Source organism: Anser cygnoides, chromosome 1 (genome assembly GCF_040182565.1).
Source record: "Anser cygnoides isolate HZ-2024a breed goose chromosome 1, Taihu_goose_T2T_genome, whole genome shotgun sequence".
Classification (NCBI taxonomy): domain Eukaryota; kingdom Metazoa; phylum Chordata; class Aves; order Anseriformes; family Anatidae; genus Anser; species Anser cygnoides.
Genome location: NC_089873.1, coordinates 35152307 through 35296485, shown reverse-complemented (window position 1 = coordinate 35296485; position 144179 = coordinate 35152307). Strand labels below are relative to the sequence as shown.

The 144179-nt window shown below is 37.0% G+C and overlaps 2 protein-coding genes across 5 annotated transcripts; one reads left to right on the top strand and one right to left on the bottom strand.

Annotated features, from left to right (window-relative positions):
- Window positions 1–50541: 50541 nt before the first annotated feature.
- SLC16A7 (solute carrier family 16 member 7) lies at window positions 50542–137461 on the bottom strand. Of its 4 annotated transcripts, XM_048065360.2 has the most exons (6): window positions 137264–137461; window positions 122548–122577; window positions 88478–88720; window positions 63276–63419; window positions 60897–61709; window positions 50542–58303 (listed from the first exon to the last, which is right to left on the bottom strand). In XM_048065360.2, exons 3-6 carry the CDS (start codon window positions 88689–88691, stop codon window positions 58032–58034), a joined length of 1443 nt encoding a protein of 480 aa, XP_047921317.1. In that variant the 5' UTR covers window positions 88692–88720; window positions 122548–122577; window positions 137264–137461; the 3' UTR covers window positions 50542–58031. The 4 variants fall into 4 exon arrangements, with proteins under 4 accessions (XP_047921317.1, XP_047921316.1, XP_066848469.1 ...); XM_048065359.2 differs by lacking the exon at window positions 122548–122577 and having other exon boundaries at window positions 137264–137460; XM_066992368.1 differs by lacking the exons at window positions 122548–122577; window positions 137264–137461 and adding an exon at window positions 118330–119314.
- Window positions 136649–139950, top strand: LOC136786348 (basic salivary proline-rich protein 2-like). Its single transcript, XM_066990560.1, has 4 exons — window positions 136649–136925; window positions 137098–137249; window positions 137375–137984; window positions 138592–139950. Exons 1-4 carry the CDS (start codon window positions 136649–136651, stop codon window positions 138744–138746), a joined length of 1194 nt encoding a protein of 397 aa, XP_066846661.1. The 3' UTR covers window positions 138747–139950.
- The last annotated feature ends 4229 nt before the right edge of the window (window positions 139951–144179 follow it).

The window sequence follows — 144179 nt, the reverse complement described above, 5'->3', positions numbered from 1 at the left end:
TTAGTATTTCATGAAAGAATGGTCTTCTGCTAATATTTAACTTTATTAATAATTTTTCTTGCTAATTTTCAACATCAATAGCATACATATTTGAACATACATATTTATTTGCATTATAAGCTGCAGGCATAAAAGTGCTATACTACTACTAAAATATCTGAAAGCTGAAGTCTTCATTAAATTATTTAATAAAGGAGTATTTGTAAGTTCCCAGTTGCATTCTTTCAAGGATTCTAGCTTCTGCTACTGCAGCAGGTGACTCTTACTCAAAGGGATAGCTATGCACGATCTATTTATTTAGGACATGGACAAGACAACTGATGCAGAGATAGCAGGTATTGCAAGTCTACCAGCCCTGGAAGTAACAGATATATCCTTCCCTTATGTTGTGGGTCTCTTTACTACTCCCCCAAGTAGGGAAATGGCAGTCACATAAAACTGAATAATTCTGACTTGAAGATGGATTTGAAAAATGCATCATTTGTGCATGATGGTGACTTCTCTACAGTTGTGTTGTCTCCTGAGGATGCTCCTGGAGCTGCCAGACTCATTGCCTGCCAAGTTTGGTTCTGTTTTATTAGTCTAACACATTGCCTGATGACAGTCTCAAGCCTTGTGTGTCTGAATTCTATCTTTCAACATATTGCTTCAGGCCTGTGGTTTCTAACTTCCCATCAGGTGCTGTCATTTTCCAGTAGTCAGCTGTGGCGAAGTACCCTGTATGCTTTCCTAGCTCCTGTTTACATTAAAGCAATCTGCACCACCTAGAATATTGACCCACCCTCTTGGCAGAGTTTTATTTGATAACATATAAAAGTCAACTGTATAAATAAAAGCCTGCTCTGGAATGAAGCAGAGATTACATTAGGGTTTGTTCCAGAGAATTTTTTTCAATTAACTTAAATATGTGCTACTTTTCACAGTAAATGAATGTCTAGTTTATGCCTTGACTAATTTCCAGTCTCCAGAGATGGATATTACAATATAGTGTTGTGTAGGACAACTCACTTATTTCACCTAAATTAAGAGAAAGCTATCTACTTAGATGTGAAAAAAACAAATACATAAACACCAAAAATTGAAAAATACTGCATCACAACATGTTCTGAGATCATTTATTTTTTATGTTGTTCACGTAACTGTAGTATTTCATAATTTACTAGTAAATGCAGCCAAGAAATGTTTGTAAATATTGTAAGTTCTGAATAATATGATTTTACATTGACACTCTCCCATGAGATCTTCCATTCTTATGGAGCAATGACTTTGTTTTACAGCTAGGCATTAGTTTTCAAAAGCTATTAGCTTTCATCTCATTTTGCCTAAGTTTCAAAAGTTAAAATTTCAGCTTTTAAGAGAGAGATGGTAGGATAGCTAGTATTTTACCCCTGCTTAATTACTATTGTTTTCTTGATTTCTTAGTCATCTGATGAGGAAGTGGATATATGCAAAAGTATGAATGAATTTAAGAAAATATCAGAGATCTGCCAGTAAGTGTCTATAAAACCCAATGTCTAGATGCAGCCTCCAGGTGAGTTTTACCAGAAGAGAGATAAATCAACACCTGTCTAGCTCTGGAAAATTAGATTTTGGTGAGGGGATTCCTTAAGCTACAGCATATTTTGTGTATGGATACTTTGTATTCCTGAACCTGTTCAGTCAAGAAAACAAGGCCATCTTTCATATCATATCTTTACCAGCCATAGTGGTAAGCTCCATACCTAGCTTAACTAGACTAGTTAGGAGTTTGATCGACATCCAGTTGCATTCATTTTCTTTTTTGTTCTGCATTCCTCTCTCTGAAAGGTTTGAAAACACAGGATGGTTTCAAAACATGATTTTTGTACATTCATATTTAAGAGGTTGGTTCATCTACCTAAGACATTTTAAAGATTTACTGAGGCTTCTTGTGTAAATTGCAACAATGATTAAGTCTAATCTGAAAAAGTCCTCTGCTGGAGGGAGTGATCCTCAGGCTAAGTGGGAAAGGACAGCCCATACTTACACTTCTGTGGGCTGCTCCTCTGGAGCAGGTCAGCTGCACCCGTGCTACACAGTGCTCTGGCCTGGGTATCCTCTGGGTTTTCCAAATCAATACTCTGTTTGGAAAACCCAGAGAATGCACCATCTACTATCCGAGTCTCATTGAAAAATATATTGTTAGTCATTACTGAAAAGTTTAACTCTGTATTTTGTGTTTCTTAAAGCTTATTTTTAACTGCTCTCCAGAAATGTTGAAATCACAATTGTGGTGCTGATCCACATTTGGGAATTTAGCTTTGAGATGTCTATTGTTACATTTGACTGAATACAAAACTCATAATTCCTGCATATCAACATTTTTTGTGCACCTGTTTTGAAATAAGAAAACAATTTTTCCTCGTCTGTCTTGCATTTATGCATTCCATATATACATATATGTGTCATAAGACATAGACCAATAAGAATTAGCTGCACAATGCTTTTTCTCTGTATATTGCTGAGTCTTCAATAAAAAATGATAAGAAGCAAGAATGGCTAAAATCAATGTGCTGTCTACTGGGTTTTCTCTGGATAGTGGAAGTGGAATATTTGGAATCAGCTTTACTGTTTCTTCTGTCCCTTATGCCCTACTAACCACCAAGTCTTTTTAAAAGAAATCACTATAAATATCCTCTATTCTAGTTCTGAAGGACACTTCTCAAGCAAATAAGGGTGTATGCTCTGCACATAAATCAGAGAAGAGAACATCAGACATCAAAATGAGATATTAACTTCTCTGTTAGGGATAAACAAGGTAACTCCTAAATCAGACATCTAACATTGTTAGTTGTTAGGGTTCAGTTTCCTCTGCCTCCAAAACTTGATTGTTTTGTATCTTAATATCTACAATTCAATGATAAACAATAAATGGAAACATGACTTTATTTAGAAGATGAATTATAATATGATGAGGTCTACGGTAAAAGGTACTGAAATGAACAGATCCAAAAAAAAGAGACTGGGAGGTTGCAATATGAAAAAAATAGACTTAAAAAAAATAAACAACAAAAACAAGCTTAAGTAATTTACTTACCAACCAGTTAACCTACTGCTTTGTTTTAGTAAAACATGACCACATATGCCCAAATGATACAAAAATTTCTATTAATCACTTCACATTTAAGGGAAAATATATCTTTGATAGCTACAGTATTGCACAGGATACATAAAGATTGTTATTGTTATTATTTAATTATTCACCTTTCTGCAACATATTGAGTGTTTTTTTTTGTTTGTTTGTTTGTTTGTTTGTTTCCAAAAAACACCTTTTCATTATTCCTTGAAGTTATAAAAAAGCCTTTCCCTCACAGAATACAGCTCTTTCCATGCAGGACTGAATGAATTAGCACATTTTAATATTTTTCACAGTTGCTCAGAATTTCATGATGTAAAAAGACGAGTCCTTACTGCTGGAGATAAAAGATGTATATCTGGTAAAAACCTGAAAGACTCAATTTTTAAAAAGGGAACATGAGCTATGTAAATCATATAAAAATAATAGAAATATAATTAAAGTCTTGCAGTGGGGTTGGTGGGATTTCATAAAACCGAGTAAATGCAGTCATGTCATTTTGGTAATTTTCCCTTAAGTTTTGCCTTTAAAATTAGGTTTCTATAGACAGCTGGAAGTGATCAACTAATTTACAAGTACATAATTGTGCTAAAAACAATGCTTGTAGGGTGTTGTTCCTTTTCTATATTTTTTCTTTAGGGAAAGGCAGAAAGTCATGGATTGCTTTCCCATGCCATAGAAGGCTCTTCAACCTAATCAAGAGTGGGAAAAAAATCTATTCTTTCCAATCCTCAGTCTTTCAATTACTCAGATTTTTCAGCTTAGAAATTAGTTCCTACTAATCTAGAATAAAATAATTCTCTTGACATGTGGATTCTTTTTGACAGTTCTCTCTTTGTTGTGAAAGAAATACCAATTTTCTGTTAGAAAAATCTAATTATAAGTTCGATAATACACAAAAATAGATATTTTGTTTTTCTTATTTTTGTAAGAAATAAATTTAACAGTTTTTGTTTGTTTGTTTGTTTATTTTCAGTAGGGATTGCCCAATAGATTCTGGCTTACCGGTGGTCTTGGAAGTAGTTTATGGTATATAAATATGTTGTCCCAGTTCTTAATACTTCTTTTGAACTGGAGGCCATTACCTTCAAAACTGTCATAAAAGCATCTTTTCATTCTGCTATATAAGGAAACATAAGAAGTTGTCTAAAAATCTTACGTTCAACAGCTACAGACTGACTCATGTGGTTTTTAGCTATCCTAAAGTGTATCTATGTAGAGAATTACTTGGGATATTTTCTTTCATGACGGAAAAACCATCAGTGTATAATGCTAACAAAGCAATGCCACTGTCTCTTAGCTGTTTTCTACACCAAACACAGCTAGTAGCAAGAACTCCATGGACTGATGTGAGGGGAGGCAGAAGAGCTGGGGGCTGAAGGAGAATGGGAAAGTGATGTCACAACACTCATCTGAACTGAAACTGGTGAATGAATTGATAGCCCTAAGGATTTTCAGCCAGAAAGGCACGTGGTTTAAAGAAATACCAATATGATACATGTTGGGATCTGCAAATCTCAAATCATTGTTTCACAAAATAGAAATTGGAGGATGAAACATATAGAGATTTAATTGCATCCCTCTTCTTGGTGTCTCAAAACATTGCCTGAAAATGTATTGGGCACCATGTCCTTCTGTACTGACTACCTCATATCCTATCTTCTATCTTCACTGAGCCTCCTGGCGAATGCAATAAAAATTAAAACAGCACAATTTAGGTGAATTTCAGAAACTCTTCCAAACCACCAAGCAATTCTTCATATTAGTACTGCCAGCATTTCATTTTCAATTCAAAACTTAATTGCTTTCAGTTTGCTCACTCTCCTGATTGTGTTGGTCTAATTTTCACAGTATTCTTCAAACACAGGCTGATAGATAGTCACCCCAACTCCATTATCGTCCTCAAAGGAGTGATTAACATTGTGTGTGATCTTCATGAAAAGTCAGTAGTAAACCGTGGGTATTAATCCTTTTTCTATTTTTGTAAAAAGTGGAAATGTTAATATACCTGTTTTATGATGAAAAGCCTCAAAGCCTTGAAAAGAGTGGTCCTACACACAAGCAGGTGGAGGCACCCCACATATTTCTAGCAGGACTATCAGTTTAGGAGTTTGCTATCCTGTTTATTTATTTATTTGGGGGTTGGAGGGAGAGTTGCTTTTTTTTTTTTTTTTTTCCTCAGTTTGTTGTTTTTGTCATTGCTTTCTTTGTGTTTTTTGTTTGATTGATTGATTGTTTATTTTACTATTTTGACCTATATTGTTCTTCACTTTAGACCCTCTCTAACAGTTACAGCAGCATAAGCAAGAATCAATGAATTAAATTGAGGGAGCAAAAAGGAAGTGGCAAGAAGACTGCTCTTAATGATATTTTGCCAGCAGATAAATTATAAAGCTAGATCACAATGGAGTTTCTTGAATAAAGAGCATTCTATCCTTCAAAGAATTAAGTGCTTTCTAGCAGTTCTTTGGAGTAAATGAGGTATTTCTGTTAGCTCCAATAAACAGATAATCTTTAAAAAAGGGAAAGGCAGATGGAAGGCTTGGCTAAGGAGATTCAGAATGTCTCCTCATTAAGGGCAAGTAATCTCTGAGGAAGGGAAATCTTGAAATTGTAAACTCCATCTTCAAATCCCTCAAAAATGTTGTGTTAAAAAAGCCGGTGTTCTACCTCAAGCAGATATTTCTTACAAAGGCATAATGTCCATTAGGAAACTGTTTCTGGACTACACAGGGACTGAGTTAGGGTCCAGCCCGACCAATGGAAAAAGAGGGAGGTAGATATTTGGGTTTGATTCTGATGGGGGTTTGCTTTCTTCCTTTTGTGTCATATAAATTATTGTACTTTCATCCCTATTTTAAGTTTTGGAAACAAACAAAAAAAGTTTATTTTTATCTTCCATTGTTATGTAACCACCCATATGCTACGGGTGGTTGTAAGCTAAAAATCAAAGCTCACCATCTCTTTGATACACCCTCAGTAAGGAAAGTGGGACTTACTGGCAGTTTGAACTCTTTCCAGTTTATGGCTCCAGAGAATCCCTAGGGTAATATGTTAGCTCAGTGGTAATATGTGATATCTCAGCTGCATCAGGCAAAAGCTAGTGAAATAGGAGCCTTGGGGGGATAAGATTTTTACAGTCATACATGCAAGTGAAAAAGAAAAAGAAAATAAAATAAAAGAGAAAGAGAAAGTAGGGCAATAAAGAGCAAATCTGTATCCTAAAGTTCTCAGGCCAGCTTATGAGCCCAGTTTTCTGACTTTTGCCTTTATTATTGCCACTGAATTGCATGATCACAGGAGTAAAATCACTCTTTCATTAAGGGCTTGTTATTGCTGTCATTAAAAATAGTGATAACATCTGACAAAAATTTTCAACAGTCTGACAGTCAAGTGTCAAGGCTGATTTCAATCTCAAATAGAAAAAATAATTAAAAAAAAATGTCAATTTGCTTGGAAAACGACAAGAAATAACTGGTTAAACTTCTTTCCCCTGTCTTTGGGGATAGCCAAAACACTTGGATTTGTTCACTATCATACTTACCAAATAATCTTATATGTTGTATAGACATTTTGCATTGTATGAAAGCCTGCAGTTTCTAGCTCTTGATGAATAATCATGTCTGGAACACAACTTTTCTTATTCCATAGTTATATGATCGAGCCTTACACATATAAAAAACTTATTTGATGTGTTTCTGACAACTTAATATACCGTCAGACCTGAAATCACATTCATAAAGCAGATCAGCAAAAATTCATGAAAATCTTCATAAAAATTCTTTTAGGATCTTAGTAGCATTAACGAACAATTAGAAAGGTTCCATCAGGATTATGTTAGTACTCTCCTCCACTTGTAATCCTATCAGTGTGGTTAATTCTGCCTTATTCTCCTCTAACTCACAGTAGTTTAAAATCCATTTTGCCCTTACTCACATCACTAGCATTTTTTGCCATTCCTTGGTGTCTTGTCCTGCTCAGTGGGGGAGAAGATGTTTGTTTTGATCTCTGTGTCAGAAAGCAAGACTGTATGAGTCTTTCAGGATCTCAACAGGGTTAAATTTTACTGATAATTTACTGAGGAATCATTAGAGGCTTGGCAAAAGCACATCCATTCTAAATAAACCAAAATAAATATAAGGATAGAGAGAAAAAGTACAGAGGTAGAAACAGGGATAGAAATAGAGATAGAGATATCACCACCCATGGATCCCACATTGACTTGTCCTCTTCAGGTTCCCCAGTGGCAGGCATGCACATGGGTGTTCTAGCATTGGAGTTTTAAAGCTTAGTTCCTGCCTGTTTGGGCAGTCCTACACAACCCTGGGAGTCCTACACAACCCTTTCCTGGGTATGTGCATTTCATATCAGGGAATGTTTGAGAAATGAGTCATTGGGGTCTGTGGTGGTCTTCTACCTGGCCCTCTCCCTCCCTTCCCCCCCTTCCTATTTCAGGAGTAGTCAGCCAGGTTACTTTTGCCTATGTGCTGGAGTAGGAAAACATGTCAAGAGAGACACTGCAGTGCCTCCATGAGGTGAATTCCTCACCTTTGTTCCCTCTCAAGATAGTTAAGACATAATAAAAGCTGTGTTGTGGTTGCTTGGGGGAGCTGGACTGCACACCAGGAACAAGAAGTTAGCTGAATGCTAGCAAGGTCTGGATCCCTTAATGATCTGGAAGTCATGTGGTCCAACCGCCCTGCTTAAACAGGAACACCCAGAGCAAGTTGCCCAAGACCATGTAATATCTTTATTGATGACTTGGATGAGGGAATTGAATGCACGCTCAGTAAGTTTGCAGATGACACCAAGTTGGAGGGAAGTGTCGATCTGCTAGAGGGTAAGGAGGCCCTGCAGAGGGACTTGGACAGGTTCAGTCGATGGACAGAGGCCAAGGGGATGAGGTTCAACATGGCTAAGTGCTGGATCCTGTACTTTGGTCACAATAACCCCATGCAGCACTACAGGCATGGGGCAGAGTGGCTCGAAAGCTGTACAGAGGAAAAGGATCTGGGGGTATTAATCGATGCTCGCCTGAACATGAGCCAGCAGTGTGCCCAGGTGGCCAAGAAGACCAACAGCATCCTGGCTTGTATCAGGCATTGTGTAGCCAGCAGAACCAGGGAGGTTATCGTCCCCCTGTGTTCTGCTCTGGTGAGACCACACCTCGAGTACTGTGTTCAGCCTCACTACAAGACATTGAGGCCCTGGAGCCCTTCCAGAGAAGGGCTACAAAGCTGATGAAGGGCCTGGAACACGAGTCCTAAGAGGAGTGGCTGAGTGAACTGGGATTTTTTAGTCTGGAGAAGAGGAGGCTCAGGGGAGACCTTATTGCTCTCTACAACTACCTGAAAGGAAGGTGTGGGGAGCTGGGGGTCAGCCTCTTCTCGCAGATAACTAGTGATAGGACAAGAGGGAATGGCCTCAAATTGTGTCAGGGGAGGTTCAAAATTAGGAGACATTTCTTCTCAGAAAGAGTAGTCAGGCATTGGAATGGGCTGCCCAGAGAAGTGGTGGCATCACCATCCCTTGGGGGTGTTCGAGGAAAGGTTGGACTTGGTGCTTAGGGACATGGTTTAGTGGGTGACATTGGTAGTAGTGTGATGGTTGGACCAGATGATCCTGAAGGTCTTTTCCAACCCTAATGATTCTATGTCCAGATGGCTTTTGAAAATCTGCAAGGAGGCAGACTCCACAGCTTCTCTCAGTAACCTGTGCCAGGGCTCAGTCACCTGCATGGTAAAAACACAGAATCATAGAATCATTAAGGTTGAAAAAGACCTCCAAGATCATCTAGTCCAACCTAGTAAAGAAGTACATCTTCCACAAGATGGAACTTCTTGTGTTCCAGTTTGTGCCTACTGCCTCTTGTCCTTTCACTGGTCACCACTGAAAAGGGACTGGCTCCACCTTCTTTGTATCTTTCCTTCAGGTATTTATATACATTGATTCCCCACTGAAATGATGTCCATGTATAAAGCTTTGATACAGGAAAAGTTTTTCCATCAGAGAAAACAATTACTTATTTTTTTATATATATTTAAATCCCATAAATCAGAATTACCTCCACACAGTTTTTATGGAAAAGAACACACAAGTAATGAGCACACCATAACATGAAGTTACCAAGTCAAGATCAGACTTCTGGAAGATGATTTTTAGTTATAAACAACTTGAAGAACTTAGCACACAAATAAGTATATAAAATTTTCCAGTTTTGTTACATAAGGTGTTGGGCTAGATGGTCTAACCACAGATTTCAGGGTCAAAAGCTATGAATATGCTAATATGTTATCTTGATTTTTGACAAATTTAGGTATGTACCTAAGTACTTTTTAAACCAAACCAAAACCAAACCAAACAAACAGAACCCTTAACAACAATCAGTTTGGTCTTAATTGTAGCTAGTAAACACCATTCTAGAAGTAATTCCAAAGACTTTTAATTATGGAATCAGTAGAGAGATGTAAATATTTTTACTGTGATTACTTAAAAAGAAGATAATGAGTAGTCTGAAGCAGTCTGCAAACCCAGAGACTGTGCAGAGCAGATAATTATATAATTGGGAATATGTCAGCACCCATACTCTGAATTAGAGAAAGGACCTGAAAAGGAAAACATCTTTCTTCTATTTGAATTTTATGGATTTTTTAAAAACAAAGTAATCAGTCCTTGAGAATAGGTGTTGGGTTTCTTCCTCTGCAATTTATATTAAATTGTCCTCCGACAATTTATTTTGCTGTTTAAAGTTGTTGCAACTTTGAATAAAACACTTTTTGTGCATTGTGTGTTGTAAATTAATTGCTCCTGTCAGATGAACAGCTCATCTTGGGAATACAGCAAATTATTATATACTTGACAATGGCTTTTTTAGTACACCCATGAAAACTGAAGGGAACTGATGCAAAAGAAACCCCCCAAACAAAACAATGAGTTCCACTCCCCCTTGAACAGATAAAATAATAATCAGAGCTCAGTTCATCTCAGAAGGAGCCTCCAAGCAGTGTCATGTCAGATACTGAAGTGTAGAGTACATTCACCCTTCAGGAAAGACATTTTTAAATTCATTTCAGTCATTGCTCGTAATTGAGTTTAACAGCTGAAAATCCTTCAGTTGACCTCCTGTCTATCTTTGTTTCTTCTTCTAATACAATTGCTCAGAGAGAAAAAAAAAAAAAGTCTATCTAAACAATCTAGAATTTTGTTTACACCAATACACATACATACACACACATATGTATGTATATAACAACAGTACCAGCTTTATATATATATAGTACACATACATATATTTTACACACATGCATATATACCTAATATTTATGTCTAATACATATATACAGTATTGTTGTTCAGTATATGTATTGTTTTTCAATATATATAGCAATATATATTTATATGTATCCACTATCTCTCTACATACATAAAGAATAAATAAATAAATAAATAAAGTCAAAGCCATCTGTTTTGGGAACAATAGAACTGATGCAGGCAAATAATTGCAATTGTTTAAATTGCTTCTTTTTCCATACACAAAGAAAGTCTCAGAGCCACATGGTACAAACAGATCACATATGGAAACTAATTAAAACCCTGTCAAAGTGAGCTTGTCATCTTCAACTGAAGTGAGTGAAAAGGAAAATGGAACAACACTGCTATAAAATTTGGCACCAAAAGTTGCTTTTATTTGAAAATATCTTGAAAGAATTTAGAAGCTGAAATAGCAAGCTCTTGAAAACACTGTTTTTAATCATATATATTTTATCACTCCCCTACTATTCTTTAGATATTTTGAAGTTTCTAGCCATGCAATTCCTCCAGCTTGACTGGAATGGTAACATCACAACTTTATCTGGTTTTGACTATATGCTTTTTTGATAAAAGCATATAGTATTTTGTTCCATCGAAGAAAGATATGTAAGCAAGTAGAATATGGATGGGGAAAGAATGGTGAGGGGAAAAAAAATTAAAGGAGGAGGGTTCTTACAGATGCCCCTTGAGCACTCCTACTGCCTCTAGAGAAGTCCTACTGATCCATCAAACGTTTGATCAAAGGACCAAAAATGATCTAATTACCTAAATGGCTGATAGTCTGAAGCTCTACCTCATCCAAAACATTTTTTTTCTTATTTAATTTGCTTTGGACAATTCCTTTAAAATGTTGGTTTTGCAGCTACCAAATCATTCCCTTTTAGCTTTGTCTCTGTCCTATCAACATTTCTTTTTGAAATCTGATCAGCATGTTTGACTAAGCTAATAAGAGTATGCATTTCTAAGGGAGACACTTACCACTGAACCACCAAACAGATGGAAAGGTAGGAAAACAGTTGTTTTCACTACATGATTTCCAAAACCTGTTGTCATACTTTGTACCATTCTACTTCTACCTTCCTTGCTGTCTCATTTCTTTTTCAACTAGTAGAACAGAAAAACTTTCTCACCCCTAAAGAAAGGTCAAATAAATTTTGACATCTATTGGCGTTTTAATAATCTACTGAATACCTTAGATCCAGTTTGCTGAAGGAAACAAATATTCCCAGCTAGGTTTTCTACCTGCTCTGTTTCAGTACTTGCTGTCTGTCCAGCTCCACTTCTTAAAACAAAACAAAACAAAACAAAAACTAACTTTTACTAACTTGGAGTTTATTTCTGTCAGGACCCCAACCAGCCTCGTCTGGAACCTCGACCCAAAACAGTCATCCCAGGAGCAGTATTTAAGATAAACCTGGGGGCATTTACTCTGCCTATAACAGAAATGAACTAGTCCACAACTTAGCATCTGTCTGGAAACTGCTGGACCTAATTCTGATCTGGAGGCTGACTTAATGGTTTGATCTTGGACCTGCTTCATCACTGTGAGGAGAAAAAAAAATAAAAAAAATTTTGCTTTAGTTCTCTCTTCCCCTCAGTTCCTTTGTTTTCTTTCCCATTCACCTGCTGGCTTCCAATGCTTCCTCACTTGCTTGAGTAACTTTCTCCAATTTGGGACTGCCTTGTAGTGCTTGTCTACGCCCTTATGGTGAAGCCAGTTTGGATGTGGTAGGCCTTTTGTTCAAGACGCTTAGCCTTCAACGCTTCTAGGGAGGGGGCATCCACACCTTCCACGGGCAGCCTGTTCCAGTGCCTCACCACCCTCAGAAAAACGAATTTCTTCCTAAAATCTAATATAAAGCTGCCCTCTTTTAGTTTAAAGCCATTACCTCTTGTCCTAGCACTATACTCCCTGACAGAGAGTCCCTCCCCAGCTTTCCTGTAGGCCTCTTTAGATACTGAGAGGCTGCTATAAGGTCTCCCCGGAGCCTTCTCTTCTCCAGGCTGAACAACCCCAACTCCCTCAGCCTGTCTTCACAGGAGATGTGCTACAGCCCTCTGATCACCTTTGTGTCCCTGTTCTGGACTCCTTCTAATATTTCCATGTCCTTCTTGTGGTGGGGGCCCCAGAGCTAAACACAGAAACCCAGGTGGGGTCTCACAAGAGCAGAGTAGAGGGGGAGAGTCACTTCCCTCAACCTGCTGGCCACTTTTCTTTTGATGCAGCCCAGGATATGGTTGACTTTCTGGGCTGCAAGCACATATTGCCAGCTCATGTTGAGCTTCTTGACAACCAACACTCCCAGGTCCTTCTCATCAGGGCTGCTATTCTACCATATATTCTTGGGTAGGTAATGTTTGTTTGTTTGTTTTCTGATAATTTGAGAAAACTAAAGGAAGAGTTAGGATAGAACTGAAAATCTTTAAGCATATTTACTTTATTTATGAAGTAAAGTATAAGGCAGCTACTGTGGTGGTTTCACACCTGCGACCAAATGAACTCCACCACACTGCTCTCTCATTCCCTGTCCTCAAAGGAAGAAAAGAAGAAAACATGATGAAAAAGGGATTAAGATTATTCTTCTCCGTAAAAACGGGGAGATTGCTTACCAACTATTCATGGGCAAAAGAGACAGCACAGGGAGATTAATATAATTTATTGATTATTACTAGCAGACTAGAGTAGTGAGAAACTAAAAGCAAGTGAAAAACACATTCCCCCATATTCACCCTCTTCTACCTTCTTCCCCTCAAGTGGCACATGGGAATGGGGTTGTGGTCAGTCCATAACGTTTCATCAACTGCTGTTCCTTCACAGTCACTGCCCCTGCTCCACGTGGGGTCCCTCCCATGGGATGCCGTCCTTCCCAAACTGAGCTTGCAGGGGCTGCCCACAGGCAGCAGCTCTTCAGGAACTACTCCCACATGGCTCCGTACCATGGGGTCCCAGGAGCAAACTGCTCCAGCACGGGTCCCCCACGGGTGGCAGCTCCACCCAGACCCCCTGCTCCTGCGTGGGCTCCTCTCCACGGGCTGCAGCTCCAGCCCGGGGCCTGCTCCTGCGGGGGCTCTCCATGGGCCGCAGCCTCCTCCAGGCCACATCCACCTGCTCCACTGGGGGCTCCTCCACGGGCTGCAGCGTGGAGATCTGCTCCATGTGGGACCCATGGGCTGCAGGCGGACAGCCTCCCCTCTTCCAGCTGCTCTTGTACAGCATTTTTTTGCCCCTTCCTTAAATCTGCTCTCCCAGAGGCCCACCCAGCATCTCTCACTGACTCAGCTCTGGCCAGCAGCAGGTCCCTTTTGGAGCTGACTGGAGCTGGCTCTGATCTGACATGGGGCAGCTTCTGGGCTCTGCTCACAGAGGCCACCCCTGCAGCCCACCCACTAAAAACCTTGCTATGTAAGCCCAATGTGAGAAGAACCAGATAAAGGAACAAACATTCTATCCTGTTATTATGTAGAAGACCAGTCAAGGTCCAGGACTCTTAAGTAAGTTTTAGTAAAAATCTTAAAGAATTTCTTTTAAGAAAGGAGCTTAAATTCATATGGATCATGAGCAGAGAATGGAAGGTTTTTATAACTAACAATTGCTTATTTTGTATTCTGCACTGATAATTTCTGTATGCTTACTTCATTCACTGACAGAGTAGGAAGAGTTTGGAATTTGGCTTTAGCTTTTGATAGCCATTTTCCTTTCTACAGAATAGTTCAATGTGTACTGGTTAAATATAAATACATCATAAACTGTTTAGGGTAGACAAAAGTGGACTTTATATGAGTACTGCATTCTGAATGGTGACTGAGAATCAAATCAATGTGTGTGATTGTTTACACTATTTACCGTATAGAAGTGAGGCCTGAAAGGTGGTTTTGTATTTGGAAACAGGCTTATCTTCTCCCATTTATTTCTCATTGGAAATATAAACAAGATTGCTTTTTGTCTCCCTTGGTTGCAGGACTTCTGAATGTCCTATTAATATTTTAGATGCTCTTTGTGCTTACACTGGAAAGTTTATTCAGTAGCATGAAAGATACATTTATTCACTGCTGCCAGTGGATGTTTATATAAAAATTCCAAATATTATTTCTACTATTTAATATATGTAGTTTGACTATGCCCATGAGCTCTGGCATAGAGAAAATATGATTAATTGATCTCTACAGCCTGCACTTGGTTTGGATATATTCCATTGCAAAGACTGTGAATCCTGCTACCATGTAAGATTTATCTGCATGGAGCAGATTATCTTGAGGGTCATCACGCGGCACTTGCAGGGCAAGCAGGCGATCAGGCCCAGTCAGCATGGGTTTATGAACGGCAGGTCCTGCTTGACGAACCTGATCTCGTTCTATGACAAAGTGACGCGCTTGGTGGATGAGGGAAAGGCTGTGGATGTCGTTTACCTTGACCTCAGTAAGGCTTTTGACACCGTTCCCCACAACATTCTCCTCAAGAAACTGGCTGCTCAGGGCTTGGACTGGCGTACACTTCGCTGGGTTAGAAACTGGCTGGATAGCCGGGCCCAGAGAGTTGTGATGAATGGAGTCAAATCTGGTTGGAGGCTGGTCACTAGTGGTGTCCCCCAGGGCTCGGTACTGGGGCCGGTCCTCTTTAATATCTTTATCGATGATCTGGATGAGGGCGTCCAGTGACCCTCAGTAAGTTTGCAGATGACACCAAAGTAAGTGCGTGTGTCGATCTGCTCGAGGGCAGGAAGGCTCTGCAGGAGGATCTGGATAGGCTGGAGCGATGGGCTGAGGTCAACTGCATGAAGTTCAACAAGGCCAAGTGTCGGGTCCTGCACCTGGGGTGCAACAACCCCAAGCAGAGCTACAGGCTGGGAGATGAGTGGCTGGAAAGCTGCCTGGCCGAGAAGGACCTGGGAGTATTGGTTGATAGTCTGCTGAATATGAGCCAGCAGTGTGCTCAGGTGGCCAAGAAGGCCAACAGCATCCTGGCCTGTATAAGAAGCAGTGTGGCCAGCAGGTCTAGGGAAGTGATTGTGCCCCTGTACTCAGCTCTGGTGAGGCCTCACCTTGAGTACTGTGTTCAGTTTTGGGCTCCTCGCTACAGGAAGGACATGGACGTGCTCGAGCGAGTCCAGAGAAGGGCGACCAAGCTGGTGAGGGGTCTGGAGAACAAGTCTTACGAGGAGCGGCTGAGGGAGCTGGGCTTGTTCAGCCTGGAGAAGAGGAGGCTCAGGGGCGACCTTATCGCTCTCTACAGTTACCTTAAAGGAGGCTGTAGAGAGGTGGGGGTTGGTCTGTTCTCCCACGTGCCTGGTGACAGGACGAGGGGGAATGGGCGAAAGTTGCGACAGGAGAGTTTTAGGTTGGATGTTAGGAAGTACTTCTTTACCAAAAGGGTTATTAAGCATTGGAACGGGCTGCCCGGGGAGGTGGTGGAGTCACCATCCCTGGAGGTCTTTAAAAGACGTTTAGATGTAGAGCTTAGCGATATGGTTTAGTAGAGTACTTAGTGTTAGGTCAGAGGTTGGACTCGATGATCTTGAGGTCTCTTCCAACCTAGAAATCTGTGATACTGTGATACTGTGATATTTCTCAGATCCAGCCTCTGTTCAGTAGTTACGCTGAAGGGGGACCAGAATAAATCATTGCAGACTCTCTAAGCCAACAGATATCATTAGGCTTGAAGTTATGAGCTTAGACAGATGTCCTGAGACTGCAGTACAGATCCATCTTTAATCAGTGAAAACGAAGAAGAAAAATTACAGTTGTACTTCTACAGTGAATATTAATCAAATCCCAAACTCCAGGTAGAAACAGACAAGGTATTTTGGTCCCCTTCATTTGATGATCTCAGACATGACTTTATGCAGTGGTTCTAGATCTCAATTTGCATATTACTCTCCATGCCAAACATATTAATCCTGGAGAACTGCTAAGAAATCTAGATCTCACAGAAGACAGCAATTCAGTACTGTTTTCATACTCAGAGCTTATTAGGAGAAAAGGGGGGAACAGGATTTTTTGCTTTCTTTTCATTGTGGTTTCAGAATAGTCAGCTGGAAAGAATTCATCACCTGCAGATTCTTCCTCCTTGAAAAATACTATAAGAAACAAAACTCAGGTAACTCTGCATTTCCTGTTCTAGCAGTAATGGGAGCACTGGAAGACCTGCTAAGTCTATACACCTATGGTATTTTTTTATTTGGTTGTAGAACAAAAATCCTCAAAGCATAGACATGTTTGAGATGAAATGCAGATTCTGTCCTTCAAATTATAATTTCAATGCCCTGCATTTTGTCCATTCAGCATTCCTGATTTTTTCAGGCTGTTTCCTTGCAACCTTTCTATGACATTTTCCTCAAATCTCTTGCTGTCTTCCAAATTCAATAACACTATACAGGTAGTGCTTGTAAGGTATATCTTGATTTGATTTTCTTGAAAGGTAACTCTTACAATAGCTCTTAGAAGTGACTGTCAAGATAGGTGCAGAAAGTGCTTAAACAAACAATAATTGGAACCAATGAATCTAAATTTCTTTTGTTGTTGTTGTTCTATTTGATTTGTTGCCTTCATTTATGGAGTCAGACAAACATATTCATAAAATTTCATTCTCTCTTCCTCAGCTAAGTTATTGCTTCGTTCACATGTTAAGAAAGCTTCAACAAACAGACTTCCAAATCTTCATAGCAGAATGGAAAATTTATATAACACATTTCACTGAATGAATTTATGATGTTTTCTCCTTATCTTGTTGTTCTGAGTGTATCTGTCCAATAATGATGTTTTACACTCTCTGGATCAATTAAGAAAACTCTAAATTCAGCTACATTATAATAATATCCATATTGTAATGAAACTATCTAAATTGCAAAGAATTATTTCTGTTCCCTGGTTGGAAGAGAGATCAAACCACTTCAGCACAAATATTAAAAAGTAATTTAATACTGTTTTCCATAAGTATTGATGCCAGTAAACTGCATTTCTTCAATGTTCGTGGAAAGCAAACAAAACAAAACAAAAAAAAAACACCTGGAATGTGACCAGTTAGATTCACTTACAAGTCTAAAAAAATACAACTAAGAGCTTTTATATTGTTCGTGATATTCTTTTTAATACTAGGAGCTGATGTTGATGCTGGAGACAACTTGATCCTACAGTGGGGAAAGAGACTAAGCTACAAAGCAGTCATTTCATCTAGTGGTTGTGCCTTTACACGTGTATATTTTTAGTGTTTCTTCTAATAAAAGTTCTAATAACCCTTTTCCAAATAGTATGAAATAAATGTTATCCTGTTGTAACTTCTTTTTGAAAGGTTCTAGGTAGATTACATTAGTTTTATTTTGTTAGTGCTCACCCAGAATATGGTTCGATGAACTTGTGTGAAAGAAGAGAATACAGAATATATCGAATGATTAATAGATAGACCTGGTTATGCAGATTTTATGGGTTGATTATATTACTGAAGGATGAAATAGATGACACAGTAAGCATTAAATGCATTTTCTGATGCCATGTTTTAGAACTGACATTCTAAGTTTACACAAAAAATACTGTTATAAAAATACCAAGGAACTTGAATACAGAATGGAATAGTTTCAGTGTGTTTTAGACTGATTCATTAGTATGTATTCTTATTGCTGTTACAAATCTTGCTGTTTGACCATTAGCTGAAGAATTTAAATCAAAGGTTCATGATTTCCCCACAAGGACACTAAATGGATACCCTTATGTCTCATGCAGCTTGACAGAGTGCAATTCATCTCTTTCTTCAATTTGCCTTGCTGCCTCTATTTATAATATTAACAAGTCCCAGGCAGACCAGACAGGAATGTAGAAATTAAATGTAGCTCTGAAAGCACTCAGATATTTTTTTTTTATTTATTTTATTAGTATTATTTTTTTTTTTGTTTTCACACTTCCTCTGAGAGTAGACATTTGAAAATATTGTGGTACTGCAGTAGGAGGAGAACAACTTCTGAAGAGAAGGTGTAAGCAGAGCTGATGATCAGCAGAGGCAACTGTCAGTTTTTGGAACAGGGAAAACCCAAACACAGAGCAAATCCTGAGATGAACAGCACACAGAACATGCACACAAGGAGGAAGGAAAAATTGGTGTAGAAAAAAATATATATATTTATCTAAATGTATATCTGACAGTCTAACTTCCTAGAATTGTTCCTGGTTCATATGTTGCTACTTCAGAATGCAGTGGCCTCTCAGTTCTATCCTGGAGAAACATATCTAAATTCTACAATACTGAACTGGAAGGGTGATAATGTTCACAGTCCTGACTCCTACACACAGCACAGTTCAACAATGTGTATGTGTCTAAATTTAGTCATTTATACAAGAACTCCAGTACACTGAGATAAGAAGATTCTTGCTATATATTGTACCAATCCATTCATCTCAGGACAAAACTTATGTCTTAGCTCAATTTTTAACCTGATACAAAACTTGAAAATAGATCAGATATGGAGGTCTGCTCGGATCTCAGCAACTGGTCACATTATCTACCTAATTTGGGTGCCCTTTGCCATCCAAAATAATCTGGCTCATCCTGTTCTGAATATTCTACCCTATTTCATTTTTTTGTTTGTTTGTTTGTTAAATACAAATACACACACAAGTATGTATGTGTATACATCTCCCTCTCCTCCCCCTCCCCGCTAGATGTATATCTGAGTGCTTCTGCCACTTCCAAAGACGTGAAAAAATATTTGGATTGCAGTTTTGTTATTGTCATTATATACTTTCTGAAATGTCTTTCAGGTTTGATTTTGACGACATCATCTATTTTGCCCTATGTGCTTCAGGCCACAATTTAAGCCTGAGAAAACTTTGTTGTCAAATAGTCTAAGGATGAAGTAGTATACCACAAGACATCAAACAGGAAAATGGCAAATACAAAGACCTCCCTGTCAGCTTCTGTTCAGAATCTTTACAAGGGTAGGGTTACCTCTGTTCTAATCTAACCTTAAGTATTTAAATTTCAATAAAACCTGTTTTGTTTGTTTATTTTAATTTTGAAATACCTAATCTTAGAGAATTGAGTTAAGGGGTTTTATAATTTGCCCACTATTGGAGGTTTGCTCTAAACATTATTAGTATTCCGTACTAATCACTTCTGGATCATAAAATTATACCTGCTGTTTCAGTAAAAACAAATGAAAAGACTCCTTTAAAATAATATAGTTCTGTTCCCTCTCTATTCTGTAAAGAAAAACAAGAACAAAAGAGAGAATATGTATAAAATCCTGAAATTTTAATTGTGATAGCTAGTTCTGCTGCAATTTAACCAAAATAGGCATTTTATGTTCTGATAGAAATGTTCTGAGTTAATCTTGCAGCCTGAAATATCCCAGCTTTCCCTGAATCTTATTTATTTATTTATTTATTTATTTATTTATTTTGTCAGTGTAGCTATTTCTTTTGCCTTGTTGTTTGCCAAAGTTTGGGGGACAATATGGATTTATTTTTTTCCTGATATTATGAAGATATTGTTCTTCCATTCTTAAGTAGCCAAGTTCCACAGGACACAATGTAGTCTATTTTTCTTTCTTGGTTGAAGATTTTTAGCAAATATTCCTCTGGAATATGTTAGCAGATTATATTATACACTTACGGTGTATAATGCACGCAGTGAATGGTGAAATACTCCCATTTCAGATCTTACATATAATTTAAAGTGTTGATTCCATTAGAGAAGGGAATGTAAGCTCCCTTTATGCACCTTACATATTTTTTCAAGTGTCTGTTTAGACTACTGAGGAAAAAACAGGTCTTTATTGTTGGTATTGCAAAGTCAATACTTGAATCACAAAATACAACTGATTTTTTTTTTCTGATACATGGATCACTAAAACTAACTGCTTAATTGCAGTTTAGGAATATGTCAGTGTATGTAGTACCTGCCAAAGACATTTCTGGAGCTTCAGAGCAACACAGTATTTTTAAACAAGCTCTTCATATTTCGTATTGAATGGTTTGATGCAATAAAAGGGAGATAGATGGGCAAGTGGGACAATCATTAACAAATTTTTTAAACACTAAGCATTTTCTTTGTCAGTCTGCCTGCCCATTTTCTAAATTAATCATTGATATTGACTAATGAATATCAGACTCAGAAACCTGAGATATAATACAGAGTAGACCAAATTTCCAAGAAGGATTTCTTTCCTCTGTATTATCAAATATTTAGTTTACTCTTCTAGTTATAATATCAAAACTGAAGCAAAATATGTAGCCACTGAAAAGTCTGTCTGTTAGTTTGAGTCAAATTTGGTTTTAAATTTTAAAATGCAGAAGGGAAAAAGATAAAGAGTTTTCACCAAAACTATTAATGTTGGTTTCTTCAGAGAAATTTTTTAATCTCTTTAGAGATTGAGATGTGGGTTTATGGGCAGAAGTGGACTGCAATCTTGGTGGCTTTGACATCAGTGAGATCAGAATTTCAACAGTTAATATGTTGGTGAAACAATATCTCTAGCACACACATATTTTGGAGTTCTTTACATACCTGTACTGGAATATTGCCATAAGTTACAAGACTCAACTCAATAAATACTTAAGAATTGGCATATTTGAAAATTTATCTGAAACCATACAAAAATCTACTAGAACTCATTGAGTTCATTCCTACAGCTTTTTGGTAATATAGACTTCAATTAATATTGAAAAATTATCTCTGATGAGAGATCAAGTTTTGTAATTTTGCAGGTGCTATTGTAATTTTATTTGTTTTTTTGGGGGGGGGGGGTGGCAGCATTCTTGAGTTTATGCCTATTCAATACTATTGTTAGCACACATAGACAGAATAAGATGTAAAAGCCATGCATTATTTAAAAGCCAACCCCCATCCCTTGACAAGTGATGACAGTTGAACATGACAACTTTGGAGATGCTTATTTGTTAAGATTTCACAATAATCACTTTTCAGACTTCTTGCAAAATTCCTGTTAAATAATAGTTTGAGGCAGCTCAGAAACAGTACTTTATTCTATTAAACTAGAAAATTCCTCTGCAAACCATCTGGGCTGGCAGGTGTTCATCATCAGATCTAGGTTGCTATGAGACAAGAGATTGCTTATGCTAATTAGTCATGCAGCAAGAAACTCTAATTTTGCTCATTTAAAGCAACGTACATTTGCTAGGGTATATTATCAATACCTGTGAAGCTCAAGGTTTAAAACTCAAGGATGTGAAAAAGTAATGATTTCATCTTTGAAAAAGTCCTTCAGAGTAAGACCTGTGAGGGGGCTATGAGTATAAGAACATAAATGTTCACAGGTTTGTCCTTACCTCTCTGACCCATGGACATCTACATTGTATGAATGTGTTAGTGTTTATCTGCTTGAGATAGTCCCAAGTCTGGCTCAGTTATTCAATTTAACAGAAATTTGCAGTGCTTCTCTGAGTTGGAGTTATTGTAGTATTCGACTCCTATGAACTTTCCTAAAGCTTCAAGGTGCAGGACAGTAGAAGGCAGGAAATGCCATGCAAAGCAGTATGAGAAGCTGAAAAGTCCTTGACTAAGTGTAAGCACTTCTCTGCAACGATTAAAACATCAGTATGTTATCAACTTCGTTCTCATCGTAAATCCAAAACACATCACCATACCCACTATGAGCAAAATTTATTCTATCCTAGCTGAAACCAAGAGAATTCTCCATGCCACCTAACCCTGGTAGCACTCTAAGGAAGACTCCAATTTTGGATCCCCAATTTCTCTACCCACTGGCTCCCAGGTACTCTGCATATGATGTTCTAAACTCTTGGACTCTTTGTAAACACCATAAAAATTCAAAGTTGGGTTGAGAGTGGTATACAAGGATTGGTTATACCTCCACTAAGAGGTCAAGACTACTAGAAAAAGGCTGAGTTCAGTCTAAAGAACAATTGGTCAAGATTTCACCATCACCGTGGTCTCATTCAAGAGTGATAACTGCAAGAGACAATGTAACTTACGGTTCCACAGAATGGTTTCTAGAGTATCTTCTGATCCTGGCTTCCAGGTTTATGCATGCATATTTTTCTTCACCACAAAAAATGTAAGGATTTCAAAGAAAACAGAACTCAGAGAGTCCTTATGCCACAGGAATGTTTGTTTGTTTGTTTGTTTGTTTTCTGCTTGTTGTTATTTTTGTCCCATAAATCTTGCAGAGCTTGTAGATGGGCCTATGGAGGGGAAGGACAGTTTGTCACTGTCATTCACCATGATCGGTGAATAATATTGTAAACTATTAGTGAAAACCGAGAGTTTCAATTGTCTTGGACTGATAGAGTCCCCATTACCCTTGTATAATGGCAGTTTCTCTGTTTATCTAAAAAGCCAGATATTTTTCTCTTTAAGTTTTCTGTACCTGTTCTGAAACCTAGCTAAAACAAATTCGTAATGAGCAGCCCTTAGTCAACTGTCAAGGCACCTGAAATCATCTTAGACGTAGTCTTTGCCTACTCTTTCTCATTTGCTGGTTGTAGCTGCTCCCTGACAAACCTACAGGAGCACTGAATCACTCTTTGAAGATCTTGCTGTTAGAGGACTGAGACTGTCACATCAGAGGCCATGCTGTCTCTGATTTTCTGTCCAAGGTCATGAACCATGTTCTGGGCTGCATCAAAAGAAAAGTGGCCAGCAGGTTGAGGGAAGTGACTCTCCCCCTCTACTCTGCTCTTGTGAGACCCCACCTGGGTTTCTGTGTTTAGCTCTGGGGCCCCCACCACAAGAAGGACATGGAAATATTAGAAGGAGTCCAGAGCAGGGACACAAAGGTGATCAGAGGGCTGTAGCACATCTCCTGTGAAGACAGGCTGAGGGAGTTGGGGTTGTTCAGCCTGGAGAAGAGAAGGATCCAGGGAGACCTTATAGCAGCCTCTCAGTATCTAAAGGGGCCTACAGGAAAGTTGGGGAGGGACTCTCTGTCAGGGAGTATAGTGCTAGGACAAGAGGTAATGGCTTTAAACTAAAAGAGGGCAGCTTTATATTAGATTTTAGGAAGAAATTCTTTTTTCTGAGGGTGGTGAGGCACTGGAACAGGCTGCCCGTGGAAGGTGTGGATGCCCCCTCCCTAGAAGTGTTGAAGGCCAAGTTGGATGGGGCTTTGGGCAACCTGATCTAGTGAGAGGTGTCCCTGCCTATGGCAGGGGTGTTGGAATTACATGATCTTTAAAGGTCCCTTCCAACCCAAACCATTCTATGATTCTATGAAATGAAGTCAGATCCAGAGACAACATCTACATCTTCTGATGCATGGCTTGCATTTTAGGTATGTAATTAGTTCAAACAGCATAAAAAGTATTATTATTATTATTATTATTATTATTTTGTTTTATCTTTTTTTTTCCAGTTGGAAGCTTTTTTCTCTGTTTCAACTCTGTCTTCTTGTCTTTTAGCACACTCGACAAAATGCATATGGATTAACTCCAGACAGCTTCTCCTGTAACTAATACGTGATCATATCTGTTCTACAACAAGCTTCCTCCTGGCTTAACAAATATACAGGGGCTCAGATTTTATTTTTATTTTTCTTTATTGCACACAACCACCCAGACAATGAAGAAAAAGAAATAGTGTGATAGACCAGTTTATGATGTAGAAAACTGCTTTAGACTTTTAATTCATAATGCTAATAAGCAGTAGTCAGCCTTCAGCAGAAACAGTGACTTGCAGTGTGCAGCTTATGTTCCTTTCTGTGATTCAATATTTCCACTCTATCCCCTTATCTTTTTTTAATCAGAAGAGCCCAGTTTCAATTAAAACAGAACAGTTGGGTTCTGCAAATTAAATTTTACTGTTAAAAATTCTTCACTCAAGCTTAATACTGCAAGTCTGGTTTTACTTAAGATAGTCCTGGGGGACCATAACCATCTCCAGCTCTATCTACATTTTCAAGTCACAGGAATAAAAGCAGTGGATCTTCAAGAATGAATCACACGATGATGAAGGCTTGATGTCCATATGCATTTTGGAGGTTGAGGTGGGGTTCTTACTTCAGACCAGAGTCTGATGTTATGGAATGAATGTTAATTGTTCGAGGTGCACTAGATATGTTCCTGAAGCATGACTTTCAGTTTATTTTTAATCTGAAAACAACTGACTTCATGTACTCCAAGAATGTCCTGATATGAAAGACAGCAAAGAAGGCCAGTAGATTCACTTTCAGAAGCCTGTCTTGATCTGAACTAAAAGCTTCATACGGATGCATCTTTCATTTTTCAATTCTCCAGACATAAAATGTGAATCATATTGCAAATTTTCTACAGTATCTCTTTAAACCTCTTTAAACCATAAGTTATTTAGGTCTAAATCATCTTGAGTCTCTCTATACTATGCATAACTTCAATAGGCTCTTACAGACTAACTGCATTAACATGAAAATAATAAAGACATAGTATACCCATTAAGTTCTAATGCTTGACTGGGGGTCTAATTTTGGTTCTTAGTCTATTCCTAAATTTTCATTTTCATTTTCAAAATATTAAAAGGCTCAAAACTTTTGATCTAGTAATTTAACTCTGAAGAGTAGAACTACTGTAAAGCCCCTCTGTTTCATGTTGAAAATATGTCATCATGTGTCGTTGTCCCCCCAACCCAATCCTATAAATCCTCATAATCAAAATTTAAAAAAAAAAAAAGGTGGGGGGGGGGAAGGAAAGAAGGGAAAGGAAAGAAGGGAAAGGGAGTTCATCTGAAGCTGACTTGAAAGGGATTCATTGCTTTCCCCACAGAGAAAAGTTTGTTGTAGCAAGAGATGGAGCAATGTAATGTGTTCCACTCAGTTGTTGAGTGGCCAGATTCATTAAAGTCTTATTCACTCATGCAACAAGCAAACTGAAAAACATGCTGATTCAAGGAAATTTTGAGTATTTTTACTTACATCATTCTACATCCAATTATGGAGAAACAAAGTTTTGTTCTGTCTTGGTATGGAGGACAGGAAATCAGGCATTTTATTTTCTGGTAATGCAAACTTATAAACTGAGAATGTGGAAAAAAAAGCTCCTAATATTTTTGATGAACCAAGTACCCAATGCAGCTGCTCCTTTTATTTTTTTTTCCTGTTTAATTCACCTGTTTGTTACCTGATTATGCCATGCGTTTTCCATTTATTTTGTTTGTTTGCAAGAATATCTAAGGAAGAGCTTTTATCTGCTATTTGTACATACCACAATATAAACACTATTTTTGTCACTGCATACCTGCCTCAGGTGGTCTGAAATGTAAATATTGCAAAAAGAGCAGGAAGATAGATTTCCAAGCACTAAACAATCAATTAAAGTGAGTTAGAGGGTGGAGGAATGTGGGGAGTATCCTGCACAGAGAAGGCTACTTTGCTGGAGAGCATTTGTTCTTCAAAGAGTGTCCACTGTATAGCTTGATGATAAGACAAGTTGAAAGACCAGATGTTGCACAACATTTGCTGCTTATAACAATATTTGTGTGAACATAAGTTAATAGGCTATGGGCTTCCAGACTAGTTTGACTAGTCAGAGGGGATAGGAAGGAGATATACCACACATGGTTCTTTGTTCCACAAAGAACAGGAGAGAAAGGAAGGAGGAAAGAGGGTCATAGATAAACACTACTTCTTATAATTTGTATAACACCCCTTTAACAATATAAAGGCTGTTGAACACTGTATCCTACTGTCCTACTGTGTTCCTATCAGCATCTCATCTTACTAAGTGCAGGTCACTAAATTCCAAAATAGTCATTTAAGAAGCAAAGTTGTGTGCTTTTTAAATAAAGTTTTGGGGTTAGAACAACATTTACACCGTGTCTTTGGAGAGCTGTGAATGCCCATTGTTACAAACACATAAAGTCAAAGAAATACTGCTTTCTCCATTGTCCTTTTAGATGGCTTTAAGCAATCATCTTTTCTATAAGTTTTTCTGTTAAATCAAAGCCATGCAGTTGAGATGATATGTATGTCCAAAAATAACCTGTCTGGACAGATGCCAGAAAAGGAACTAAAAAAGAAAATCTGATGATAAATATAATAATAATAATAATAAAGAAAAAAAAAATCTGATAATAAAGAAAGTATAACCTGTGGCTTTATTCATTCTAGACAAGTATTTGCACAGACCATAACATGCATGCACCCTCCACAAAAAAAAAAGCACAAAAGTGGGATGTGGGAGCAGATGTTGTGATAGTCACTACCACTAGAAGGATGAAGTAGGTGCTGTGGTGGGTAGTGCAAAACTTATCTGGTCACAGCTAAGAGACTAAGAAAAGGAGAATGGGGGAAGTGGGACAGAAAAGTTTTAACCTGGGGGGTTGGGGGGAGGGGGTGGAGGCAAACAAAAAGAAAAACAACCAAGAAATAGAATAGAAACCTGAGACATAATACAGAACCTGGAATTTTCTCTGGCAAAAGAGAGCAATCAGCTCAGCCTGAACCACAGCTTTACTTACTTTCAGTAGAGGTTTAGGAAATACTGTGTCCTGAAATTTTTGGCGATGAAGTCATTCACAGTGTGACACCCTGCTTACACTTTTGAGTCAGTCACACTGTAAATCAGAATGGTTTCTACCCCCTCTTCCATTGCCCATGTCTTTAAAATACCTCTTGATGAGCAAACTAAAAGTCTGCTCGGTAGTCTGACTGCTGGGCTGACTGTTCCCACAGCTGGCAGCGAGGGTTGGTGTGGGCTGCAGTCCCCACCTCACATGAGGCTGTTGGAGGAGAGGGCTAGGTGTGGTATTCCTCAGCATGAGACTTTATGCAGCCCATGGGAAGGCTGAAGGAGCTGCCCCACCGCCCCATTCAGAAGTGGCAGCAGTGTGGAGTGAAGTGCCTGGTCAGCACCTGACCCGCTGCAGGGATAATGAGCTCTGCTTTGCCTGCTGATGCCTGGGACACACCAGAACCCTTGTGCTGTGCAGGGCAGCCTAAGGGCACCCTTCTGTGGCTGAACATAAAGAACATAGGTACTTCCCCTATGATGCAAAAGAGCAAGGTTAAGTTTTTCATTTCCAATAAAGACTTGAGAGTTTCCATGCCAGAGGACATTTCCCTTGGACCTTTCTTGCTGTCCTGTGACACCCTTATGATTCATCAATGATGTAGAAGGCCTGAGTCACAAATGCGGCCCACACCTTGCATATAAATCACATTGCTCTGAGTACTTTGTCTCAAAGGATGCTGATAGAATTTTAAAATATCCTTCAAAGAGAAAAACAACCTCAAACACATACAAAATCCTATAAAAGCAATTCCCTTAAATAAATGTCTAATTGGAAAGTGCTTAGTGCTTATGGTTCACAACTTATGACATTTAATTCTTTTTTTCTTTTTTTAATAAATTAGTGAAAGTCTGTTGCTGAGCTAATTAGTCAACTGCTTTTCATTACAGTGTTGTTTCAGCTTATTGCCAGCTTTGTTTTTTATAAGTAAAATGAGCATGATGATTACAGCTTACTTTCTAGCAACCTGATATACTGAATCCTTATATCTGGCATACCTCAGCAATTAGCATAATGCCCAAATGTAATGGGTTTGCTGGTACAGCATCTGAGCTCCACCTCTGGTAACTCATATAATTTACTAAACAAAATTAACCAAGCATGGCTTGTAGATGCTGAAGCTTATTGACAATAAGACATACAAAAGCTTAAACCCTTCTTTGCTTCAGCTGCGTGTTCTCTCCCACTAACATTGTATTCCTTCCCTGAATGATCAGGTTAACAGAACTGAGCAACATTGTGAGCAGAGGATTGTTATATATGTGTATACAACAGGGTACATACTGATAACAAGGACTTCATCATCAGTCTATGTGATTCAAATGGGTTGTACAAAAGACTCAATCATTAGGATGCCTGCATAAAATTCTTTAAACTACCAGTTACTCTCTGGAATAAATTTGTCCCAAAGTATGTTTATTCCTCATCTGGTCAGGTGTGAAACAGGGAGAATGGCTTTTCTGTATCTGTGAGCATAAACACATTTTCAGGGCAGGGCAACAGGATAAAATAGGTAGAGCAGTGCTGACAGCTAAAACAAACTTCCGATCCTTTCCACAACAAAGAAATAATTGCAGATAAATTCTGCACCAAGGTGGACATGAGATAAGATCCCCACAAAACTCCCTTTTTTAGCCCACGTTAGATTTATTTTTTTTCATCTTTGAACTCATTGCAATAACAAAGCACTTCAGAAAAGCAAACAAACAAACAAACAAAATTTAAGTCAAACCCTCTGCCCCTCAACCAGAAAAAAAAGCACTGCTGTTGTTTTCTTTGGATGAAAAAAACTGAAAAAAGTGAGGGAGTACACTACCAGTTGAGTAATAAGCAAGCCCTCCACAATAAGTACACTTTGCAAGACTCAAAGCAAGATAACAGGATAAGAAGCCCTCTACAAAGCGATAATGGATACATTGTTCATGATAATACCAGCAATAACAGCAAGTTGCATTTTACAATAATGTATCGTCTTGTACAGATGATAGCGTTTGAACTCCTCTGTGCTCTTCTTTCTTGCTATGAAAAATGAACAGTAAACAATAATGAGTGCTTCTGCCTAACATCTTGATTCTCTGTTTGAAAGATGCCACTGTTAGGTAAAGAAAGCTTCAAAAGCCTACCATTATCAAATGAAATAAAATCAGTACGAGTTGGGGTGTTTGTACTTGTTGGATTTGTAGCAGCATTAGTGCACACACACACATACACAAAATAAATAAATAAACAAAACTAAAGCTATCTGATTTAATTTGTTTCTTGCTTTGGATGCAATTCTGTGTTGAAGCACACTAGTGAAGCCTTCTTACTCTTTACATTTTACTGTGGCTGATATAATGTATAAAGGCAAAGGAAAACACAGACTAGATCTTACTGTCATTAATCACTCTTCTAAAAGAGCAGCCCGTAGCTGTAGACTGCAGTTGGAGCCATGATCTCATTACAGGCTCAATGCCTGGATGAGGGCAAGTCCAAGGCAAACTGCAGATGTGTGAGGAGGTTGAGCGGATGCCATAGCTGCGACCCAACTGGCACTCCTGCCTTGACATGAGAATGGAATGGCCTTGGCATTAGGATGGAAGGTATGGATCAAAATGCTGCAGATGGTGTTCTTTTAGTAACTGAAGTAATTAACCCAAGAGTAGAAAGAAATGGAATATTCCAGAAGCCTGTGCAGGTATATTAAGTTGCTCACAGCTGGAAGTGGATGGATAGTGCAATAGGCTAACAGGAAATTAAATGTAGTACTTCCAAGAATATGTAACACCTGTCTTCTGTTACCCTCTGTTCCACATAGAAGTGATCCCCCTGGTCTATGATGTTCAAAGGAGTCAAAACAGAAAAGTAAAAGCATCAGCTAGCTAAATAGAAAATGTCAGTAAGTGCTAGGGAGAGGAAAGTCTAAATTCTGCCCCTCAAAGGGCTGACCCCCACAAAAGCTGGCAAGCAGTCAGCAAAGGCCCTTCCCATTCTTCCTATGCCTCAGAGAAGGCATGAATTTCAATATTTTCCTGCACTAGTAGTTCACTCCATTTCATAGTAGTTCACCAGAAGCAATCCTCATTAGTTGCTCAGATGGTGACAACTGCAGTTCTGAATCTTTTTTTTTTTTTTTCCCTCCCTTAATGATACAGGGAGCCTGTCTCTCTAAAACCAAACTCTCAGAGCATGCTGTGAGCAGTTGTTACAGGATTTGGCTCTTAGCTCAAGCTCTGATTTATTTCATGAGAGAGTATAAAGTCTTACTTCCAATTTCTTCTTCATAGTTTGTTTTTTTTAAGTTAACAGAAAACATGCCAATTGATTTAGGTAGGTTTAATTTTATCCAAGAAAGAAGGACTTAATGGTGAATTAATAGAGAAAGTTATAAAAATAAATTGCTTTTTATTTATAGCTCTTTTAGTACCTGGATATGGTAGGGTAAGCTCCTTCATTCACCTATTTATTACATTATTATTTTTATTATGATGATTTATTTTGTGTTGATTAAATGTTAATGATGGGAACTCTTCTCATACATCTGTCTCCAAATATTAGTCAGTGCTGGACCTGCAGACGTTCAAAATTTAAGAAAAGAAGATGGTCGTTTTCAGATGTTTAAAATTGTGAAGGTGATTTTTTTTTACCCACTTTTGGTGCTAACTGAAAAAAGATTACCTTTATTTTTTCCAAGACTTTAACCTAAATTTTGCTATGGAATGAAACACCAATGAAATTTATGTCTGAAATTTCAGAGGCTTTTGAGTGTAGAAGAAAAAATGTACAATGAAATGTTAATACGTAGTGATATTCTAATTATTCCCATGGGCTTAAAATTGTGAGGGAGTCCACAAAAATATAATAAGTAAATAGAGCAGGTTTTGTGTATTGTTCTTTTGAACATATTTTTCAGGACAGCTCTCTTGGTATTAGCACTAGCTCCTTCCTGGTAAGATTTAAAAAAAGCAACTAACTTCAGTACACTGTCTATTACATGAACAGGACTTGTCATTCTTTACCTTTGGAAACAACTACTTAGTATGCTAGATGTTCTCTGAATGCAAAGACTCCATGAAAGTGTGTTAGCCCTTGAATCTGTGACTAGTAATGAGTTTTAGCTTTACTCTGCCTCAGTTCAAGAACACTCCCGTATTACAATTTCATATCAAAATGAACAAGGAAACATTATGACCTCGTTTTCTCTTAGATTTTTTTTTCATGCTATCTTTTCATCTGGGAGTACTGAATAATGATCATAACTGTGGACACTCATATATATAATTGGTTAATATAATTGCACTATTATCTGTATTTTTCTGTTCAAATTCAGTGAACTTTCTACAAAGGTTAGCTGATTCCTATATGAGTTTTATTATTTCATGGTAAAGAAGCATTTTAAATACAGAGAAAAAATAAAATACATAAATTATGCAAACATGCACTTAAAAAAATTATCAGCAGCTAAAGATAAATCTGAATTTTGCATTAATAACTTTTTCAGGAACAGTTCAGAAAGCCATGAATATAGTAGTCAAAGGCTATATCTCTATGGACCTACATAGAGATATGTTGGTCTCATGCATGTTGGACTACATGCATGAGAACTCCATACCGAAAGGTCTCTCTCTATGGCACAATTTTTCAAATAATAACAATAACAATAGCAATAACAATAATAACAACTAGATCCTTGGAAGAGAAACATTTTTTACAAATATATAATCCTCATTGTTATTTTTTCGTTCGTATCCACTGCTCACACAATCACAAATAAATATAAATTGACCAAAATAATTGATTTCTGTTATTAGGTAAAACAGTTATAGGTAAGGAAACTTTCTAACGAACTTCCCAATAAAGTTTTATTTTAAAAAGCACATTTCCATCACAAGCATACAAATATTTTCAATGTCCCTTATACAGAGTAAGGTTTCTTCTCTCATTTTAAAAACCATCAGAAGTGTTGTCCCACAGATAGGAGCAGATTGAAAAAGTTTCTTGATACAAAGTATGTAGAATACATTGCCTTGCATTAAAATCTCAAATGTTTCCCATTATGTCAAATGTAATTTCCTTCTCCAACTCCTAGGAGGTTTTGAAGCAGATTCATTCCTATAAATTTTACAGGCATGTCAAGCTACCTTTTCTCAACAAAATAACTTTGCTTATTTGACTTCTGAGCCGCAACTCACAGCAACTTTTATCTTTCATGTAGTCCATTTCTCTTAAAGTACCAGTACGAGACATTAGGTCACATTTAATCACATTTAATCAAGAAACTCTTGCTTTTTAATGAAGTAAAAAAAAAAATGTAGCATTTTACTACTATAACTTATAATGTCAGTGGATTTAGTACTCACAGAGATAAAACTGAATTTCAGCAAATCCGTCAGCGCACACTACCACACAGTGCAAACACTGTTGAAGGTATCCATGAGCCTCTGTCACTGTATGTGATTCATCGCTGGGACACACAGTAGGAGGCTAACAGTCACAAATGTCTTCTCAGGGTCTTTTGATGTAGTTGTGAAGAATGATTGAGTTGGAAACATTAACTTCTCTCATTTTCATTTTGTAAACCAAGACAACATGTGAAGAGAGGCTACATAGATTAAATAAAATGTATTGACTGACAGTGTCATTAGCCACCAGCATTGCATGTATGGAGTTGGAGAATCTATTTCTGCCTGCAAAAATGCAGAGTTTTATAGAAAAATATGTAAATCAATGGAGTTAGAGTACTGTTGCATCATTCAACCACTGACAAATTGACTTAAGAAAGTTTGACTTTCATAGCTCTGTGTGACAACAGGAAAGTATTTTTGACCACTGTGGGATTTCTACCTTCACATATTTGCAGCAATACTGTCTGATCATTATATAGATCTGATGAAAACATGCAAGACAGAAAGTGAAAATAATATCTTAGTTTTGGTTTAGTTTTTTGTTGTCGTTGTTGTTGTTGCTGTTATAGTTTATTTTCCATTCTGAATCTTTTTATATAATTATTGCTTTTTTTTTTCCTTGACAATGTATTCTTCTAAGTAAATATTCTGTTTCTTTTTGTTCAGTAACAGGCAATTGTTTAGTGTTTTCTGGAGGTTAGAATTAGCTATTTTCCTCTTCACCAAAATGATTATTAAAAAGGTTTGTTCTAGGGGAAAAAAAGTTTTCCTTTCCTTTGCTGTTTAGAGCACTGACAAACAAAAGCTACCAGCAGATTTGGAATTGCATTGGTAAATATTTGTCAGCTAACACAAAAAGTAGGAAGTGTCAGTAGCACTCTTTCTTATTTCACGTATGTTTACAGTATGTGGTGTCCCAGCTTGCTTCCACAGGAGGGACTTGAGAAGAATCGTGTGTATCTAACACTGACCATCTTCATCAAGAAGTGCTGTCTGTCAGATTACAAGACAAAAGCTGCCAACCTTCCCAAAAGTGTAGTGGTTCTGAGTGCTGAAGTGGCCCAAGGTGGGTGTCTCACGTGCCCGTGGTGCCAGCACATGGCACAATGAGGGTGTGCTGTCACTGTGTGATGCTGGCCGGCACCGAGCTGGACCAGCTGGAGAGTGGGGCAGGTGCCTGGGGGCCAGGGGAGGGTGTCCCTGGAACTGGGACATGTGGAGGCCTAGGGTGCTCAAGGGCCCCAGGCTGCTGGAGGCAGAGCAGGAGGCCCCTCAGCCCCATTATAGGGGTATGTGACTGTGTGACTCGCTGGACAAGAAACAGCTCACCAAATGTCACCGGCACTGTTCCTGTGACAGACTTTTGGAATCAATCTTTGACTCATCTACAGTACTTTGACTTATCTGTAGTACTGTTACTGAAATGGAACTTTATTTTCCAATGAAATGGAAATTACTGAAATAGGGAGCTTTACATTTCGATTTGAATTGACATGACAACATTTTAAATGGTGGATAATGTCATCTTTCTGTATTCCATTTTATAAAGTGATTTCCATCTGTTTATGAAGATTTATGAAGTAATGGGGAAACTTTTGAATTAGATCAAGCCTCTCTAGGAAGAATTGGATTCAGATAAATCAAAATGGAACACTTTTTAAAGATTATGGAGAATTGAAAATAAAGGGTGGTGGAAAAGTGATAGATCACACTGATCTGTATGATCTCTGGCCTTGAAGACATTCATGACCCAACTGGATAAAACCCTGAGCAACCTGCGCCCCAGAGCAGATGCTCAGGGTGCCATGAGGCTGGTGGCTCCTATGGGCAGGCAGTGGCAGGGTCTCTCCACGGGGTCTGTCATGGCAGGGACCCCCAACCAAGGCCTGTCCCACCACCCCAGCAAGGAGCAGGACAGCCAGGGTCACTGGGATAACCCCAGCCCCAAAGCTGGCAATGGGGATGAGCCTAGGCCAGGCTGGGCCCACAGCTGAGCCTAGCTCAGAAGGGCCTATGGTCAGGCAGGACAGGACTGTGGGGAGCTGCAGCCCAGCCCTGCTATGGCCTCACTGGGGCAGGGGCTGACAGCCCTGGGGACAGGCATGAGGAAGGGCAGGGCAGGGGAGGGGAGGCCCTAGAAGAGCAGGTCAGGGACAGTCAGGATTGTGACAACATTCAGGACCCAAACAATGACCCTGCTTTGAGCAGACTGTACTAAAGACATTTTAATTTGAACTATTTTAGGATCCTATGACCTTGGGAATATCAATTGCATTAATAGCAACAATTAGTACAACTATATTTTTTGTTGTTGTTCTTATTTGTTTTGTTTTGTTTTCCACAGAAAGCTGAAAGAATTCTCTGTCAAACTACTCATAATCATTTTGTAGTTAGTGGTGTGTACGGTTCATTAAGTTGGCTTTGGTATGAGAGAATGGAAGTCAATAAAAAGTGGTGACGATTATAAAAATGTTTAGGGACTTCTCAGAAATTACTGTTCAATAAATCTGACTCATACTGGAAAAGCTAACTGAAAATATATATTTGACAATGGTTAGAAATAGAATACTTGGAAATATGAGCAGCTGCTCTGTGAATGGATATTTGAAAATATCCATAATACTATTTCATTTCACGGAGAAACAAAAGAAAAACAGCAATACAAACTATGCTAATACATTCTGAATCATTAAAGAAAACCCACAACCTATTATAACTGATTCATTTTCACTGGTTAAAACACAGAGTAACTTCAGTTGTTTAAAGTGCCTTCGATTTACACGGTCAGATATAGTAACTGGATTGGGAAAGCTATTGGATTTTGCATATAAATTTGTATTACATTATTTGTCTGATGCTCTAATATGATGAAAGAAAGTTAGAATAATAACCTTCATAAAAAGAAAATAAAGTCATTTTCTTCACTTTTTTTTTTTTTTTGAATATCAATTATAGGTTTTAGATGTCTGGTTTAGTCAATGTAATGTCTTCACATGTTACTGGAAGAGAGGAAATTAAGTCTATTATTTGCTAATATTTGAGGTTTTATTTTCTCTCTCTTTTTTTTTTTTTATTTTGGTGTAATCTTTGCCTTAAGGCACTTGAGTAAAGTTTGGATATGTTCACAAAAAATGTTTAGTAAGGTTAAATGCAAAATATAACCTTGCTGTTTTAGTGGATTTAGGCGCTATAATGATTTCAGTCAGTAGCATGGGGACACTTTGAATGAACAATATTATTTAATTTTCCGGGGAAGAAGGCGGTGGTGGTAGGTGTGAAAATGGAAGCTTTCTCTGGAAGAAGTGGCAAATAAGTGGTGACTGTGGAGTAAATTTCTAGAGGCTCAGTGATTCTTAACTGCATTACCAAGTTGATCTACATGTTGTACACTTACAATTACTTTTATAAGGAAGCCTGTGAGTTGAACTGACAGGAGAAGATATTTATTTTCTTTTCAAGTTTTTGTTTCCTCAAAGCATTTCTGATTTTTTTGAGTTGCTTACCCACTAGGAATGTTTGTGAGTAATAAAGGCTTTTTGACACTCTATACAATAACTGCACACAACCTTTTTTATGTTTTTAGTTTTCCATTAAACATGCATCCAGTCCCAGCTCTTTATCAAGCAAACAAACAAAAGATGATCTCATGGTTACATGAAGGTATCTAATATTGATCTTTCTAGAAAATTAACAACAACAACAACAAAAGTAAGATGACTTATTGAACTTAAGAATTACAAATGAAATGAAACTATATACAGTAGATGCTTGCATGTAAAGGTGTTTTTGCAGATATTATTTGATCTGAGAGTTCTTGATTTCTTCACTTCTCGCTATTGTGCATGAACCTACAGGTTTGGACTTAACTTTCACCTAAGCGTCATTGAATATAATTCTAATTCTGACTATGGGAATGACCTAAATGTAACTTGAGTTGTTTCAGAGATATTTTTCCACACATTTAATGACCAAGAATAAGACATCCATGAATGAAAGGCACAGCCACTACCTGTCTTACACATCCTGGTGATTAGAACACTCACCCTCAAAGTAGGAAGTATGTATTTAATTGCCTACTTAAATGGGGAGATCTCCATTTACATTTCTCACTCTTATTTCCTCCAAAGTTTTCAGCAGGCTATTGGATAACCTGGAAAAGCAATATTTTCCCTCCTCTTCCTCTGGAAATAGCGTCAAAAACTCCTGTTTAGTGATTAGGCTACTGATCATCTTCAGTTCTACTAGACTCAAGCTCCTCAAGCAGTTCTGCAATTTGCATTGCATTGCTATTGAATGAAACCGAAAATAATACTGGCTGATCAAAATCCAAGACTCTTCGGTAGAGAATATAAAAGTAAAGAATCAATTTTTTTTTCCATTTTTTCTCATCTTCTGTCTACAGGGCAAGGATTCAACATCACAGGGATTACACAGGAGAGATATTAAACATTCCCAAGTCCCTCTTATGCTGGAAGTTAAGTTTTCCTAGGAAGCATAGATTTGAATTCCAGTTTCTCCCAGAACACTGAACCAGGGTATTGCTCTTAGTGATCCTTCAGATAAAAGGATAAAAAAGACAAGCTTCTTGTACCACTGCCATCAGACACAGACACAGAATAATTTGTATTCACCTAAATTCTGACTAACAATCTTCTGAATTAATTTCAGGCTCCAGTTTCTAAGTAGTAGTTGTTATATTTGTAATACCGAGTAGTACTCAGTAGCCTGATTCTGATGATAAACTCTGAAGAAGATGAATTGTCTAAAAGCACTAAAAATATCTGCCTTATTTAAGTTGAAAGCACCTAAGCATGTAACAGAATTTAATCTAAGAAGATATTTGCAGGACTATCTTCTAATGTGTAACAGGCTGTTTAAATGTAAGACAAATAATGGGGCACAAAAAACTGGTATTACCTTAATTAATAAGCTACTGAAATTCTCAAAAAAGCTGGTTTGTGTTTTTGTTTGTTTGTTTGTTTGTTTTTCATTTAATCCAGCAGCAAGTGGAGATTATCTAATTGTCTTGTTCAAAGAAAAGTGATATTAAATAACCACCAGTACTAATTCCTGTATCATGCATAGTTTCCTTGAGGGTCTCCAGTCCAGACTGAATGCCTCCACTTCTTCTTCCTTCCATACACCCTCAATTCATTTATAAGATCTGACAGGACAACAGCTGGGAGTAATATGGCTGTGAGGCATAAATTAATATTTAATATCTACTAAAGAGAAGATATTACCTTTGTAATATCACTGAATTTTACAAATGTAAGTCAAAAGAGGGTAAAGATTCTTCACAGCAGTAAATGAGGTTCCATTCACATGATAGAACTTACTAATATTCTCTCCAAATGGAAAAATAAGCAAACATGCTCTTTAGAAGTTGACTGAGTCACACTGTTCCAAGCACAAACTCTTACTACTGGCAGGACAGACTGCACTTGTATTCTGGAATCCCTCGGAGAGACTCAGTGCTGTGTGATCAGGACAATTTATTCTTTTTTTTTTTTTTTCTATTTGTCCTAAATGCAGAATATGGAGAGATGCTGCATTCATGTACATCACAATACTACAAGTAACCAGTGTGTCTACATAGCATATTATTTCTTTATTAACCTACCTTACCCCCCGCCCCCCTTTCTGCTTCTGATTTCCCATGCTTGTTCCTCTCCAAACCACCTTAATCCCTCCCTTTCCGCACCTTCACTACATCTTCTAACCATTCCACAGCAAGTCCTGTGCAGTCCCAATATCTCTTCCTTTCTCCCCACTCGGAGCCCTGTATCCCAGACAGTGTCCTTGGACTGTGGGGAGAGCCTCCTTGCTGATGTTGGGGCACCCGGCTTGTGGGGCTGGGGCTCTTCTGGGACAGCTCTGGTGGGGGCTTCTGTCTCTAGACTAGAATAATGGGGTTCCCCCCACAATCATAGCTTTGTGCTCCTTTGGGGCTGTGGCAACAAGCCTTTCTGCACCCCATGAGACAGGACTCTGGTAACACAGAGCTTAAGAGACACAGCTTCAGAGTGCAGAGGTCTGCAGCAGCACCTGGAAATGGTGGCATGAAACCTCCATTTTTTTTCACTCTTCCAAATTTAGAAAATTCCAGGTATATGTGCACCTGTGCAGGTCTCATATAGGACTCTGTCTTTTAACAGATTTGATATTTTTTATATTTTACAAATGAAGTTAGATAACAAGTATGTAAGTATATGCCTTATCCTTTATACACAGTTTTCTTAAACAAGTTAAAAGAAGAATTACAGTTTTGCAAGTGTAATATTCTTGTCCTGTCTTGAAAATGATATTCTGAGCTCCATCAAATGCAACAGGTGAGACTGCATTTCCCAAAGTAAATCAGGATATTTGAGGAACCACTCTGGGACATAAGAGAATGCTCCTTGAAATATTAACATTCTTTTTTTCTCTATTTACATTTGGCCATTCCTATTCAAATGAATGTTTTAATCTTGGCCTAGATATGTCACTCTTCTCAGATGCAATAATGGACAAATTTAAGCACCTGTTATTGAATGAAAGTTCAATAAATCATCAGGAACTTCAGTTTTCCTGCTGCCAGCCTTAGGTCATCGTGTTATCTATCCAGCTCTACTGCTCACAAACAAGGCTTCCATAGTCTGATATCACTAATAGTCTGTGTCAATGAGACACAATTATGCAACTTTGCCTCATGATGGGATACTTTATTTCCACTACAGTTCTGATGCAGTTATCCTGCATTCATTTTATTTTCCTTGCTCAAGAAAAAGAAAACCAAAACTTAGAATCTCCAGACCCTACAGGAGTTTGACTTACTGCTGAGAACTCTGTAGTAGAAGTTCCACAGGAATAAACTGAGAAGAAAATGATTTACTAGGAAAAAAAAACCAATGAAACAAACAAACAAACAAACAAACCCTGCAAATAAAAAAAATGAAGTTCTTAAGTTTGGGACTGATTCAAAGACGTAGTATTTGACTCCTGTATTATTTTAGTGGTTTTGTTTGTCTGTTTGTTTGTTTTAATATTCCTGGTTCAGTAAATATTTTTATTGATAATCAGGAGGAAAAAATAAGTACCATTATCTTCCTTCCACCTCTGAGATATTATAGTAAAGAGTGGCACATCCTTGAAGGGGTGAGAAGATGAAGTCCAAAAATAAAGACAGAAAAAAGAGATAGGCAATCATAGCAACATGACTGGGAGAGAAGGAATAATATCTACAAACTGGGAAAGGCTGAAATAGTCACACAGATTTCAGTCATTTCTTTAGTGACAAAGAGAGTACATATGACGCCAACAAGTTTTATTTTCCTTTGTCTTCCCTACCAAGGCTGACCCAGCCTCACACTTAGTAATTACATGTCTTCTATCACCAAAAATAAAAAAAAAAAAAAGTACATCTTTGAAGTATGATTTGATGAGACAGGCAAACTAATTTCAAAACACACAGGGTGTAGCAGTTCTCATTTGGTGGCCCTTGGACATCTGTGCTAATGGCTTTGTCTCTTGATTATCAGTGTATTAGCTCAATTACAGGTACTTTCATTACATATGTACTTGTGAGAGTTAGGAACTTGATTAACTTTCCTAGCCTACCTGGAATATGTGGACTGACATACCAGTTGTGTCTTCTGTTGCTGAGCTTAAAAATCAAAGCTGAGTCAGTGAACTGGAGTGTCAGTCCAGGTCTAAATGCTCTTAAATGCAATCATTTTAGCTGACACTAGGAACAGAAGTTTTCTTTGTAAATAGTGTGTTTAGTTTAGATTGGACCAACAAAATAGACAGAAAATATTTGTATTTTTCTCTTATTACATAAAGATGATGAATGAATTCTAGCTTGATTTTTTTAGAATGTTTTTAATTTCTGTGTTTTTTACTTTAAATATTGTGTATAAAGATACATACATTAATAAATATAAATATATAGAATCAAATGCAGTAGTCATTGTTCTTCAGTACTGTTATTCCTGTCTTGTCTTGGATTTTTAGAATTATTTGTAATAAAGTAATTTGTTACAAGGTAATGAATCTGCATACATCCCTTTCATGGGTAAAGTTATGGGGAATAGTAAACTTCCAAACAAAATGTAAGGCTTGCACTTTAATATTTCAAGAAGAATAATATAGCATATCATAACATCCTCTCAGGTTGCTGAATTTTAATATTGAATCTAGTAAAGGCCAAGAAAATTACTAAGAGTTGAAACATGATAATTTTCAAAAGATACAGAACCTATGTGAAGACTCTTACATCATTTCCTCTGTTTTCCACTACTGTTGTAGGGGAAAAGGCACCCAGACCAGAATTCTGCTGTCATATTGGTCCAGGTGATCACTGTACTGAGAAATTCATGATGACAGTGAAAGTGAAAACAGCTTTGAAACAGACTGGTCTAAATAATAATAATAATAGTAATAATAATAATTATAATAATTATTATTATTATTATTTACTTTTTCAGTAAAAAAATACTTTTTTAAATTTGAAAATAGCTCTTTTTATTTGAAAATAGTTCTTACAGGATTTTTTTACTTTGGTGAGGTTTTTGTTAGTTGTTGTTGATGATGTTGAGTTTCTGGTATATTTTTTTCAGTGAAACTTGAACAGTGAAGAAAAACGAAAGATAGAAATTACAAAGATAGAATGACTGTGGAAGAAGGAGAGAGAGGAAGAGGGAGATGTATTCCTTAGTCTCAATTTGGAGAAGAGACAGATGTCTCTACAAGTTATTAATCTCACCTCACTTAGAGATATGAGGACAGCAAAAATCCCCTTTATTAATAGGATTAATAACCAGAAAGGGAAAAGGGGCTTATGTGTGAAATGAATTAAGTATCAAATACTAGCAGTTCAGAGAGAGAACTCTGAACAGAGCAGTTTAGAGAATAGTAGTGGTTATTTTCCAATAGTACAAAACTAGTTCAATAGCACAAGACATACATTAAAAATATTAGGTTTATTGTGAGTACACAATCAGATTTATCGTGTAGCTAATGTATTTCTACTGAAAATGTATTTGCTCTCATGGAGAGCAAGAGCTCCTGGTTTTTGTTGTTGTTTGTTTTGTATTTTCATTTTTTCTTGGTGTTTTTTGTTTGTTTGCTTGGATTGCCTTCTACTATGAATAAAAATATTACTTCATCAAACCCCATTGGTTCTAGATAGAACTTCTGCTCTTTTCCTTGTTTCCTTATTAAATGGGTGAAATTATTGTGTAGGAAAACAGACAAACAAACAAACAACTTATTTTTAAAAAAGAAATATACTGTCTTTGTGCACTGTAAAACTAATGTAATTGTTCTAATTTACATCAGACAAGAGTCTCAAAGACAGCATTACTTAAGCAAGTGTTAAGGATATGATTTTATCTAAATCTATTTTTGCTGTAACACATGCTTTTGCTTTTCTGTCCATATTCAATCAGTTTCACAGTTTAAACATGTGACACATCAAATCCTGTTGTTTTTCCCTGAAATATTATTTATGACAAATTCACATCTCTTAGCATCAGGCTTGAAATGCTTTAGATGATATATGACTTACACGGTGAGATTTTCAAATGAACAAATATCAGGTGACATATCTCTTTTATACACCAGTCAAATCTCATTTAATTCTAAGAGTGTACTTTTATTTTTAAAGTTATGTCCTTTATTCTGACAAAAAAAATTATTTTCCCTTGCATACAACTCTGTAGAAGGAATAATCCAAAAATTTTTGTGGAAAAGTGTATGCTATTGGGGCTCAAGGAAACTTGTTACAATATAGCTGTGATGGAAATATTCTCCATAATGCTACTGGAATAAAAGAATCAGAGCTGGAGGACCACTGACTTAGCACAGGTATTCACTGCAATGCGCTGTGCAGCACACTGGGAGATCAGGTGAACAGAAACACGCTGAAAGGTCAGAAATTTGTAGACGGCCGTAAACTTTAAAATTCTCAGATAACTGCATAAAGTGTTATTCCAGCACATTAACATAGTCTTTGATGAGATTTAAATATGATTGTTTTGGAGTGGGTACAAGTTGTTGTACTTGGGTGTGCCTTGTCAAATTATTTTAAAATATTTAGAGTCTGGATATCTTACAGGAAGACTTGAAGCACTCTTTATAGGCTTAAACCTAACTTTTTTTTCTCTTCATTTCAATTCAAAGCTTAAGAGTCTTGAAGTCTGAGAAGTCCAAGGATGCCTTTCATTTCTTTTGTTAAAGTGCGGATTTCATGAACAGAGCAGCAAGTATGCTTTTTGACTTTACACAACTTCGATTACCAGGATGTTTCAGGGACATTCTTTTAATCTTCTGAGAAGATTCACCTGATGACTCAGATTATAAGGATAGATCTCATTTAATGATCAGTGCAAGCAGACTAAATTTCTTATACTTTCAAATATACCCCCCACCCCGGCTTTTTTTTTTTTTTTTTTAATATAATCTTCCTAACAGAAGAGCTTAAGGAGCTGAAATATAAAATAGACAGTTAATTATGTATATAGAGAAACTGCCTGAATGAAATAAGGATTGTTCCCTATGAGCAGGAAAGCTTTAAAAGTTGAAATATGAAACATTTTATTTTTAATAATTAATATTTTAAAATTGAAATGAATCAAATGGAAATTCAGCTGAAAGTTACCTGGAGAGTTCTGCAGGAAGTATATACTCAGTACAGTGGATTCCTATGGACCTTTACACATACTTGCTAGGGAAAATGAAAGTGAAGAGATATAAAAGCTGCATTAAACAGTGGGATTTTTAATTTACTTGATTGGGATTTTTAACACTGATGGAAAACTTGCTTGATCTTTTCTATATAACAGTTTTCATTAAATGTGAAAGATCAAATTAGGCAAATAAGTTGTCATTGTTGTTGATTATTTTTTTTTTGGGGGGGGTAGAGGGGAGGAAGGGGAGAATATTTACAAGATATTGAATACCAAGTAAAATGTATAAATAAATGTGATAAAACATCTTTTATAAATGTATATGTATTTCTTTCTGTTTACAGATACTTGTAATTGAAATATGTGTGTATATATATATATTACCTCTCTCTCTCTTTCCCCCCTAGGTCTTCATGGGTATTTAGAAATTCAGTTGTAAATCCAGTGCTGAGTTGAACGTGTATCAGAATGGACATGTCCTACCATAAAACACAACTGTAAAAGTGCTTCAACTAGCTTCCTAGAGGTTTGTTTCAGCTATTCTATAATGTAATAGAAATAGTATTTAAATAAAGAGTAGCATTCAAAATTACACTGCAGCAGATAGAAACTCAACATTGCAGCTGAGGGTCGGGCTTTCATGTAATGTAACTGAAGGCAGCGAATATGATTTTCATCGGTTTACAATGAGTTTCATAAATACTATTGTTAACTGAAGTGAAGACACCACTACACATTGAACTTCATATATCAGACTATAACTAACAAATAAACATAGCTTACCATGTCCTTTGTGGATTGCATCCATTGTTTCCTTTATCCCTTCTCCTTGCCTTTGCACTGTTGAAATTAAGGCTTTGGAGAACAGCTTATTTCCTGTTCCTGAGAAGATGCTCTATTGTTATTGTAGAGTCCCAACAGGCAATTCATCTATGACTGTCTCACAGACATATGTAGGTTGGTAAAGCTGAAGCAATAGCAGAATGTGACAATAGAAGACCTCCTCATTCTCTCTTCCCCTCTTGTAGCCTTATGAAGAAGGAGTCGGAGTCTGGTTTGAAGGACTGTTCATCAATCCGTTGCTGCCTGAAAGGACTCCACACACACACCTTCTTCAAAATTTCTCACCTTCATACAAGAAATTTTTGCTTTCAGATGGGTAGAAACAGCAAAATGTAATGTGGTTTAGAGATAAATTTATTTGGTGATGTAGCCAGGCTGCTTCTCCACCTTTAACATTGCGTAAATGAAAGGGCTTCTTTTTTTTTTCTTTTTTTTTTCTTTTTCTTTTTTCTTTTTTAACGTCTCTACAAGTATGCCATGAAAATCCCAATTGCTACAGCATCCATATGTCACAACCTGTCATGCAGCAGCAAAACTGTATTGCTGTGAAATTATTCCTATTCAGCAACTCTTATGTATGTTTTCAGGTAGATTGCACTTTAAGAGACACAATAGTGGATTGGGAAAGCCTCTGTGAAAGGAAACAGTGAGAGAAGGGCTAGCCCAGCTACTACCTTTCATGGTAGATGCTATTGACATGTCCGTGGGAAAGGTGAGTCTTACCCCTTCTGACCCTGACTGGGAACTCTGAGACACCATAGTTTAACTTGTGAAATGGGGGGAAAGATGTAGTGGGAAAAGAAGACTTTATACCAACCTTGCAACATTTGATCTTCAACTGTTGGTGACAAAAAGAAACTGTCTCATCACAGCAGCTTCAAATGCTCAAGGGAATAGGCAGCTGTATGAACTTTCCCTTGCTCCACATCGTCTAAGTTATGCAAGGCTGTATAGTGTTATCCAGTCAATACAATTTAGGGGAATCATTTGGACTTACAGATGCCTGTTTTCATAGTAAAAAAAAAAAAAAAAAGTAACTGTGTGCAAGGTAAGTTTTCATGCAGACTAGATATTGTTTCTGAGGTACTTGGCTTACATTTTCAGCTTTAAAGAGCATTATATATACTTTACCTAATGTATTAGCAGTATTACAAATATCCATATCTATTGTCTCCTATGATAATAAGCCTGACAGAAATAAGAAACTGAGCAGAGAAACAGTTGTCTTTAATTTAATATGTGGCTGTGAGTGTTCTGAACTATGAAGTTATTCCTAGCTTGGAGGTGTTAGAAAGTGAGTAGCTGTTCTGGTATTCTTTCTTCAGGGACGTTAGCAGCCTCATGCTGAGAACATATTGTCTGCAATTTTGCAGCAGGGAAAGTGGTTCTTCAGCTGCTACAAAGGTGACAAAGAAAACAGTATGTGTTTTGAGAACAAAAATATCAGTAATCACTGATATTACACCTTGAATTCATAGGTCTCTCTCTCTCTCTCTCTCTCTCTCTTTTTTTTTTCCCCCAAAGGTCTTTAGACATCATTTCTTGTATGCTTAGAAATGTAGGATAATAGTCCAGAAAGTCACTAGGAAACTTCCTAAAATAATCCACTGGACAGATACAAATCAACTTCCAGTTATCTTGCATTTTAATCTTCATTTTATTTATTCTGTGGTCCTATATTAAAGGTAAACTTTCTAAATATACAAGCTTTTCCAGAAAGTCTGTATGGACTTTCAAGAGAAATGATAATTTATAGGAGTGGAGGAAAGACTCCTGGGTGTGCAAATTCTGATTCTCCTTAAATTCGGTCATTTTTTTCATATTCCTTTCACCCACCCAAGATCCTGCCATCATGGGATAGTTAACGATTTTCACAGCCACATGTGATTGGTCAGAATTATTATCCCCAAATGTATTCTTCCATACAGTGACTGAAAATTTCTTGGCAGAGATGAAACTGTCATAAGGACAGGTTGCCTGAAGTGGAAAAATCTACTCAGAAAGCTTTTTGATTTCTTCCAAGTGAAGTTCTTAAGGTCTTTGGCAAAATCCATCATAAAGAGAATTCCTCATATTTAAAAACCTGATGTTTTTTCCAGTGGAATATAGTCGTGCACACTGAATCTCATGACTAACAGAGAGAGAACCCTCCCACACCCCACACCCCCCCAAAATGTTTAGCCTAAAAGCTTTGTGTTTGTCCTGTGAGATGGTTTGGGGCAAAGAGAGGAAGAATCTGGACTGTGTTTAAAACAGATACTCTTCGACATAACTTTCAGTGAGCTGAACCACTGAACTGAGCAACTTGCAGAGCTGATGTAAGGCATTGGTTAGTTATTTTGTATTGTGTATGCTTAGCTGTAAGCTGGAGAAAGTAAAGAAAAAAAAAAAAAAAACAAAGGCAAGAGATTTTCACCCCAGGCTCTCCAGGTAGCTGTCTGATCTGCACTTGGAGGAAAGTGAGAGAAAGGTTATCATGGAGGCCTCTCAGTGACTTGCTTTGGTAAACAGAAAACTCGTTGCTAAGACTGATGACACAGATGTGGGAATAAGTTATTAACTGATATACAAAATAGCGTTGTAAATAGTTCCAAGGTGTTTCGTGCTTGTTGATGATGCCCTGCAGCAAATGCAGAACTTCAAGCGGTCTGCTGGCTGCAAACTTGTGTTAATCTCAAATTCTTGAAGGCCATTAAGCATGTCACACTTTTGAAATCCTGTGACTACATACTTCTGTCAAAAGCCCCCTTGCCACCCTCTACCAGCTGCACTGAATCTCCAGGTTGCTGCTGCTGCTTTCGTTAAAGAAGAGTTTAGGAATGAGTTTTTAGTATCTTTTCACTTGATCCCTGAATTGAGATCATTTAGTGACGCTGTTAACTTGTGGGGAAAATCTTTCTAGACAGATTAAATCTCTTGGAAAATAATTGCTACTTTGGGGCAGTATGTCACATTTTCTTTTTGGATACTTTTTGTATACAGACTGAACTTCTACATCTCTAGATTTGAGGATGGGAAGAGAAATATCTAGTTGTGTGAGGTAGTCATTTTCAATCATCTCAGGCTCTGAGTTTGATACAACAAATCTAGTGTCCATGTAAATACAAAATATCTGACTGTGAATTTTATTAATATCCAAAAATTAAACCTTTTGTTTGCAATGCACATCAGCCAAGGAAAAGAAAGAGATCATCAATACAATCTATTTTTTTCATCTTTCAGAAGCGATGCGTACTGTATCTTTCTAAAACAATGCATTTCCTACAATATTACCCAAACACAATTCCATAGGATTTTTCTGGCTGGAGAGTAACAGAAAGTTCTTTCACTGGTGCTCTTTCACTTTGCATAAAATATTCACTGTTGGAAGACTTATAATCCAGGTGCTAGAGTTCATCCATGTGAAATGGAACAAAAGATTACCAGTCACTGTGGCAGTAAAAATTATGTAGAGCAGAGGACAGCAACTCACTCACTAATCCTCAATTTTTTTTGGAAGAGGGAATCATGAGTACATTCACAGAATGTACAGGCAGAAGAACTGTATCCGTCTGTTTGTATGAATGAATAATATGATCATCAATGAATCCTGTTGTTTTATAAGTAGTATCCAAATCTTCCTTTATTTCCATTCAAAAGATCCAAAATGTAATTGAGAACATGTGTTTTGTAATTAAGGCAAAGAAACACATTTTCTGAAGGAAAAAAAAAAAAAAAGTTACATTCAACCTCAACCATTTTTTTCTCAATTATTCAGTTCATTGATTGAACTGAATAATTGCACTGCCTAAATGCTACTCATCTATCATTCAGGCAAAATGGAATTGCAGTTATTAATCAAAGTGTATTATGATGGTTGGCAAAATGAATCACTGTTCCTCCAAAATAAACTTTTTGTCAGTAAAAACTGATATATGTATGACACTTAAAAAAACTTGCCATTTCTTTTGATGCCTAACTATGGCTTTAGGGTTTAAAAGGACCATTTCTGTAAATATTTATTTGGTGGAAAATATGACCACATAAAATTTAGTTATTTCTTTTACTGTTTGGTTTAAACTTATTTTAATAGAAACTTTTTAGAGTGTTAAGATTTTGAATAATTCCTAAATATTTTCCTAAACATTTCACATGATTTTTATGCTCTGAATTTCAAATACTATTTAAATTAAAGAATTTTATTATATACAGCATTCTTTCTTTTTTTTTTTTTCTTTTTCTTTTGCAGGCTTCCATGAATGTTGATGAAGACAATAAAATCAAAATAAATTGTGTTGATGAACTGCTGTCTGAATTAAATTAAGAAATAAGAAAAGTTGTATTAGCAAGTTTTTCATTCCAATTTCATAGACATTAAAGAATTCAAACAGTTTGTGCACAACTCCAGCTTATGAAACTGATATGAAAGTAAAAAAGGAAGTGCAACAGCCATAAGACCTGACTGGGAGTATGTATCGTTGGTATAGAAGGCACCAAAACTTTTCTGGTATCACAGTAAATTGGCAACAGTTTTATACAGAAAATGGACTCCCAGCTATTGCTTGATTTACTATAATTGAATAATTTACAGGGGGGGAAATATATATATACATACATATATATATATAATCAAATTCAGAAAAAAAAAAAAAAAAAAAAAAAAAAAAAAAACACAGACATTAAAAGAAAGAAATTTCATATATTTTGTAAGAAAAGAAAGCCTTGCAAAATACTGATAGATTCTGTTGAATACAAGTCAACAATGTGCCCTGGCAGCCGAAAGAGCCAACTATACCCTGCATCAAGCACGACACTGCTAGCCAGTCGAGAGAAGGGATTGTCCCTCTCTGCTCTACACTGGTGTGACCTCACCTTGAGTACTGTGTGCAGTTTTGGGAGCCAAAGCATAAGAAGGACATGAAGAGTGTCCAAACGACACTGTGTGGAACCAGAAGTTGAACTTGATGATCACACTACCACTTGAAAGCATTCAAATTAAAATGGAAAAAAAATCAAAGCAATAGCGTCTAATCTTTACTATATTATAAATATATTTCAGTATATAAGGATGGCATTTACAAAAGGTGAACAACATGTCCTCCAGTCATGCTTTTTTTTTTTTTTTTTTTTTTTCCTTTATGGAGACTTGGCCGTTTCCAAGAAATTTCTGAGAGATGCTTTTTATCACATATGATATGACACCTTAATCTTCCAAGATGTTGGAAAAACAACAATATTTTTTCTTACTGTTGTTATTTAGGTGTTTGTGCTTTTTGTTGTTGTTGTTTCATTTTGTTTAGCTTTGATTTGCTTTTTAAATAAAATCAATGTCTAGCAGCTAAAATGTATCCCTTTACTTGATGGGTGTTTCTGCATGGCCAGTGTGGAAAAGTCAGGAGGAGAAGAGCACATGAAAGAGGAGAAACAACTTGATTACCCTCCAGGTCCATTTACATATTAAAGCTCTAAACAGAAAGAGAAAGAAAAATAGAGACTGAGGTCTCCATCTATCTTGCCACTGAACTATCAAAATACAAATGCTCAGAAACAAGTATGTTTGGTCAAGTATGTCAGTGTCTATTAATCAGAAATGTATTTTAGTCAAGCAACTGGATTCATTGAGGCAACATACGTTTAGCCATGGAAGTGATAGCAACAATGTCTTTGATTAAGGTTAAATATTATATTCACATGGAAAACAAATGGGAAAGAGCAGTATTGGACTACATTCATTCTGCCATTTCTTTTACCACTCTGTATTTTCAATTTTAATTTTAGTCTTTGGTCTATGTCTCAAAATTGATTATTTATGAATATTACACATATTCAAATATGTAAATATTATACGAGGCTAGAATCTAAACAAAATCTAAATATACTCTGATAGCTGAATCAACATTTCCATATCAAGAGAATTATTGATAACATTATTTGAAAATTGGTTTTGCAGTTATTAGAAATCTAAAAATAAAGGTCATTTGCTTTCATATTCGGTTATTTTTTTGTATTCAATAGTTCAACTTTCTTAAAAAATTTGGCACCTTTGTTTCCTACTAGCTTATTGTTCTTCTGTGTAGAAGGTTCATAAACTATATGCAAAGGATATTAATCAATATCTCTAATTTTAAATACCCAATCACATTCTATAAATAGACACTAATTTAACTGGGGCAAGCAAGCATAACCTTAAGCCAATAGACAAATACATAAGACCTGGAAACACTTCGAAAGACGAGAAGGAATAGAGTTTTCTATAACCACAATTTCAAGCCATATGGACAAATTCCTCTTCTGTATGAAAATGACTGATAGTGATAAATGAATGATATTGCATGTACATGGAATATAGAAAAACATCCCAACCAGACTAATGGGTGTCCAGATGTTTTCTGAGTAATTTATAAGATTTAATTGTAATTACAGCGGAGTTAGGGATAGCAAAGGGCTGGTAGCACATTCTACTGCTGGTAGTATTCTTCCTACACAAGAAAATTTTTAGTTCTGTTTCTGTATGCAAATACAAGTGATTTTGAGATCCTAGCTAAATCTGAATAGTGACTCTATGAATATATCTATGAATATCTGCACATTTTAAAATTGCAAAACATTTACTACTAAAAAAATAAATAATTAAAAACAGAAGCTCTTACATTTTCAGAAACTTTACATGGAAATTTTATTTTAATTTCTCTCTCTCTTTTTTTTTTTAATTGCTTATCATACACATTTTTTCCTTGTACTTTTCCATAAATATATATGGACAAACTGGACATTAGACACTAGTATAGGCCTAGAATAAAGGTTCATGAGCAAGAATGCATATAATTACAATTTAATGCAGTGCATAAGCATTTTACAGGGTTAATATACATTATGAACAATGAATTTTGTCAGGTCAAAAATGCATTTGGCATGTAGAAAGAGAATGTTATCATCCACCCAGATCTCTTTGGAACATAAATAGCACCTCTAGCTAATAAATGATTGTCAAAACAAAACAAAACAAAAAGCCTAGCCAATATATTCAAGTAAAAACCATACAGTGTTGCGAAATACAAAAAGAAAAAAATTTGTTAGTCAACAACAATGGCTACTGCATGTTGAATTATTGCATAGCAATACCAAGTTCTATTGGTAGATTGTAGACATGGTGAACTTTCCACGTAAGCGGTAAGCAGAAAATACACCTATGTCACACTTAAGGAAAGGTATTTATTTAAGTGCTTTATGTACCACTCTGAAAATTTTCTCAAAAAAGCTTTAAGGTAGAACGTTTTAAGAGTCAGAGACAAATGTAGACATTTCACTGACTTGCCTACTTGCAGACAAAATAAAAACAAAATGTGGAAAAGATACAAAAAATTGTCAGGTTTTTTATAGCCTCGTGTTCTGGAGAGTTTCCCATAATAATTTTATGGGAGTATTGTTTGCAGGGCCTTCGGTATCCTCATTTTCCATAGTTTTTACAAAAGTATCATGTCCATCAATATTTCATATGATCTTGACCTACATACTACAACAGAAAAAAATCAGTCTACATTTTACAGTCTATTCAGAGATCAAGTAGATAATACTTTCACAGCAAAACCAACCAACCAACATCTCTACAATGGAGGATTTCTGCAGTCTAACAACAATGAAAATTCTCAATTATTTTAAGCCAACTTTGAAGTGAGTCATGATTGACATATCAGTGTTATGGAATATTTCAGTTTTCTGAATGAATTTTTAATATAAATGAAACCACCAGAAACTGAGAAATAATAAAATATACTCTTGTAGAAAACATTTAAAATTTTCTGTCATTTGCTGCAGTCTTTTATCTGTTTACAAATACGTTTATCAGGCACAGTATGCAACTTACTCTAAAACATTATATATATTTTATATACACACAAATATATATAATATATATAAATTAGAGTTGTATATATAGGGGAATACATATATACACACATACACACGTGTGCGTCTATATTCCCTTATATATATATATATTAATATGTACATTCCAAAAGACACAAACTAATTGCTCTGGAAAGAAAAACAGGGAAAAATAAAATAAAATAAAATAAAATAAAAAGGATTTTAAACTGTTGAAGGAAGGCTTGAAAGGAAATAGATAATTTCCTTAGGGGTTGAACAGATTTGATCAGATATATATTCAAATATATCCCCTATATTTATAATCTACATTCAGAATGTATTTTGTTTTGTTTTTGTTTATTTACAGACTATTAAAACAATACATATTGTGCGTTAACTTAGGAACTGATTCATTAGGAATATTATGCAGGGATAGCTAAATTTGCCAGTTGCAACAAATCCTGCATTTGCTGTTTTATATCTGACATTCCTGAGATTTGATATGGAGAAAATAAGGCTGAAGCCTCCACTGAAGCCAGATCATTTCCAATGTTTCATAAAGTTCTTTCACTTTGATAGTTTGTTTATGTTGGCTTCAGTGGACTCTGTACTAGGTCCTAGAAGGCAAGAATGGTTTGCGGACTAAAAAGAGTATCTTTGAAGAAACAATCATCTCTGTTTTTGTAAAGAAGATATGAACAACAATCATTTTTCCTTGGCCCCAGTGCAATGTTTTGTGATCATCTTCCCCAACTACCCCACAAAGGGAAAGAAAGTTAAAATTCTGTATGACTCCCAAATCAAATAATTTTATTTATTTATTTTTAGGGGTGACGAAGAATGTGAAGTATTCTGTAATACTTTTTAAAACTCTGTGGATGTGTTAATGATGTAATGTCTCCATTTAGTTGATTTCATTAATTCAGATATCGGGGAAAAAAAAAAAAAAAAAAGGGCAGCATCATCTCACAGAAAGGGCAGTAGACTTTGGATACTTAAATGACACTTTTTACACTTTTTTTTCTTTTTCTTTTAATGACACTTTGAATTTTTACACCAGCTCAGTAATGTAAAAACTATACCAGTATGGCTTAAGTCTTCATACTTACTAAAAACTATTCCAATTGATTCAAAGAATTTGGTCATCAGTATGCACTGCCTTAGAATATAATAGAATATAACTGTAAGCCAAAAATATTGGCGAGACTTTACAATAATCTGTATGTTTTACCACTATGCTTTTGTTAGCTGTATTCTTCCAGGGTCATACAAGTCTCCAAACTGTAATTGAGAGGTAGATGACAGAGAAAAAAATGAATTGCAAAATAATAACATGCAATTTATGTTGAAATTATATAGCAATACTTATGCAAATTGTGATTTAAAAGGTGTCTATACATGCAAAGGCTTTTAAAGTATACATGCACAAATATCAGAAAAGTACCCGCTCCCCCAAAAAATCCAGAGAGCCTTGTTAAAATTGATGTCATCTCTGATAATAATAAGTATTTTTAAAAATTCCCTTTATATCCCTCATTGCGAGTAGAAAAATAGTAATCTATAGGGAAACTAACAAAAATTGCCAGTTTTGTTTTAGGCAAAATTGTCAGTATCAGTTACAGCAAGTTCATCTAAAAAAAAATGGTAATTTGCTTTGTTTAATGAAATCCTGATGACTGCACCCAATTTAGCTATGTTGTATCTGTAGCTTACCAAATATCTGAATAATACCTCCCCACAACCATATAGACCTGAAAGTAGCAAGTGGAAAACATTACTCAGGCAATTGATGAAAGACAACGAAAAGAAAGCATTTAACAAAAGTCACTACATGCCAGGTCCGAGATCTTTGTGTCACATCAGAATGGAAAATTGGGGGTGGGGAGAACCTTCAAGAGCAATGAGAGTGGAAATGAAATTATAAAAATTGCAATTAGGTATGCATTTCTAATGGGAAATAAAATCAGTACGATTTCTACATTGGTAAAACTAAGTGAGATTAATCCTACTTCTTAAGTGAGTATAAGATGCATTGTTGCTTCATGGAATCTTTATGAATAGTTGCAAAAAACATTTGAAACTTCTCATTTGCCAGCACAGCTTGTGACTCTTTACAGACTTCTCTGGAAGAAACAATTATGTACACACTGTCAAGTGTTGTTTTTTTTTTAAGTACACTGGATGCTGGCATGAAAAAAAAAATAATTAAAATTAATGTGAATTTTGAGTCATGAAGTCAGTGAAATTGCTGTCATTAACTTCAGTACCAAGAAACATTGAATTTATTCTCATAAGGAGAAAGTAAATAAAAAAAAAAAAAAAAAAAAATCTATTTGAAGATAACTTTTTCCAAAACAGTTCACAAATCACACTCCTGAAATAAAAGTATTGCAGTCTAACTACTTATGCTACAACATTTCTTACAAAAAAAATACTTTTGTGAACTTGAGGGAGATACAGAACTGGTAACAACTGCAAGCACAGTTGAATGGTGAGAGGTGGCACGGGTGAACGTTTGTTCTTGAACAAGTACTGAGAATTATTGGTGAGAAGTCTTTCTCCAGAGTTGGAAAGGGCAATGCAGAAGAACCCTCCAGCTACTAGAGAAGTATGCTGTCAAAAAAACCTAAAGAGATAAAAGTACCTGGATATGTACTCTGAAAGTGTTTGAAATTTAACCTTGATGTTAAAAAGGAAAAATATGATTGATGTAGGTTGATCAATCTCCTTTCCTACCAATTTTAAGATTATGGCATTACTTGATTGATCAGATACAATTAAGATGATAATTTAACTCAGTGACACTATGGCAGAGGTTTGAAGAGGCTGAAGTATAAAGGAGATTAAGACCAACTCAGGATTTGCTTGCATTGACTGACAGAGACTACAGACTCCGTACTGCCTAACAGATGCATGTGGTACATCTTCAAATTTGAGAGCACATTTCTTGATTGTAGGGCAGAGGCATTTCTTAATCTTGACCCTGCAGTGGTCCACACTGGAGACTGAGGTAACTTAAAGAAACTAGGAGGATTTAGAGAGACAGTGTATTACCCAGGTCTCATTCTGAAAGCAGAATTATGATGAAATGATATGCAGTAAAAATTAGTGCTAGTAAGAATGATATTCAGCGGGTTGTAAGCAAGTTATACTCATTTTGAGACTTTGCTGCTTAGTATAGAATTGATGCAAGGCTATTTGTTATTATTATTACTTTTAGAAATAAGACCTACATATTCAAAGCAATTGCCTCTTTAGAACCTGTTACTTGGAAGACATATTTTTTTAATTCCAGGCAGTTTTTGCATAGATATGGTTCCAATCTTCTTCATCCCACTCTGGATTCAGAATTCCATAATACTCATAGAATGGCTCGGGTTGGAAGGGACCTCAAAGATCATGTAGTTCCAACCCCCTGCCATAGGAAGGGATGCCCCCACTAGATCAGGTTGCTCAGGGCCTCTATATCAAGTGTATTCTGATTTTTTTTTTTGTTTTGTTGCCAGTTTTAAGAGGAAAATAATGAAAGAGGTGTAAGGAAATGTTTCACTTGAGTCAGTTCACACTTTATATTGTTTCAGTCGCTTGCTACATCATTTTACCTTATTATATGATTAAAAATTGTATATTGGTGAGTGGTGGTGAAGCAGCTCTTTCATTCCTAACATAATTGACTGGTAATAAAAGAGCAGGAGCTCTGCAGAGGGTTGTGTTTATATAAATTTTGATTTCCTCTGAGACAGTAACATCATTTTTGTTACTCATGGTCAGGTGTGTCTATGGCTCAAAGAAGCTTGTTTTTCCCTTATTTCCTATGCCACGTGTATTCTGCAATCCTACAGAGAACAGGTTAGTTGCCTGCATGTTTCCTAAGAGCCTTTTTGCCTTTTTTTTATCATCTTTCTTCTGAGTCTCTTCTTTACCCAACAGCAACATTTAACAGGCTTAAATCAAAAGATGACACTTGCTGTCTTCTACCCTGTATTTTTAATCATTTTTTTATTTTTTTTATTTTTTTCCAAAGAGATAATGAGCACCTCAGTCATTTTGGCTCTGCCTCTATATTCAACTCCTTTCAAATAATCTCTGCCTTCCTACCACTTGCTGTCAAGAACAGAAAGAACAGAGTGATGTTCCTGATGACTACTCTTTAGCTGAAGTTTCAGTTCATCTTTTGCAATCCAACATTTATAACTGATATTCCTAACTGTATGAAAGCTTAGTGTTTATGAAACTCTTCCTCTCTTTCTGATTCTGGGCATGTAGGGCCTTCACAGACTGGATCCTGGAATTCACCCATTAAGTCCATATAGCCAAAACCAGAGAAATGCTTTTACCTCATGGGGTGTTGGCAGGACTACATCTTGGAAAGAGGTGCAATGTATTTATTTCTTCTCTGAAACAGAGGGTTGTCAAAGGAACTGGAATTTTACTGAGATTAAATCATTCTCCTTTACACAGTTCACTGCTCAACTCTGAGCATGTAACCCTTATTTTCTCCCAAAACTCTGAAATGCAACTATTTTCTTGCTGGTGTACCTACACAACTTGTAGGAGGTGTTTCATTTTCCTGCACATAATTAGGTAAAGACATTTATTTCTGTACCATGTTGCCAGTAGATTCGTGATGTCTCTTCCCCAAAATTGCTGAGATAATGAAAAAGATCAGCACTACTGTGGAAAATCATAGCAAATATGATGATAACCCTGCAAAACAGAGGCAAGCACTATCAATATTTTTAGAAAAAAAAAAAAAGGAAAAAAAAAAAGAATGAAATTAATTGTATTGAACACTATTCTTAAGAAACTGCTTTCTCAAAAGCAGTAACATCTGCTAGTTTTTACTATTCTTCTTTTGTTATTGGCACTTCAAAGAGTGTTTAAAACATCTGTCAGTCCAACATATTTGCAACTTTTTGAGATTTAAAAGAGGGCTAAAATGAATGATATTATTTTTTCCTAAACTGAATGTATGTGTATCCTGCATAAACAGTGCATGTTTTAGGAATCAGACCCTTGATTTTCACAACGTCCAAAGTATTTATATACAACTCTCCAAAACAAATACCACCTTTCCTTACCTACAAATAGAATAGAAGTACTTTAATTTAATACCTTCAGAAGATTGCAATGCTAAATCATTTTTGTAAAGTAAAATTTTAGGCTTTGCTTTCCTTTACATAAAGGATGAGGAAAAATTGTGTACATTTTAATTGGTGTAAGTGAATGTGTGAAACCATAGACACAAGATCAAATACCCTTCACAAAAAACTGATATGTTGATACAAAGCTCCCAGACTGGCACTGTCAATGTGCCTTGCAGCATTCTTGTTTAAACCAGCAATATGAAAAAGAAGTAGCTTTTCACTAAATGCATGGGAAAAGGAGATGAGAACTAGTATGAAGTTACCTGTCTGCAAGGATCAGGATCAGTTAGACCTTACATCTCCTCTTAGGAGACCATCAACCGATGACTTGCCAATAAACCCAAGCATTTACACTGATGTCACTGCCATGAAACTGATTCAGGCCACAAAAGCCAAGGGTGGCCTGGATCCTTTTAACATCAGCAGGTTAAATCTAGTCAGCAGGGTTAATCTAGTCCCTGTAGAAAGAAAGCTTCACAGTCTGGTCCAGTTCCTTTGACCATACAGGAATACGCAACTGAACAAACTGATGCTCCTGTTAGCAGTGTAAATCCTGGTTCAAAATTGTTTCATTTAGGTTAGTTCAAATTAGTGAGCTGTGTTCAAATGTATCTGTTGAAGTACAACATAGCCACCTATCACAGGAGGAAATAACCTCCAGAACGTATTCTAATTCAGCTGTTTATTGCATTTTAGAGATGGTACCCACCAGTTGTTTGTCTTCCAACCTTAACTTTTACATCCATATTATAATTCTTTATACAGGCATAATGTATATTTTGATCTAGTGGGCATACAAGTGAGAAAAAAAGTTTCTATTGTGCTTCATTCAGGTACTCTTGTGTCCTTTGAAACAGACCTTTGAGCTTATATTGTTTTTTGACATAAGTGGTAAGTACAGTTTGGGCAGGTTTTTTTTTGCAGACATTAACAATAAGGATGAACAAAAAGTATCCTCCCATATAAGAGTAAAAGATACTTTTGCATTAGATGTATTTTTGAAACAAAACTGTCACTGGAAGTCTTATGTGTGGTTTACCTGACTCTTGATTGTCCAGAGTCATAGTTTGGATGGGCTCATTGCATGGAGTCACTACCTCTGTAACCTCAATTTTGTATCTCTGAAATAAATAAACTGTAGATAGTAATTTAACTTGGAGTCTTGCCATGGGGCAAAAATCTGTTCCCATCCAATATTGTGACTGATCATTATTACCAGAAAACCTGGCCTGTGTGTTGAAGGCATATTTCTAATGGAAGTCATAAATGTTGCCTTCTGAGCTACATTGCAGATTAAATATTGGTTTCTCTTTCTGAAGGATCTTCAAGAGCTTTGTCTGCTCTGCTGGCAGCATCTTCGTTCTCATTGTTTGTTAATGGTTCTGCCTCCTTCGAGTCAGTGTTCTTCTCAGCTTTCTGCTTCTCATCTTCTAACTTCTTTTCTTTTGCCAAAAGCCTATAGTTAATGGCATTGCCAATGAACAACCAGATGCTGGCCACAATCACAATCACTCCACAGACAAAATACATGTATTGATATTCACCAGTAACATCCACTAACCAACCTGGAATAGAAAAACAAGAGGAGAGAAAAGCATTTTTAGAATAGAATACTCAATATAATCCAAATATTTCTCTAGGAAAATATTTATATCTGGCCTGGTTTTGAAGTTGGAGCAGAAAAGCATTTTCAATGCATTCAAATTCTATAGAACACAGAGTGGACCTCTAACAAAACCTGTATTGGTTAAACTACCAATTGTCACTGGAATCAAACACAACAATAAAATATTGAAGAATGAAATAAGTAAAGCTTAATGAATAATGATAGACAGTTTCAGTTCTTTCATTTTCATTCTTTCATTGTCTTACTATTTTATTCACCTCCTAATTTTGTTTCCTATTGTTTTGGAGTGACTGTCTGACACTCACAGAAGCTGCATACAGACAATAGGATGAGGAGGAATGTGCCTTCTTAGGCTGCTGTCACTGTGAATCAAGTGCTTGCTTTTCATTTTTATTTTCCAGTGAGTGGTGAAAGAGATAGAAAGGCTTGTCCCTTCAGCCATCATCTTCAGCTGCTGAGTTTTGATGAAGCCTGTACCTTAAAATTATATTAACAATTCTCAGATTAGTTTGGTCACAACAAGGAAAATAAAATCTAAGTGTGGTTCCACTTTATGAGCCATTCTTTCTGATTTTTCCAACTCCCTAATCAACATTTGTACATACCCAAGTATTTAGCTCTGAACTCAGCTACACTAGCACTGAAATTCAAAAGATAACCTGTCCATTACAATGTATCTATTTAGATGCTTTTACTGGGTTGCAGCCATAATGCCATAATTCACCTGAGACATATTTACAAACCATCAAATTATTTTAGTCTTTTCTTTATTTCACAAGCCTAGTATTAGGAAAAACTCAAGTAGCACTGCAAGTGTATATTTCACCTATTAGTGTAAATAGTACTATTTACCAGTTTTTATCTCTAAGCAGTCTTGCAAAACATTAAAAATGAGATTCAGCATAATATTTTAAAGGATATGAACTAGCCAAAACTGCAATTTAGCTTTTCCCCATTGTCTCTATTTAACAAAAGAAATCAATTACTCATACACTTATAGCACAAATGCATGCCTTTCAAAACATCTGCAAACCTAATATATTGAAAAATACTCACATATGCTATTGCAGCATTAGTATTAGATTTGATATCCTTAGAGTTAATATTAATATCAATTTCACAGCTGGAATGAAAAGACTGGGCTCTATAACTCACGGGCTCACTCCCCCCACTAGGTGGCATAGGAAGAGTCTGTGTGAGAAGAATGCATTTCTTCTGCCATTACCACAATGAACTCATATGTTAAAAGACAAGGAAAATACGGAATATCTTGTAGACTATTGAACATTTACTTTTACACATATTATTGTATTGAAGTAAATGGAATAGCTTTGGCTTATTTAAAATTTCACTCAAGAATGCTATTTTCATACAGATACTGAGAATAATCCTTAAAATACGTGGACGTGTGTAATGGCCTTTAGGCACATATGGTCTTGCTGACCTTTCTGGCACTGCTTATTTGTGTGTGGTGTATGTTCACAGGACTGGGAATCTCTGTATCTTTGTATTTTTTTATTGTTGGGCTTACACTGCAACACATACACACACATGTTTAACCTATACTTTTTAACAAGATTTGAGCATTTATGCCTTTAGTCTTTTATATGCTAAGAAACCTTATGATTATAAAACTCACTAACAGCATTACTAAATACTTACCAAAAAATAAACTAGCAAAGAGAAAATAATCGAAGAGAAGATGCTTTTCATCATTTTTGGTGCCAGAAGCCCCAAAATTACAAATAGCTATACGCAAAGCTATACACCTAAGTTCCTTTTGAGATCTCCTTACTTACAGTGAAAAGAGAAGTCACCAATGTTAAGAACTTCCAATCCAGGCAGGATGATTGAATCGTCTTAAACATATCTACTGGCTATAGAAACAGGCTGAACAACTGGTGATGGTTGGAGGTGTGATGTGAAGTCCATGCCAGGGCACAATGCTCCACAGCACAGCACTTGGAACCCCGCCTGGGCTGGTGAGCCTGCCCCTCTCCTTTCCAGCACCTCTCTACTGGTCTCTTCTGTCTAGATACACAAATCCTCTTCATTCAGACAAACTAAAGTTGCTACTTTAAACGTAAGCATGTGCTCTTCTAGCTGTGATGAGGTTGAAGGTTTTACTGAGATCTTCATAAAAACTGAGCAGTGGATTTGATCAATTCAGGAGAGTAAGAATTCTGCTGCTGAAAAACAAAGTGGAACTGAATACATGTAAATTAAGGCCACAAAGATAGCACTAAGTGCTATCAGGAAAGCATACATCTATCACCTGGATTTATGGGCCAGTCAAGATATGCTCTTAATCTATCTATTGCATATGCATGCAATACACCTTTAGATTTTCCCGTGGGTCTGAAACTGTGAAGTGCAAAGTTAATAGATGTAGTGCAGTGTTCCTATAGTGCATTCCTAGTCACAGAGAAAGCGTTACATAACACTAGGTACAAGTTTTATATTAATTCAATACTAAACTGCAAAGATTATGCTGTCATGTCTGGAAAAAAAATAATAAAAGAAATTCTTACCTCCTAGAGGAGGGCCTATGAGCACAGGGCAGCATTCCACAATCGTGACCAGTCCAACCGCACTGGAAAATCTGGCAGCCCCAACGAGGTCCATCAGTGTCTCAAAGAGAACACTGCTAACCATTCCAAATGCAAACCCAAAAAATACAGCATATATCACCAAGCCAGTGTAGTTTGTTGCCAGAGGACACAAGATATGACAAACGCCATTGTAGAAGACGGCAAAACTAAAAAAGTACTGGATCTTTGGCCGGATAAATTTGGAGTTTGCTACAAGTCCCATTGAAGGCCTAGCAAACATGTCTACAAAGGCTAAAATAGATAGTAAAAAAGCAGCAGAATATTCATCAATTCCCTTGTGCTTGGCATAAGGAGCCAAGAATACTATTGGAGCAAAGAAACCAATAAACATAATGACATTTCCTGACAAATAGATCAGAAACCCTCTGTGTTTGAAAAGGGATAGATCTAGGTATTTATTGATAGTTTGCCAAAAAGACTTCTTGTTGTTTTTGTGCAAGGTAGAATCTCCTGTGCCTTTTTCAACATCTTTTTTCACAGGAGGGATTGGTTTTGGTCCAACAGGTCTCATAAGTGACCCAGCCACACAGCAGTTCAAAAGAAGTCCTCCCAGAATGAGAAAGCTTCCTTTCCAGCCAAATGCATTAAAGAGAAATTGATTGAGAGGTGCCAATGTGCTCAAAAACACTGGACTTCCAGCCATGGCCAGTCCATTAGCAATGGGACGCTTTTTATAGAAATACTTGCCGATCATGGTCAAGGCAGGTTGTAAGTTGAATGCCAAACCCAGACCTAAACAACACATAAAACAAAGTATTATTGCATGCCATGCACTAAACAAAATATATCATACATCTGCCAAGCTATTTTTAAAATGATCAGTATCTAATCTAGTGATTTTCAGTGAAGATGAAAAGCAACTAGCATAAAAGAATGAAAAATACAACTTCTTCATGGCTTTCCGTGTGTGTAAATGCCAAGACTATGTCACAGTGATATTCTGTCATTTCCCCCTGTAGCATTGCAATAAAAGCCCAAATTCCTTGCTGTGTTTTAGCAATGATAGAGACAGCGGAATGACAAAGGAATGACGGTGTCAGTGCCGTGACTCTCTGTTTTTTATTTACTAAGCTATAATACAATTCTCTCGGCTCATTTCACAAAAGTTATTAAATGTCATCTCAGCTACAATGAAAGTAGGGTGAATTTAAATGCGTAAATCTCCTCACTTTATATTTCCCAGCCTATTTAAGATTGAACTTGTGTGTAAAAGTGGAATTTAAAATGGCTAATTCTTTTGGAACATGTTCAGCTCTACTTCCTCAGGTAGTGAAGTCCCCAGTAAAGGTGGAAGAGTTGCGGAAGAGGGCGACAAGTATGGGAGCTGACCACACATCCACATCAGCCAAGTGCATGAGGCCTCCAGGCCTTCTCTCCACATTAAGACGTCTAGGCAATAAAGGCTAAGTAGCTACGAAACTGCTTGATGGCACAGGAAAGAAGTATTCTTCTCCGACAGACCCATTCCTGGGCCCAGACTTTACTCTTTAACTGGGAACAAGTTTAAAATGTAGTAAATTAGAACTTTAAAAAAAAATTGAAAAAAGGAGGAATCCTTTAGGCCCAGTGTAGAGAAAGGTAAGCTGGAGCACAAGAATAAGTATTATTCATTCATTACATGCCAATATTTCACCTCTTATCTCATTTGCCTTCCTTATTCTGAGGAGATAGTTCTTTTAAGGTACTTCTGGTAAAGAGGTTATTTAATTTACTGGCTTTATGACTACTTTAGTTCATCACTTTTGGCAATATCCATGTCTTTAATGACATTTGAATAATTTTATTTGGGGTTTGACTTGGATTTTAAACAGAAAGCCATTGAGCTGAAAGTTGTCATGTTTTCTATGGGAGTATATGTATGTATAAACCTACAGAAAGCTGGGAGTGGGTTTTTGCATTTTCAATAGAATTCTGCTAGCCTCTGCCATCCAATTTGACATGTAGTGTGATTGAAAGCTAAAACAATGAATGTGAAATTCCACACAAATTACTGTAGTAAGTGCTGTCACAAGCCAATCAATTTTTATACTATAATTACAGTGAAGCATGGAACAGTGCATACATACAACATCTATTGAATAAAATTATCAGTTATTCCTGGAATATCCTATGAAATAATTTAACATCATACCAGCTAATTTAAAAAATTAGGTAGTTCAGCTAGCTAAAGTGAACTGATCTTGCTACCTTCTTGTTTTGCATTTGTACAATGCCTTGCACAGTGGGTTCTTGCTCAGTAAGGTAAAACAGCATTAGAAAAAATAAAATATAGTAACACATTTTAAGGAACACTCTTACCTCCAACGACCCCAATACATAGATAAAGCTCCAAGACGCTATTGCAGAAAGAGGAAGCAATCATGCCAAATGAACACAGGATACCCCCTGCTATCATAACTGGCCGGCTACCATACTTATTGACCAAAATGCTGCTTATGGGACCTGTTGGTAGAAAGAAAAAAACATTAGCAGGTAACAAGTAACTCCATCATACGTGTCATTTTCTTCAGGATATGTTGGAATGTCTTACTATTCCATCCTACAAAATGTTTAGCTGTTTCTATACCAATTTGTTGAACAAAAACTGTTTGCGGACACACGAGCCTGGACATGGATATATATACTGCCTCCATGGCAATATAAATATTGATTAGTCATGGAGATGGATCAAAAGATTAAAGACATCAGACAAGCAAGAGGGATTGTTACAGTTCACAAGGAATCAATACTGAGATCAGTCAATGGAGGTTTTGAAAGTGCAAGGACTGAAGAATTTCACATATGAGACGGATATCGAAACTCCACTTAACAGAGCAGAGGGAATCTCCAGGCAAGCAAACTAACAGATCTTGTTGATACTGTAGCATGTCTTGGACCCCTACTTAAAACTACACATAGACTTACAAACACCGTCAAATGAGAATGTAAATCTCTGGCCCCTGAGGCTCATTTCCCTTACCTGACCCAGAGAGGAGCATTAAGGGGCAGTAAAATGACTATAGGCTGTCTGAGAAAATCTAAGATGTGGTTTAGCAAAAAGACCTATAAACTTTAAAAATATTGCTACAAGTCTGTTTTTCAGTTTCAACTGCAGTTCAGTTTATAGTGTAATTATGTCCACACTAAACAAACAGCTAGTGTGCAATTTAGCATGACATGCATTATATGTTTTTTAAACGACCGTGACTAGAATAGATGGCATGCTACATATCAAGATTAAGAGGTTGTCAAAGCTTTTTAGGTAAACCTGCACACCATCTGATTGCACTATATTTGACCCAAACCATTATGAATAGTCCTGTTTTTACAGTAACTAAACTTACTCAATTCAAAAATTAAAAAAAAAAAAAGTAATAAAAACTAATACATTTCAAATATAAAACGGGTAGCTGGCATAAACTGGAGAGCCAAGCACTGAACCTGATTTCACTGCAAAACAGTTTTAAATCTCTCTCTATAAATATATTACTATTTAGGAATAAATACCAGAGTTTCCATGATGCAAAGAAGCCAAATTCCAACAAATTTAAGAATGTGCGCTTCATAGGTACACTGTCATTTTAGACTCCATTGCTTGAATTGCTTTAAATATATTAAATTACTATATCTACAACAAAAGTCTTAAGCATACTCCAGATGATCAAAATTTAGCTTTCTTCCTTAAGGAAATAAGCTTCTACCATAGTGTTGCCCTGTGCCTGTCCCCCTTTTGTGAATCCAGAGGTCAGTTTGAAATTAACTTGACTGACAAACTTTTCAGCTTGACTGACTGAACATTTCAAGTTCTAATTTACTACAAGATTTCAGTGATGTTTAGATCTTACAATCTGTGCATTCATTCAATAGTATAGGTCCCAAGGAGCCCGGGGTCCTAGGGAAGCCTCTGTTAATGAAAGGGCAGCACAGACACTGGGAAATGTACTCAACGCTGCCCAAGTAAAAGCACTGTATGTAAAAGCACTTTACCTTCTTGCCCTGGCAGCTGGGCAAGGCTGATAGGCGGGGGCATGGATGATAAAATAGATGGCTATTTTACTGGGAAGGTAAAAGATACTCAAAGTGAGGGTGTTAGGGCTCATCTTGAAGACATATAAAACAAGAGAGCAGGCCCTGTTAGCTCTGCTGCTCACTGAATTCTAGGTTAAGCATAACTGTGTGTATTGAAACCAACAAACAGAATCCCACAGCACAGAATGACCCACCAAATATATAATAGCCCAGAGATTTAATAAAAGATTTTAAATCACATAAGAAGCACCAAAACATTTAGCTGACATGACACCTTACAGAGATACCCGACACTTTTTTATTTCTCCTTGAAGAACTACTACTTTCATTTCTACCAAGAAGAACTGTAGTGAGGTGGGGTTTCTCCCTGGAAGGTGTATGCAGAAGGCAGTGAAAGATGAAGGACTGACAACTTATGTTCAGAGCACTTGCTAAAAGCACCATTCTTACCTCTTGTCTTAATAAACTTGTGCACCTATAACTACACATAAGGATAATTTCGATCATCAATTTTTCAATAAAGATATGTTTGGACAATTGGTAGTTTGGCCCATGTTTGAATTAGATAGAAAGCCCTTTTAAAATACATGAATGGTATAAATATATTCTCTGGGTCAAGGAAAAAAACAAACAAACAAACTTTTAATTCAACTCTCTTTAACTAAAAGTAAAATGTTTCATCCCAATATCAATGATATTCAATATTATTTCAATATTATTGAAAAAAAGATGAATTTTAATGTAATTTCCTGACAGAAAAAGTTTAATTTTTCTCATTGCTAATCGCAGTAACAGTATTTCACTTCAAACATTCCAAAATAATTATTTTTTATTATTTTCAAGATCCTTTTCTTATGATGAGATGGAAGTACTTCTAAAATTGATCTGAGCACATGAACATTTTTTTTAGTATTTGTTAATATTTTGACCTCCCCTCAAATTATGGCAGTATTAAATGTTGCCTTTCTGTACTCATACTTAAAATGTTCCTTACCTCATCCTTAGAGAAGAAAAAAAATCTACAAAAGAGGCATGACAATAGGAATATTTGGCCATACTATTTACAGATTTATTCACCACAGGCAGCACATTGAATTGTACCTTTATGTAAGTACTTAGGAAATTATCCAGATAGCAAAAGACCTGTCAGCAATCTCTTTCTTTTCTCATTAAACAAAGACAGCATGAATAGCCAGGACAGGTGTGAGACCACATGAAAAAGATGAGGCAAATCCACACATAGTAGACGATCAACTGTTGGAAAGAGAGGAATGGTAATAAAAAAGATTGTTGAATAATATTGCTAAATTGCAAACTTATTTTCAGTAAAACTATTGATCAAAAACAGAGCATTGCACAGCACTGATAAACTTTTCCAAACATAACCAAGGACAAAAATAAACTCTGTTGTAGTATTTACCCCCAAATAATACCAACTGTAGTATCCATATTCTTTAATACTGTTCCATCAATCCTTCCTTCCTTCTATAAGCCAGGAAAATGAGTCAGACTCTTGTTTGTTTAGGGGGTTAGGGAAGATATTTGCTTTTGGATTTTTTTATTTAGGGGGTGGAGGGTATCCAGAAATGGCAATTTTCATAGCACACAATTCTTTCAGAGAGATAGTTTAGAAATAGTTTAGGAACAAGAAAACTGCATCTCTGTGGATCGCAACTGTGGCAGCAGGACCAGGATTGTAAGTTACAGCTTTTCAGATGACATGCATGCAACATCAGCCTCACTTACAAGATCTGTTAGCTACAGGTCAAATATAGATGTATTAATTTAGGTAGGTAGTGGATGAAGACTCCAGAGGAAAGACAAAGCTGCCTCATGTGTCTGAGCTCTGCACTTTCAAATGACCTAAATCTGGACTGTATTATAAATTGAAAATTATTTTAAACATTAGACTCTCTTTGAGATGTTCTCTTCAAGGTAATGATGTGTATTGACTACAACAGCTCAATTTTTATTTCTATTTTTTGCATATTCTGGTCATTGGTTTAAAATTTGTGTATTTGGGAAATATTGTTTTATAAACCATTATATTAGTTTAAGCTAACTCCATAAGTTATCTAGAAACCCTTCCAACCTGATGAGTAGGTTAAATATTTTCTTGTGACATCTGTGTACATACTTGGTTTTGAGTCTCATAAAATCATGCATATTCATAGAGAAATGTATATGAATCTACATTAAATTCCAGATGTTTGCCCGTCATCATATGTTTTATAGCTATACACAAATTTCACTTCACATTTAACAGCTTGTACAATTACTTAAGCAATGCTCACATGCAGCAGTTACCTTGGTTGTTGTTTTGTTTATTTGTTCGTTTGTTTTGAGAAGCAGCATTAAGCTATTTAAATAATGTATCACTGCCAAAATCATGCTATACATTAACACATGTTAATGCACTAAAGGACTACTGGATCTGTGACTCTCCTGAAGCCTGAAGTAACTACCTAACAGATGTTAAGTCAGGAAGCTCATAAGAATATTTACTCTGATCTCTCCCTTACCACCTACAAACCACTGGCCACATAAGACTGTGTACTCCCTAAACTAAACTTAAGGCCATTATCATAATATGCTAACGGTCCCCTGGCTGTATTTTTGTTTTATATCTATCTGTTTGAAGTAATGACCAGACCCTAAGAAGGAGTAAGATAGCAACCATAACTGTGCCACTCAGGAACAAACACCTTAGAAGAGGATGAAAAAAAAATGGAAGCTTTTCATATTCTTCATCATATGTCAAGGGAAAGATGGCAAAAGCTATTTCAGCTATGTGGGCAGAAATTGGCTCATGCATTTAGGAACTGTTTATGATGCTTATACATCATAAGTTTGTTTGTTGTTGTTTTGTTTGTTGATTTGTTTGTTTCTCCCTAAGGAACAGCTAAGGAACATTATGACTACAGCAAGGCAACATTTACTACTACCATAATTTGACAGGAGGTCAAAATGTTATCAAATAAATATATAATAATAAACATATGCTTGTACATACATAATACAAAGCTTATAATAACATGCCACCTATTTTGATGGCTAAGTAAAACATTTACTTGTCTACTTGTACTGTGGAAAATGTGAGGACAAAGCTGCTTTGACTGGCCTTCAGTGAATACCAGTGAAATATATTGCTTAGAAATAAAATTTATTATTACTTGTAATAGCAGTGGTAGCAATAATCTCTTTTCCTCTCATTTCCAAGTTAAACTTTTCACTCACCATTTAAATCTTCCTTCTTCTGTTAAGCAATACTGTTGTAAATGAAAAGCAACAAAAAAGACTACCTAACTGAATAGATTTTAAAAGCAGATGCCTAAAGAAATAATCACTTCTTTTTTCTCTTAAAAGATGTCTATTGTGTTAATATGTATTAAACAGAACTTGAACAATAGAGTTTTCTTTTTACAGAAATGTATTCCTTGCTTTTTTTTTTTTTTTTTTTTTGTGGAAATGAATACAGAGCTCAAATTATGCACTATACGTTTAATAGTCTCTCTAAGTTGCATTCTGAGACATATACACACACACGCTCATGTACACATGTATTTATTTGCTTTTTCCAGTCCTAGGAAAATATACATATAAAAAATGATCTGAATCTGGCTTATATCTAATATCTCTAAAAGCTTAAAGGATGCAAAACAGATTATAACAATATTTCCACTTCTTATACCTACAGGTAATACCATCAGATCAGTTTGAAGGCCATGAAATAGAATAAAGGAAGATTTACTTGGCATAAAATCTATATCTTGCTCAGCTCTCTGGTAGAGTAACATTTATCAGTCCAAATGTATTAGGTACACTCCATTAATTTATAAGAGGAAGAGAATCTAGGGCATTAGAATTCTTGCTGGCTTCTCTCTTTTCCACCATTTTTTTTTTCTTACTAAAAGGAAAAATAAAATATATTTACCTTAGTTCTCCCCTAAATAGACAGCACTTTCTGTGAGGGATGAAAAGAATGATCTGCTGCTTAAAAATGTAATAACTAGTCAGAACAATTCCAACACGGTTTGTAGCAGTATACTACAGGATCCAACAAGATATTTGTAGCAGTATCAAGCTGCCACAATTATATTTTATTTCAATAATGAAGTCATCCTTGGGTCTTTTCTACATTTATATTCACTGGAGTGACACTTTTTAAAAAGTATATAAAAAGCTAGGTTTTAGAATTTAATTTATTTGTTCTTGGTTGATTTCTTGATGATATAATGAAAGATGCAATTTAAGATAATTCACATCTGTAATTTTTTTCATACACAACCCCTGCATTTATGTTTTTTACTTTCCTACCTGCATTATCTTTAATAGGCAACTAGAGAAGAACCTGTTTTGATATAAATGTAATTTTTAACATAAATTAACAATGTCATACAGTGTTCATAGTGTCATTGACCCAGAGCAATCTGAAATGACTCAGTCTGAACAATCTGACAATCTGACATTTATTCAAATAAAGTGAAATCCTGAAAGAAGCTGAAAATAAATGGAATAATATTTGAAGTTGTACAAATGCAGTATCGTAGATTGCATCCTGTCAAGTCAAATGATTTAAACACACATACATTTTTGGCACCTGCAGAGCATTGCACCAGCTATCCTTCCAGTCTGGCTGTATTTTGTTTCTGTTTCCTACAAGGCTGGAAAACCCAGAGGAGCTCCAAGAATTAAAATGAGGACAAGCTACTTGCTAATATCAGTCAGACTTGTATTTTTTTATTTTTTACTACAGAGAAAATCCACTTTCTGGAGCTGATTTGCTTTGTTTGGCAAAGAGTTTCCAGTATTTTACTAAAGTAGAGTCTTACCTTTCATTTTAAAACTATTCCTTCAACCACAAATGCTTTATGCTAGTACTTAGTACTACTCTTAGAATGTCGTCTCTGTCATTCAGAGGAAAAGCAAGTCAAATTTGATTCTGATACTGTTGAAAATCTGTTCATGAAGGTGGAAAGTGTTTTAAAAATACTTTGTTTTTCTCAAGGTGGACTAACTCAGAATACTGAGCAATCTATGACATTTTTGTTTCTAGTTCAAAAACCTTTGGCTAAATACTATCATTACTCTCATTACTCTTTGGTTTGTATTTAGAGAGGGCTGTAGTGGATAGGTAAAAAAAAAAAAATGGTATGCATGTTAAAAAGTCAGGAAACCTTTGTTGTATTAGATTCTTTATCACATTTGTGGGAATGGTAACTCCTTTTGAACACAGTCTATGTGTCTGTGTAACAGCAACAGAGGTAACATAGTTCAACAATGGCTCTAAAGTTTTCTCTGTAGCTCCTCTATGCGTTTGACAGTATTTTCTTTCTTGTTTCATACAACTGGATGCACTGATTCCATAAAACCAGATAATATAGTAACACTGACAGAAAGCAAAGAGGAAAAAATGTTCTTGCAATAAATAGCACCAAGAAGAAATGGCTAACGCTGATTTCAGGTAGCTGAAGTATGAGTTAAATAGCTCAGCAGCCCAAAGCACTACATGACAGGAAGCAAGCAGTCAATGGCTCAACCATCCACTGCCGTGGTGAGCTTTGCTCATCACTTCCCCATCTCAGACTGTGTTTCCTCAGTGTCATCACCTTATGTCCTGAAAGAACAATGAATTTTATGAAATTTCTATAAATTTGACCTTCAGATATTTTTTAGGACTTTTATAAGAAATACAATAATCATGTGTGTGGTATCCCATAGAAGCCTGGGTGATAGCAGTGTGCCTACAACTTTTCTCAAGTTTATTCCCCCTCAGAAAAAAAAAAAAGAAAAAGGTTACAGAGTACAGAGCTCGTAATTTTGAACTGATGTACTTATTCAATAACATATACATCCAGCTGTAAATATGAGAATTTCCTGAAATATTCAGAAGAAACATAAATAAGTGATGAACACTGCTGGTGCGTACTCCTAATGAACTACTTGTATGTAGAAATTACAGATCCTTGTACTTGTTTTTATTTTGTTTTATTTATTATTTTCGCGGATATATCAGAAGCATTACGTACTTTGATGAAAGCTGTTGACTGGCTTGTAATTTTTTTTCTTGTTTGCCAGGGTACTGAGGTATATGGAGCTACGGACCACATAATTTAGAAAATTTATCTCCAAGTTAATGAATTGCTCTACACATATGAATTTTAAAAAGTTGGAAAAGTACCCATTTTCAATCAAGGGGTAGACATGCTGATTATTATTTAAATGGATATATATCAATGCTTGATATTAATTATCTTTTGTATGCTCTGCTATGTGTTTTTTTTTCATGAAAGGTTCAAAGAGTCAATCACAAAGCTGAAGTCTTGAAGATGATTTATGATTTTTTTTTGAAACTAGCAATATGAAACTTCATCACATTTAATCAGAAATGAGTGTAAATCTGTGTGTTGCTGAACACTGAGCAGTTTTCAGAAACATTTATGGTCACTGACTACCCAAAAGGAAAAAAAAAAAAAAAGTTAAAATTAGTTCTCCAAATTTTGCATTAACATATTTATTTTGAGAGAGGTCAGAAGCACCAAAACATTTCAGCATTTTTTAAAACTTCACTTACATTTGTATTCCTGTTAACTTCAGTATCCCGGAGTAAACTGAAGTAAACTGAAGCACATGGGTAGATATTTGCAAATAAATGAGTTTTCCAACTTGGAAAAAGGAAAGAAACAAGAAAGAAAGGATGGAACAAGCCAATGATAAGATGGAACAAAAGCACCTGTAAGGGAAATGTATTTAAATAGAGACATTGTAACACCAGGCACATACTTCTCACACAGTAGCCTGCATGCTTCTGTAATGCTGATAGCTGGAAATAGAACCAGCGCATGGTAAGTGAATCCCAAACAGTCTTCTCAGAAACCTGTTGTTTTCTTCTCAGAAAACCATTGCAACCAGCTTGTAACTTAGTAAGCAGTAAATGTAATGTAGTGCATCAACATGAACATTAGAAAACTCAATTACAAATGTGAGTCTCCTGGAAGACTTAATGGAAGTTTCCTGTAGAAGAAAAGATGATGAGTTTTTCCAGGGTGGTATTTAACAGCAATCAACTTAGCTCCTCAGTAGCTCATGTACTTTTGTGAATCTAAAGTTAACACATCTTTTTCAAACTTAAAAATGTGCTGGAAATTCCACCTAAATAATACTACTGGTGACATGCACAATGAACCCATGCCACAAAAGGTTATTTCTCCTTCAAATGAAAACAAACAAACAAACAAACAAAGATTTAATCATTTTGCCTCTCAAAAATACGAGATAATAATACTAATACATAAATATTAATAAAAATAATTATCTATAGCAAATAGTTAACATGAAGGTATTAATAATAAACTTCATTAAATTTTTGTCCTTTTTAGGGTTTCAGCAGGAATTTGAGGAGGTACAGAAGTACAGGAATGCTCCAATGGACATATTTAATGGTTTTCTTGCAGAGGTCTTATCTTTGAAATATTATTCATTCATCTCAGTGGCTGCTCCTTCTTTCTCTGTGGATGTTTACAGGTGAAAGACTGTTTACTTTGGTAATAGCTGTGTTTGAGCACTTGTACTAAAAGCAGCATCACCTTTCTGAAAAGATTAAAATAAATCCTATTTAATTTGTCTACTTTCAGGGAGCAAAGGAAAAATAATACCAATCTAAACTGAAGGATAGCATAGTTACACAGTATTTATAGTACCTATATCTCAAAGATATAAACTATTACTAAAAATGCTATGCGCAGATACAGGAACTACATATTCAGATATTCAGACAATATAAAACAAACAAACAAACAACAGCAACAGAAGAGCAGTATTCATCAAGAATTAATCATAAAAATATTAAGAAATAAATATAAACACTTATTTAAGATAAAACTTTAAACCATTTTTCCTCATTTGGTTGTGGGACTCCAAATGGCACAAATGAATTGTTTTCACCTGGGATAATAGAGAGTATTAATCCAATTTAAAAGTATTTTTTTTACCTGGAAACTTCTGAACTCACTAGTGAGTTCAAAGAACTTGAAAATTCGTAACTAAAGGTCAACATGCAGACTTCCGCATGTCAATGCAGATCACAATTCTTAGCAATACAATTTGTCTTTACATTTTGCTACCTGTATGAATCAGATTGCCAGACAAGTTCTGTATATTCTGATGCTACAAAGGGGGTATGATTTTCTGTATTGTTGCAGATCACAACACTGAAAAGAAAGACAGCAATTACAGTATACCATTGTTGCAGCTACAATTATAGCAACTTGAAAGTAAGAGCTATGTTGTTAATTTCAGAGCTAATCACTGAAAAAAAAAAAGAAAGAAAAAAAAACAGTCCTTGTTAATATTTAAATTCTTCACAGATATTTTTGCAAACCATGTTATTAACTTACAAATATATAGTTACAAATATTTCCCTAGATTTTTTATTTCCTCTTTGAGTAACAACTGTCTTTTCTCTCTCTGCATATGTGCATGCACACATGAGCACAATATTCAGAAATGTTCGTTATTCAACACTTTCTATTTATTATTCCCTATTATGATTCATTATTTTTTTATACACTTTCTTAAAAATCACTGGCTACTTTTCCTGAAAACAGAACAAAACTTTGTCATTTGGAAGCCAAGCAGACATCACAGAGAGCAAAAAGTCAAAGCAAACTCTTTCAGAAGACCTTGAACAGGCTATTTAGTAGTTCTTATGAATGTAAGATACATTCTCTGCAACCCAATTCAGTATGTTTTTCAGGTAATGCATTCACTGTGAAAAATCCAACCAACTTCAGTCAAGATTAATATTGCCATTTGGACTTCTCTGTCTTCTTCAAACTGCCCATTGTATTTATATTCATACAATATCCCATTTTCTCCCTACACATCATCCTATGGTTTGTTTTCTTCCAGAACAATATTACGTCTAACTCAACTTTGAAATGATTCCCTACACATCGTAACAGACAATAATACATAATTTCAAACAGAGCACAAGATACATGCTTCCTCTGCCTAGTTCCTTTGTTATCATATTCCTGTCTGGTCTCAATCTTGCACTGTATAATTATATTTGAAACTGAAAATACTCAATCTACTAGCTACGATGTTTCTGTGGACCACTTACTGTGAATTATGAATCATGAGTGGATCATTAAATGTCATTAATGACATCAATGTCAGGAATGTCATATTCAGAATATATGCAATGAGAAGTATAAATCTGGATTTATTTAGAATGGGGAGTCCTGAGAAGTCATCACATGTAGGTCATTGTCGATAATACTGTTAGATTAGTTCCAAATGCATTTGTTATTTAACACATATGTAACACTATATTTAATATATACTTTATATAAAATCTTTCTAAAATATTATTTTACCATTATTTTCATTATAATTGTATTCTTAATAATATCTGATAAAATGCATATGGTGACTTTCAGTGGTAACAGTTTTAAAAGCTTAAAAGTGGGAATTTCCCAAGTTCCTTGATAGCCTGTAAACTAGCTCACGTCTGAAAATTTGTATAAAGTAAATAAATATATCTGAATAATATTTAGGTCACAAAATACTAGGGGAAGGGGGGAAAGGGAAGGGAATTTATTTGTTGTTCAGAGACATTGTACAAAATGGGAACTGGGTGTTCTCATTAGATTTTGGCATCCAAGATATTTAGAGTGTAAATGCAGGAGATAGCAGTATATTAATGGGATCACAACACATGCAGAATTTGCATTTTTCCCACTATTTTGCAAAAGAGGAGACTGAGCAGTCAGGGTAGTGGAGTGGCAGGAGATGGGGTAGAGGCACAACTACATGCAGTTGTCAACTTAAAGTGAGAATACTTTTTTTTTTTTTCCTGTTTTCAGACAAGTGAAAAGTAAGATAGAGAAAACTTAATGAACAATTCCAGAATTTTAGAAGTGTTCCATGGGTTCAGAACACTTTCCAATTCACTTAAAATTTAGACACCCAAAATTATTATTATTTTTTAATAAGAATATTTAGGAAAATATTTTCCAGTCAATAAGTAATTTAAGAATGAGCTCTTTTCTCTCTTAGTTCTTTTTCTCTCATTTCTCCTTATCCTTTTACAGCAAAATATACACACATGACAATAACATTCTACTCAATAGAGCTGAAAGTGAAATCATACCCAAAACGTTAAAAGTCAAGCAGGAAGGGCAGAAGGCCAGCTTGGTTGAGCAAGGATTTTCTTCAAGAGCTTTGGCAGAAAGTGTATGGCATCTGGAAGCAAGGTCAGGCAACATGGGAGGACTACAGGGATGCTGCTCACCATTGTAGAGAGAGAATCTGGACAGCCAAATCTCAATTAGAGTTGAAGCTGGACAGTAGTGTTGGGGACAATAAAAAAGTACTTTTTAAGTATTCTAAAAGGAAAAGGAGGACCAGAGCAAACATTGGTCCGATACTTGATGAGGATGGTCACTTATCAAACAGGGACATAGACAAAGCAGAGACATTTAATGCACTTCTCGCCTGTCTTTCACACCAGTGATGGGCTTTGGGACCCCAGCTGTCCTAAGTTGGAGGACCGTGACTGCGGGAACAGTAAACTCCCAGTTAACCCTGAACTTGTGCAGGATTTGCAGCTCCACCTGGATGCATAGAAGTCCATGGGGCCTAATGGGATTCATCCCAGGGTACTCAGAGGGCTGGCTGATGTCATTGTGGGACCTCTCTCAAATATTCTTCAAAGGTCTTAGAAATCTGGAGAGGTTCCAGTTGACTGGAAGCCATCAAACATAGTTCCAGTTTTCAAGAAAGAAGATCCTGACAATTACAGGCCTGTCAGTCTCACCTCAGTGCCTGGTAAAATTATGGAGAAGATTATTCTGGGAGTTATTGAAAAACACCTAAAGGACAATACAGTTACTGGTCACAGCCAACATGGGCTCACAAGGGGAAGGTCATTTCTAGCAAACTTAATTTCCTTCTATGACAAGATCACCCAGCTAGTTGACCAAAGGAAGCGAGTCAATGTAATCTTTCTGCATTTCAGTAAAGCTTTTGAACTGTCTCTCACAGTATCCCTCTACACAAAATGACCAGAATACAGTTAGATAAAAGCATAATAAGATGGGTGAACAATTATCTGACGGGTCAGGCCCAGAGGGTTCTTGTAAATGGAGTTACATCAGTCTGGCAACCTGTCACCAGTGGGGTTCCCCAGGGCTCCATTTTAGGACCTGTCCTCCTCAATGTTTTCAAAAACGATTTGGGTGAAGGACTTGAAAGTTTTTTTGAGCAAGTTAGTGGACAATACCAAACTGGGTGGAGCTGTTGACTCTGTCAAGGGTTGTGAGGTCTTGCAAAGAGATCTGGACAAATTTGAAAGCTGGGCAATCACTAACAATATGCGGTTTAACAAGAACAACTGCCAGATTCTACACCTGGGAAGGGCAACCCTGGTTATATGTACAGACTGGGAGACAAGATGCTGGAGAGCAGCCCCGCAGAAAGGGATCTGGTGTTTTGATTGACAGCAAGTTGAGCATGAGCCAGCAGTGTGCCCTGGCAGCCAGGAGGGCCAACTGTATCCTGGGGTGCATCAAGAATAGCATTGCTAGCTGGCTGACAGAAGTGATTGTCGTGCTCTGCTCTGTGCTGGTGTGGCCTCACCTCGAGTACGGTGTGCAGTTTGGGGTGCCACAGTATAAGATATTAAAACTATTAGAGAGTGTCCAAAGGAGGGCTACAAAGATGGTGAAGAGTCTGGAGGGGAAGATGTATGAGAAGCCGCTGAAGTCACTTGGATTGCTCAGCCTGGAGGAGACATCACAGAGTGAACATCACAGTCTACACCTTCCTCACAAGGGGGAGTGGAGGGGCAGGTGCCTCTTTTCTCTGGTGACCAGTGGTAGGATCCAAGGGAATGGCTTGAAGCTACTACAGGGGAGGTTCACGCTGGATATCAGGAAAAGGTTTTTCACCGAGAGGGTGGTCGAGCACTGGAACAGGCTCCCCAGGGCAGTGGTCAAGGCACTGAGTCTGCCAGAGTTCAAGACGTGCTTGGACAACGCTCTCAGACATATGACCTGATTTATTTATTTTTTTAATTCTATGGTTCTATGATTCTATGATATACCTGTATATTTTATCTATACATTATATGAGCAGATACCAGTTTATCTTTGCATATTCCCATACCTACCTCACATATGTTTTGTCATCTGATTTGAGTTTGTCATCAGACTCACACTTTTTGATTTCCTTCTACAATAAGAGCTTTGTATAATGTGTCTTTCAAATTTTTAGAAGTTTCCTATGCATATTAGCCATATGCCATTTCTTTCGTGGACTTGTTCAACACATACTCTTTCCACAGACCGCAATCAACCAAAACATGATGACTTCCTTTAATGTGGGGGAAAGTATGCTTTCCCCTATAAAAAGAATATTTCATAAAATATGACCAAGTAAGGAGTGTACGAGTCATGAAAAAATGAGTAGAGGAAGCCTGGGACTTAACAAGTGGAAAAAAGAAGATATTAGCAGGGAGCTGGGCAAAGTTATTTATGGCATTTGCGTTTTGCCTGGACTACAATGGAAACAACATGCATAATGTTGTCTACAAAGTCCCTTCCCTTATAGCAACAGAGAATATATCCCCGTAGACAAGGTTCTCTTAAAATGGGAGGGGCTGGGGAGGTCTAAATCAAGTTTGCTCATATGAATAAGGAATATTTGAGCTCTGCTGCAAGCAGCAACATAAAGTGTCTTTACAATAGCCATCTTACTGCACTTGAAGATAATATTTGTATGGCTTTTGAAACAGTCATATTTCCTTACCTGTTGTGAAGAAATAAAACAACCTAGCACTGGCAGAAACCTTATTCTCTACCAAGTAATGTAAAGCAGCTTAGTTCTAATGATTGTAATGCATCATAAATTCAAAATAAATTAGTGGCCATTAAAATATAGGCTTCCTATGATTTGTATTACAGATGCTGCCTAGGTATCATGTATTCCTGGATCCACCTTTCATCTAAGGTGCTATGCTGATATTTTTCAGCCAGAACATATTAAAATGATCCAGTGAAATACACCTTCCTCTGCAACGATTTAACACATGTGCTTGTGAGAAGAATATTACTTAGGTTTCCTAATAAAATAATTATTTTATTCCTTCAGGAGGAACTATGCTTCTCTAGTAAGTTTTAATACATCTTACTGAAAAGCTATTTCTTAGAAAATTGAGAAAATTGACTTATTTAGGCAGTATGTGTATCTGAACACCCTGTCGTTTTTGTCTGGTTGGTTGGTTGTTTTTTTGTTGTTGTTGTTGTTTTTAATAATATCTGGAGAAATGATCAAGAAGAAATTACATGATCCAGATTTGTTCCTGTCTTAATCCCACCTGCCACTTCAACTGGTTCTGAGTATAGGGTCAAGTGCTGTGCACTCAAGTTACTGTTTATATTTGAGTAAGTAAATATGAAAAGCTTCTGAACCAGAATAGCAATGGATTATATATCTTTGCACACTCTCTGCACAGGTATAAATTCACTGTGTGAAGCACAAAAAATCACTCAAAAATGTATTACCTTTGTGAAATACTATTTGATTTTTAAGGAACAATACATAAATTAGAACTAGCATTGTATGAAACACTCTTACACTTTAACTTCCATTTTATTCCTAAAATGAAATAAAAAATTCCAATCCCAGAATTCTCAGCTGAGTTAAATCTGTTAAAAATCTTCAAATAACTCACTCTGAATTATCTCAAACTTCTTCTGTGGTACTAACTAAAGAAATTAGAAATAAAACTATGCACTATTCCCATGTTCCAGGTCACTCAATAGTATTTTGCATTTCTAAACATTACCAAATCATCTAAAAAAAATGTTGCAGCTCTACAGTTTGTTAACTGCAGCTTAGCGTATGACCAGCTACAGGACTGTATTGCTCATTATTATACATAAAGTCACAAAATGTACAGTGGACATAGCTCTGGGATGAACCCCCATCACATTCTCAGAGGTGTAGTCTTTGTGTAAATCCAGCCAATTGGAAGGAGGGATTTTATTAATTAATTTATTTATTTATTTATTTTGAGATTTTCTGTAAGTTTCTATTACACTATGTGTTAATTAGAAATGATTGTTCAGGCTATCAACAGCTTAAAACCAACTCTCATGTCAACTGTATTCTCACTTGAGAATCATACAGTTTCAGGTCATTACCGCTGGATACTTTGTTACACTGTGGGTTACATCAATAAATATCAGAACAATCCTTACAGTCAGGGTGCCTGATTGCCTACTGCTCAGCCTACTTTGCAATACTGGAACTACACAGAATCCAAATAATTAACATTTATGTTAGGAGAAAGACTCATACTTAAGGTCAAATTGTACTGCGTCCTTGAATTTTTATTTTTTTAATTTATTTATGAAGCAGAGATAAGATTACTGAAAAATAAGTCATACCAAAAATGTTGATCAAATGATTAATAAAGTGAATACTCCCATTTTTTCTTAAATACTATACACCCTCAAAACTAATCTTGTATATTTTATATTTTATTTGGGGGAGAAGAATCATTTATGTATAACGTATTTTTAAGGTTGATATTAATAAAAATGAGATTTTAATAAGTGCCTGTGGGAGCTCTTAAGTCATTGAAGGTACACTGCCAAAAGACATTTATGTCACAAACACCTATACATAAACATATTAGCATATGTTTATATGTTGACTTGAAGCAAGTGAGAAATAAATCTTAACTTTGAACTTCATGAGATCACTTAGGCATTTGAAATTAAGCAGGATTAGCATCATGGAGACCATACTTGGAACAGAGTCCCAGGCAGTTATTTTGCATATCTCTGATAACAGCATAGCATTGTCACTGAAACATGTAACTTATCACTACATATTTTATGTTTTAAGTTTTCCTACTGACTCCTTCTCTCCCCCCCCCCCCCCCCCCCCCCCCGCAATGATTCTAGAGTATCTGGCCATAGATTCAAAAAAGACCTGCAGATTCATCATATCCTGAGCATGAACTAAAGTTCTTTATCAATAATGTATCTATTTACCTAGTTTAGTTATTTTATTTTACTGCATTTTGCTCAGGAGATGTCCAGGACAACTAAAACAAATAAATAAATGAATAAATAAATCTTATTCACCATGTATAATGCCATGCTGCTTCTCACCAGCTTCAATACTTCATGTGCCTTAATTAAACCTTTCATGGCAACAGTCTTGGTTTCTCATGGATTAAATAGTTCCTGCAAAGAGAGTTGTTAAATAGAAGATCCAAAAGTAAAGCCTCCTGCTCTTTGCTTATTTACTTGCTGCTTTGAAAATTACAACTATTCCGATTAGGCAAATAACAACATCTTAATTAGAGACATTCAAGGCTTAGCAACATCACAATAAGGAGGGATTAATTCTGCCATTTACGTATATGATAATAATTCAGGCAATTTAGAACAGAATTGGTCTTGAAGCATTTCTGAGTGAAATTTGACTTCCAAGGACACAAGATTACTCCACTTCAAGGGAAGGCCGAATAGGAAACCTCTCTTCCTGAATCGTGCCTACTCTGAGAGCCACTGCAAAGAGTCCTTAGGAAGTCCTGACATTAAGCTGCTCCTCTGAGTAAGTTATATTCTACTATATAGAAAATAACAAGAAGATGAAATCTAGGCTACATCTTCAAATCTGGAAGCAGCATGGGTGGGACAGCAAAGCTTGTTCTTGTAAAAGAGGAAAAAAATAATCACTCACATAATTACTGCTCCTTGAAAAGCAAAGGCATTCCTCCATAGGAGAGCGGTATGAGCAAGATTTGTAGCAAAACACATTTGGTACTGCCAGCTGATACTGATAGGGAAGTGTTTGGGGAACTTACTTCAAAAAGACTGAAATGTTTTCAACTTTCAGATCATTCACAGAGCATAGGAAAATATAACATAGATTATAGATTTCTATCCATAGATTTCTATCAGCTTATAATCAGCTACAGAAGAATGTAGACTTAGTCAATTATTAAGCAAACAACCTTTCCTCCCAGCTGGGTTTTTTATTTAGCTAATGATGGAAGCTGAGGAATTATGGGTATGAGGAAAGATTAGATATTTACAAGCTAATAAATAATTTTAAGATTACCAGAGAGTTTTAATAGTATCAAAACTAGTACAACCTAAACAGTGTCATTGAAACATGGAAGAATTACAACCTATGCAACATTCAAGAGATCTAGAAAGACTAAAAATATTAATAAAACCTTTAGCAGGACAAGTTCAAAATCACTATCAATTGGGTGCATATCTCTGCAGGAACATACTTAGATTTTAAAGTCTCTAGAGAGTGAAATATAACGTATTGGTATAGGGCAACAATTGTGTAGGGTAGCATCACTTAAGATGTGTGCAAAATAGAGATCTGAAAACTTCCTCTAGCACTGGTTCCTTTAGCACTGATAAGACAGCCAGTCTTTCTAAAACATGATTCATCTGTCGTGTTTTGGACATTTAACATAGCAAAGGATGAATCAGAAATTTCCATTTTTATTGACTGACAACAGAAGTTGTCTAGACAACTGGTTCAGATGTAGGTACCTATGCTGAGGAAGACTAAACAACACATGAATACCATCCATATGATCTCTAGTTACTATTGTTAAAAAGCTGTAAGGGTAGCACTATTTCCTTCATAGTTTTCTAAGAGTCAAAGCGGTTAATGAAAAGTGTTTCAAAGCAGTACATACAGAATACCCAAGAAGGCACAATTAATGTAAAACATGTCCATGGAAAAGTGCTACAAGAATTGTTTGAACTAGATGATGAACAACTTATTTCACAATACATTCTCCTATTTTAATCACAATCTTCACATTTAACTCCATGCCATTCAGTTGTCTCATTATAGTTCATATTAATCTGAACAAAAGTCAGGTAAAATTGCAGCCATAGCACTTATCTGTTTCTTGATAGTTAAATAAAAATGCCAAAATTTGTGAAAAATAAAGGTAAACTTTTTTTCTGCTTACATGCTCCAATGAAACACATATTATTACTGAAGCTGTAGTTGTATGTGCTCTTTGACATGGGTAATCTTAATAGCAATCTTAATAATCTTCATGGTAATAGCAATTTTAATAAACTTCAGTTAGATGAAAAGGTTCTGACTGATTAGAAAACTCCTTGTGTGGTATGTATGTTTACATGCAATCTCTGCAAAAATTGTCAAAATCAGTTAATCAATTAAGATTGTTTGAAGTAATCTTAAAAGACAATTTAAAACCACCTAATTCTTTGATTTCTGTAGTTCCCCTGGCATCAGAATAAACCTGTCACTAAGTTCAGTTACCTCTGTTAACAACTATGTATCTACATACCATTACGAATGTCAGTAAAAACCTCAGTTGTTGCCAATTTATACTGGTTTATAATATCTTATAAATATCGCAGTTCAGCTCTGTTTCCCTTGGCTATACCTTTCAAAATAAACAAGGGAATAGTTCTTAGACATTCCAAAACAATGGACCAGTAAAATTCTATAATAAGTTCTTTGTAAAGTGCTAGGTTTATTATTTCATTTGAATTGCTGGTGTGATTACAATGGTATACACAGCATGAGTAGATAGACTTTTCCTTCCCCACAGAACTTCACTGGTATCTGCTTAAATATCTCATGATTCCCAGTTGTGCTACACCATTGTTTCATTACCTTTGAATTACACGACACACATCACAAATGCAGGCATTGTATGATCCAGTGATATTAAAAACTATATGGGAACTGATCCAACATTATTAGTATACAGAAATAAGAAAAAAAAAAAAAAAGCATTCCTTCGTCTAAGTTTTACAAGCTCAATGAACATATCAAAGGCCTAAGTTAGTCCCTTGATATCTTTTTAAAACAAACCCAATGTTTTAGTCCCTTAGAAAATGTATTTTATGATGCATGCTATTTATTATTGTTTGTCTTTGACTCGTTACTTGAAATGAAGTGGGAGAGAAAAAAGAATCTTCTTTAGGGATAAAAAAGATGTCAATATTGATTACTTTTACTTATAGAAATGAAGATCAAGAAAAATGCAAAGCCTTACATGGGAAAAAAAGAACTTAACTATGTTAATTATGTAGTCTATTATGTTGCCTGCTTGTATATAAATGAGAATTGTTTTCCTTACAGGATTGAATTAATTTAAGTCACCACAAACATTTCTAGGATAATCATTACTATTAACCTATGTCGTGGACATTGAAAATGTTAGTAAAAGTACAGGGGGAATTTTCTTGTAAATGTCTTTCTGTCAATTATTGAAAAGACAAAAATATTTCTCTCAATGGCAGCATGTCCTTTAAGATTGGCTTCTTGAGTGTGGCTAAACAGATCCCAGCAAAAACTGTTTCATGAAAACTTGACAAAATTGGATCCCCAAAAGGCACTGAATAACAATTACATCTTGTCTGTTCAGCCAAACGTAACAAGCTGAAGAGTAAAAAAGCAGCTAGCTCCTGTAGACAGAATGATACTCCTGTTCAAAAAAATATATTTTTATATATATATATATATTAAAAAAACCATCTACACCACGTGTTTTTTCTCATCCTTCTTCCCACATCCAACTTTAGGAGTGCTTACTAACACTCTATTAGGGTAGAGACAGAAACCTCTTTTTGTTTAAAACACTCATTACTACCAGAGAACATTGCCCTACAAGGTACAGTTTTATTAAATTTCAAAGGCTTCCAAAAAATGTAAGAAGTGGCTGTGCTACCCTTCAGAGGCTTTATCAGAACTCCTTAGCATTCAGGTCTTTTTTTAAAAACTGAACTACTGTTAAGTTTGTAATATTTTTGTTACTCTTGATACTTCTTTTTTGTACTTATCTCCATTTGTTAGTAAGATTCAAAATGCTCTGTTCCTGTGTCACCTCGTTACGACTTCTTTTCCTTTATCTGTGAGTCTCAAATTAACTTGACATAGATGTTTTACATATATTTTAGGCTAAATGTGAAGTATTCCCTCATGCCCATGAGGCATTTGGAAAGTTGATAAGTTCTGCTTTCAAGGACACTCTAAATGAGGTTATTAAAATTCAACACTTTGCATATTCTGATGGAGAAAAACGTTTGTCCCTGACTACAAAGGACATAGGTCAGTTCAAGAAAGCTTCTCGATTTTCTTATCCATGGGCACTGAAGGCCTTGTACCAGTATTTGTAAAATCAAAATAAGAAAATGTTACCAGGGAGGGAGAAAAGTGTAGGAGCCTAGATTCTGTCCAAAAGTAAAAATCCATAACCATCTGTTGTTTGTGTTGCATGCATTTCGCAACTGTCATCTCCACTGTGCACGCCATTTCATCTTCACAGCAATATCTCTGAAACACCCACTGAGATAAAATCACAAATATTTTGAACATACCATATGATACGTTATTTTCCAAATTAATATTCGACAAAGTCATAATGAGAACTTTTTTTAGGTTACTTTTGTGTTGTCACCTGAAAAATCTTTTAAGAGTTTGTTACTACCTGACAGTTAAGCTCAAACTTGAACAATTAAAGAAACACAGAAAAAAAAAGAGAGGAAACTATTAAATGCTGCATTTTTTTAATTGTAGGCACGTTTTCAAAAATAGTAATGACCACTACTTACAACTCTACAGCACTTTTTTCTTCAAAAAGGGTTCTCAAATGCTTTTTTAATCATTTACTTGGAAAAAACATCTAGAATTTAAATGGTCACTGTCCCTTGGGTGGTTTAAGAAAAGGTTGCATGTGGTACTTAGTGATATCATTTAGTGAGTAGTATTGATGGTAGGGAGATGCTTGGACCAGATGATCTTGGAGGTCTTTTCCAACCTTAATGATTCTGTGATTCTAAGACAATCCTACATTTCACAGCTGAGTCTGGCTTGGAGAATTTAACAGCTCTCAAGCTAATTTCTACAATACAATGTCACGCCCAAGAAGTAATTTTTGAAAACAAACAAAACACCAACAACAACCAAAACCCAAACCAAGCAAACAAATAAAAAACACCAAATAGAAATTTGCCCTTGGAAAAATGACAGAAAAAGAGTTAAAGACAAATAAGTAAACCAATTGCTTTTCCTTAAGGAAATTTAAAACCCAAGGTCAACTGCGTCTGAAATCAACAGACCTGTCAAGCAGCTTTCCTGGCTGCCACTAAGGCTCCCATCGAAACTACACTGAAAGAAATAAAAACATTTTGTGCTTGTTTTTGTTTTGTTTTGTTTTGTTTTTTGCTGGAAACAGATTGAGCTCTGATAAGAAGCTCTCTAATCATCTTTGGCTGGTTAATGATGCACAAAGCGAAAGGTGAAGTTTAGAAAAAGAGAATGAACTGAGAGAACTTGATATCAAATATATTTGGTCTTTTTCTTCAATTCCTTACTGTTTGCATGCATCAGAGCATACATACAGCTCTGTAAGTATGCATACATAGTCGATATATATATAAGAATACATATATGCACGCATATCATACATACCTACGTGTTCATATACATACACAAACACAGGGTACCCTGTCAAGATAGCTCAACTAATTTCATCTTATCCCAGATTCTGTCCTCCAGCACAAAAAGTTTGGTGGTCTCAGTCACAGTCCCTTGTGTGTAGGAGTCCATCACAAAACCATCACCCCTAATCTAATACAATTGACAGTCTCTGCTCAAGAGAGGCAGAAGAAGGAGTTGCCATGGAGACTGAACTATTGCTCTTCTCCAGAGGATGCTTCTTTCAAGCACAGGCTGAACAGCGGAGGCTGTCCAATATCTGTAACCTTGATCACATTACAGGATCTTGCATTTTGGGAAGGCTTTTTAGTAAACTCTAACAAATATCCAGGAGACAAGAAGGGGGGAGAAAACAGAGAGCTTGAGGGAAAAAAAAAAATAAAAACAATAAAAAAAAAACAAACAAACAACAACAAACCACCACCACAACAAGAACTGTATGAAAGTGCATATTATGCTAGATTGAGAGAGGGAAAAGAGTTTCATATTGACTAGATTTATCAGATTTGTCACCTCTGCTTAGTGCTTTCCTAACGGGGTGAATGCTGTGCTTGACCTATTTGCTGGAATTAACCAGGACTGCAGGAGACCATATGGATTGCCAGATGGTCTGCTATAATTTAATGCCATTTATTCTAAGTATGAAGTAAGTGATAAACATAATTAACATTCTTTTAGCTCCTTACTGGATGCCTTTTATTAGCTTCCTTTTTTTTTTTTTTCCTCAGGAATTGAAAGGTAAGTTAATACCTTGTTACTGAAACACAGATGCCAGCTAATTACTGCAAGAGGCTGCAGCCTCCAAAGCAAAGAGTGTCGGCACAGACTCTTACTTATTCACTGACCCCACTGTGATGATTAATAGGTTGAATGCTAAGCTCTAATGAGGATGACAGATCTTAGATGTTTTCAAGTTACCTTAATTAATAGCATGATGTACAGAGTGTTCATGCAGACATATCACACTTCATAGTAAACACTACACCCTGTACTCATGGTCTTAATGTGTCTTTCACATTACAGCACATCAAATGCTAAGGAATCAAACCACCTTGAGACAGTAAAAACAATGCAGTGATTTCCTTCAGAAATGTTTTTCCTGATTGCTATTTCATACTTTGCCAGTGATTGTCTAAAAGGCCTATTTTTTAGGAAGTGGTTCTAGAGAAGTTATGGCTTCAAAGAGTGTTTATATCAGGCAGGATCGTCATTCTCAGCATTTCAAAACCATGAGTCCATAACAAGATATGCAAACAACTTTGCCTACTGTTCCTGTGCTGACAGTCTTCATAGGGACTGGGCTAGGTCTTAGCAGAATGAATAGTCAACTATTTTGTAATGTTTAACGTCAATGTACAGGTGAAGTTAGCATGCTGGTACTCATAACACTGAAGGAAGTACTAGAGAAAAGGCAGCAGTACTGAATGCTTTGCATTTTACATTAAATGTTGTGTACATTGAACCTGGTATATAAACATGACCACAGCTGAATGCCCTTTGATTTGCATCTGTACTGTTATTAAAACTTAGATGAACTTTGATATGACAGAAATGGCATAAATTAAATGTTATTCAGAGATTAAAACAAACAAACAGCACCTGTGCTATAAAGCAAATTTCCCCTTAGAAAATTTAGCTGATTAAAAAATACAGTGAAATAGGGTCCAGACCAAAAGTCACAGCATAAGGTAAGTGGAAGCAAAACCCAGCTCTTCATCATCTGTGTTCTTCCCTTCTTCCATATGGGTCCACACTTGTTCAGGGGCTTCCACAGTTACACATGTATACTCTATAGCGCAAATCTACTCAAACGTAGATATGCATCCTTTGGAGAAGCTAATTTAAAGGGGACTTGAACATGACATGCTGTCCATCCCCACAGCTGCCATGCACACTGACTGCCTTTGGATTGCTTGTAGACAGTCTGTCCAGATGTGCCTGGCAGAGTCCTAGTCAAGCATGCCTGGGCACAAGAAATGCCACATCACAGGGAAACTCATTTCTAGGCTTGCAGTACCCATAAAAGCCAGTCTGGTTTGAGAGTGACCTGGTCACACATAGCAGGAACATACATGATCCTTCACCCTGCTCTTGAAGGCATTAATTCAAGTTACTCCTTCATTTGGTGAATTTTCTCATGACTGTTGCTGTTCCTATAAATTCCCTCAGGATTCTCCATATGAATAGATATAGGATCAAAATATCTTAACAGCAAACTTTTATTGCTATTGACACCACTTGTGATGTCATCTTTATTGGGTCTCTGCCTCTGCCACCATTTGAAAAAATGCATTCATTTTTCATTCCATTAACTGAAAAATATTTACCTGCAGTGCTTAAGCCAACACTGTGATGGCTGCAGGATCTTTTTTATAGTCAGAGGTGAAAAACAGGTACTTAAGAGAAACTCCCATAGCCTGAATTCTCTTCTATGCGTACCTACCTCTCTTCCTGGACTACTAAAGCAGCTATGACAATTCAAGTGCCAAGACTTAGGAAGGCTGAAATCAGTGATAAAAGAATTACCATGATAAAAATGAGACCATGCATCTTTCGACAAGTTGTTTACTGGACCTGATAATACCATAATTTATTATAGAAACCACTTCTGAAAAATATTGGAGTGATGCTTTTCAGTGAGTAAAGATACAGTGCTATTGGCACAATGTTTTCAGTTTCTCTGTATACACTTTTATACATATGTACATATGCATATATAATATATGCATTTAATACCTCCATTACTGCAAAGAGTCAAATGTTCCAGGTGGTTACCTCATAACATTTTTATTTTAAAAAGGGCATTAGGTAAATTCTTACCTGATCTTAAAATTATTACCTAATAAATTTAGGTAATAATGATAAAATCAGGTAGTAATTAACTTCAACTGCTTTAAGATCATAGGGAAAAAAATAGACAAACACAATATTTGCAAATTTCACAAACATCTTACCTCCTGCATACATGACAGCCAACATTATTGATGATATCCAAGCTATCTCGCTATATGATGTGTGGAAGATTTCCTGTATTTCTTTGAAGAATACTGTGATGGCTTTAGGGAATGCATAGGAAAATCCAATGGAAATAAAAGCCCCAAAGACCACAACCCATCCCCAGCCTCCATCTGGAGGAGGGTATTGTGGTGCTCCTGTTGCTGGTGGCATTTCTGGTCTTTGTCTCTTCTCGGACTAGGCTGAAAAAGAAGAGAAGAGACAAAGTTTCAAACAGTTTTCCTTTTTTATCAAACTGCAGTATTCTGTCATCATCTGCAGAATCCTCAAAGCTGAGACCAATTTCCAGTTTACATGGGACCACATGGGACCTGTTTTTAGAAGCAAAACCTGTTCTGAAAAACAAACAAACAAAAATATTTGTCAAGAATATTTGAAATATCCCATTCCGTATGTGCCACTACTACAAAGGACTGACCTCAGTCACTGAAGTTGTGCTTGCAATTAGTCACTTAGAAAATTAGTCACTTGGAAAGCAAATGTGTCTCTATGGGTAAATTTATGTAGCTTTATGCTCTACAGTATGGATTTAGGATAGGTATGAAACAGAAAAAAAAATGAAATCAGATGTACAATGGAAGTTATAGTAAATTATTCATAAATGCTATTTTGTTAGCAACATTTGCAGGTACTTCAGAAAAATCATCAGCAATGACAGCAAGTCATAGCACAGTGCTTTATCATATGCTGCCATTTTCCAGTTGTTGACAATTGTTAATATTTCTCGCTTAACTCATGAGAACATTTTAAAAGCATGTTTAAAAAAAAAGACAAAATTCCTTGTGTATCCATAAAATAAACATAAAATATTACAATTCCAAATTGTATTAACGCTTTCATCTGTGAATTGGTAGATGTTGCTATTACTTGCAGGAACAAGGTGGTGGTACTCTTTTTGCTGTTTCCACATTTAAAGACATCAGGAAGTCTTTCACTAATAAACTTGCAAACTTTCCACAACTATTCTCTAATTTAGAGTTTACCATAATAGAGGACAGCAGAGTGATTTTTTGTAGAAGTTCTGAGAGGTGCAATCAAGAAATTTAGGGAGCTCAAGAAATCATAAGTAATTCACATAGAACTCCTAAGGCCTGAAATGAATTTTATACTTTTATTATCATCTTGATATCTAAATACTTATGATGACTACATTACCCATTACCTTTCTAGAAAACATGTAATAGCAAGAATCCATTTTGTAGTTCTGAGATTTTTCCAACATAAAACCCCTTTATTACTAAACAGAGTTGGGAGTCTACTGTGTTTTCTTCTGTGCAAACCAGCCTACACAGACAGCGTGAACTGAAAATTCCTCCTTCCTCTGTGTTCCTTCCTTGGGCATTTAGGTAACTTAGTACTCTTGATTGGTCTCCAACCACAACAGTACAAAAAGCTGTGATTTATAACAGTATGTAGGTTTTTGTTATGCTTATGATTAACAGCGAGTCTCTGTAAGACTTCTATGCCACTTATGCCATATCCCAGTTTCTCACAGCAAACTGCATTAGCAGTGGGATGATATAATTACCTTAACAAAAAATAAAAAACGAACTGTGTCAGCTTATACTAACCTCTCAGGATAGTGTCTAGAGTACTCTCAGGGTAAATGCCATGCAGTACTGCCTACAACACACGACACAAAACTAGCAAAGTGTTGTTTTTCAGATTATCACAAGGCCACTCCTGTGATAGAAACCTCTGTACTTCTGATTCTCCAATTTACTGCTGTTGGTTGTAGACATCATGTTCATATTGGCAGACCTCCAAAGGGGCTAAATCAACCACTAAAACATCTGGCTTCTACGCAAGGTTGCAGAAACCCAGGTAATTTGGCTTCTGCATCATATCATACAGATTTTCTGCTGGCAGCAATAGATACTTACCACTCTGTACCCAGACTGCAGACATATTTTTATATGCACATCTAGAAAGAACCCTTGGCATGTATTTTTTTTCCAGCTACCCTGGTCTCAACTTAGTCCATTGACATGCATCAGTGAGGAAAACCTGGGTCTGCCCCTAGAAGATGTATAAGTAGAGACAATTCTGGTTGCTGAAACTTAACATTGGCAAAGCAGTTAAACATCCATTTGCTGTTGCTGAATCAGGACCCATTGGTAGGAAGAGTATCTCAAAAAAAAAAAACACTGCACTTGAAAAAACATGTAGTAATTGATTGCCACCACAAACACCAAAATACAAATTGGCATGAAAAGCAGAGCCTATTTCTGTAACCTAACTGGTAGTAAAAAACAGCTTTCTATCTGTCCCAGAAAGCTGTTTTTCTGCTCATCAGAGAAAACTTTTGGTTATATCCTAAAAAAAAGGTTAACTATTATTTTCTTACACTTCAAAGTTTGAGCATATTTGTTTTCATATTTCATATTCATATGAAAACACTTCTATCTTTATTATAAATTTTAGTAACGCAACACAACATCAAGGCATTGCTCCCCATAAAAATGGCAAGTGCTTACCAATTTATTGAGGAAGTACTCCTTTTTCTAAAAACAACACACAACTGTTTTGCAAAATCACTGCCACCACATTGGTCAGAAGAACTCCAATGGCTCCTGAGTGTTATAACAACCCAATGCACTGATACAGGCTTGGGGAAGGGTGGCTGGAAAGTTGACCAGCAGAAGACCTGGTGGTGCTGGTCAAAAGCCGGCTGAACATGAGCCAGCAGTGTGCCCAGGCAGCCAAGAAGGCCAAGGGCATCCTGACCTGTGTTAGAAATAGCACGGCCAGCAGCACTAGGGAAGTGGTTGTCCACCTGTAAGTGGCACTGGTGATGCAGCACCTTGAATAGTTTTGGGCACCTCACTGTAATAAGGATACTGAGTTGTTCAAGCACGTACAGAGAAGAGCAACAAAGACAAGCTGTTTGGAAAGACCCCATTATATCTGCTTTTGCAGAGGAGCAGCACAGGCTCTGACAATTCAATGCTTTCCTCTCTTAAAAAGCTTCACAGTAAACTAAGAAGGCACCAGGGAAAAGAGCAAAGGGGCAGTGGCTGTTCCTATACCTAAGCCTAGAGGCAACCTGCTGCAAAGCCAACTGCACTGCCAGCTTCTAGCACTGCTACAGTAAAAGACTGCCTGCTAATGTATGCCAGGCATTACCCTGCCACAAAGAGAAGTCTGGATCATCATATCTCACACCTCCTGTTTATCCCACAGAGTACAGTTAATAATAGCTTCCCTGATATTTCTTTATGATTGTGATAGCCAATTTTAGCACCAGTTAAAAGGTAAAAAGGAAATAAATAAATAAATACATACATTTGCACCAAAAGGAAAAAAGTATTCATTTTGTCAGAAACATTAAGTCCAACATTTCAAGTATCCTTCTTAGCAGCTAAAGCAGCTTTCTTCTGTAAAATATTTATTTAATATCCCTGAAACTGAACTTCTAGAGCAGTCTAGCATGTTACCATCCCCATCTCTTATCTAAGCCTAACTGTAAAGATCTGGATAGTATAGGAAGTATACAGACAAATGCAAAATCCATTAGCAACCAAAACAAAGCAGTGTTTTAGATGAGTGGATGTAGATGCTGAGAAGGTGAGAGACAGAAGAGAGAGGACTGAAGCAGCGACAACTGAAATGTCTTCCCAGAGCTCTCAGGGCTTATTATGGGCTTTGAAGAATAAAAAGACATAGTGTAGAAAATGTAAAAACAGGCAAATGTGAAGATGTTCAAGTGAAGGACACGGTGCCTGAATAACAACAACAACAAAAGCTGCATCTGAGTAAATAAAGGTCACCAGCAGAATCCCTGGTCAGTCACGTGAATTCCACCGTGTGCTCAGGGCTCACACGGGAGCGCTGCTAATACCCCTCCTTTTACAGGCAGGCTGTGGGTGAGGGACACTGCTTGCCATCCATACAGAGTGGCAGCAGGGCAACAGTGACTGAAGCATGTCCCTGGTAAAGCCATCAACCCCTCTTCTCTCTGTGAGGTACAGAGATGCTGCTCAGCCTTTCCATACCCTGAATCAGGCTGTGCACAAGGATCTTCTCCTCTGTATAAATCCCATTTATGAAAGCAGTGAACAAATACATAGCTTACAGTAATCAGAGCTCCATGTGTTTACTAAGAAATAGTAGAAAGAGGACAAGAGGACACTTTAAAAACATGTGACGTGCTACACTATTATTATGTGGGTCTCTCATCACAACAACATTTAATTGGGCAAATGAGAACTGAATTATAGAGAGGTGGAGAGAAAGCGAGGGAAGGAGGAAAGAAAGAGAAAGGAGGAAGGAAAAAAGAAAAAGAAAGGAAGAAGGAAAAATGGAACACAGGGAAAGGAAGAAGGAAAGGAGGAAGGAATGGAGAGAGCAAGAAGCAAGCAAGCAAGCAGCAAGGTCAAACTAAGAGCAAATGCTACAGACAAATAATGCACCTTGATGCGACTTCATTCAGTCATGATCAACGTGTTCAGACTGCTCTTGTACCAATGCTTTGTTAATATTCTGCAGCTGCCAGCTGCCAGAACCAGCTATCAATACAACAGCTTGTCAAAGACTCTCCTCAAAAGGAGTTGTGTTGTTCTCATATTTACGGAGACGCTGATTTTACTGGGAGTTTTAGTTTTGTGTTTCTGCAACATTAGAGTAACTGTTTTCTTTTCCATTCCTGTTTTGTCTGCCTTGTCCTCAACATGCCCCATCACCGTAACTCAGCAGCCATTAGCCATTCGTCCCAGAGGAAAAGAACTGGTATGAGAAGAATCAGTCCCTAGTTGTAGAGTAAGAATATTTGGCATGTGTGTAGTGCATTCCAGCTCCATGTGGTAAGCCAAGGACCACAAAGTTTTAAAAATTTGAGCAAATTCAGTCTTTTAATATTCCTGTGGGGTGATTCAGAAGTATCATCCACTTTCAGACACGGGAAACAAATACAGCAACAGGTTAAATAACTTGACGAAGTCTTGCAACAAATGAATGGCAGAGCTGGGACGTGGATTAATGTCTAAGTAAATTGTCAGTTAAGCCTGAGATTTTTAAGAACATGTGTGTTTTAACAGTTCATTAGGTAATAAATGCTGATTGATCGTACAGCTTGATACCTGAGTTGGAAGCACAGGTGTGGTACAGTTTTTGCTTTATAGGTTTGGAGAGTCTGCTGCTCTAGCTCAAACTTAATGAATATAAATTGCATTTCTATATTTGAAATCAATAATTTTGTGGTAACATTACCTAAAGAATGAGCTATATAGGAATTACACTTTTATAAAACACCCTTGTTTTAAAGATGTAAAAAAAAAAAAAAAAAAAAAACAAGCCCAAGAAGGGAAAGGGGTATCATCTCACCAAATGGTACTGCCTCAGCAACTTCTACAAGCTCTTCCCATTATTCTGTGAGCAACATTCAGTATTTGAAAATATATATATATATATCTTATTAGTTTTGAGAGATGGTGTTGCTCTGACTTGGGATTTTGTTGTGGGGAAAGGGAGGACGTGGAAAGACTTGGGCTGAGGGACCAAGAGAGATTGTTCTTTGCTCTCATCTCTAACTACTCACTTCTGGAGGCAAAACAGCTCCTAATGAGCACCGGTACCCAGACTGCCGATCTTTCTGAAAGAGAAAAATAGGCTATATTTTGTGTGAATATCTGTATTCAGAGACTGAAGGGCATGTGATAAATAAAACCCAGGTATATTACACATACACTCAGAATCTGAGTTTACTGCACTTTTTCCACTGGGGTCTAACCTGCAGGACAAATACTCCCCGTGAGAGAACAAACCTGCTAAAATGTACCCAAGTTAACAAGCATTATCAAAAGCTGCTGGATTTTGTAAAATTTCTCCAACATGCTTGAATTGAAAGGCAATGTCTGTGAATGCTTTCCAGACAGCAAAATGTGACAATAAAGTACATTATACTATAACTATAGTATACTACATTCATTTGTATTTATGGGGCTTATGTTAGGATTTGTTATTTCTGATAAAAGTCTAGGCAAATCTTAAAAACAAAAAATCACTGGCCTTAATTGATTTTAAACCCTATTTCACATCAGTCTCCAACAGCACAGTAACCAACAAAGGTAAAATATATTACCATGGTTATTCTAAATACCCAGTTTTATCTTATTAAAAAAAAAAGACAAATTATTTTTTCCCTTGAAGAGGGGATGAAGGAGTAGTTCTGAATTTTCATATTTATGAAAGAAACATGCCTTTAGTCAACCCATCCATAATTTATAGTTGAGAATCAATTGTAGAATACTTTTCATCCCACTGAAGCAGTACCAAGACAAGTATGTGCCTGAAGACAGCGTGGGAAAGTAACAGCCCCTCACACAGCCAAAGCAGGCACAGCAGTATTTTTCTTCCAAATGCGTGGAAGGTTAACCGAGGCAGGCTCTGTGGAAGGAGGCAAAGGAAGGGAAAGCTACTTCCTGTCAGATAAAATAAATGAACAATCCTAGTAACTTTCTTTCCTCTTAGGGTTTGGTGTTGTAATGGACTGAGTCTTAGTAACAGCACCAGCTGAGCAGATAATTGGATGGAAAAGCAAGAACTGTTTGTTGAGTAAAACAAGCATGATTACAGATGTGAGTTCCTGATGCCTGGGGGAATAATGAAAGGTCTAATTCACTTTTACCAAGAATACTGGAATAAAGGCACGTCCTCTGTTTGTCCCAGTTTGAGGACTCAAAATAGGATTACTGAGACAGAAGTGAGTCCTGTGTGGTAAGATATTGTCCTATAAAAAGCAAAAGTGTATAAATTGCACTAGGAGAGAGTAGCAAATCCCATTCACACTAAGGCACTGTTTAATCGATGTTTAAACAAAGTCTGAAGCCAAAGGCTGTTACTAAGTCACTAAAGTCAGGTTTTTACAGAACTGGGACCTCCACCTGACAAATTACATTGAAACTACTGTTGCTACATGATTGAGATCAGATTGTGAGCACTACTGAGTCAGTAGTGAGATGAATAACAATTTCTCGAAACTAATATTAATGCAGCATTTATAATTACTTGGATTTAGTTTGCTGTTGATGTTTTTGTTGCTGCCTCTTTCTTCTAGGAAATCATATTCAAAACTTTAGAAACCAGTTCTGTATTCACAGTCATTCTGGGTAGGACTTCCATTCATCACGCCTTCTGTTATTACCTTTTTTCTTTGACTTTATGGGAAAACTAAATGACTGGCTTACTCTGGATGACTAAATGCCTGGATGAGTAAAGTTAAGTGAAATGAATTCCAACCAAAGTGATTGCAATTCTGTTTTAATTACTTCAAAAAAGCAGTCAATAGAATATCTAACCCAGAGGAGCTGGCATCCCACCCAAATTGGAGCACACTGAAATGAAATGTTGATGGCTACATTGAAAATGACAGTGATACAGTCCGAAGAATTAATTAGTTTTAACAGTAAGTTGATTGAGGCTGATGAAAAATTCTGTGCACTTGAAAAAATCCCCAAACTAATCAACCTTTAAAAAACAAGAAAAACAACAACAAAAAAAAAACCTCTGTTGTACCACTAAAGAACAAGTTTTAATAAGCTCAGCTAAACTTGTTTGTTATAGCTCAAAGTGTCAGCTCTCTGCACTGCAAGAATATTGATCTGCTTATTAGTTTATTTCTAACCACCCCTACCATCCTTTCAATTCTGGGAGTACTCCATCATATTTATCTATAAGCTTATTATTTTAACACTTTAGAAACCAGTTTTGAACCACTGGCAATATAAGCCTTTTTGGTACATCAGCACATGTATATTCTTTAAAATTTACATTGAATGAATGTTATAAAAAAGAATATCCAGAATAACAGAAAGAGCTTTGTATAAATCTGGAGCTGTATGTTTGATAGATATTTTTAAGAGTTCTGATATTTGGAGGTAGGAGAGTTATATATTCACTTATTCGTAATATTTTATAAATGTAAGAACAAAGGTTTCAAGTCAGTGTTAATGGAGTTATCTGCACTGCTGCTGCACGTTATTTGAAAAATAAATAGCATAATCTTTCCAAAGCAGCAGATTTTCCATTATCAATAATAACATATATTCATTTTAATATCATTCTCTCAGTACTAGGCTGGAGGCAAAATATTGATGATGGGGAAAAAAATAGTCTATTCTTAGTCTGTGCAACTAGTTAAAGTTTTTAAAATCAAGATTCATATCTTTTTACATAATTATATAATTCAGAAGTGGCAATATTTAATTCATTTCCTACTGAAGATAATATTCACATCCATCTATCAGTTTAATATTTAATGTTATGAAGATGCAATAGATTCCAATTCAAATTCTGCTGACATAAATTTCTGTAAATGCTATCAAAGTTAATCTCTGCTCTTGAGGCTAGAATCCAAGCCTTGGCTGTCTTCTTTACTTCTGCGTTACTGCCCAGGGTACTTTCTGCATATGTCCTAGCACTCACCTAAATCCTGTTCTGGAAACATCATCTCAGACATAATAAGAAAACATTTTTCTTCAATGCTTGTGCAGCACATGACTCCCATGGGTGGAAATAGTTACTAATATTTAAGTCTCAGTGACAACTACTTAGATTATGTAACAGGAAGCAAACTGATCTGGATTCTGTTTCTAGGAACATATGACTGGGATCAAATAACAGTCCAAGCCTGGAAAGTATCTCCAGACTGCAAAAGCTTATGAAGGGTTCACACTTCAAGTATTCCTGCCAGTTTTGAAACTGTTACTGGTTTAAGAAATGTTTTCTATATTATCAATAAAATGGAAAAAGTTAGTAATGTTTCTGATGAGATAGAAACATTTAAAAGTGTGAACTGAGAGATCTAAAGAATTATACATTACCTTAGCTACAGTTAACTTGTGTACTGTACTGAAACTTACCGCTTAGGCAGGTAAGAAGGAAATGGACAGAACCATCAAAACTTACAATGAGGAAAATACCTTTTAAAAGAAATTATTTGGGAACTACTGGATCTTAGAAAAGCCAGAATATTTTCTGCAGTTCTAGATATCTGGTCTAAAAACTTGCAAAGAATTTAGGTCATAAGTAAGAAGCTACTCAGTTAATGTAGAATTTTTAAAGCTTTGTGGAAGCTAAGAAAGTGAGCCATCTATTTGTACGAAATAAAATTAAAAACATATAGTTAGTTCAAACTGAAAAATTAAATCAATATAGCTCTGCCCATAAAGGCTTGATGCCTGAGCTCTTTCTGAGAGCCAAGGTTAAAATGTGAGCCACTGATTCCAAGCACAATAGAATCAAGAGATAAATTAATCCAGAGGTCATTCAAGAATTACTGAAATCTATAAGGCCAGTAGAAATGACGAAAATAACTATTTCATCCATGTGCCTTAACAGAATTTAGCAGAGATTAAAACTTTTTATACATTTATTAAAAAAAAAAAAAAACAGATTTGAGAATTGAATCAGAGTGAGCTCATAAAATAAAGTGGAAGAATTCTGAAAATGTCAACACTTTTCTTACAGTCACTGTTTACCCAGGAGTCTTCTCAAGATGGAGACATTAATTACCATTGTATTTGTCTTATAACCAGTGCTTCCCAGGGCTCTGGAAAAGCAAAACTTGAGAGCAAGGTATGCTCACTCCAACCACCTCCAGTTCCATGCAATAGATTAGCAAGCAGATATACTAATATGGTGTCTGTGTTGTGGCCATGCAGAACCCATCCTTGCAGATGCACTTGCCATTCCTTTAGTATGGAAATCGGATTTTAATAGCACTTTGAGGACTGTGCAGGGACAAGGTAACATCTCTAACCACCTAGCACTAAACAAGACAGCAATGTCCAGCACATCCAATTTACTGCCTCTCTCATACTGATATTTATGTTAGTAAAAGATTATAAAAGAAGATCTATTTTTATTTGATAAGCTCTTAACTGAATAGACAGCTAAGTAAACGGGGAGTTATATATTTACATGAAACAGTGTAGTATTATGCAGAGATGCTCACACTCTCTTGATGACTAAACATGGCTAGTAGGAGCAGAACAGCTATATTAGCTTATTACCCCTTCTAGGCAAATTAGTTCTCCTCCGGTATCATGGCACTGTGCTACATAAAGTAGGTACATGTATGATGATTATTTGTCCAGTCTGGAACATGATGATAAAAAATTCATTTGAAGTATGTACCAAAACTAATATAATTTAGGCACTGACAATGTTTTAGCATAAACAAATACAGGGAAGGACGAAGATAGGATTGTATTTGATTTCCATGGGAAGGAAGAGGATGTTTAATTACAAACTTACTATGTACTTTGTCCAAGTGTTAATGAGGTGACCTGCTGATATATATACAACATAACTTTAAAGACCAAGATGATTTAATCAAATTCTAATGTGTACTCTGCCACCCACTGTGAGAAATTGGACATGGGGAGATCAAAAAACCTCTCATGTCTATTATGGGGGACACCTTTCTAGCACAGTACACATTGTCCAGAGAGTGTATCATACAGCTGTACCTCTCACAGAGCTGTTCTACAATGGTGGAACTAAAACATTCTTTGAATACTTTGCAGAAAGTTTTAGAATTCATCAGGAGTTAATCATATTGTTTATACCTGTATCATTTGCAACTTCTACATTCTGCACTCATTGGATGTCCAGAATACATGTATGAAGACTGTACCTCTGCTCTGGCACAGTGTCAGTGAAAAGTCGTTGCTTGGCACTGCTTGATGCGCTTAACAAGATGAAGAGATGACCAGCCACTAAAGGGATCAAGAGAAGCACTACACAATTCTGAAACCCCTTCCCTCTCATGCTGACATGAGAAATGACAAAGACTCTCGAAATCAAGTATTTACTTTTCCCTATTTTTCAGATTTTTCTGTATTTGTCCAGATTTGATTCTCTGATAATATTTTTCCCATTGAGCCCAGAACAGTGTTTACCTTATACACCACCTGTTTCCCTTGCTTATGGTGGTTCTGCAGCTTTTTGCAGAACATAAGACTTTTGATCAGAACTTATCAAGCATCTTAGCCTGTTACAAAAGGGCTCCTTTCAAACATTAAGAGTAACTCCTTTCCTTAATACAAATGAACAGTCTAAAGAGACCATCGTCTGGGTTGCAGGCCCAAAAAGATATGCAAATAGGAGTTTTGAAGTGTGGCAGCCTATTAATTATGTGATATGAAATTGCTATTGTGATAGTTCTGTTTTAGCTGATAAATTACTCATTTTGGACACAGCACATGAACAAGGGCCAGCATTGTTTCATTACTCAAAAGCAACCTGATAAATCCACAACTAGAAGAACTTTTGTGCTGAGCTCTAATAGTAATATATCAGGTGCTGTAATTTGTGAATTGCTCTTAGATATAAAATAAACATACTGAAGCTCCACACTCAGAATCAGTTTGGTTGTAATGAATTTGTATGGTTATAGTGGCCAAACATTGCTGTGAGTTGCTCCTAAATTAGTGTTCTGAAAGGCTGCTCTGACCATACCCTGAGTCTTGAATCATCCACACTTTAAAGCTTTTACATCACTCAGTGAAATTCACTGTATCCTGGCTTCTGCAAAGGTCTGCAAATGGAACATCTCCCAGGGTTCATTAAGGTAGATTAAAAAAAAAAAAAAAAGTACAAAAAAGCATAATTATTTACAGATTAACGCAGTCTGAAAGAACTGAAAGAAAAATTTTACAAATTACCTTTCTCTGAAAACCTAAGAAAGCGAAGTAAGACTTAACATCCTCTGTGAATAACTATATAATGCCAAAAAAAAAAATCATTACAATTATGAAAATCGACTTAAAAATAGCAATGATGTTGACATGAGCTAGATAATAAGGTTTTACTTGTACCTCCTCCAGAATTGCATAAGGAAAAGATAACTTGCAGTTATGTACCTCACATACACAACATAGCTGCAAGTCTTTACGATGAAGATATATGCATAGGTGCACCTCACTTTGAGAAAATTATTTCTTTTGTCTCTTAACACAGCAAAGCACAGTTTTATTTGCTCTAATATGCCATACATACCTGCTCTGATGTGCAACAACGTGATATTGCTCCACCATATGCTGTCATGTAGCTACAAAATCATTGTTAATTGCCAATAAAGCACTTGAAATAAAGTGCTTATTTAAGCAAAGCAAAGCAAAGATGGCTCTAGGGCATATTTGCACCATGGGACTGACACAAAATGGCTACTATACAATCCCATATGGAATCTTTATCCTCATCAATTACATATATACATATATATATTAAAAATAAATAAATAAATAAATATCCAAAATAGAATTATTATGTGCATTCTAGGGTACTCCACTTACTTCACAGAAAATTGATACACACAGATGAATTTAGGTATAATAACTGGTTGTAGGTTTTTGTTTCTTCTGAATAACAATGCTGTCTGAGAAGCTGAATTTGAAAAATATGCAGTATGATGCTTATTTTGCAAATAGGTTGATGTAACCAGGACAGGGAACATGAAGCAGAAAGACATTAAAGTCTTCAAAGGCATACATTAGTTCTCTCACCACTGCACATGCTTCTACTCCCGTATAAGTTGATTGGTATGTGTCGAGTTGATTGACACATTTAATTCCTTCTTTGAAATATCTTGCGTTTAGTTGGTTCCATTATATTTATTCTTTCATCTTAATGATTTTCTTAATTTTATATATATATTATATATATATAATTATATAGATATCATTATATTATATATAATTATATATAATTATAGATTATTTTCATAATCTATATTTATAATATGAGTGTACCAATAATAATAAGTATACACCTGACTTATTTTTAACTCCCTGCATTACACAAAAGCATATTCTTCTAGTCAAGGAAATGACTTACATTTCAGGTGACCTGTAGCCATTCTCTCACTCTGCATCAAACCTTCTAGTAATTTTAGGGAAGGCTTTCATGTTTCATTTCAACAAAATGCTTAAGAATTAGGATAAATTTATTTTTATTTCAAAGAAAACATTTAGGCTTAAGACCTTTGCAAACTGGTTGTGAGTTACACATGCCTAACATGTCTGTATCAGAAAGAAACCACTACAGGAAAACCTCTAGAGCTTCAACTCACCTCAAAAGCACAACTTCTCTAGCTCAAGCTAAATTTTGTTTGTAGTTACATTTTCAGCAGCCATGGAAAATGAGATTATTTCCTCCAAAACTGAACAATTTGATTAGATGGAGCAGCAGTCTCACAGTCTCACAACTGAAGTACTCTCTTGAAATAGAAAAGACGCTGGCTAGAATTCTGTTTGACAGAAAACAAACTTGAACGTTAGGTAATGCTCTGATCACTGTGCAAGCAGCTAAAAATGAAGTGACAGGGTCACTTGACATGGCCAACAATGTGACACCGTACCGACTAGGTGTACTCTACTAATGTCTAACAGCCCAGACCTATCAAATAACCTCATGTTGTTTACTTAACAGACCCCAAAGGCAGAAAAACATCTAGCACAATCAAGACGGCATTTTTGACCATGCTAAGCAGTAGAATTTTAGAACCCTGAATCAACTAGAAAAAGAAATTTAAGGGCCTTCACTGATGCAGTGGCTGCTTGAGGTTTTGATTATTGAAGTTTATATACTTGCTAATAAATATAAGCTTATATGTATGAAACTTGTATACCAAGCTTACATGTGAAGCTTGTACTCCTTTTTGTATCAATTGTATTGAGTTAAGGGATGATGAGAACTAGCCAAATACATTTCTACAAGGCAAATAGCAATGATGACCATTTATTCAGGCATGAACAGCTCTCAGTGTAACTGCTTATATATTAGCAGTTCTGTTAGCTTTGTTTTGTCCATTAGAGGAATTCAATGATTCTATTGCTGTAGTATATATTGTTTATTGGCTTCTTTTCTCTTTCAGTCTTCAGTAAAAGAATATGTATTCTTGATGGCAAGGTCGTTAACACTGTATTATCATTGCCCTTGAAAACTGCCTTTTGTGCAAGCCAATGTCAAATCCTGTTTAATCTATCTGCATTTTTAAGTGTTTATCGCCATGGCACAGTACCGGGAGTTATGCACAAAGATTAAAATGCAACAGGCAAGCTACCTGCAGGTAGGTAGTAGCATCTGCGTGTTTTGAGAGCTGTGATACCATGAAGTTTCTCTGGAACAAGCAAGGCCGACAGAAAAAGACTAGGCACAGCAGACAGAAAAAGACCAGTGCACAAAACTTTCCGAAATGAGAGTCGTAGTAAGGTTGAACTCCATATTTCAGAAGGCCTTTTTTTTTTCCCCCCACAGATTCTTGTGACAGCATTAAAGGTTTGTTTATGCAAATAACCTTACATGTAAAATGATAAAAATAAACTGATAACTTTCAGCAATTTAGGTAATAGTTACCAAAAACATTCCATACAATAAAGACTAAAAAGATTCCTCCTGAACTCAATGAGAGAAAGGTTATTTCAGAAACACTCTTTCTCACCCTCTCTTTTCTAAAAATAAATAAATAAATAAATAAACCCACAGATTTTTAAATGTAACTTTCTTATTTGGTCTAGCATACACATTCAAAATTTACAAATTAATTTATTTTGCAAGGAAAACAATAATAAGCCTTTTTTTTTTTTTTAGCTGAAAAAGAGGCAAAACAAATATTGAAGTCAACATCTCAGATGAAGAGAATTTTTTGTAATATGAGATACTATAAAATATTAAGGCCAATGTATACTTTGCAAAAGTATTTCCCTATGTCTTCAGTATTAACTTGGCAATTTCAATGACAATCACTATTTTAATTGGGAATGAATGAAGCCTAATAGCAATGCTAATTTATTGATTATATGATAGCAACAGTCTCTCTACAGTAAATCCCAGATTACTTCTCTCCCCTAGGCAAAGAAATGTATCTCTTTTATTATTATTACTTCAACAGATTCCATCTTTAGCAGGTCAAGTCAGAATCCATGTCCAAGCTCTTCTATTGGAAAAGTATGACATCTTGATTTTGAAAATCTGAAATCATTATGTAGCCATAACCTCCCCTTTTTACTTGTTGCAAATGAAAGAGGCTAATGTGTAAAAGACCCAGTATTCATCCCCATCTCCAAATGTATGGATTTACTGGAAAAATTGAAGTCAGTGCTGGCTTTGTGTCATATGTCACTTAGCTGAAATTGTATATCCAATGTGCATTCTGTATATACATTCTGCACTAACAAAGTTACTGAAAAATTGTATTTTGCAGCATGAGCAAACACTTGTTAAAGGACATGGGAAGAGGAGCATATCAGCCTATTTTTTTTGTGCCAAAATACAATTTACTTTTAAAAAATAAAAGTTGCTATAAACAAAACAGTAACTCATTTAAAGGGAATAGCATGCTATGCGTAGTATTATTATTAAATTTTTTTTTGAAGCCTCGATTCTCATCCATTCTGGTTTCTATATTGCCACACTCAGCTTATTTAAACTTATTTATTTTTCCAATACTTCACTACCTATGCTAACACTCAAGGATATAGCCAGAGGACTCAGTTCAGGTTTCAGATAAAATATTTGGCAACACAGCACAAGGTCACCTTTTAGCCTTATGTCTAGAGGTTTTGGTTCTCCATCATTGACCCTGCCTGTACTATATTCTGTGTTAAGTCATGCATGGAGGTGGAGAATTGTGTAAGAAAATGCAGACAGACTCAGCAGTGCGTATAGTCACATACACCTGCTACAAAACAAGTACTCAACTCTCTCCTCTCAATGGGGTTTGCTTCTCTTTATGGCCTTACAGATTTTTCTTCCTTTCTCCTCTTTTCTAGTCAATCCAGAGGAAACTTCTGTACTTTCACACAAATAGTTAGGGCATGTTTCTTTTGTATAGTATCGACAGAGACAGGTATTTTAAAAAAATTATTCATGGCTTGCTATCACACTGCAGCACTTTTTCCAAGAGCCACTCTCAACTCAGATGACCAGCTCTGAATGCCACAGCATTTCTGGAGAACTGGTATGCCAAAAAGCTTTCAACAGTGACATCATTCAATGGATTTTGGAAAGGATGTAGATCTGGGCCAAGCTGCTGAGTGTTAAATAGAACTTATCAACAAAGAATTTCATGCAGGTTTGTAAGAAAATTTAAGTTTTTAGCTTCTTCATCAGATGGTCTAATTAAACAGTATTTCAAGGAGCAAATATAACATAATTTCTGTGGTGTGGCATCCAGCACACAACCAGTTGCTTCTTTGGAATTATCAGATTCATTATCTCCTGCAAGAAATACAGACACGTGGGCTTGATCCCTTTCTCAAAAATAGTTCTGGCCAGTAGAGCACTGTCAGTACAGCAAAGATCAGGTACAATGAAGGAAACTCATGGTTTTTATCTTAGAACAATCAAAATCTGAATCAAATTAGAGAAGGACAGGTGAGTTTAAAACTAGACTCAGATGATAGTAATACCTTTCTTTCTCCCCCTTCCCACCCCCCACGCCCCCCACCCCCCAGGTTTCAGAGGCTTTATACATGGGGGAAGGGGGGTAAGAATAAAAAATTCAGTATATCATTGAAAGAAAATTATGTAAAACGTCTCATAATTCTCTTTAATCATTTTCCAACAATCAAATAGATATGAAACTGGGAGTGGGCTTGGTTTGGTTTACCCCAACATCAGGGTATAAATATCTGTCATAAATACTCAACTAAGCCATAACCCAATCGCAACGAAATATTTATGTGAAACCTTCCTCTGTTTATTCTAACCTTCTGAATAATATTAGTATGCTTCATATTATTATGTGTTTTAATTTGCCTTTAGTAATCCCATTTCCCATAATTCATTTTTTCTTCATCATATCATCATAGAAAAAATAAATAGCATTTAGAAAGGATTCACTTATATCTGTTTCAATTCCTTATGGTTTCTTCTTTCCTTTTTTCTTTTTTTTTTTCTTTTTCTTTTTTGAGTAGGCAGAACAATCTTATTTAGAAATGATCTATTAATTCAGAGTTCATCAAGCAGTAATGGAGTACATTTCCCACAGATGTTTCAAATGCCAGTGATTTTTTTTTCTAAAAATGTTAAAGGAAAGTGTTGGCTTTACTAGCAATGAATGGAAATTACTGAGAACAATCAGCTGACAATGTAGAAAAGGAAACAGACAATATTTCCATATCCTTAAAAGTTTACCCTGTCAAACCTTACAGCTCTGAGGACCGAACAATATGTACTTCAGGCAAAGGAAAAATTTCCAGTAAGTTAAACTGAGAGAATGAAGACTCTAAATTATTCCACTAAAAACGTTATTCCTCTTAAAAAATTGAAATTTTAGTTCTGTGGAAATATATAAAACTTCACACTGATACTGAAAATGAAGAATGGGATCAAACTATCTCATATCCATGATGTTGATTTATGTGATATAATTAGCAAAGCCTATTTAACCATGTCATATATGGTACGTAATAGTTTATGAAACACAAGCAATAAAGCAACTAATGCACAATGGCAAGCATTGGAAATTATGTCAAAATGAGTCAAACCAAACCACACCAAAGCCTCAGTTTAGTTTTACTCCACACACTGCCTCTCAGAAATTTCAGGACTCAAACTACAAATCCCTTTTTTCAGGACTCAAACTACAAATCCCTTTGCTACTACTTGACAGGGGTAATTAATGGTCTATCAAAAATTACAAGGAAGTAAATTTTATACTAACAGAGTAACTTGCTGAACCACCCCCAGCTAGCTGAATCCAGATAAATGAACCAAGTCATTCTGCACTATGTCAAAGCTTAAGTACAATTTTCCTACTTGCATGGTATGCCTGCAACAAATACAGATTGAGGTTTCCAACAACAGACATGCTGTTATTATGGCAACTACACAGGGTAATAAAAGAAACCTTGTGAAAGTCACATGTAACAAAAGTTGAAAGGAAAGTCACAGTAAATGACTGAGTCCCAAAAGCTGGGCCTATTGCCGTTATTTCAAGTATTTCCATGATTATTTGGTAGTTTGCAGGTTACATAAATTTCATAAAAAAAGAATTTTTTATCGGTATTGCAGGCAAGCAGATGACACAACATTTCGTAAAGCAGGTTTTAGACTAGAAGGATGTCTTGATTTTTGATTGCTATATCATGACAGCATCAATCTATTATCTTTAATTGACTTCATCCTCCCTTACAGGGCATAGGAAAGAAACAAAGTTGGTTCTCTAGTCACAGAGATGATAAGATCTTAAAAAAACAGCAACAGATGTGTCTCTTGCATCTCAAAGATGTGTCTTTGAATCTTCTGTGAAACAAAATAGCATTTTATCCTTATACTTATTTAAATAAATAAAGCATTTGTGGTTATTGATATAAAGATTTATGAACTTGACTGGAAGAGAAGAAATCAAGGTAAAAATATGCATAGGAATTTAATGGATGACTTTCAGCATTTAAAAAACTGCAAAGCAACTTTTATAATTTGTAACGATATAAGATATTTCCATGACATCTCCACTCAGAAATAGTGTCTATGGTGACATAAGGATCTTCTGGAAATCTAGCATTTCCAAAGTTGGATGAATCTTTTCAGTTCTGAGTAGGCAGAATCACATTTGTGCTGTTCATACAGTGGAACGAAAGAAAAGATTGAGAAGTAGCTAAAAGTCTGTAGCTAGGCATTTCTGCTATAGGTTCAGAAAAATCCTCCTTCCAGTTCAGTACAGTTGTAGTGCTCATAATGAACAGATAAGCAAGCTGTGCTCTGAAAGCAAGCTCAGACACTATTGTCATATGAAATGAGGAAATAGTGGAAGCAAGCCTTCTTGTGAGAGTACACCCCTCTGACCTGCCATTTTAGACACTGAAACTATTTTTCAGAGCTCACCAGTTTTAAATTATCCACAAATTCAATAGCCAATGCTTTTTTGTCCAATGCCATGTACAGGTGGCCATCAGGCATGTGGCCATCAGGCCAGTCTACACTTTCTGCTCATATCTCAGGTTTTGCATAAGAAGCCACCAACATACGTCTCTTCATAGCACTGGTCCTGTTAGCAGGTACCCACACATTAGGCTATCTTGCATCTTGAAAAACAGTTATTGTCTGCTACCATGAAGAACATCTGAGATAAATACTGTGCTGTTGCTGGATTCACTTACTAACTGAGTGATGTAGAGACACCTACAAACCCCTAACCCCTATGTGGGGAACTGCAGATGCCTCCAACTAAAAAATGTGCTCTAGGCTTCCAAAACACACAAGATATCCCTTGATTTCTCTAATACAAATGCTTAGAAAGCAAGCTTTAGATGTCATACAGATAACTAGACTAACCGAGATATCTTACACTAGCTGCAGAACCAAACCACGACAAATTTGGGGTTAAAGAATTAAAGACTGCACTTAAAGTAATTATTTAGAGAGACTTTGGGGAGATGCCATGGTCAGTGCTGCTTAGGATCTCAAAGTCAGTGCTTGCCACCTTGAGCTTCTTTCTTGAAAGTGAGGGATGTTACAAACCTTCAGTAGAATCTTGTTTGGATAAGTACAAAATGAATTGTGTGTCAGATGAAGGGGAAGAAAGAAAGAAGGGGAGGGAGAGAGAGAGGGATGGATGGATGGATGGATGGATGGATGGATGGATGGATGGATGGATGGATGGATGGATGGATGGATAAATTAATACCTGGGAGACAAAAAAAAATAATAATTGCTTTTCTTGAATATTGGCAGACAAGAAAAAAACAGTTTCAGCTTCTGCACTCTTATAGTTAGCACAGAAGGAAAGAAGAAGAATTTATATTTAGCTAAAGGACAACATTTTCCTAGTGAGATAAGGAAATTCAGGCATACCTACTTCTCCATGAACTTAAGGTTAACTTGCCCTTACGAAACGTTCCTCAACGAAATGTTCCTCAAGAACAGATATCAATTGTTACCCTAGTCTTCAGATGCAATTTTGTGACTCAGCCGATAGGACAACTGCAATAACTAACAAAGACACATTTTTGTTGTTGATATATTTCATTGTGATAACATATAATACATCTACCGGTGAAAGGTTTGTTTCTGTAATTTCTTTTTGAAACTTCTATTTCAACTGTATGATACCCAGCAAATCACCAGCCTTACAGTATGATTTGAATACATACAGGCCTAGCACAATTTTTCCTGTTTATATCTGCTGCTTAAATTACAGTAACTTTTATTTTGGAACTAATTACATTTTCCCATATTAACACATCTCAAACTGTCTCTGCTTTGTTGGTCTGTTTAACCAGCATTGCACAAGAATACTGGGCCCTTGAGCCTAAAATTATGTATATTTGCTTGCCATTTTCTTCTCTTACTGCTATCGCATGAGTAATTCAGCTGCACTATGCAGCCAGATGTTAGTACATACAGTTGATCTAAATCATTCTTGCCAAGTCAGAAATGAATACCATGGGATCATTTTGAACAAATAAAGTACTTACTGTGGGATGGAAAACAATGTGTCTTATGTGAAGGATACAATGCATCCCACAAGGCTTTTCAATAGACTGTAATTAACTCTTTATATTTTCATACATTATAGTAAGACTTCCTTGTGAGTCAGAGATGAATTACTAAGCAAAAAATATTAATGTTTGCTCCAATGGTGCATTTCATACTTATGGATACAAATGAGTTTCCTAATAACATGTGAAAGAGAGTTCATTACTAATGGAAAAATTCCTGATCTATGGAGTTACCTTCCTGCTTATGTCTTCTTTTATTTCCAAGTTAAAAATGAGTCATTTTGAATTTCAGACTGAGGACATATCAGTAACTGTATATATTGTAGTGCTATTAAAATTCAATTCATCATCTCTGAAAAGCCCATCTTACTAAATCAATAGATAGACAGACAGACAGATAATCCAAGCCACTTAAGATATAGCAATGAACACGCCGAAGCATTTAAATGGTTGTTTCATTACACCAGTCATTTTAATACAGTGATGGTCTTTATATAAGTAAGTAAAAGTGTCTGTAGCACCAGATTTGGTTAAAATACATTTTATAGATTCTTGATTTGTCATTAAGCAAGATTTCTTCTCTTCCCATCTTTCTTTATTTCACCATTCAATATATTTTTGAACTGCCTGTTTTGTGGGGACGAAGGTGCATAAAATGAAAAATTGCTTCCTCCTGAAACTATGCTTTGTCTTCTGATTTGCAGAGGGTGTAATTTTGCCCTCATTCAAACAGATCTTTTCAAATGTTAATGATGTCTACTTTTAAGATGAGTGGCTGTTATAAAACTATTTGAGGTAAAGGTTTCACAGCTTAAAGATTTCTGCATTTGAGTAGATAATCTTAGGTCACCATGCTCAAGAAGCGCCAGTTCATCTTCCTGTAGCCACATCTCAATTGTCCTAATCCACACAGCAAAATGAAGGGTTTTCTGACTGCCCCTCATGCAAACTTCTCGATTTAGTACAGTCAGTTGTCCCCCACATCATATTCTCTTCATCACAGACACCTCCTTAGTCCTGCCTTTCTACTGCATGTCTCAAGGTCTCACATCACTTAGGACTGCCACAAATCCCATTGCGCACAAGGACAAAACCAAAGTGTGTCAGAGACTTTCTTCCCCACAGAGCAACTGTTCTATTGTTGCTTTTCTAACACGTCTCCACCTAGCACACTAGCCGTACTGATTGCTTGAGCTGGGCACCACCATCACATTACAATGATCTCAGGTTGATGGTATATCCACCTGCCATTTCAAATGTAGATTAAGTTTTTCGTCTGGAGCCATAACTCAGACAACTTTAGCAAGGGCCAGCCAGCAGCACAGGTACGAATTACCTCCCTAACTGTTCTGGGAGCATTGGCTGCTGTGTGCAGCCTGTCAGGGGCTTTCCTTCCGACAGTGACCTGAGTACCAGGCTGCACCAGCATTCCTCTGTGTCTGCATTCCCAAGAAAGTGAAGGCTATGAAATAAATACAAAGACCAAGCCAAAAACATTCATACTGTATTATCAAATGAGCATCCTTTTTCTTTTTTTTTTTTTTCTTTCTCAAAATCCATTTGTATCATACTCTTCTTTCACAAATACCTGAAGTTTACTGTCAGCCAAGGCAAGAGCTTCAATGAATCTGACAGGAATGGGGGAGAAGAGAAAAATGACATAGCACTTCACACGGTCACCAGAGATAACTGTGAATGAAGTAAAACATGAGATGGCTCTTCCCAGGCAGTCTGAAGATGATGTAATGATATTAATCACATATTTTTGCTGTTCTGTGTCTGTGACACTATAAAATCTGAATGATGTAACGAAGGAAGGTAAGAACCACTTGCTGTTTCTCACAATACAAAGAGGGGGCACACAAAGAAAGGATTAGGTAGATTTAAAATTAGTATTTTTTTACAAACACTTCTCAGATTGACAGGGGTAAACTTGCCACAGGACATGGTGAACATGAAACCACCAAATGTTTATTACAAGATCACACTAGACACTTCCAGTTTCTTATAGTCTATGCATATCCAGCTAAACACTTTTGGAAAGAGGATACTGGGCTGACTGGAACATTAAATTTGGCATCATTTGTTAGCTTTCATGTTCTTGCAAGGGACACAGGCTATAAAAAGTGGTGTAAAACCAGTGAACCTAGCTTCCATTAGGAAAGTATTCTATAGAATGAAGGATTCTCGATTGTACAACCAATATAATTATTAGAGTTTTAGTGAAGATTTCTCTTAATGCACATATATATATATATATATACTTTTGCATATATATTTAAAGCTAATAACAAACTACTTACTCATTACTATTCCTGCTCCTTTGAAAAGGTTTCAAAGGAAGAACTAAGGACAAAAAAATCAACAATATGTTTCAGAAGATGATCTATAAGAATTTCCTATAAATTTCCTACAATATTTTAATTCTTCTTTTTTTTCTGTGCATCTACACTGTAAAGTTTGTTTTCTTTAATGATGCCTGTTTTTAAGGCAAATCCAGAAGGAGTGAATTGCATTGCATTCTACTTTCCTAAAATGCACTTTGAACCTTGTCTAAAAGGTTTCCAAAATGTGGAAAAAAAGTCCTATTCCTCAAATAGACGTATAGCAACGCCACTATTCCTTTCTCTTAGAACAAGCATTGAAGAGGTAGTTTGTTATTATTTCATCTTTCTTCCACAGATCTAGATATAAGAAGACACTGTGTGGACTGGAACATTTTGCAGTTACTGTCAGTAGTGTAAGCATTTCCTGAACATATTGCAAAATTAACCATTCTGAAAAAGGGAGAGCAATTATTATTCCCAAATGCAGGAGTTAGTCTTTGGAGGCTAAGTGATAAGAGCTTTCTTGACACAAGTCAATGATAAATTTAATGAAATGTAAAATAGTTCATTATTAAGCATTGTAAAATGGTAGTTACCAGGAAAATACTAATTTCTTCAGACAATATTCCCTAAAAAAAATATTCAATAAACAATGTTATTATCTCTCCCAACACGGACTGTAGCTTGCCTCTAGGAAAAGACACTTCAGTGGTTCAGTGGCACAAACAGAGGCTAATTATCTTTTTCTGGATCAGAGCTAGAAAGCCCAACACACACAGGGACCGATTTCTGGACAGGCCAAATGACTACTAAGAAGTTCGTCTTCCCCTTTTTGCTTCCTGTTTGCAGCTCAGCTGCATCATGGCTTGAGAGCATAACTACTGCTGTCAGGCTGATCTCATGAAAAGGAGGGGGATGTACAGGACAGCTGACCAGCAACAGATGGGGATACGCTGTTCCATCTCACAGCTCCTTTTGCATCACATGCTGTTCAGAAGGAATCCTAACTAATGCAGCACTGGTGTTCCAAAGGGGACCTGGCTTTAAACCACAGTTGAGTCCTAGAATTCAAAGCACTCCTTAAATTGCCTATCCACTACTCTAATAGTCCAGTTCATTTAAGTTCATATCAGTTGTTTGTGCTGGAATTTAATTACTGAGTTCTTTAAAATCCTTTCTGTTTAAGACAAGGTGAACGAATGCCATAAAGTTTTCCAGTTTTGCGAACAGAACTTGATACACCTGTTGACACTTTAAAGTATCTTGTCCTTGAAGCAGGAAGTTCTTTGCACTTCTAATCACATGATAAATGCAAAAAGGTCATCATCTGTCCCATTTAACACAAGGATGACTGCTTCCACTCACTGCTTTACAGCAATATTGGCTTTGAACATCAAATGACTTCTGAAATAGTTAAGCTGCATTAAAATTAGACTGTTGTTATTGAAATTTACAATGAACAGAAATTATCTTTTATTCATTCTCATCTTTGTATAGACACCTAGAATTTAATTTTGTTCTTTTGATATTTCAAATTAAATATTACTTGAAAAAGTAAAACTAATTTGAAAACTTATAGAAGCAGAAATGAAGATACCAGTTCATTTTGACCTTCCAAGTGAAAAGAAATGAATAAATTAAACATTGATGCTGGTTCTCATTATCTAAGGGAACTGTACGGTTCTTATTCTATACAAAATCACACTGACCCAACTAGTGATTGTGTGTCAATTTAAAAAATCACCACCTTGTTTTATTGCCTTAAAACATATATACTGTTTATTATGGATAAAGTTATCTATACATACCATAGACACAACATCAGAGCACAGTAATCCTCTGTGATAGGTTTACACCAGGGTTTAAACTGCAAGGCACTATTATATACTAATGTAAAAACTGAACCCAAGCATATAAAATGTAACAAGCAAATTAAAGGGGATTTAAAAATAGGATTTGGCTGAGAAATATTGCTTCATTGCATTACTGTCTGTGGCACTGAGTCTTTATGAGCTGAATATTGACTGAATATGCGCCAGCAGTATGCTCAGGTAGCCAAGAAGGCCAACAGCATCCTGGCTTGTATAAGAAGCAGCATGGCCAGCAGGGCTAGGGAATTGATTGTCCCCCTGTACTCGGCTCTGGTGAGGCCGCACCTCGAGTACTGTGTTCAGTTTTGGGCCCCTTGCTACAAAAGGGACGTCGAGGTGCTCGAGAGAGTCCAGAGAAGGGCAATGAAGCTGGTAAGGGGTTTGGAGAACAAGTCTTATGAGGAGCGGCTGAGGGAGCTGGGATTGTTCAGCCTGGAAAAGAGAAGGGTCAGGGGCGACCTTATCGCTCTCTATAGGTACCTTAAAGGAGGCTGTAGCGAGGTAGGGGTTAGTCTATTCTCCGAAGTGCCTGGTGACAGGACAAGGGGGAATGGGCTAAAGTTGCGCCAGGGGAGGTTTAGGTTGGATACTAGGAAGAACTTCTTTACTGAAAGGGTTGTTAGGTATTGGAATAGGCTGCCCAGGGAAGTGGTTGAGTCACCATCCTTGGAGGTCTTTAAGAGACGTTTAGATGTTGAGCTTAGTGATGTGGTTTAGTGGAGGACTTGTTAGTATTAGGTAAGAGGTTGGACTGGGTGATCTTGGAGGTCTCTTCCAACCTAGACGATGCTCTGATTCTGTGATTATCCAAAAAGTGTTATAACATCTCAGCATATGACTAGACACATTGAGCTCATATTTCGCAGCTTCTAAGAAATTTTATGCAAAAGACACTTGTCAATCCCATACAGATCCACAAGTGTTGGTAGGATATTTTTTTCTTTATGTGTTTTTCTTCTTTTAAAGTGGATTTTAAATAAAAAAAAAATCTATATTAACAGCAGTGTATAAACAGAGCTCTGTATTAAATCCTTTTTAAACATACAAATTACGAATTAGAAAAATTGATTTTTGAATAATATTCATTAAATGTTATTTTCGTACTATTTATTTTTAACTAAAGGGTCGGTTTTACAGAAATACATGTACAATCTGACCCTTTTAATTCATTGTTTACTGATTTCAAAGAGAATCTGTCAAAGAACAGAAGTGCATTTTTACAGCTTCCACCTCATTATCAACAAATATTTCAGTTTTTGAACTAAAGGAGTAATTCTTGTGAATGCTTACACACAGCACTTTAGTACTTGTGCATATTCTTAATAGGCCCTATAGTATAAAGTTTCACTCTGATGAGCCTCTTAAAGGAAGTAGATGGGAAAAAAAAAAAACACAACTTCACATAATGTGCTCTATGAAAAACAACTAAATATTCTTTCATATGAATAAAATTAATATTCAGATTAAATGTTTTCAGATGTGAGCCTTTATACAAATGCAGTGAACTACAATTGAGTTTACCTTACTCTTACCTACTATTCACCCTCACCAATAAACAGAGCATAAATCAGATGGAGTTTCACCCAGAAAAAGGAGTTACCTCATTGAATAAGATTTTGCCATTTTTACATCTTTTCTTTCTTTGCAAAATCACAGCCCATTCTTTCCCTTTTTTGATCTTTCTGTGCTTAAACTTGAGTCCTGCAGTCAAAAGTTCATTATCAGCTTACCAGCTGTCAACTTACTATTACTAATACTAAAATAATTAGAATTGTTATTACTTACTACTCCTTCTCCAGTTTCTTCATACACCAGATATTTGTTGCTAGTTTTATATGTGCATTATTATCCATGTAAATCACAATCCCCATATCAGAGTTCAAAATGCAGTGCAAAACCACAACTATAGATAAAATTACAGTTTATAATTTTCATACCTTATTTAATTTGCATATGTATAGTTCCTAGCTTGTGCATCAGTGTACATCACATACAGTGACATTTTTATGATCAAAGAAATGCATCAATTATGATACACTGTTTCTAAACCTATAATACTAATTTGTTGCAGTATAATGAAAGTACAGAATTTTAAATGTGACAATGCAGATAGCTGAGTGTTTTGCCAGAATTTTCAGGACCTTCAGAATCATGCATCACATACGGTAATTTTATTTGAGGTTGACGGCCATATCCATTTGTCATCTACAAGAACTTGATTCCATTAGTTTTGTATTGTTTTGAATCACCAGATGCCACTTTTCCCTTCTCTAAAGACTTGCCATCTGAGTGTGTAGGAGTAAGATCTGGTAGAAACACTGTCAGCTGAACTGAGATGCTTTACAGATCTTGAGCACCTTACCAGTAAAATGAAATAACAACAATAACAAAAGAACAAGAACAAGAATAAGAATAACACTTGTCTCAATCTCCCTCTTTAGCTGGAATATTATTTCTCAAATTAGTTGCTGTAGATAAGCTATGTCTACAGAAATGGAAAAAATAAGAAAAAAAAAAAAAAACACTTTTGTCAACACATATGCACTGCCCAGGGACATTTTTAAAGGCGTTCTTTCACATTCCCTACAAGATTATATTTAAAGTTGCACTTCTAACTTGAATAAAATAATATTCACAAGTTCAAATAAAATTGTGTTGAAAAGTTTGTCTGCGTCTAAATGCCATTATAATTTTGCCACTTCTATTTTAGTTATTTCCTTCAAGTAACTTCTCTCCCTTGTTTCCATGAGCAATCCACAAAAAACATAACAAAACAAAACAAAAAAATTAGAGAAGTATGCAGTCATGGCAAGAGCTCTTAGTGAAGTTCAATCATGATTCATTATCATCACATAGTAATGGAATATCTCAGTGGAAACACCATAAAGCAATGTTTAAACATCATGCAGTGATTGTTTTATAATGTCTGTAACTACACTGCACACATGTCTTTCACTCTCCTGCATTCTTCTGTTATGTGGGTCAAGCACAGTGCTTCCTTTCTTTGTGACTTTTGGGAGAAAAGGCAGGCTGATTTTTTTTATTTTTTTTTCTACTACATTTCTTTCCATTTTCTAACTCTTTAAGGGGACAGAGAGGTGTATTAGCAAGTCAACTTTGTGTGACAATCTGAAAAACAGTTTTAGGAGGTAAGCTAAAGCAAAAGGAATTGTCATCATATTGAAGCTTCACTAAGGTTGCATGTTGCATCACACTTGTTCAAACACGACTCCTTTATGTAAAGATTCAGCGGCCTCTCTACCTTTATCCTCTTGGAACACCATTCTGTTATCTTCTTTTATTTTTACTAATACCAAATGACTGTTTTTACTGTTGGAGAGTTACAATCCATCAGTTGTACATCAGGATGGGACTATGTGAAAAAACACTGGGGTTCCAGCGCCTGTTGAAAAACAATATTTTTTTCTAATCTTCCCAATATTTTTTTTTCAGAAACAGTTTACGTATAATGCATCACATAGATTTAATGAGAAACATATAATGAACAAATAAGAATCAAAAACATATAAAGAGAGGTATAAAAATACTCAATGTAAGTTTATAAAGAGAGGTATAAAAATACTCAATGTAAGTTAAGTGTGAAAACTGTCACCACTGACCAGTTGAGTAATTTTTGATTTTGTAGTCTGACCTAGTTATTATGCTTTACTATATGGGAAGCCATTAGAGTGTTTCAGAAGAGCTGTGAAGATGACAATGAAATTCTGGTCACTGAGCCATCTCTGGTGAAATCTAAGACAGTTTTGCGCTCTGATTTGAGCTCAGTAAACACCGAATTAGACCTTGAAGCTGTAAACATTGATAACAGAGGTAAAATAAAAACAGAACTTAAAAACATCATCCTATCTCCATGAAATGAGCTCAGTAAACACTTGTCCACAATGTTGTATAAACACCCACTGTAAAACTGCTAATGCATCAACCACTAGCAAAACTGTTTAGGTTGGTTGGAGATTTTTTGGGGGGGGAGTTTGTTATATATGAAAAACACAACTGGAAATTACTATTTCATTTGCTTCAAAGGAATCTAATAATTTTAAAGTGCCTACAGCTAAACCCAGTCATAGGACATTGAGTTCTGAGGTTGCAAAAGACTGAAACAAAGTTACTTGTGTCAGTGAAATAGACACCTGTACTGCTTGTTTTAAAAGCAGTCCATCATTCTTTATTATAAAAATCCCTGGCACTGCAGAAGAACCAACTGTGTAAGGGCTCAGCGAGGCGGAATAGCCTTCATTCCATTACTTGGTTCCATGCAATGGGCTTATGTTATTGCTGCCCTCCCAAATGCTTATGAAAATAAGATGTATATGATAAAGACTTTTCTTGTAAGTAAAATTGATATTGCATTTATAAATTGTATGTTACTTCAGAACATATGAGATTAATTTTCCCTGTCAGACTAGGCTCTACTCTTTATTACCACACGTGTCCCCATCATCTACTTTGCCTGTTGACTCAGCCGCGTCCTACTTGTCTGCAAATCTTCTTCCTGCCCTCATTCATCTTTTTGTATATGAGTTATGAGGTTCTTGAGTTTCCTAAAAGCTGTGCTTCTGCCAAACACTTTGCTTGTGCTCTTTACCACCATCTTATCATTCTAATAATTCAATCCAAGTCATATAGCCACATAGCAACTTCCATCACATCCTTCATTCTAACTCCAATTTACATTTCACGTCCATCAGTTCTGAAATCTGACCTGAGCTACACTGATCTGAGCTACTTCTTCAAGTTCCTCGTTAGAAGTCTCTTCTTTGAACTTTATTTTCTCAGGAATGTTGGCAAAATACATGAAGAAAAAATGCCAATCAAATCTATAAAGCCTGACAAGACCACAAGACCAGGGAGTTTCACCATTCAGTCGTATTACTCCTTGTTATAAATCTTTAGAGGTAGGAAGAGTGTAAAAATATTTCTTCTTTAAAGCACTTCACTCTTTTTTTGTCAATATATGCTATATAATCATTAAAAAGCCAATAGCAAATATTGTGCAACGTGTGCTGGTGCATTGACTTGTCTTGCATTTAATTAGTCAATTAGTTTTGCATGGATTACCACAGTAATCTCAAACTATCTATTACACAAAGTAAAGCTAAAAGGAAATAGAAAAACAGCACATTACCTGGCAGGGAGCTGCTGTCCAAGACAATAATCTGAACTTGACAGATACAGAGCCTTTGTTCAGTTTGAACATTTAAAGACTCTTTGGAGACCTGATTGGCTGATGATCACACATGATGTTTGGATGGTTTATTTCGTGTGACCAACTGCCAAACCAACAAGGATCTCAAATTACTGAGGCACAAGAGGTTATGGTGAAGCTCAAGACTCAGAACATGATCCCACAGAAGCGCATCCTTTGTTTATGAACTCTGCATAGGGTTTCTATCACAGTTTCTTTGTCTGACATACAGGATTTTTCTTTATCATCCCCTGGAGAAATGTGTGCATTCAAAAGTGCATTTAAATGCTACAGCCTCTAAAATGACTGCTACTATCTGGGGACATCTGCATATCGCTTATTCCTAATGCTGCAGGAGTTCAGCATTTACAGAGATGGTGGGTGTGAACTTGCCATTTAAAATGTAGAGCATTAATATGATTTTGTTCAACCAATTAAAAATTTAATACAAAATGCTCTAAAGATCATAAGCAGAAACTTAAAAGCAAAATGCAGGCACTCAATCCAGCTAATAAGTTCCAAAAGTCTAATATTTTTTCTCATTTGAAGAAAATTGTCCAGCAATTGACTATAAATATGCAATTAACTTAGACTTTTTTAGACTGTTCCATTTACAGGCATAGTAAAATTCCACATTAGGCTTTGTAGAGTAATTAGAAACTTCTTTGTATTAATAACCAATACTAGCCACTACATTAATCAAAAAGCTGTGCTTTGCTGACAATAATGCAGAATTTGCTTCAGAGCTCCAGAATTTATTTTTTATTATTTCTTAAATTGTACAAGAACTCACCATTTTTGTATAGGAAAAAAAGAATCTAATTATTTGCCATACTGATGACAAAATAAATGCGTATATAAAAGGCAAGTTGTATCTTGGAACAAATCACAATTTCACTCATGAATTCTAAGCAAAATGCATATACAAGTTCACTTCAAAACATCTTCCTTTTTAATTCAATAATGACCTTCACTATTTTGCTGAAGAAGCAAACAAAAAGTGTACGTGTTGTTACAGTTGTTTTTTTTCACCAGTCTCATTCACTGCACACTGAAGTGAAATGGAAAAAAAAACCTTCTGATGACTCAGCTTAAAAAAAATGAAACTTCTTGTCCCAAATATCCACTGTGCAACAAATATTAAAGTCTCAAAGGTCTCAGAAGTGCATTGTTTATGAATTTTAGGCAGTCTCTGGGACGGATTATATGAGAAAACTGTTGTAACTTTCACAGCCCAGCACTTGGAATATTCATAGGGAAAGAAGCAATTCTTACACCATTTTTTTTTATTTATCTGAAAATAATGATGCTAATGATGAGCAGTATTCATAAGAGCTGTGGCTATCTGTCATGGAAATTGAGACAATTTTTAGAACCCCTATAAAGGTACCCAATGCAAGGGTTACTCAAAGAAAAAGACCGGCCTAAATATGAGAAAATATTATCATTTAATTGATCTCTGTACTGTCTAAAACTTTAATTTGAAGCTGAAATGGCTCCTTCAGGAAGGATGAAATATAGTGGAGATAATATGTAGCAGGGATAGGTAAGTTTCTAATGTAGAACTGCAGGGAGGGCTCTTCGCAAGGGGCATTCATCTCAGCACTGAGGACAACGGCAGGAAGGGAACATGTTTGCTGACAGAAGCACATAAGAGAAAGAAAGGGAAGTAAACACGGGTTGTTGAACTCTGACAGAGAGCATGTGGTAACAACAATACTGTGTTTCCTATTATTGGGAAGAAATAGGAAGCGAGCCATTGTTTGTGCTGGACACCCTCTGTTAAGATTTTGACAACTTGCATGTAGTTCTGGGTGCAGCATCTCACTTGTGTCAGCAAAGCTGTTCCCCCCCAACTGTGGCCTTCGGGGGGGCCCTTCCTTTCACAGGCTCCCCGTCCCACCCAAGGAGAGATGGGGCCGGGGAAGATAAATCAGCTGCAACCTCAAGATCTCTGCAACCATCAACAGCAGATGCAGAAAAGAGCATCAACACTGAGCACCACTTCAGTGTTCCTAGAAGGTGAATCCGCAGCTGACCTCTGGAGACACTGACTGTACAGTCAACACCAGCAAGCACAGAACAGAACAGCATTAACTTGGCACCACAGTAGTGGATCAGAACCGGCTTTTGTCCGCCCACTTCAGATAGCAAGCAGAATGGCTTAAATCCGCTCCTACAACAATCCTAATCTTCTAAATTCAGGGAACTAAGCATGAGGTAGAAGGTCAGAGCTCACGTTAAAGTGTGCTTCTGAGTGACAGAGCTAATTGGCACAGGGCACAAAGGTGGCAGACAGCTGGCCTCCAGTTCACTGCCAGCTTGAACTTGACTAAAATAAAGTTAGTACTGTCTTGGATTGTTGTCTATAAAAATGTATAGATAGTAGGGCTACTGCTCAACTCAATGTACAGGACTAATCTAGCAGGGTATTTTGTGAATAATAATTGCAGTAGATTTTTAAATATGGATCTAGCTACTTGAGAGCACCTCTGATATGGATGCCTTGAGGTAGCTGCCTTACTGCACCACCTTGTTGCCCACTCACACATATGCACGTACTCATTAAATTTAACCACTCACTCCTGGAAGAGGTCCAGACGCCAGAAAGAGGCTGAGATTTTATTCTCAGATCATGAGATTAAACTGTAAAAATCTAAGTAGGTTCACAATGATCATTTACTTCAGATGCTCACCTTGCACTCTGGTTTGCAACTCACTAATGTCTGTTCCAGTACAATGCCTGCTTATTTACAGACACTTAAAAACTAATCCCATTTGCATACAGCCAAGTGATATTTTTAATACTCCAGCACAATTTGTCCTTCAATCACAATTTAAGGATGTCGGTTTTCTTGAATCTTGAATATGTTAGCAGTATTAATAGTGCTTAAAGCTAAATAATGGTTTGTTCTAATAATAGGGATTTGGTCACAGTGTTTTCTGTTATTTATTTATTTATTTTGGTCTGATTCCCTCCAACACCTCAGATATTGGTGGAGAGTCTCAATTTCTCCTGCATATTCTACTGCTGTATAATTTTAGCTTTTCGTATTTTAGGAAAGATTAAGGTTTGTAATAAAGCACTTCCAGGTATTCTTTGGCTTACACACAATGTGTCACTCTTTCTGATTTAAGGAAGGGATTCATCACAGACATTGACACTGACAGTGCTGACATTTACATGTGATCTCAGTATCTGCATTCCGCTTATAGTCAATGGGCAGAAATGGGCTTTTGGAATGTATCTCACTGACCTTTTTAGATGTCTAAGCTACAATGAAAGAATTTGTTGCCTAAAAGTGCCTATATCTCACCATTATATAAAGTGAGTTTAGATAACTAGCTCAATTATAGCTATCTATGCTGATGAACTCTGCATTTGACCAGATGAAACCAGGCCTACATGCTCATAATACATTCTCTTGGTATGGCAGGAGACTGAAATAATAACCCATTTGCTTATTCTAGTCAAATGCTTTTAAATCTTAAGTTTTGGGGAGTAGGAGGTGATTTTTCTTGTTTATTCACCTCCTAATAAAATAAGAAATCAAAAAGTATGTGTTCTGGATTCTAAAAATGGTTCTTGTGATCTTCCTTGAAATAGATCCACAGCTTGACAGCATGGTGTTGAAAACTGAAATTTTGCAATCTTTTCTGTATTGCTCAGAAAAAAAGTAAGTTCATTTTGGCTGAGTAATGAGTCTCTGAACAGCATGTTCTGCAATACTCATATTTTGTGCAGGATTTTCTTTTGCTGCGTTTATAAAATGTGCAACTCAGAAATGCTACGTTTTAAAATGTGCAACTCAGGAATGCTGCATTACTAATGTTTTTGTGGTTATCGTGGCTACACAGAAGAAAATGTATGGAAAGGGAAAGTAAAGATACACTACCTCATGCTTTATGTACATACCATAGTCAACTAATACTATCCTCTTTGAAAGTAAATCTTCAGGTCAAGTCTTACATAGCAAAAGCAAATCTCTAGCTGTCTTTAGACAAAAAAAAAAAAAAAAAGTGACAAATTTCATATGTGCCATATTAATTCACAATTTACTCAACCAAGTCATCACATAAACCATGCAAACAAACACCAATTATAACTTGAAAAAAAAATGTTCAATGCTTTACAGAAAAACATAGAGGACAGCTTACCTTATGTAAAGACTGGATAGTTGCCCAGAGCTGCAAAATTGGAGAGGCAGCATTTTAGAGCCAATTTGTGACTGCACTGATTAAATTGTTAATAAGGCATTAATTTGCATAAGGTACAAATACTTTGTCTCATATTTTTTTCTGGGATTTTGTGAGACTGTACTTTGTAATAGCTGAATATGTATCATTCTGAAAGTCTATAAAATGTGTGGTACTAAATACAATTTCTTGTGAATGTTGAAGTAGAAGCAACAGAATATATTTTATTCAAGGCAACAAAACAGCGAAGGATGTTCCTGATGATATAGATATTGGATATGCATGAGAGAGAGCTCACTACTGACCAGAAAGAGTAACGGTTTGCCAGATAAAGTGGCAAACTTTTTGAATGAGGCCAAGAATTTCCTAGTATATCAATTTGCAGAAAGAAAAAAAAAGGTAATATTCAGTTAAAGTTATTCTCTGTGAATTATTTAAAAAGTGTTATCATTCAGGCCTGATATTTTGTTATTTTGTTGACTTAGATAACTGCAGATATACAAGAGCTTGAGTAATAAGACATGCCTTAAGGCATGATAGTACTTAATAAAAACAAGTTTGAGTGTGTTAGGTATGAAGAAAATGCAAATCTGAAAGTTACGTTGCATGTTACGTTGCCCAACACAGTGTGAACTCACAGCCTTTTGGGCTGCTTCTTGCTCGATTCTTCTGCAGGCACTCGTTTTCAGTGGTTAGCATTAAGAGATAGCAAGAAGTGAATGGAGAAGACCGTAAGCAACCATGAAGAGACAACAGCAGGACCAGGCAGAGCTGCTGTACCTGGGCAGTGGAAAAAAAAAAGGGTTTTCATCTGCCTCCAAGGCAAGGAATGGGGAAGAGGCAGTGGTATTAACTCTCCCTCTTGCACACCACCCTTCAGAATGAGCCAAACACGTTGGTGGGTTGGTTACAAGCTGCAGCACACTGAGGGCTGCATGCCTCTGTGCACAAGTTGCAAACACTCAGGCTGAAGAGAAATATTAGTAGCTTCCTTCTCACTAGCTCTAATTTGGCACTCACAGCAATGCCACTGCTGCGAAAACACATGCTCCCTACCAGTCTGCCAGCCCTCCACAGCAGCCACCACTGCGTCCGCCTGCCCCACAGGAGCACGTGCTGCCAGCCTGCCGTCCACTCTGCCTCCCTAATCCACCAACCTCCAAGGCTGGTGGGTTCACCCCTCTTACTGTTACAGCTCTAGTAATTCAAGCACACATTCAAGCCAGCATACAAAGTCCAAGTGAACAAAAACTCCACAACTGACTTCAGGCTTGTTCACCACAAGAGTGATGTTTAATGTTTCCCCTAGTCTTCTGACTATCTTACATTATCTATGAATGTATACACAATCATACACAAGATAAAAGAATGCACTACCTCCAAAATTATTTTTAAGGCTATGGATGGCTGTAACTCTACAAGGGCAGAGCTAACAGCTGTTCTTATCTCAGTATCACCTAATGCATTAAATAAAGCAGTATAAACATAGCCACTAACTTTCTTAGGTTTTTTTGGTTTTTTTTTGTTTGGTTGGTTTTTGTTTTGTTTTTAAATAGATCATGAAGGACATAGATGAACAAATCATTAATATGTTTGCAGTTTTTCTGTTTTAGTCAGGTCACTTCAAATTCCGGTATTGAATCCCTTCATTTATCTTTCATGGATTATTGCGTTTGCAGGCAAGCGTATTTTTTTAGAGTAGAAAAATATCTTTTTGTAGTCAGATCAGATAATGCATTGAGCCTAGTTCTGTAGAACTGAGTGTGTGTACATGAGGATTAGTGAGTTATAGAAAATAAAAGGTGTTCTTCAGAGGGGAGAGTATGCTGTTAGAGTATGCAAAATATAAGGGAAAAGGAAAATGAGCTTGAATAGAATGGTATCACTGTCTTTTCTGGCAACTTAACTTTTAATGGTATTAGTCTTGTGAAAGTCTCCTGTAACTCTTGGTTTTAACTTGGCAAATATTTGTAGTTGCATAGTTATGCTAAAGAAAAACACTTGTGTCCAGCCTGTAAGAAAATACAAATGGTCTACAGTTTTTAGGTTTACAATTTACATACATAAATCTTTAAATATGTGTTATATTTGTTGGAGGTTCACTCAGTTTTCATCCAAATGATGAAAAACGAGTAAGCAGTAAGTGTAGGTGTACATTATAGTGGCAACGTGATAGTTGTACTTGGGTATGTATTACTTCACATAAGCATAGTGACAAAAGTATTCGGCAATTGATGAAGTAATTTTATTTAAAGAAAAGAAGGAGGTATACCGCTTACTGATTAAAGTATAATTTATTTCTACTTTGCCTAGAGGGGCAGCTGTGCTGGCAGAAGCCCTCAGCCCTGAGGGATAAACTCTTGGCTGTAGTATCTACCAGGGTAAAGCAGGTTTATTTTTATGGGCAGAAATCCGCACAAGTCCTGCCAACAGAGATTCCTCAAGAGAGATACAAATTTTATGCAACTCCCAGCTGGCCTGAATACTGCCACAGCAGCACCTTTCCCTCACAGCTCACTTTTCTTTTTTCTTTCTCTCTGAACTAATCAGCTTCTTTCAAGCCACCCTGAGTATTTGAGAGAAACATAACAGCTTTAACAACCACAGACAAAAGATTCAGATTGTACAACTTTGTTATAGCTCTACAGCAGCTATTTTGTGCATGTATGTACTTTTTAAAGATGGTAAACTTAGCAAAAACAGCCTCTCAAAAGTCAACCTATGATCCACAAAAGAACTGCTCAATCTGATCTAATATTTATTCTGCTGCATTTTAGGATTTAAATTAAAGCCAGTTCTCTGACAGTACAGGATGTCCTTTCCCTTTGAGGCACACAGCTTTTTTAGGTATCTTGGGCTACAATGCCTTCCCTTTAGAGCAGGGCAGCAAATGAGTAGATGCATTGCTGGACTGCCTGAGAATGAAATCCCAGCAGCCTGATGTAATACATCATATACCTTTCCTTCCTTTCTCTACTTTCAAAACCTTGCATCTTCTCACTGCTGTCACCAGCATTCCTATTCCTGCTTGAAGAATCACTGCAACAATATCCAGACAAGAAACCGCCAATTCTCTGAAGGGAAGAAAAAAAAAAAAGTCTTGCATAAGCTCTTCTCTCTTTTGGACAAACAATAGTTTCTCTTGGTTCCCTTTTGCAGCAGAAAGTAGGCAGCCCATATCTCCCCAGCAGGCCCCAGGTAAACTTGTCTACCAAGTGAAGAAATAAACACGGATTCCCTCAGGCAAGGTCAGTAGGACAGATGAAATTGACCATGGGAGCATGAGTTCAACCAAATACAAAAGGTTCCACACTGTGTGGGGTTTGGATAAATAACTCAGGTCTAGTCTTTTAGGAACACAAATGCAAACCTTTCCCTTCCTGATTGGGGTAACAAAAAAGAACACACAAAATTAATGAACTTAGCAGGGACTGACCAAATAGTTCAACCTCAGAGCAGTGAGAATAGCCATGAAGTAAGTGTTAGCCACCTGGCACCAGAAAACAGAACCTGCTCTGCTTTGGTTGGATCAATAAAAACTTCCTTCATTACTAGAGTCCTTCATTCTTTAGAGGGCTAAATTTACTATTAAGTCATGTCTAAAGGGTCATCAATTCAGTTCTGACTGTTCATGGGGTAAGACAAAGCAATGGCAGTGAAACATCTTCTCCAAGTATTCAATACTTTCGTGTTCTTACTAGGTCTAGAATCTACATCTCCTTACTCTCCGGTACTGACAACATGCAGAGCAAGTTCCCCTCCTTCACCCCCATGCCTTCTTTCACATTGTTCTCCTTGAAAGAAATATTCTTCCTTTTCTATCTATCAGTATCTATTAGTCCTCCTATGAACCTGGTCATAGAAATGTTCCAAACATCCTCTGCTTATGGAACTGTATCTGCTTTTCAATGTACTTTTAAACTAGGCTGTTCAGACTACGGTTGTAACTTCTGATTTCATTCTGTAAGAGTGTTAGTTAGATGAGAGGATTGGCTTGAAAGTAGGATTTAAGCTCCAGTTATTAAGAGATAACAACCTCCTTATCCAGGACCTAATAACACTGAAATTAAAGAACCAAATTTAGGTGCCTAATTTAGGTTTGATGAGACTATTTTTCTGCATTAAAAAAAAAAAAAAAGTATTTATACAACTGGGATAAAGCTGGTAAATGGAAAAAAAAGTGTAACTACCTTATTAGGGTCAAAAACATATTCTCTGTCCTCAGTAAAAAGTATCATTCAATATTCCGAAAGAACCCTATTCTATTAGACTAGCAATTTTAGTATAATAATTTTAAAATAAGCTTGTATGTGTCAACTACAATACTTCTGCTAATTTTTCAGGAAATAGGTACAAGGAAAAGAAAAAGAAAAAAATGGCCCTGTATATCCATTCATGAGTGAGACCAACAGGATTTAAATCATTACTTTAGATATACATCTTTTAAGCAATACTTAAATACATCCAGAAATGCAAGCTGATTACCTAGTTAAGCAAGAATGTCTAGTTTCATTCACAGCTGTTAATGCTGTCAGAGTCAGAAGAACTTATTTTAATCATGAAAATGACAGGTTTTTTATATCCAATTACATTATAAATACAATGTAACTGTATTTTTCAGATTGCATAAAACAATCAGCTTTATTATTAAACAGAATATTGGAAGTAATTTCTTCATTTTTTAATCACAAAAATAATTCTGAGTTGGAAACCTTCAACTGGATCAACACTCCCTTATGCATTTGGGCAGGATAGGACATGGCAATGTACCCATGACATTTCTTCATTTCACGTCAGAGCACTTTTTTCATGGTACTGAGGGAGAGCCACCTGTGCATGTGTAGAAGAACCTAGAAAACACGCACTGTAGAATGAGTTCACAGGCTGCATGCAGTTACCTGGCTTCACAGGGCCATACAAGCAGTAAGTAGAGAATAATGCCTGTTTCACCCACCCACCACTAAACCACCTGAACAAATCCATACTGCAGAGTCCACATCTCCCACTCCCGAGGTCACCAGCTATTATTACTCAAGGAAATCTTAAAGATTTAATCTTTAATCATTTTTACAGTGTTAAGTGTAATATTTTTGAATGTATATTTTTGCAAAGTACTTCTGGAATCCAAGATATTCTCAACCACTAGGCTAAACAACGACCATAAAACTCAACACTTTTTATTTTCAATATTTTAGTATTACTGTTTGTGAATTGTATTGTTTGATTGTTAACCCTTCTCATATTGTATTTGGTATTCAATCTTTTATTAGCATCCTGTTTGACAGATATACTGGTATACAAGACAGCACAGCCAAGACTGTGTGCCCACTGTGAACAGATAACATAACAGTTCATCAAAACCAAAAACCTTGCTAGCTGTGGCCTACAATTACCACACAGATGTAATAAAAGAAAAAGCCAACATTCTTTCTACTCCTTTCCCAGTAAATAAATACATAAATAAATACCTGAAGGCAAATAAATACAACTCAGAAAATATGATCCCTTATTCTACTTCTCCTACCTTGAAGGTTTTTGCCTCTGTGAAATTCCTCAAAGTAATATTTCCTCAGGTTAACATCTCTTGCCCTTCTACTCTATTTTCACCTCTTACACTTGTCATCCTTCTCAGGCTACATATTTTTCTTTATCCTCACCATAAGGAGGCAGAATATGACAGGCAGAATTAAAAAAAAATAAATGGTAAAGAATGTAAACACTTGTAAGTCTAAAGATAGCATGAAAAAATACATAAATACTTGTTACTATGGAAGAGCATCAACTATGCCATATAAAAGCTGTCTTGCAAGTGAGCATGTTTGTGACAGTTTCCAGTTTTAAACACAGTATGCTTGTAAGATGAGCAGAGTAGAATAGTAACTTCACCTTTTACCTTGAGGTATTATTATCATATATAATATATAATATATATTATTATAAAGGGGGAGAAGGAAAATGCTCTTACAGAAAGAAAGAGGACAAAGAAAGACACAGGACACATCAAAGGACAAAGAAGATGGATATATGAAAGTATTTGTCTGGAAACAGAGAAATAATTTCTCCTTCTCCAAGTGATACAGGAGCGAACAAGGAGAGGTGCTATGCTGAATCTCATCCTCATCAAGAAGGAGAGGCTATTGGGTAATGTGAAACTTGAGGGCAGCCTTGGCTATAGTGATTATGAAATGGTGCAGTTTGGGATCCAGAGGGCAGGGAGGAGGGAGTACAGCAAGCTCACTACCCTGGACTTTGGGAGAGCAGACTTCGCCCTCCTCAGGGATCAACTTAGTAGAGTATCATGGGATGAAGCCCTGGATAGAAGAGTGGCCCAAGAAAGATAGTTAATGTTCAAGGATCACCTCCACTAAGCTCAGGAGTGATGCATTCCAACCAAGAGGAAGTCAGGCAAAAATGCCACGAGGCCTCCAAGGATGAACAAGGAGCTTGTGGCCAAACTCAAACAGAAAAAGGAGGCCTACAGATGGTGGAAGCAGGGTGGACAGATAGCCTGGGAGGGATACAGAGACATTGTCCAAGCATCCAGGGAACAAGTCAGAAAAGCCAACGCTCTATTAGAATTAAATTTGGGCAGGGACATCAAGGGCTACAAGAAAGGCTTTTGTAGATACATCAGTGATAAAAGAAAGACTTAGGAAATTGTGGACCCTCTTTGGAAGGAAACAGGAGACCTGGTCACCCGGGATACGGAGAAGACTGAGGTACTCAATGATTTTTTTGCATCAGTCTTCACTGGCAAGAGCTCAAGCCACACAGCCTGGGCCCAAGAAGGCAAAGGCAAGGACTGAAAGAATGATAGGAGGGACACTACAGGCCCACTGTAGGAGATCAGGTTCGAGACCAGCTAAGGAACCTAAAGATGCACAAGTCCATGGGATACTTCCACAGGTGGATGTAACCACCATGGGATACATCCAAGAGATACATCCAAGGGTCCTGAGGGAACTGGGGAATGTCATTGCTAAGCCACTGTCAATCATATTTGAGAAGTTATGGCAGTCCAGTGAAGTTCCTACTGACTGAAGAGGGGAAACATAACTCTCATTTTTAAAAAAGGAAAAAATTAAGGCCCAGGGAATTACAGGCCAGTCAGTCTCACCTCTGTGCCTGGCAAGATCATGGAGCAGATCCTCCTGGAAACTATGCTAAGGCACACAGAAAACAAGGAGGTGACTGGTGACAGCCAACATGGCTTCACCAAGGTCAGTCAATACCTTTAGTCATGCCTGACAAATCTGGTGGCCTTCTACGACAGATTTACAACATTGATGGATAGGGGAAGAGCAACTGACATCATCTACCTGGACTTGTGCAAAGCATTTAACACTGTCCCCCATGATATCCATGTCTCTAAACTGGAGACATGGATTTGACAGATGGACCACTCGGTGGGTAAGGAATTAGCTGGATGGTTGCACTCAAAAAGTTGCAGTCAACCACTCAATGTGGAGGTGGAGATCAGTAACAAGCAGCATTCCTAGGGTTCAGCATTGGGACCAGCATTGTTTAACTTCTTTGTCAGTGACAGGGACAGCGGGGTTGGGTTTGCTGATGACACCAAGCTGTGTGGTGTGGTCAACACACTGGATGGAAGGGATGCCATCTAGAGGGACCCGGACAGGCTTCAGTAGTGGGCCTGTGCAAACCTCAGGAAGTTGAACAAGTGCAAGTCCTGCACATGGGCTGGGGCAATCCCAAGCACGAATACATGCTGGGCGGAGAATGGACTGAGAGAAGCCCTGAGGAGAAGGACCTGGGGGTGTGGGTTGATGAGAAACTCAACACAAGCCAGCAATGTGTGTTTGCAGCCCAGAAAGCCAACTGTATCCTGGGCTGCATCAAAAGAAGTGTGGCCAGCAGGTCGAGGGAGGTGATTCTCCCCCTCTGCTCTGCTCTTGTGAGACCCCACCTGGGGTGCTGTGTTCAGCTCTGGGGCCCCCAGCGCATGAAGGACATGGAAGTATTAGAACAAGTTCAGAGGAGGGCCACGAAGCTGGTCAAGGGGCTGGAGCACCTCTCCTATGAAGACAGGCTGAGGGAGCTGGGGTTGTTCAGTCTGGAGAAGAGAAGGCTCCGGGGAGACCTTATAGCAGCCTTTCAATACCTAAAGGGAGCCTACAAGAAAACTGGGGAGTTACTCTTTGCCAGGGAGTATAGTGCTAGAATAAGGAGTAATGGCTTTAAACTAAATGAGGGTAGATTTAGATTAGATTTTAGGAAGAAATTTTTCACTCAAGGGGGTGGTGAGGCACTGGAACAGGTTGCTCAGACAAGTTGTGGATGCCCCATTCCTGGAACTGCTGAAGGTCAGATTGTATGGGGCTTTCAGCAACCTGGTCTGGTGGGAGGTGTCTCTGCCTATGGGAGGAGGGCTGGAATTAGATGTTTTTTAAGGTCCCTTCCAATTCTATGATTCTATGATTTTGGTAATAATTACAAGAAATATTTTTTATTTAAAAAAATAAGGCAAGTCAAAGCAAGTGATCCACAAGGCTGAGTCTTCAGAAGAAATCAGAAGAGTCTCTTAACCCTCACTGTGTGCAAACCAAGAGTAACACAGTGCAATAGCACCAAGGAATGCAGATCAAGATTCAGAACCGGAATCACAGAAACAGAGGAATTGCCAATTTAGCAGTACTGTTGAATTGTTTGAGTGCATCTCTAAACATAATTGACAGATAATACCAGTGTGTTTAGGTGTCAATTTTAAATGCCCTTCCTTGATTTTTCAGCCTCATGTCAGTTTGGCCCTTACATTCATCAGCTTTGCTTATAAACCTCTTCCGCTATTCTAATATAGCTAAAAGCGAAACAGGCCATGTATGGCACTCATAATGATGTAGTATTGTGTATGAATGAGAAAATAAGCTAAATTGAAATAATACTCTCATATCCAGCATAACCATATCAAAACATCTCTTTCTGGATAACTATATCAGAAAAACATGAGAACAAAAGCCCGTACGCCTCTAGCCAACATAATTATATCTGCACAAGAACAAGAGAAAAGGATCTCTTTTCCCATTATTCTTCACCAATACAATGCATACTTCATGCTTTATACATACAGGCTATTATGGCACATTCTTTTCTATGCATTTTCCTGAAATATACAACCCAGAGGTCGCAAAATATACAAGCTTTTATCACTCCTTGCTAAAACCTGGTGTTGTGACTTCTAATCATGGGCTACTGAGTCCCCTTTTATAGTGCTGATGAGAGGAAGAGAAAGAGGATGCCTAATGGAAGACAGCCAGTTAGGACCTCTGTGTGATACAATGAGCAGAGATCTCATGAATTCCTCAGCGCAGAAAGGAAGGCCTTAGTTTAATAGTATGTACAAATTACTACAAAGATGTAAATCTTTAAGTGTTTGGTAATGGGTTGATAGGCTCATTGCCTTCTTCAGACTCCAGCACCAACTTCCCCCTACAGTCCATTCTGTTCTCTCCACCTGCTCTCAGATGCAATCTCCTTGTTCAGCCAGCTTGAGTCTCTGTCTCAGGCATATTTTTTTCTGACCTTTAAATCAGTCGTCAGTTCTAGGCTGAGGTTTATGTCTCCTTGGTCTCCATTTCTAACATCAGCAGGAGGCATTGTTAGATGCTGAAAACACAGGGTCCAGCATCAAGTTTCAGACCCAAATCCAGCCCTGGCATAGCATGCAAAAGCAGTCAACCTCTAGAAGAGACCCATTCAGTGGAGAACTTACACACCAATAGGAGAATCATCAAAGAATTTAGCACGTACAATTCCAATTGTTAAGAAATCAGACACCTACATTCCCATGGGGAGCTTATCTGCATCAAGTTGTTTTTTTTCCCTTCTGTTTGAAATTTGTCCTGAGGGCCACATTAAGAATGCAAACTATAGGAGCCCAATTTAGTAACTGCAACTCCTATGGCATTTTAATTCAATAGTGTTGCAAAACATTAAATGTCCTTCATGTTAAGGCTTTCAATTTCTGTCTCCCAATGTGGTCAGCAGAGAAAAGCAGCAGTGTCTAAGAAGCCATGTTGTTAGAACTGGTAGTTCTAACATAGCCCTATGTCACTTCAAAAATTCTAACCCTCACTGCCAAATATTTATATAATTATCCCAGAGAATAGAAAAAAAGGCCACAAGATACTTCATTTCTAGTGTTAAAAAAGTTCTAATACAATTTTTCTATCTGCAATACTAACCAAATAAGATATAAGAGAAACCAATTTTGTTTAAAAAAATAAAATATGCATGTTGCATGTGTGCTTTTTTCAAAGCAATGGTAAATTCTTTTTGGCTTGTTTCTTCTAGTACTGTAACGTACACATTTGTTTTCAATATTTTTTTAATTTGGAAAACAAGCACTGAGAAGCATAAGCCTGAAAGTTGACAGTATGATGTTGAAACAATTTGAGATTTCATCCTTTATTTTCTCCTTTTTTCTTGTTCCATAGACTTCAAGAATATCTAAATGATTGGTAGCTTCTTACACTTGGAAGTATGTTGTTAAGCACGAATGTGAAAATATAAATTAAAAATATATTTATTTGAAAATAAAATCACTTCTATGCTTAGGGATTATGTAGTGCTGTTTTGTGACTCATTTTAGCAATTTCTGTTGCATGGACCACATGCATGAGGCAACATACATCATCGTACTATCATTATCACCATCATAGTGACAGCAAATGGTAAAAGTTCTTTGATGCTGAATACACTTTGAACACAATTACAACTCTGTGTTATACTTGTTATCCCTGTGTGCCAAAACCGGGAATGCTGCCAACGGTCTGCTACCACTGAGGCCATAGGATGGGAGGGACACGCACATGCCTGAAGGAACAGCAGGAGTCTGCTAGCAGGTGCGGGAAGCTATTCTAAAGGATCAGAACACCTTAAAAATATAGAGAAAGATAAGAGAAACCATGAATACAGGAGATGTTCTGAGCTGTCTTCTGCATAGCATGTGCTTTCTGAATGTTCCCACATTGATCATCACCTTGATCATCACCTACAGCTGAGTCCTCCGTAAGAAAACCTGAAAGAGAGCTAAAAGTGAAATAACTACTGATCTTCCTGTCAAAACAACTGGGAAGTGTTCTTTTGAGGGGTGTTCAGAATGAAGGAAAGCAAGCACCATTTAAATAACCCTGCATGTGTTTGGGCAACTCTAGTCTGCAGAGGTTTATACTTTAACTGTTAAAATCACACACTGTCATTATCTTTCATGGTAACCATATGAACGGAATGTCACATCCACCTACTCTGAAATATTCCTGTTCATGCAATGTTTGGGCTTTCTACAGTTTGTCAATAGTTGGCTTGCAGTACAAGTTTCCTGCTGTATAAAGTTATTCGCCAATTCTGTATGTTTTCCACCATTATTCAGAACACCACTTTCTTGTTAGGTAGGACTGAAATGCATTCAGTACTTCACATTGAATAACCATGACGCCAAGTTAAAACAAAACACATCAGCAGCTAAACTTAAATATATATATATATTAATAATAATTTCAGGCTTAAGTTTATTCTCTAGTGCTTCCTGATTTCATGAATTAAGATCAATTCCATTTCTTAAGATCTTCTGTCTTACAGCCACTAAGGGGAAGAGTATACCATGAAGTGTCAAGCTAAGGTCCCATTCTTTTCCAACAGTTTTCCGCTTTCTTTTGGGGGAACTTTTTTAATTGCCATAGTTATGTCAATAACCTTTGGGAAATGGTTATTCATTTTTTTTTCTTTTTTTTTTTTTTTCGCCCCCAGCAAACACTCTTCATGCACTTGCCTGATTACATGTTACTACAACTGTCACAAGACAGGAAAGCTCCATCTCCTGAAAATAAAAAAATATTAGGAAGTAACTGGTGACTTGACCTTGATGATAACAAATAATGGAACTATTTAGCACTACTGTATAAACTAAAATCAAAAATATAATCAACAAAAGAAGGAGATGATGAATCACCTCCCTCCAGACATAAATGAGAGAGAGAAAGCGTTTGTCAGCCACCATGATCTGGTGAGCTAAAATTTTGTTCTTCAATAAAAGCTTAAGGCTGTTTTGATCACTTAATTTTATATCTTTAAGAACAACAGATATAAGAAATGTTGGAAGCACACACTAGATTGTAAGGTTAAGCGGTGTTCCCCAGTCAGTAAGTTCAACAGCCTGTACTCCTGAAGTCATGGATATTATCCCCTTACTCCTATAACCCCATTACTTTTGTTTGACTGTTCCAAGGTTCGCAATAAAATTATGAAAGTTGGCACTATGGCTTGCAAATACATACAAGCCAAGGAATGCAGGTTTGGACTGGGATGCATATGTGGAACGCAGCCTGTTTCTCACATTCACTTGATACATAAAACAGTTGGTCAGTGAGGTCCTATTTTCCTATGTAACCGACTCCTTGGTGTTGTGCAAACTTTAGGCCACATATGTATTACATGATCAGGAACAGAAACTAGTAACATTCTCTATCAGTGATTAATGGCAATGACCTAACCCTTTTTTTTTGAAACATGAAATTCATTTAACATCACAGATAATTAGCATAACCAAATACTATTCTTCTTTTTCTTGATCTTCAAATAATAAAATGAACAGCATTAACTCTAGCAAAGAGTTTAAGGGATAGAGATAATTCAGAATTGTATACAGACACTATTTGCTAAAGTGGGAATTTACTCAAGAAAAATGCAACTCTTCATAAGTATCCCCTGATGTTGCAATAGGAAAAAAATCAGGTGAGTTGTAATATTTTTCCTTAAACTGGAAAGGGCCCAATAATAATCAGAGTTACTGGAAGTAAAACCACCTGCTTGTCATGAAAAGAAGACAAGATAATGTACTTAAGAAAAAAGGAATACTGAAGAGGATATTTAAAAAAAAAATCTCCCCAAAAAGTTTCTATCTACTGTTCCTTTATCACTTTGCATGTACAATACCTCTTCAGATCAATTGTATCAGTATGCAATCCAGAGTCTTCCTATCCACAAAATGTAGGAATTTAGTTTTCTGCAATCCATTAAGACCCACATTTCTATCACATTCAAAAATAATGCTGAATTCATCAACCAAAATCACTCAGTGCCACCACAAGAAAAGGAAAAATATTCATAGTAGGCAATCATGGAAGGAGAGAGGAGAGCGCTGTCTTTAAAAATAAGAAGGGAATCATTTATACTTTATTCCCAGATTTAAAATGTATACATAAAAGCATTTGCAAGCTTTACCGAACTACTTGTCAGTTTTCTGTTTCCTTTAGATATCAGTCTACCTCCCTCTGTCTTGAAGACTAACTTTCTTATCATGATTCATCTGGACAGAGCTGAGGCAATATTTTGTTGGCTCGATTGGTGTGCAGTTAAGTTTATGGCCCCATTCGTGCAATGGAAGCTGCAAGCACCTCTTTCATTACTATTTGATAAGTAACTTGAGGCCCACAGGTGGATGTCACTATGGAAACATGAATGATTATTATAGACACCAACGAAACAGGAATGGACGCTTCCATGAGGCATCAGCATCCCTCTGATTATTCAAGGCTGTTTTGGGAAAAGCAAGAATAATTTCAATAACATTTCTTCTTTGCTGAAAGCTCAGGCTGGTGCCTGAAAAAAAAAACTGCTCTCTCTAAATATTATTTTACTTTGGTTTATTTTCTTGTGCACCTCTGACTTGAGAAGCAGTGGGGAATCCGCATGAATGCTGCGGGCCTGCAGGACTGAGTGGCAACCTGCCCTCCCAGGAGCACTGGGGGACACTTTGGTCTTCAAAGTGCGAACAGCATAGCTTCTTGGGCTGTTGTATGATTGTTTCTAGTGTCTTGTTGGGAACACTTCAGCAACCACAAAGCCAGGGCACAGAAATCACTGTGGGCATGGAAAAATGCTTTTCTCTCGGGACAAGCCTACGACTGCCCCTGGCCAGAGTCCCCTCTGTGCTACAGAGGCCGTATAGAAATAACGATGAAGAAAGGGCACTCTCCCTGCTCCAGCACCAGCCCCGCAGGCAGCTCGCCGCACGGCCCCCAGCCAGACCCTGCAGCCTTTGGGGATGTCACCACCAGCGCTGCGCGGCTCGGAGCTGCCCGGCCCGGGGCCACCGGGGGCCGCCACCGGGGTCCGCCCGGATCCCCCTGCCCAAGGTCACCCCGACCGCCGCGCTGTGACGTCACGGCCCCTCACTCGCGGCGCTGATGACGCCACACGGGGCAGCCCCGCCGCCGGCACTCCCCCCCCCCCCCCCCCCCCGCGCTGCCCCCGCGCCTGGCGGAGCCGGGGAGGGAGGGGGCCACGCTCCCCACCCCCGCAGCCGCGGCCTCGGCACCGCTGTCAGAGCCCGGAGCCCGCAGGGGCGTCTCTCTGGCAGCAGATGCTTCGGTACCGCGGGGTGGGGGGGGAGGCAGCGCATCCGTCCGTCCTTCTATCTGTCTGTCCATCCGTCCGTCCCCGCGTGGGCGGCGGCTCGTGGGCGTGTGTGTGACTGACACTGCGGCGGGGCAGCCGCCCGCCCGCGGGGAACCGGGGGGCTGGAGGGGGGACGACAACGACAACGCCGGCGCCCCCCGGCTGCGGCAGCCCCGTCTCCGTCCCCCGCAGCCCTCCCCGGCGGGGGCGACCTCAGCGGCCTCGCTGCTCCTCCTCCCTCCTGGCGGGTAGGTTACGTTACCTGCTCTCTAGCTCGGGCTGGATCTAATCCCGCCGCCGCCGGCTCCCTTTCGCGCTGCCGCGGGGGGGTGGGGGGTGAGCGGGGCTATTAATTTATTTATTCCCCCATGAGGCGTCCTCGGCAGCACAGCCGCGGGGAGGGAGGCCCGGGTGCTGCTGCTGCCGCTGCTGCTGCGGGGCCGACGGGGCGCCGCCGTCCCGGGGGTGCCGCGGGGGAGCGGCCGAGGCGCTTCGGCACCGGCGCGGCGGGGCGGGGGCTACCGAGGAGACGCCTCCCGGGCTGCCCAACCCGGCTCCGCGGGGCCGGCGGGGGCGCGGCGCCCAGCCCGGCGACACCGAGCCAGCGCCCGGCCCCCGCCCGACAGCATCACCCACACCCGCCGCCGACACCTGCCCACGCCGGCTCGCGGAGTCGCCCCCTCCGACCTCGCCGCGGGTGGCGGCCGCGGCACCGTCCGCGCCCCGGGCGGCCGCGTACCGCGCCGTGCACCTCGCTCCTGGCACGGCGAGCCGGGTCCGGCCCCCCCGCGGCCGGCACCACCCCGTCCTCCGCCCCTCCGGGGCGCGGGGTGCCGAGGAGTTTGCGTTACGGGGCTGTTTGAGGTCGCTTGCTGTTCCACGCGGAGGTTGCAGAAAGGAGCACTCAGTTTGTATGTTAAAAAAAGAAAGAAATCTCAGCGAGCTTTTCGTCCAAAATATGAGACCTTCATCTTCTCAAACAGGCCAGTCAACAATGAGTTCTTGATGAAAATCTTTGTCATCTCTCTCTTCAATCCCCTTTTCTCTTCTTCCTCCCCCCCCAAAAGTCAATCTTCTCTTCTCTTCCCCCCCCAAAAAAGTTACAAGAACTTTTTTGTGTATGTCATGAACATATTAATGAGAGTGGCCACTAAATTCTCTGAAAATCCTATCCTTGAGGCTAAAAGTCTTATGGGGAAATCTGCAGAACATAACGACATAATTACATAATTAGAACCTTTACCATAATGCCTACTCACACAGGTAGGGGTTGCACGTTATGCGGAACGTTTAAAGTAGTCTACGAAGCATAGAGAGTAATTACAATTGTTGATGTGGTGTTGCAAAAGTAAATATGGTTATCAGGATTCATTTATATATATATATATAACTTTATTGCATGCGCATTGTTTGGTGTGAGCTTCATGAATAGGATCTTTACAGGCTTACCAGGAACTGAGGCTACATCTAGGAAGGAAGAGAGAGAACTGGGGTTGGGAATATTCCAGTTTACTAAACAGCTGTTGAACAGGGCAAGGACTTGATAGGCTTGTGTATTTTCCGGTAATAACATTTGCATCCCTTTGATAGCATCAGCCATAGCGTCAGCATCAGCTGATAGCATCAGCATCAGAAGTTTGGAAAATAATCTGCAAAGGAGCATGGCACCCCAGAAAAGGCTGCAGCATGAACGGCGATGCCTATTACATGTCAAAGAATCCAAGCACAGAGGACTGCCATCTTGAAGCACACAAGTTCATAAAAATCAGGTTTCTTTGGGTCCATTGCTTATTTGCTTTATTTGCTTTTATGTGAGAAATGTGAGGAATTTTTCTATTTTAACCAAACATTAAACCAGAAGACAGACTCAAAAAGCTCAGTAATGTAATATTTTATCATTTCCTTCTTTCTCTAAGATATTATTGTTATAATGCATCATCAGCTTCCACTGCCAGTTCTTTAGATTCAGAAGGAGAGAGTAATTTGTCATGTGCTTGTAAAGCAGCCAGTACACTCCAGTCTCCGGGCAGATCTTGGCACGGTAGTCATATAAGGAGCAGTAAGTAGTTCTCTGGGCGACACAGCACACACTTCTGTTGCTGTGTTGACCAAAAAACAGACCAAAAAATTACAAGCCATTTTTGTGGCATCGCATAAGCTGAGTAGTACCTGAGCTACTTTCCTGAGTCCATGGACGTTTTTAGAGGCAAACATCCACGGTGACTGCCAGGGCAGCTTGTGAAAGTCACAGTTGCTTTGTTGTAGGTAGCGGTGTCAGTCATCTCTTGTGCAACTGTGGGAAGGGAGCCTGTGCCCAGAATCCCCAGTCACAGTGTCTGTCCCGGCATCGGGTTGCACTGCAGGCTTTGGAAGACCAAAAAGCAATTGAGAGAGGCCCACTACACCAAGCGGAGGGGAGAGTGAACACCAAGCAGTGACTCTTGGGTCTACGAGCAAAGGGGACTTTGGTACAAATGCCCGTGATCAAACTGATGGTCACTTCCAGGCAGGCCCACAATTACAGGACTGCAATTGTTTAAATTAGGGTCTTTCAAGCTGCTGTTGCTGAAATCAAAACTTTATGCTTGGCATTATAGCAGTGGTAAGCTGTCTTCAATATTGAAACACTTTGTGTGCCCTGAAGAAAATCATAGGCCATAGAGGATCTCAGATGGTTCATGTAAAATGCAGAAGAACATGGGTGAATTGTCTTTTACAGTGAAATATTCACAATTCACATACTGTTATACAGAATGTCAAAAGTTCAAAAGGGGAGCTGAAACAATAGATGCATGAAGATATAAATGATACTGTTTTTTCATTGCATAGTTCTATTTCCATCACTGATGTGCCTTAACTTCAATGAATGTCATTATAGAATTTCTTCATTTATAAATGTATACAATACATATTACAGACAATAAATTTTACAGTGATGTATGTAATAAATCATGTATAGTATTTGCTGTGCGTAGTACATACAACTCACTATACAGTACAATGCCACATGCAGTACAAATAGATATACTTTGTGTGTATATATAATAAATATTTATACATTACCATAGTTATACAGAAATAGTAGATGATATTAACCTGTTAACCATTATATAGATATATACATATTCTGTATATACATATATGCCCCATGCAGTTTCGTTCTACACCTCTTTTCAGAACAGCTTCTCTAGGAAACGTGTGTGCATCTTAATTGACTTACTGTTTCTGTCTGCTTCATCACATTTTGAATTTTCTAATCTGAGGCAGAAATTGAACATAAGCTACCTGCAATTATAGCTGTGATTCCGGCCTACAGTCTGCACAAGTTTTGATACAGCTTAGTGTCCTGCTTAAAGTGACAAAAAGCTATGATTTGCCCTTAGATTAAAAGTTGGCGTATGATTTTATTTTTTATGCAGACCCTGGTTTCAGTAGCACCATTTTTTTAAAGCAAATGAACTTCTTTGTGAGTGCTGCAGAACAAGGGCTCAGGAGTGAGTCAGGTCCCTGATCCAGGTACAGCTGTCATCGTCCTACATCCTTCCAGCCTCTGAGCACCTTCGGTGTAGGAAGCCCATTATTCAAAGTAAAAATGTTCACAGCCACCTTCGAAGGGTAAGAATTAAAAATGTATTAGTGATAGTGATTAATAATTTACATGTGAATTTCAAGAAGCTAGCAAAGGTTCAGAGCTGTGTGTGCACGTGTGTATGTGTCAAGGGGGAGGGGGAATTGTGTACTTTTCAGTGATCTAATTGAAGAAATTAAACAAACTTACCCATCTAGTGTATGTGTGAAAAGAAGTCACACATTTCACGGAATCACAGAATCACTGAATCATCCAGGTTGGAAGAGACCTCCAAGATCACTGAGTCCAACCTCTGACCTAACACTAACAAGTCCTCCACGAAACCGTATCACTAAGCATTTGGTTATTCATTCCGCATCCATTTGATAGTGAGATAGATTTTGGGGAGGCTGCATGTTATACACTTTCCCCTTTGGGTTCATAACAGTTTGAGGTCTTTTTAGTGATTTTAATGGAAAATGTTTTTACATATTTTTTCTTCATCAGAGAAAAAAGAAAATGCTTCAAATGTTGAATAACTAAAGGTATTTCTGTGTCCACTGACAGTTTGGGTAAGTCTCCTAATGAATTAGGCCATATTCCCCACCACCACTTGTACTGCAGTTTCATTTGAATGCAAAATTTTTCACTTTCCTCTGCTACATTACATATTATGTCTTCTAATCACAGAGTCTGTATCTAAAGGATCTATGCATCATTCTGGCCTACAGCATACATAAGATGACATTCTGATTACATTTTTTCTGGACTGATTCCTCTTCCACACACACACTGCTCATACTTCTCTCATGTACATATGTAAGCTGCTGTGGTCTGCATGCTCCCCATTCCCAGCAAATATTCAGTGTTATCATTAAAATCATATTGGTAATTCACCTCAGCCACTTTCTGACTAATTGTCAGCCTGTGTCCCACTGCACCTTCACTCGTGCACGCAGAAAGCCCAGTCACTAACAAAAAACTTTCAACCTAGTTTTGTTAGTGAAACAGATATGTACACTTTTTTTGTGTGTGTGATAAAATTCATATGATTATGATTAGACTGTAAAATTTCTAATGATAAAATACAGCCAATGGGTGTCTTTCTATTGAGGTCAGTTTTCTCTACAAGCATCAACCACACTTGTTCCAGGCCCAATGAAATTCTTGTCTTTTACAGCTCCTGGGGACAGAGAACACAGCACATCGTAACAACAGCAACAGACTCAGCTGCGAAAGATCTCTATCACACATCAGAGAGAATTTGAGGCAGCTGGCAGTTATCAGCTGAAGCAGGTAGTCAGTAGAAGTGTAGAAGATAAATAGATAATAGAAAAGCAATCTGGAAACCTGAGAGATATAATAAACCTCTGTTCTAGAGGGGAGGTAACAACTCAGGTCACTGATGAACTCAACTCCCAGATCAGTACTGCATCTAATACTGCTGAAAATACGGCAGCAGTTTACTGTTTGTGCCTGTCAGGTCTGAAGTAGTATTTAGGATGTTGTTAGAAACACAGTTTGATATATTCATTTATAGAAATTGCTATCACAGTTAAGTGAAGATGGATCATGCTGCTGAAAAGCAGCTGACCACAATCCCAGGGACACCATGACCCTGTATTAAATTATGCTTGCCAAAACAGAAAGATACTTACACCCACTTCTTATTCTACATGCTGTTGTGTCTATGCTGCAAGTGCAACCATTACATAATGTTCCTGTCATATTGATCATGGTTCTCTGTGAAGAACATGATTTTTTTTTTTTTTTTGTAATTTCTGGTTGTCTAAAAATAGTTGAACCATTATATTTTCCTTAATATGAGCACAGAGAAGAGAGAGTCCATCTCTATGAGTAGGAGAAGAATGAGGCATTCTTAGTAGCTGTAATTAAAATAGTCTACAAAAAATCTTTTGCTTCAAGTCACTTTATAGTTCCCAAATTCATACCTATGGAAAGCGTGAAATCCTGCATGAACACACAAGGAAAATGATACCATATGATCTTCTCTTGCTGTTTTCTGAGGTGTCATTGAAAAATGGTGGTAGGGAGATAGCATCAGATGTTGATCTGTCAAGGTGGCCACAGAATAGAAATCTGTTAGTGGCGTCTTTCTACCAAAAAAAAAGTGTTAGAATGACATCTTTCTCGATTTGTTAACACACTTAGGTGAGTCACATAAAGCAGCTGATGTCAGTGAAACGTGAATTCTTATGCAGCTGAACACACATGGGGTGGGGCTGGAGGGAGGCTTTTGCCCCATTTGCTTAGAAATATGCTTTAAAAAAACTGTCTGTATAACAGGAATTATAAGTCATTCTGTGCTTTTACACTGAAAGAGCAAAAAACAAGACATGCATCAAATGTTTTTTTAGATGTTAGCCACCACTATTAAGTAAAATCCTAACTTTCTTTATGAATGCAGCATATTACATTCACAAAACCCCTAACAAAATTTGTATGTGTCCATGTTGCTGGTTATTTAAATAATGAGTCCTTTGAACAGTCTTCTCTGTAATTCTTTAAAAGTAACTGCAATAAGTGTTTTTATTTTTAATGTCTTGTTTTAATGTGTTTTACTATGCCACTGAATGTGAATTAATTGTGTGCCTCTGTAAGTTCCAACTCTGAGTGGTGATTGCTTAGGATATTTTCCTTTCATATCTTATCTGATGACTGCTAAAATAAGAAAATAATAACAGACCAAATTTTCAAAGCTTACACACGTTACAAGTCTAAAATGACCATGAGATCTTAGTTTGAAACTTGATTGGTCTTGTAGTTGTAGGAATATAATCCTAGAGATAGATTTTGGGCCAGTCTAAATCCATTTTTTATATCACTTACTTAGTTCAACTGTTATAGAAATGTAAGTTACTATCATTGTGTTACAAGCTATACCTAACTTCATTAGATTACAAAACTTTTTAAGTAGCAGGAGACTTTTCTTTCTGACTTGTTTTAAGCAGATGACAGAGAAATAGTCAAAAATAACTTACTCGATAAAATTCTAGAATGTACCTAATTTTTTTCATATAAAATTCCAATATATGAGTAATTATCAGCTAACAAGATGTTGACATGTTGTCCTAAACAGTGCAAATAATACACAGGGAATATACAAAGCTAGAACTAAGAAAGTATCACTCCCAGGGAATGATCTGTATTGTTAAAATATAAACAGGTCTTTTAAACTTTTTTCTCCTTCTCATTAATTCTTTGAATATTTCAGTCTTTTTCTATGCTGTGATCCAGATTTAACAAGAAAAATGAAGAATAACTTGTTCAGCTCAGTATCCAGCCACATAACTCTCTGTTACGGAGGCATTCATGTGGGAGGTATAAACAAAGGTGGGTCCTAGAACCTTTTTCTGGTGACGTTCCCTAAATGTGAATAAAGAGAGGCATCCTTCATTATCTGGTTGTGCTCAAAAAGTGAATTCAGTGCTCTGAATCTCAAGGGATGGAGGTACCTGTTCTGCAGAGATACATGAGTTATCTGTTAAAACAAACATCATGGTTTAGTGTACCCAAAGACACTTTCTGTACTGCCAGCTGAAAGGCAAAGACAACCTACTTGAGCTTTCTGAATTTCCTCTTGGAACCA

Bases quoted from the DNA above. Each gene is read 5' to 3' on its own strand.
- SLC16A7 (XM_048065360.2), bottom strand. From the start codon at position 88,691: ATGCCACCAGCAACAGGAGCACCACAATACCCTCCTCCAGATGGAGGC. The intron at 63,420-88,477 runs GTAAGATGTTTG...TTCTACCAACAG, and splicing joins GGCTGTCATGTATGCAGGAG to GTCCCATAAGCAGCATTTTG. The intron at 58,304-60,896 runs GTAAGAATTTCT...TTTCTATTCCAG, and splicing joins CATAGGCCCTCCTCTAGGAG to GTTGGTTAGTGGATGTTACT.
- LOC136786348 (XM_066990560.1), top strand. From the start codon at position 136,649: ATGTCACCACCAGCGCTGCGCGGCTCGGAGCTGCCCGGCCCGGGGCCA. The intron at 136,926-137,097 runs GTCAGAGCCCGG...GCGGCGGGGCAG, and splicing joins GCCGCGGCCTCGGCACCGCT to CCGCCCGCCCGCGGGGAACC. The intron at 137,985-138,591 runs GCCAGTCAACAA...TCCCTTTGATAG, and splicing joins ACCTTCATCTTCTCAAACAG to CATCAGCCATAGCGTCAGCA.